Source organism: Arachis ipaensis, chromosome B2 (genome assembly GCF_059453495.1).
Source record: "Arachis ipaensis isolate K30076 ecotype BB chromosome B2, ASM5945349v1, whole genome shotgun sequence".
Lineage (NCBI taxonomy): Eukaryota > Viridiplantae > Streptophyta > Magnoliopsida > Fabales > Fabaceae > Arachis > Arachis ipaensis.
In genome coordinates this window covers 12155853-12300031 of record NC_142437.1, presented here as the reverse complement: position 1 = coordinate 12300031, position 144179 = coordinate 12155853, and the positions used below count along the sequence as shown (strand labels likewise).

The following is a 144179-nucleotide window of genomic DNA, read 5'->3' as shown; positions in this document are numbered from 1 at the left end:
CAGAAGAAAGATGTCGACGGAAAGGGCGGAGGAAGTGGCCAAGCAAACGGCCAGCCTCCTAGAAGCAGGTTTCATACGAGAAGTTGAGTACTCGACGTGGCTCTCAAATGTGGTCCTAGTGAAAAAGCACAACGGCAAATGGAGAATGTGTGTGGACTACTCTGACCTTAACAAGGCATGTCCAAAGGATTGTTTCCCCTTCCCCAACATAGACGCGCTGGTCGACGCTGCGGCGGGCTACCGTTACCTGAGCTTCATGGACGCATACTCCGGGTATAACCAGATACCGATGCACCGACCAGACGAGGATAAAACGGCGTTTATAACGCCAGGGGGAACCTTCTGCTACAAGGTGATGCCGTTCGGCCTAAAAAACGCAGGAGCGACATACCAAAGGCTGATGAGCAAGATATTCCGGGATCTTATAGGCAGAACGGTGGAAGTCTACGTCGACGATGTCCTCGCGAAAACAACGCGATCAGACGACCTCCTGGAGGATCTGGAGAACGTATTCGCATCTCTCCGGCAAAACGGCATGAGATTGAACCCCCTCAAATGTGCCTTCGCCATGGAAGCTGGCAAGTTCTTAGGATTTATGATAACTCAGAGAGGGGTAGAGGCCAACCCGGAGAAATGCCAGGCGGTACTCCAGATGAAGAGCCCAGGTTGCATTAAGGACGTCCAAAGATTGGCGGGACGGCTGACCTCGTTATCCCGGTTTCTCGGAGCGTCGGCAGCAAAAGCCTTGCCATTCTTTAACCTCATGAAAAAGGGGATGGCGTTCGAGTGGACACCTGCATGTGAGGAAGCTTTTCAACACTTCAAGGAAATCCTGGCGGCACCACCTGTGTTGGGGAAGCCAAAGGACGGAGAGCCGCTATACCTGTACCTCGCCATAACAGGAGAAGCCCTGGCCGCAGTTCTGGTGCGGGAAGAAGGGAGGGCCCAACAGCCGGTCTATTTCATAAGCAGAGCCCTGCAAGGGGCAGAATTAAGGTACATCAAGCTAGAAAAGCTAGCTTTGGCGCTCTTGACCTCCTCACGAAGGTTGAAGCAATACTTCCAAAGTCACCAGGTTGTCGTGAGAACGGACCAAGGGATCCGACAAGTGCTTCAAAAACCCGACTTAGCGGGGAGAATGATGACTTGGTCCATTGAACTCTCCCAATACGACATACGGTACGAACCCCGGCAAGCCATCAAGGCGCAGGCGATGGCAGATTTTCTGGTGGAGGTAACTGGGGACCCAACCGAAGAAGCGAGCACACGGTGGAAGCTCCATGTGGACGGTGCCTCCAACCAGACGTTTGGAGGCGCCGGGATCATCCTGGAAAGCCCGGTTGGAGTCGTATACGAACAGTCGATCAGGTTCGAATTCCCCGTTTCGAACAACCAGGCAGAATACAAAGCTCTTGTAGGGGGTTTAACTCTAGCAGCAGAAGTCGGGGCAACAAGGCTAGAAATATGCAGCGATTCTCAGGTCATCACCTCCCAGGTAAACGGGAGCTACCAAGCCAAAGACCCGCTATTACAAAAATACTTGGAGAAGGTCAAAAGCTTAAGCCAAAAGTTTGAGGAGGTCACGATCCACCACGTGCCTAGAGAAAGGAACACACGGGCAGACCTCCTATCAAAGTTGGCCAGCACCAAACCGGGAGAAGGTAACCGATCTCTTATCCAGGGTATGGCGAGAGAGCCGGCAGTCACCCTGCACGTGACAAGACAGAGCCCTTCGTGGCTAGACCCCATCACTAGTTTCCTGGAAAACGGCAAACTCCCTGACGACGAGAAGGACGCGGCGAAACTGAGAAGGGAAGCAGCCAAATACGCCGTCATCCAGGGACAGCTGTTTAGGAAAGGGCTCAACCAACCCCTATTAAAGTGCTTACACCCCGACCAAACGGACTACGTCCTCAGGGAAGTCCATGAAGGCTGCTGCGGACACCACATAGGAGGCAAGGCCCTGGCAAGAAAATTAGTTCGAGCCGGATATTATTGGCCGTCAATGATGGCAGACTCCAAAGAGTTCGTCAAAAAATGCGTCAAGTGCCAAGAAAATGCCAATTTTCACAGGGCACCGGCCTCCGAGTTAAGCTTGTTAACGTCCTCCCGGCCATTCTCTCAATGGGGAATCGACCTCTTGGGACCCTTCCCTGTTGGTCCCGGGCAGGTCAAGTACCTCATAGTTGCCATTGATTACTACACCAAATGGATAGAAGCTGAACCGCTAGCTAGCATATCCTCATCCAATTGCAGGAAGTTCTTGTGGAGGCAGGTAATAACGCGATTCGGGGTCCCGGAAGCCGTCATCTCGGACAATGGCACGCAATTTACCAACAAAAAGTTCACGGAATTTCTCGCCGGCCTGGGTATAAGACAGAGATTCTCCTCCGTGGAACACCCCCAGACAAATGGGCAGGTGGAGTCCGCGAACAAGATCATCCTTTTAGGGCTGAAAAAGCGTTTGGAAAACAAAAAGGGGGCGTGGGCCGACGAGCTAGCCTCGGTACTTTGGTCTTACCGAACAACCGAACAATCTTCCACTAAAGAGACCCCCTTCCGGCTAACATACGGGTTGGATGCGGTAATACCCGTAGAGATCGGGGAGCCGAGCCCCCGGCTACTTTTGAAGGGAGTAGAGGAAGCCGTGGAAAAGGACTTGATAGATGAAGTCAGAGAAATGGCCCATTTGACAGAAACCGCACTGAAACAAAGAATGGCCCTACGCTACAACACCAAAGTGCTCAAAAGGGAGTTCGGACCAAACGACCTCGTCCTGAGGCGAAACGACATCGGCCCACCGACCCCTGGAGAGGGCAAGCTGGCGGCAAACTGGGAAGGCCCCTATAGAATCAAAAAAGAGGTGGGTAGGGGCGCGTTCAAGTTGGAAAGGCTCGATGGTAGGGAAATCCCAAGGACATGGAACGCGAACAACTTGAGAAGGTTCTACTCCTAACATATGCAGCGACGCGCCGACCAACTAAGCTAAGTGGTTAGATTGTGGATCTGAAATTTCCAATATAACCTATGAATCCTTTATGCGATTACCAAATAAGATATACTTGTGCAAATTTTCTCTCGTGTATTGTTCCCTTTCCTTTTTCCCAGGCAAATCACCCCATCACAACCCGACAACGATGCGCGACCCCGGGACTGATCACCCCGGGAGCCCGTCTACTATCGCGGTAAAAAACGGCCACGCAAAGGCCACGACCTGCTAATATAAGCGACGGCTATAAACCAATAACGGTTAATAGAGACGATAACACGACCAGTCGAATAAGAAAAAGTTAATTAAATTAAAGCGGACAAACGACTAAGAAGTCAAATTGTTCACAAGCCAAAACAAAACGGCCACACTACAAAGTTTTAATCATAAAGTTCATTTCTTGGGGACGTCAACAATCTTGCCGTCCTTAATGACCTTGAAAACACTAATTGCCGACGTGTCGAACTCGGGGGCAACAATTTTAACTTGAGCTTTGAGGGCCTCCTCGGTCGCCAAAATCGCACCCTTCCCTTGTTTGACGACGTCTTTATACTTTGCCTTCCATGTTGCCAGTTTGGCCTCCACGGCCAGCTTCTCTTTCTCGACTTCGGCCACGCGCTTCTGCGCCGCGCCGACCTGACTCTCCAAGGCCATTTCACGCTCGACCAGACGTGTAACCGTTGCGTCCGACTCCTCCAATTTTTTCTCGGCAGTAGTGGCCTTCTGTTCGGCAGTAGTAGCCTTCTGTTCGGCAGTAGTAGCCTTCTGTTCAGCGGCAGTAGCCTTCTTCTCGGCAGCATCAAGCTTTTCCTGAGATTGGGTCAATTGTTCACGAAGGGTCTCAACTTCACTTTTTAGCCCATTATTGGCCTTCCCGGCAGACTCCAACCTCCTGCGGAGGGACTCCATCCCAGACAGCTCGAACTCGGCCTTTCGGGCTATCACAGCGCCACGCAGGAGGGTACGATACATCCACCTCGCCTGCCCGGCAAGAGATGACTCATGAAAGTACTCTTCAGTACCGGGAATTAGCTGGGAGTCTATAAAGTTCCCGGCGTCAAAGTTCCTCTCCATGACGGTAAGGACCCCCTCGGGACTAGACGAAGCCTTCCTCTTCCTCTTCAAGTTGGGAACCTCTTCCACCTCTTCATCAGCATCCGGGTTAGGTGTGGAACCCCCAGTGCCGATAACCTCGCGAAATGGAGAAGCATGAACCGCCTGGTCACCTTCGGTCGCGGCGCCTTGAGCCGAGGTGCCGGCCTCGGGGACCGATGCCGTCTGCTCGGGAGAAGCTTTGTCCTCCGGAGGAGCAGCAGGCTCCCCAGCGGCGGACTTCTCGTTACCTTCCTCTTCGTGACTACCACCTAGGAAGGTTTGGAACAAGTCAGGGAGACCCGTTACCTCGGCAGACATTCCCACTGCAAAAAAGAGAGGGAGAGAGAAGGTGAAGTCGGTTAGTCACAACAAATATTAATAAAAGCAGGAAAATATAAGACGAAATGAGCAGAGGCTTCTCACAAATATAATTACGACCGGCCTCCCGATCACCCATGAGAAGGTGAGGGTTCACATGATTCCTCCCGAAGACCGCCAACAACACGTCGGCAATCTTTCTATCCACCGCCGACATGCCGTTACGGGTTACCTTGATGAAGGTATTGGACCCCGCCCCGAAACTCCAATAGGTCGGGATGAGCCGTACCCCCTCCAACGATAACCAAAAGGGATGACGACCTTTGACAGGGCGGACCTTGAAATATTTGTCCTTAAACCCATGGTAGGAGTCCTCGAACAAACCAAAAATCCTCCGACCCTGGGCAGACCGGAAGGACATGAACCCCTTTTTGTGTTTTCCCTCTTTTGAAGGGTTTGTAAGGTTGAAAAAGAAAAGAAAAACGTCTACGGACACCGGCAGCTCGAGATATTCACAAACCATCTCGAAACAGCGGATCGAGGCCCAACTATTCGGATGCAACTGCGATGGCGCCACGGAAATTCGACTTAAAAGAGCCATTTGGAAGGCCGAAAATGGAATACGAACTCCGACTTGGGTGAACATGGACTTGTAGAACCAGATCCAGTCGGCAACTCGCGGGTGTTGGAGGTTGATCTCATACAATCGTTCGTGAGGAGCCGGGACAAAAACGTCGTAATTGGCTTCCTCATCAGTCCCTCCACACAAGTACTCGGCTTGTCGGAACTCGGTGAGCTCCTCCTCGCCCATTTGGTTAGGCGAATCCTTCACGTCGGAAACGACCCAAGCATAGGGATCGTACGCCGCGGGATTAGGGGAAGCCCGGGAAACCGTGCGAGCCATACCTACATGGGGGGACCATCCAGTCAGTCTAAGAGATCGGTTGCTCAGGCCGAATACAAACACTACCCCCACGACTTCCCGACTAAGGCCCAAACAGGATTAAAACACGAAAAGACCAAGAAAAACCTACCCTGGAATGGTACTTTCCCCCTGACATATCTAACCGCCATTAAAAGGCTACACAACAACAACGAAAAACAAACAGCAAACATGCAAGAACAATGCATAAAAGGGAGAATAGTTCGAAAATTACCTGAATTAGCGGAAGAGGGACGGAGCAGTTGGTAATGGAAGATGCAAAGGGAGAGACGCGCAGGGGCACTACAAAGAGATGTTGAGGTTTGGGAGCAAGAAAAAGGAAGAGATGAAAGAAAGGAAAGAGTGCCAAAACTGGCCTGTTTAAAAACTACCTCCCCAGGAAGCGCGAAACGTCTGGGGGCAGAATGGTCTTTTCAGCAAGGGTTTTCCACCCCATTATGAGCATTTAATGCTCGCCGTTGGAAACGATGCGACGAAACGGTTGCTTGTACAACCAAAGGACACGCGCGTTGGGGGCATATCCTTGTCACGAACAGCCGACCAGACGAGCCCAAATGAGAGGCGAGACAACACGCCATTGATAGCTCCCACGACTACCATTGGCGCGTGGGGGCACTGTTGCGGCCTGGCCCAAGGAACCAACGGGTCGACCCGGCCCGAGCACCACCCGACCCGGTTCCGCGCCCTTCAAACGACCCGGACACGTGTTCTGTGCGGCTCACGCACGTCTACAGGGCAGCGTCCTTGAGAATATGGGCCTGTCCTCATGAGGGGCCCACGACTGACATGTATATAAAGGGAAGATTGGCTCTTCCCCCGAGGTACGTCACCTTTCCATATCATATTCTCCCGCCTGCACACTAGCTGACTAGAGCGTCGGAGTGTCTTTGCAGGTGGCACCCCCCTCCTTTTCCTCCAGAACGGGAGCTCGGCTACGCGGCAAATCCGGGCTTGGCACAACCGTGAGCAAGGCACCCCCCCCATCTCATAACTACCCGACCTGTCCGGAAACCGACACCGAACAGTCACCTTTCCATATCATATTCTCCCGCCTGCACACTAGCTGACTAGAGCGTCGGAGTGTCTTTGCAGGTGGCACCCCCCTCCTTTTCCTCCAGAACGGGAGCTCGGCTACGCGACAAATCCGGGCTTGGCACAACCGTGAGCAAGGCACCCCCCATCTCATAACTATCCGACCTGTCCGGAAACCGACACCGAACAGGTTCATCAATTGAAGGTAACTTAATTAATTCAAAGAACAAAAATTATTTTATTTAGCTTTATAGAATTTCAATTCAATAAAATTAAAATTTAGTTTAGTATAATATGAACTGAATTTCGGTATTTTATCACAAATTAAAGAAATTTTGAAAGCTATTATATTCTATATGGGAGGTTTGCATGCAATAATATTATATTGACATCTCATCTTGATTATATTTCAGCAGAAGTATCGCTTTCGACCACTGATTGGTTATCAATTATTTTTCCTTCTCTTTCCTCACCATTTATTTGAGATTCAATTAATTAATTAATGATTTAGCATAGTTAGAGCCGCATGTACCTTATTTTTAATTCAAAAATATTATTTACACATTAAAATCAATTATATATATATAATTTAATATCTTTTAAATTATATATTATATTTTAATATATATTTTATACTAATAATTAATTTTTATGATTAATTTTAATGTATACTTGTTTTTAATCATATAGGTTAATTAACATACTATTTTTTACAGTAAAAAAAAATATTTTTTTGCTATTAAAAAATTTGAAACAATAAATATAGAAAATTAATTTTTAATTAATTAATATTAACTAATTTTTTATTGTAAAAAAAATTTAAAATATTATTTGATATTGGTTAAAAATATTAACTCATCAGTTAAACTCCATTAAAAAATAGTCACCAAAAAACTCCATTAAAAAATAGATGGGGTTGGAATTTTCATCGCACAAGAGTCAATAATTGTGAGATATTTGATATTTAAGTGTCTTTTTTGATAATACAAAGGTCATTCAAATTGATGCCCCTAATTAATTACAATCATGTTACAAAAAATAAGCTTTTAACCAATCACTTTATAAAAATACATATTTAGTATTAAAAAATTTGAGTATCTATGTTACCGAGTCATATTTGATTATTTCGGTAGTTAATTGCTCTGATTATGTCATAGAATATTTTTGAATTAATTATGTAGTTTAGGTAAAAAGGTGACCAATCAAATGTCCTAATTTATAGAAAAACTTATAAGATGGCATGCATAAGAAAGAAAGCGAAACATGTGCTAAAAGCCTAAAAATAAATTGAGATTGGTGAGAGGTCATCCCTATATTTAGTATTTTATGTAAAAAGAAACAAAGTAATGCAACATCTCTATTTACACATGGCCACGATTTCAAGTCCTTTCAGACTCAAACTTTTACATGTGCAAACATAGAAACATCTACCCACTTTGCAAAAAATTTAACCTAACATATGACTATGAAAAGTTTCATAATGAGGAACAACTGGCCTAAAAGTTTGATCATAATACATATGAAACTAGGAGGATGAAACTTGATCTTCTATTTTCCAAGTTTCAAATTAAGATCAATATTTTCTTTAGCTCCATTAACATTGGGAGTTCTAGCTGTTGAAAGTCCGGTTTGCAACTCATGGGCCGCCGGAGGGAAGAAATAATAAAAAGGTTGCTCCTGTTGATTGAACCGGTTGAACGCTTGCGGTTGGGGAACTTGATCTTCTATAGTACCCTTTAGCAAATGCAAAATCGAAATTAAGAATGAAATTAGTATTACAACTTCAGAAGCAACTAAATATTGTCACATTAGATGGAAAAATGAAATTAGCAAAAAATAGAAAACAAAGGCAAAGATTGAATTATAAAAATTTGACTAAATACCCTTTTTGGTCTCTGATCATTTGTCCGAAACAGTAATCCACAATTCAAAAAGTACTAACCAGTCCCCAACTATTTAAGTAAATGGTCTAAGCAGCCCCTAACATGTCAGCATGTCACCATTTACTGGAATAATTAAGAATCATTCGGGATTTTTGAATTGTAAAGAGCCGCTTTGTAAGGACAAATGGTTAGGAACCAAAAAGGACATTTATTCAAAAAATTTTAAACCAAACAAACAAATGATTTTTCCTACCTGAAAAGATGGAGATTCAGATTCAGGATTGTCCTGATTGGGAATCTCTAGGAAAGCCGAAAAAGGCTTCGTCTGTGAAGGCGGGGATGAAGTAGGAGTAGGAGGAGCCAATGTTAGAAAATCTCCATTGAAATTCTCATTTTCTTTGCTTCTTTTCCTTGAGTTTAGCTCTGAGTTGGAAGCAGAACATGATGGCAGTTCCCTGCAGATGATTAATATAGTGCATGGTGAGACAAAACAACATTTGCAAGTTGCAACTACAATAATGTGATAGAAGAAACAATTAAAAAATCAACAACCTTAGACTTGAATTGCCAGCATCATAATTGAATCCACTATTACACAAAGTTGCAGCATTCATTTGCATCTCGGCAAACGGATGCAACTTATAATTGTAAGCAGGCACAGGAGGAGCATCCAGGCAGAAGGGGTAAGGCCTCTTCACGCCAATAATCTGTATCAAGTTTCAAACCTCTACATTATCGACAAACAAATTCCCAGGGTAGTGAAGTTTACCTTAATGTCTTGCTACATGATTTTACTTAATTCACTAAAAAAGCATGATCCAAAACCAAGGAATTCGGTATTTGTTGGAATTACAAAAATTGGAATTACTATGGCAAATTGCAATTACCTTCTCGGCTTGCCTTGCTAACAGGTCGTTAACATTACAATTTTGGTTTGAAGGGGGCTCTTTTGAGTAATGAAGCATTGGTGGTGTTGACATTCCGGACGGCGAGACATTAACCTACATATCCCAGAAAACAAATCTTAACAAAGATCACAAGTGAAAACACTTCATACAAGAAGTTATCTCAATCTTACCATGGAAGTCAATTGATGATGAAATTGTGGTGCTCTCGGCCCCAAATTAGGCAAAGGCCAAAAAGGATTGGATTCAAAAGAAAAGCTTGGTAGAAACTGTATAGCTGCAGGATCAACCACAAACATCTCCTTCTCAAATCCTGAACTGTTTGTCAATGGAACAGTGCCGGTGCCCGGAACCTTAGCATCCAACATCTGTTGTTGGAGTGACATAGGCCTAAATTCAGCTTGTGATCTAGGAGCAGGTTGAATTGAGTGATGAAAGTTTTGGATCGGTGGATGCATATATGTAGGTTTTGTTGATGCAATTGGATCTTCTTGTTGATGCAATTGAAGGGTAGCAGAATTCTTCTTCTGCAGTTCTTCTATCCTTATCTTCTCAAGCTTTGCCACACCAAGTCCTCTCTGTGGCACCTTTCTCTGCTTCGGCTTCTTCGAAGATCTACCGCCGCCGCTACCGCCACTACCATTCCCATTACCATCGCTACTATAGTTTTGTATTTGAAGCTCTTGAGCTACTTTTGTATTATGATCATCTTCCATTTAATTGGAAAAGAAAAAAGAATAAAAGAATGCTTGCCAGCTACTCTCTCTCTCGAATAATGTGTGTGCTTTCGGAAAATCTAGAACAGAATCTTTTAAACATAAATGAAAAATCTTCAAGAGAATCAGAACAAGGATAGGGTCAAACTCTTTTTTTGATATCTCAAAACAGCAACACACACAGAATCCGGAACCATAATCTGAGAGGGAAAAAAAAAGATCTAATCAAATCTAAGTTTCACAAAAAGAGGGATTTTTCATTATTGAAGATTTACCCGAGAATCTCGCTGGTGAAGGAATCTTCACTAACAACAAACCCACAAAGACAGCCAACTATTGAGCAAAGATTTGAAAAATTTAAGATTCTAAATATCTTTCTTAAAATTCAGTTGTAGTCTACATGATGATGCAGAACCAATGTCGGAACGAACACAGGAAATGATAAAAGATAATTTTTTTTTAAGAAAAAGCCTAAATCTTTTCAAAATTCAAACTCATGTGAATCTAATCTACACGAGGTTTACGAGTGATCATTAAAATTTCACTATTTTGTAGCCAAAATCCTCGCTCAAATCTCCCTGAACACATTAAAAACTAAATTAACCCAATCACATTTTTTTATAAACAACAGATTAAAAACAAAAAAAAAAAAAGTAAGCAAGAAAAATTAACTAACCTTCGTTGGTCTTGGAACGAGAAGAGTATGAACGAGAGGGAGCAAGAATGTGACGGCAGCGACAAGAACACCACGGACGATGAAACTTGGACCAGGCAAAGAAGCTGGCGACGCGAGGAACTGGACCTGGCGGCGGACGACGAGGCCGCTGGACCAGGCGAAGAAGCTGGCGACGCGCCAAGAAAAGAAGCTGGCGAAGAACGGCGGGACGACGGCGGTGAGAAGAACGTCGGCGACAATGGAGGCTAGGGTTTGTCACTTTTTTTTCTTTCTTTGAGAGAGGGAAGCTTGGTTCTGATTTCTGAAGGTGTCAAGGTGACTGAGCGGAATGGCCGGCGTCGCCGGTGGGGGAGACTTCTGTGAAAAGTTGTGTTCTGGGGGTGGGGGTACTGTAGCGATTAGCGAAGAGGAATGGGGGTGAGGACTGAGGCGTTCTTTTTCTTAATAACGCGCAAAACGACGTCGCTTCACAAGAACCGACCGGGCCCCTTTCGGTCCCACTGGCCGGTTCCAGCTGGTTCAGCGGCTTTCAGCCGGTTCATCCAACGTGCATTTCTTTGATTTTTTTCATTATATCTGTGCTTCCGTTTTTTATTGTTCAATTACCACAAAAAGCACAAATTTTCCATGCATCGTCAGGAAGGCACTTGGCCATTTTGATTGCTCTTATTGTAAGAGGATTGACATGGGATTTCCCTTCAGAAGTTTTGGTGATTCTTGTTGTTTGCATTGTGATGGGTGTACTTGGCAGCTTCCATACATGCTTCCTTCTATGGACAGCCATAAATACCAAAAGAGAAGAAAACCATATCAACACAAGTGATAAAAGTACACTTCTCAACAAACGTGCGAAATCTAACTAATTTGACTTGTAATCATTTTTAGTCTCTTAATTAGTAATTTCACATTGGAGTATTAAAATTAAAAAATATTAATTTAAATGCCTTTATTCTTTTCATAAAAATTCAGTTAGATCGAGTTAGATTAGGCGAATTTTCACTAATACAATTTGGATTTGGATTAGAAAAATCAATAAACACAAAATAAAAAACATGCACCCCAAAATATTTAATTATTCTTCCAATTTTATAATTTTATTAAATTTATAATTAAGTATTTATAAAATTTTTAATTAAATTTTTTGTTTTTAATTTTATAATTAAATATTTTTTGTATAAAAAATAATAAAATTAATGAAAAATTTTTCTCAAAAAATATATAGACAAATATCTAATTAGATCCTTAATTGTTAATATATTTGATTTACAAAAAATATTTCGTTAATCTAATACTTTTTATACAAATAAAGACTTAATTATAAAATTAAATATGATATAAAAATTTAGTTAAAATTTTTAAAATATAAATATTTAATTACAAATTTAAAAAATTTATAGAGCTAATAGAGTAATTACACATTTACTCAAAAAATAAAATGTAGCGGTTATATCATTATTTATTATCGAAGAATAAACAAGAAGAAAAAGACATTAGAACTGTCTAAAGTGGCAAAATATGATCACATCAATATTTTTTTGAAATAAAAAGCTCAACACAATAAGGTAAAGCATCAACGTCTCAAGAGAAAAGTATTAAACAGATAAAATAAAATAATTCCTAATCATCTTTGACAAAAGCCATCAATAGCCCAAATGATCAAATATCACTCCACTCTTTATAACTCTTAATCGACCTATTAACTACTCCTGCAAGATTCCTGAAAATTCTATCATTCATTTTCAACCAAGTTCTCCAAATGATAACAATGAAACTAAACTCACAATATTTTTAGAGCTGACTCAACACCGAAAATGACATAGGAACTATTATAAAAAAATTTGGATCTTGAAAACCATTTCAGATAAATGTGTGAAATCCAGAAATCATTATAAGAATTTACTCGTTCAATTGACATCATATGAATTAATGTTAAATAGCTTTTAAATGGTGTATTGGAGTTATTGACCAATATGTATATCATAATCTTAATCTTAATATTATACCTCATCTTTGCAACAATATGTATATTCAGGACGGATTTAGAAATATTATCATAGGAGCCAACAACATATATAATATTAAAAAAGTATGCAAAAAATTATATAATGTAAAATGTATTATAAAAATATATCGATAGAGAATATATTTTAAAGCACAAAAAATATGTATGTACTTTTTATCAACAAAATGGTCAATTCTTCGTATCATAAAATTCATCGATAATAGAATCTGTGTCAAATTTTTTAGCAATTTTATTTTCAATATAATTAAAATACAATTAGCAAGAAATTCATCTTTCATTTTGTTTTTGAGTTATTCTTCACAATATTTATAGTTGAAAAAGATCTCTCAATTGTAGTAGTTGAAAGAGAAAGAATTAATACCAAATGAATCAAGAAAAATGAATCAAGAAAGATACTAACAAGAAAAAAAAAAATCCACTTTATGAGATTTAAAAATTTTTATTTAATTAAAAAATATTAGTAATAATATTTTTTTAAATTTTTTTAATATTGTTACTTACTTTTTAGATATTAAAAATCATTAATATTTAGATTATACTGGACTTTTATTTATATTAAATTAAATATTAAATAAATTTTAAAAAAAATTAAATTATATTTAATAATTTATTACTATTAATTTTTTCTTTTTAAATGTTGGGCCGAGGCCTCCCCTTCCCTCTATTCTTTTTTTTTTTTTAAAAAAATCTTTTTTAATATGCATACTATGGTTCTTTGATTTTGTTTCAGACTTCATGATAATTAACAGACTTCATGATTTGGTCGACAAAATTATGTGATGATTAATATCACATTTTTACCACAATATAACATAGTTTAGGTGTGATAGTTCTTTGAAAGAATCTAAATTTCATGGTTGATTAGGTTTATATTGATTCTTGATTGTTTCTGATAAGAAAAGGTATTACATAATTATTGTACTTCTTTATTCTTTGGACATCATTACTCTGTTCATGACTTATGGAATGGGCTGCTTTTGTTGTGTATTGTGTGTTGCAAACTTAAATGCTTTTTGTTGTTGTGGTAGATACACAAACTAAGCTTTGTGGCTAGAGAGAGTAGGAATAATTATATGAAATTTGTTGTTATTTTACATGAGTAATTTTATATCTCATTGTTTTCTAGTACTATACTAGAATTGAAATGTATGGATTTGTTAGACACTTGTAAATGTGGTTGTTGCATGTGTTTCCTGGTTGGTTGATATGGATTCCACAGCACAGACATACCAATTACCAACATCGCCCACTTTCAATCAAGTTATGGCCCCCTAGCCAGGGTACTAGGCTAATGCTTGCTGAACGAATGACCAAGAACCTTACAACTCCATCCATTTTCTCAAGAAAGTATGGGCTGCTTAGCAAAGAAGAGGCTGAGGAGGATGCTAAGCAAATTGAAGAAATTGCTTTTACAACTACAACCCAGCACTTTGAGAAGGAGCCTGATGGTGATGGGAGTTCTGCAGTGCAAATTTATGCCAAGGAATCGAGTAAGCTCGTGGTGGAGGTTTTGAAAAGGGATCTAGATCCTCTAAAGTGAAGAAGTTGGTAAAGTGAAGTTGGTAGTGGGGCACATATTTCATAGAAGTTACAAAATCAATTGCGATTAACCCTTTACTTTACCACTTTATCAATTTCTTCACTTTAGAGGATTCAAATTCTTTGAAAAGAGGCCTGAGAGTGAAACTGTTTTTGACATATCTGGTGGTCGCAGAGCCTTCGTTGACACAGGAAGCTGCAGAACTGTTGGAGCCATTGAGGGCACCAAGCTCTTATACTAAGATATGTTTCAGTAACAGAAGTTTTGGCTTGGAAGCTGCTCAAGTTGCTGAATCCATCCTACTGTCAATTAAGGATCAATTGAAGGAAGTAGACTGGTCGGATTTTGTTGGTGGCAGGCCGGAAGCAGAAGCTCTTGAAGTGATGACTATATTCTCTTGTGCACTGGAAGGTTGTGTTTTAAGGTATCTTAACCTGTCAAATAATGCCACAGGTGAAAAGGGAGTTAGAGCATTTCAGTCCCTCCTAAAACCACAAAATAACTTGGAGTAGCTTTATTTAATGAATGATGGTATATCAGAGGAAACTGCAAAACTAGTATCTGAATTGATTCCTTCAACCGAGAAGCTCAGGGTTCTTCATTTTCATAATAACATGACTGGAGATGAAGGGGCAATTGCTATTTCTGAAATTGTGAAACAGTCTGCAGCTGTTCATCTACCAGGGTAGGTTCTGATGGTGGAGTTGTCCTGGCTGAAGCACTTGGAACTTGTAAACACTTGAAGAAGCTTGACTTGCATGACAACATGTTTGGTGTGGATGATGGTGCAGAATCCCTGCAAATGCTCTCAAGGAATCTGCACCATCACTGGAAGTTCTGGATATGGCTGGAAATGACATTACTGCAAATGTTGCTTCATCTTTAGTGGCATGTATATCATCAAAACAGTTCCTTGCCAAGTTGAATATGTCTGAGAATGAACTGAAGGATGAAGGTGCAATTTTGTTGGTGGTTTTGTTGAATAATCTACTAGAATCTGGAATACCTAATATCTACTCTTTTATTATCTATTTTTATTTTATCTTTGCCTTAGTTTTACATAATGATGGATTTAAACTTTTATGGCCATGTAGTAGAATAGAAATGATTTCTCAAAGTATGATAGATCTTTATTGGTAACAAATATGTTTGAGATTTGAGATATTTTTTGGTGTTATCTATTTTCATAGTAAAGAACTTGATCTCTGTTGGAGGTGTAGATCATATTCATAGATTCTTTTTCTGAACAGGTAGAGAAGTAACTTTCTTCTGTAATACACTTTGTCAAATTAATGTTTATACATAATTTTTTTAATCAAAAAGAAAGAAATTATATATGGATCACACAGGTACTGGAACTTTCAAAGCCTCTAATATCTTATCATCTAACTCAAATTTGATTGGCTTCTTGTCTCTCCCAATCTTTACATACTCCTCAAACCTCTCCTTGAGGTCTTCAGGGAGGTTTGTAGTAGGACTCCATCCCAATTTTGTTTGGGCTGCTCTTGGTTCAGCATAGAAGTGCTGCATAATAAATACATAAGTTCAATGAGGAAAAAAGACATTAAGTTCATAAAAAAATTATCTGACTTGTATAATTGAGTGTCTAAGAAAAATACATTATTAAAAGTGTTCATATATTGCAAGGATTTTGACAAAATAAACTCCAAAAGATGTAAATAATAAAGTGATCCCCCCAAAAATATGTTCTATTTGAGAAAATGAACCAAACATATATTACTAAACTTATTAACAAGATGCTAGCACAGCAATCTCTTCTTATAAACTTATAACCACTTCAATGATCTGTGTGATTAGTAAAGTTAGATCACAAAAGTGCAAGTTAAAAGCAATTTTTTACCATGTTGCGGAAAGGGAAAGCTTTCTTTGCATCAACACCAACAGCTTTTGGATCATAATGGACAATGTTCACTGGGCGCCCTGCAGCTTGAGCACACAGTTTTGCCATTCCATCTAGAGTCACAGCACGGTTACTCACACAGTTGAAGATGCTGTTCTTTGCAGCTTCTGGTTTCTCAACAGCTAGAGTAAGCATTGAAGACAAGTCCCTAACATGAGATATGTTGGTCAGTTGCAGTCCTGACCCCGGAATCAGTACTGGCCTGTCCCGGACAATCCCTGCGAATGGCGCGACACTTACTCTTTCTCAGAATAGATACCATTAACTATATCAATAAAAAAGTTATTCAAAACTGATAGAAACTAAAGACAAGGAAAAATGTGAGGAATGTTTCTGATGTTTATTGAGTGTGCCTATGATACAATACAAACTACCTATTTATAACAGAGGGAATAAACTAAAAAGAATTAACATAGTATCACCCTAATTATGATACATATGTTCACATATTCAAACAAATACTATAACTAGTTCTTAAGGTTATATCAGTTTATCTTCGATACAAATCTCCGTAGTAGTTCCTCAGATTCAAGGTTTTCACTAATTTGGTCCCTCATATCCCAATGGTATCCGAGATTGAGCATAGTGCGATTGGGATATGAGGGACCAAATTGGTGAAAGCTGTGAATTTGAGAGACTACGGGAGTTTAGTTTATATATTGTCCCATAAGTGAAAGTGTTTGACTTAATTACTATCTTAGAGGTTATTTAAATGTAAAGTAGGTAGCTATTAACACCAAAAACAAAGCTTGTTTGAGGGTATTTTCCACTTACTATCAAAGAACCACTCTTCACAATCTTTGTTGTTGCCAGAACCAATCATGTACTGAGGCCTAAATGATGCCCAACTGCTGAAAGTTTCTTCAAGGTATTTCTCCACTGCAACATGGCCAGCATCAGCTTTAACAGTATCCTACAACACCATCAGAAAGGATTATCACTTTTTAGCACATTTTCATAGTGGTTAATAAGCTATAAGGGATCACAATGATTTCTTTTTTTTAACATTACCCCTTCAACATGTGGAAGCTCATCTGTAGGTTTGTAGATTCCAGCACTACTTATGAACAGGAATTGCTTGGCACTAGAGCTCTTTGCCCAATCTATCACCGGCCTGCAAGTGAAGATTCTCATTTGCACATGTATCTTACATATTCCATGAACTTAAGAACCATTATACAGGTATCATTAACTAAAATGACATTGTTTAGGTACTTATTTGCAAGTATATCAATCTTTCAAAGATTAAATTGGTAGTTTGCAGTAATGTCGCTTGATCCATGTAGCCGATCTCATTTACTAGTACAAGATTTGGATGTTAATGTATTTTAATATTGTGGTATGCTATCTTAAAGTAAGAGAAATTGTAAACAAAATCAAAGCTTGAACACAAGAAGAACAAAATTTACAAACCTCACAGTCTCTAGATCCTTGCCATTGTTGTCCAAAACCACATCAAACACTTCCCCTCCGACAATACTCCCTACATCTGCCGGATTTCCCCACACTGTCTGGCCTCCAGCACTCACAATTTCCTAAACATTTTGTCAAACTCCAGAATATTCATTCAATGCAAGAATCTAAATCCAGTGAGAACAACAACTTGATCCTCAAAAGAATGAAACACTGACAAACTAAACTAGTCCCAATCGATTATGGACCGATAATTTCATACTTAAAAGACGAACGCTAGACGAATTAGTCCTTAACAAATCACCTTATTAAACAAAGATATTTTCATATTCATGCATTTTTTGTGCTTTGATAACATGTTATTGAGAATCATAGTAGTAAGATAGAAATAGAGGACTAACTGAGAATCTGTTAAAAGGTGGTTTCTTCATCTTATCTGAGGATTCTTCACCAACAGTGAGTATGGTAACAGAATGGCCAGAACCAAGAAGCTCCTTTGCAAAGTAGAATCCAATCACAGCATGTCCTCCACTGTTGGTGTTCACAATAAGAACCTTCTTCTTCACTGCAGCACTTGCATTGATGCTGAAAGCAGCACCACCATCATTGTTGCTTGTTGCAAAAAGCCTGGATGATGATGAAGGGTATGCTAGAAAGGTTGGAGAAGAAGCTGAAAAAATAGAAGAAGAAGGAAGGGAAGAAGAGAAAGAAAGGCGTGAAGTTGAAGAATGTGAGAGTGGAAAGAGGTTGGAAGAGAAAGCAGAGAAGAGCAAAGAAGCTGAAGAAGAAGAAGAAAGTGTGGCCATTGAGTTTGTTGAATTCTTTTGCTTTCTTGGTTCCTCAAAGACAATGAAGAATGAGAACCAACAGTTTCAGATAAAGTAACCAACAATTAGAGTTATGGTTTGGAAATATTGTAAGAATTTGATTGAGAGGTGAATTACTCTTACAAAAAATTTCCTCAGATATCAATAAGTAGTGAATGTATTTGTTATGAATCAATAGTTATGGTGTTATACTTGCATGTCACATCAGTTTTTTTTGTGTGTAGTGATGTTAACCACATGATTTTGTAGGTTGATCTTATTGTATACTAAGCATTACTTCCCATTCTATAGGTTAAGTGCACACAAGTTTTCTTTTAGTTTGAGTTATAGATAATTTGGTTTAACTTCTATAGAGATTATTTGTGAAAGAATTAAATAAAAAAATTAGAATAATTTATTTTTAGATGCATGTTATGGTGTCTATATATAATTGTCTAATTTACTAAAAAACAAAAAAATAAAAATTAGACAAATTCTTTGATGCCTATAAATTTGGTATCGAAATTACCGAACTTGTCTTTTAGGATAAGTTTTAAATATTTAAAAATTATTTATTTTTTTTATTTTTTAAATTAAATATTAACTTTTATCTTATTTTAGTAATTTAGGTAAAGATATATAGACACCATAATATGCATCTAAAAGACACCAAAAAAATAATATGCATCTAAAAATTAATATTTAATTTAAAAATATAAAAATAAATAATTTTTAAATATTCAAAACTTCCCACAGAAGATAAGTTCCACACCAAACTTATAGACACAAAAAATTTTGTCTTATTTTTATTTCAATAAATAATTTCAATTTTATTTTTAAGTGTAATCTTTCACTAACTTTTTAAAAAATACTATATAAACACAACAAATCAAATACTATATATTTCTCTGTATTTATACATATTAATTTACATACTTTTTATAATTAAATAATTAATCACAAAAAACCAAACTTGCAATAATAAAATAATAAAAAATTTTATGAACACTAAATATATTTTTATACAATAATTAATTAGTAAATAATTTTTAATATACACTTAATATATTTGTTTTTTTAATCCCATATTGATTAAAAAAAATTAGTAAGAATTCTATCACGTAAAAACTAAACATAGTTAAACAATAATATACGTAAATTTTTTTCACACGTGTTAATATTAATTAAATTAGTAAGTATTGTATATCTTCAATTGTGTGATAAACTCCGGGGAGTTTATTTATCCAAGAGAGAGAAAGTATAGGGAGCCAACGACCTAAATGAAAGTTTAGAAAGTATTAGAGATATAATTATAATTATTAGTGTTACATTATCCTGTCAGGTTACGTTTTTGGGATGAGTGGTTTTAAGATATGGTATTAAAGTTCTAGATTTAGAAGGTTAAGAGTTCAAATCTTTGTGAACCCAAAATTAGCTTTTTATAACATGAGATGTTTAGGATGGTTATTCTGGATAGTATAGGTAATGTTCATTTTATTCATAAACCAAAGATTTAGCCCATTGTACACAGTATGTTTAGGCCATTGGCTCCCTAGCACTACTCTTTATCCAATTATCAAATAATGGTTAATCCATTTCTTTTCCATCTTACAAGAAGCTTAAGATCAAAAATAGAATTATATCATGTTTAACATGCCCATAAATTTGCTTTAAGTAAATTGTTATCAACTGAAGTGGACCGCCATGTGCCCATGTTTGAATGGTCCACTAATGGAAACCAATCAGGAAATGGATAAAATCAATATAATTCAGTGACTCCCATAAACTCTTCCCCGATAACCCAATCTCTCTCTCTCTCTCTCTCTTCTACTTTCTAGTATCTACACAGATTCACACATTCAACTGAACCTCCTCCAACAAAAAGATTCCTCCGCCATATCCATGGTGCCCGTCATTTTCACCCAGCGCACCTCCATCACCACCAGGCCTTACTCCTTCTCCTCTTATTCTTCTTCACACTTCACCCCTCGCTTCCTCACTCTTCCCCGCACTCACCACACGTCTTCATGCTCAATTTCCAATAATGCCCCTGACCAGTCCACCAATCCGCAAAAGCAACTTCTCCGCTCGCAGCAACAACCACGGACGCTGTTCCCCGGTGGCTACAAGAGGCCAGAACTCAAGGTCCCCACGCTGGTTCTCCAGCTTCGAACCGACGAAGTGTTCGATTCAAATGCCTTGGATCTGGTGGACAAGGCCGTTTCCAAGTTCGTTGGGGTTGTTGTGCTCTCTGCTGCCGGCGACGATAGCGGTGGCAGGCTTTATGAGGCTGCTTGCGTCTTGAAGAATCTTCTTAGAGAACGCGCCTACTTGCTCGTCTCTGAGCGTGTCGATATCGCTGCCGCTGCTGGTGCTACCGGAGTTCTCCTCTCCGATAAAGGTTTTATTTTATTTTATAATTCTATTTATTTATTTATCTATCAATGTTTTTTTTTAAATAACTAGTAAGGGAAAAAAAAAAAAAACTAACTTTCCAGAGGTTTTCACTTCCAATTTCCAACATCATTAGCAATATCAAGTGCATTTAGAAAATCTCCCTATTTTAAGTGTCTTTTAACTTAATTGGGACTTAATTTTTGAATGTTAAATCCATATTTTGTATTACTTTGATATATCAAATAGAGTATATGATAGTTTTGGATGTACTGGTTTTGATAGAGCCACCTTTTGCTGTTGAATCCATGCGTGTTAGTTACATTAACTGAATGAATGTAGTTGTAGAAATCGGCTGAAATAGGCTATGTAACATAGGCGGAGTTAAATAGTGAATGTGACAATGAGAGGAAATTCCTGTGAGCTTTAGGGTATGTTTTGAGTGGAGGCTTTGGAGAGCAATGCAAAGGGGGATTAAACCTCATCCACAAATTTTATTTCTTCCGACGGCAACGGTTTTGAAGGTCTTTGTTAACACTCCAAAACCCACCGAATGCCCCATTTTCAAGTTCCCCCAAATTGGGAGGTTTTATGAGATTCAAATTTATATTACCTTTTTATTCCTAATAAATATTTGTATTACCATTTATTGCCATTTACTTTTTATGAATAATAATTTAATAAAGGACAAAATTGTAGACATATATAGCAAGCCCTTCAAACCTTCCTTCTATTTATTTTAAACTCTTGCATGCAATGATTCTCACCTAAGCATCTGATGAGTTTGACGCCTCTTGGTTGACATGATAAATGAGGTTTTGCAGAAAATTGTTATAATGTAAAATATTTTTGCATGGGTACTTTATTGAAGCTAAATGCAAGTAAATATATATATTATTTAAAGTGGTGAAGCCGTAAAAAATGAACCCCCCCTCCCCCAACAACAACAAACAACAACAAAAAATTCTGTTGTTTTTAATGTCTTACATTCTATGTGCTTTCTTTATTCTTTTCTCTCTTGCAGGTCTTCCCACTGTTGTTGCTAGAAATACTATGTTGGATTCGAAATCTGAATCGGTGGTACTTCCCTTGGTAGCTAGGATTGTCCAAACAATAGATGCTGCAGTGAATGCAACTAAATCCGAAGGTGCTGATTTTCTTATATATGGTAGTGTTGATCCGAAAGATCTTAGCAAGGAAGTCAATTCTGTGCGTGAAAATGTGAAGATACCTATTTTTGTCTCGTGGAATTTGCATGGAGACAGGATGTCTTATGCTGAGGCTTCAAGTTTACTTGCTTCTGGTGGTAGTGGTTTTGTGACTACTTTGGAAGGTTTTAGTTTGTTAGAAGATGATTTCCTGCGCAAACTATTTGACATGCAGTATGCAAATGATAAGATAACACTGGATGGTGTTTCTGGCATTTTGAATAAGCATACATTATCGAACGTGGATACTGATCTTCACAGTGAAGCGGAGGTTGTGGCTGGGTTCATTAAATTGGAGGATAAGGAGAAACAGTTAATAGAAACAGAGAAATTGGTGTTGAATGAAGCTATAGAAGTTATAAAAAAGGCTGCACCACTGGTGATCTTTTAATTAAAAAATTTGGTATTTGAAGAAAATACTTTTTTCATTATTTTTTATTTTGACCACTGTATTGTTTACTCTCTGTTGAACTGGGATTGGTTTCACATGGCAGATGGAAGAGGTTTCACTTCTTAATGATGCAGTTTCTCAAATTGACGAGCCATTCTTACTGGTTATAGTGGTAATTGTGTGCTGAATCTCACCAAATTCTGGTTCCTGGGATATACATTGGTATAAGCTCTAAATTTCAAAAAAGATAAGATTATTTTAATACATCTATTTTGAAACTAATCAACCAATTAGTGCTAAACTATTTCAACTTCTGATCTTGTTATTCTTACTTTAGTTCATTTGCCTCCATTTGGAAGCATCTTAGTGAAGAGTTTATGTAAGGTGCAGATATAGGGAATGGTTGATTCTTCTTTTACCATGTTTAGTAGTTATTCTCTACATTAGTTTCTTTAATAGTCTTTTTAATCTACGTATAAAAATGCAAAATGCTTTTGGTTAGCTAAGTTATGTGTTCTGCTAGCTATTGTATGGATTTTCCAGAAGACAGAGAAATCAAATGCTATAGAATGCTAATAGTTATTTGACATGGTATCACACCTTTCATCTCATTAAAATCGTGGTTCATCAGGGTGAATTCAACTCCGGTAAATCTACTGTGATTAATGCACTTCTTGGGGAAAGATACCTGAAAGAGGGAGTTGTTCCCACTACTAATGAGATCACATTTTTACGATACACTGACATGGATATTGAACAACAACGATGTGAAAGACATCCAGATGGTCAATTCATATGCTATCTTGCTGCTCCAATTCTTAAAGAAGTCAGTCAGTTAATTTCTTGATTCTGTTCTGTTTCTTCCTTCGAATATCACAGTTTTTTTATATTATAACCTTGCATAGTATCCTCTATGCAATTGGATGTGCTCTCAGTAATTCTTTTACATTATTTTTGAAAGCAGATGACAATTGTTGATACACCTGGAACTAATGTGATTCTTCAGAGGCAACAACGTCTCACAGAGGAATTCGTACCACGTGCTGACTTGCTTCTGTTTGTTATTTCTGCTGATCGTCCTTTAACTGGAAGTGAGGTATGGTGGTCAGTCATCTGTGGATGGGTGCACTGCTGACTTCTTTGTGATATTGAGATAATTTCCTGGCAGGGGTTATATATATACATATATAATTTTTTTATGTTACTTTTCAGATTACTTTTCTTCGTTATTCTCAGCAGTGGAAAAAGAAAGTGGTCTTTGTTTTGAACAAAGCTGACATATATCAGAATGCCCATGAGGTTTATTTATTTCTTGCGAATTTGCATTGGTTATTTTCATCTTGACTGATGTTACTCCCAAGTAGTTCTTCTGTAGTTAAAAAACAAATAGAGATTTACAAAATATATTTAAAACTCAATGCAGCTTGAGGAGGCGATGTCCTTTGTTAAGGACAATGTACAGAGATTGCTTAATACTAAAGATGTGATATTGTATCCAGTATCTGCTCGGTCTGCTCTTGAAGCAAAACTTACAGCTAAGTCTAATGTTGGGAAGCTTAATGATTTGTCTAGTTCCGGTTCTCACAATGGTGCCAGCAGCTTTGATGAGCTTGAAAAGTTCTTGTTTAGCTTTTTGGATGGGTCAACAATCCCTGGGATGAATAGAATGAGGCTCAAGCTTGAAACACCTGTTGGAATTGCAGAGAGACTAATTTCATCGTGTCAAACACTTGTGACACAAGATTGCCGATATGCCAAGCAGGACTTAGCTGCAGTGAATGATATTGTTAATAGTGTAAATGATTTTGCAATGAATATGGAAACCGAGAGCGTTTCTTGGAGGAGACAAACTTCATCTTTGGTATGTTTTAAGAATTTCATAATTTTGTTTAATCAAGACAATTTGTTTCCCTTTTAATTGGTTAGGTATTGGTATGCTGTGGTATATTACCAGGTTGAGACTACAAAATCACGTGTTGTGGAGCTCATTGAAGCTACTTTACTATTGTCAAATCTTGATATTGTTGCTTCATATACTTTCAAAGGAGAAAAATCTACAATGCCTGCTACATCAAGAATCCAGAATGACATACTTGGTCCTGCTGTTTCAGCTACTCAGGTATAGCTCTAACTAGTTTTCTTTTCTTCTTTTGTGTTTGTGTGTGTGTTGTGTAGTAAAAATAAAACCTTTTATTTTCTCAGTCGAGCCCAGATGTAGATAGAGGAATCCAAACTATAGAGTATAGAGCATCATAATTTGATGCAATTATAAAACATTATTTTGCTTTGTGTTTTCCTAAATTGTTTGTTGATTGGACACAGAATTTACTTGGAGAATATGAAAACTGGTTACGTACCAAAAGTACCCAACAAGGGAGATTATACAAGGAATCTTTTGAAAAACGATGGCCAACTTTGAACCACGAAAATAGTGAAATTGAGAAGAATGAGTCATTAAAGAAAGTGGATCAAGCTGGGAGTCAGGTGATTGACGGCTTCAGCAGTAGTGCAGCTTCAAAGTCATTTGAGCAAGAGGTTCGTGAGATGGTAAGTTTAGAACCCCTTTAAGAAATGATGTAAATTTTTTTCCTTTTGTTTTTTCATAAATTTATTGGGCTGACGTGGATTTGTGTTGTATCAAACAAAGTCCGGTCACATCATTCAAAGAAGGCCAGTGTTACCACCCCCTAAAACACACAATTCAACTAGGTACCAAATGTGCAGTTTACACCCAACCCACCAATTTTAGAAGAATTTGAAGCTAGGCTTCCCTTGATTTTGCTGTTTTATGTAATACTAGTGTTTTTACCCGTAATAATATATTACGGAAATATATATTTTTTGAAACTACGGTAGCTTTGTTTTGACATTATAAATTACGGCATAAAAAATTTAGAGTCAATGGATTATTTTTACAAAAAGGTCGTAAGGGACAAAAGTTCCTGTTGGCTAAGAAGGCCAATATCTCTATAGATAAAATCAAGTAAGTTTTTTAGTTATTATCTTCATGTGAAAGTTTACTTTTTACTAATAATTAATTTTAACATTCATTATCTAAAACTTAAAAGAGTTTAATGTAAATTTTTACATTTGATTAGGTGTTAACCATTAAGTTTGTTGCACAAATAAAAATAATTAATTTTTTCATATTTGTTATTTAAAAATAATATTATCTCTCTATATATAAAAATATAATTAGATATTAGAATAAAAAAAATTTAAATTGATTGTTATAAAATTAACTCAAAATTAATTTTTTTTGAACAATTGAATCTTGATTTTGATCATTGATCATAGCATTAGCATTCTCTTCAAATTATATGTAGTAAATATTTGAAGGAAGAAAAGTGAAAATATAGATTGAAAAGATAAGCGGTGAAAATTTAAAACTAAATAAAAACTCGAAAAAATATGTATACAATAATAATTACTTATTTTTTATGTGAATAATATTATAAGATTTTTTTTAGTTATATTTTATTATAAATTTAATGTCTTATATTTTCATGAATTTGTTTGAATTATATTATATTATTTTTTTTATTTGTTGTAGAATGAAGAGGTAGAGAGAGATAGAGAATGAGAGAGAAAGGAGGGAGAAAGGTAAAAAAGGAGGGAGGGAGCTTGTTAATTTTGGAGAGAAAGATTCTATTTTAATTATAATAAAAGAATGTCTTGTGATACATTTTGGTTTGTCAATTTTGTAATATAAAATACAAATTATAAGTTATATATAGAGTGGATGGAAAGGATAGAGAAAAAGAGAAGTGGAGAGAGGTAGATAAAAGGATGGAGGAACATAGTTTTATTAGTTTTGGAGGAAAATATTTCATCCCAATTTTAATGAGAGTGTCACATGACACATTTTGGTTGCTAAATTAGTAATATAATATAGTTATATTTTAATTTCAATTTTAATTGCAATTAGAGAATATCATGTTACATATTTTAGTTGTCAAATTTATAATTAGTCATTGGTAATGATATATAAGAGAAAGAAAGAGAGTAGGTGAAGCAAGGAGAGAGAGATACAGAAAGAAAAGAGAAAGAGAGGAAGAGAGAACTCCTTAAGTTTGGAGGAAAATATTTGATTTCAATTGCAATGAGAGAATGATATATGATATATTTTGGTTGTAAAATTAATAATAAAAAATAATAGATTATATTTTGCAAAAGAAGAATATGCTTGTAACAATAAGTTTGAAGTGTGCCTAGGCTATGGCCTTGTTAGGGTTAACATTCAAAGTGGTATGGTTAGCTGTGGTCCTAGTATTGTATTCAAGTAAGGTTAAGGCCTCCAAAGTGCATGGATAAGTAAGTGATATCTATATGTTGAGAAATTATTATTGCTGCTAGACTCATTTGGGTTGCTGCTTCATTTTTTACTTACCTTTTTCCATTAGTGTTGTTATGCAAAGAGAAACCCGAAGCAACAGTTTAGTTGTTTGGGTGTGGGTGACTTCAAGGTCACAGGTTTAAGTCACGAAATTAGCCTCTTACACTTGCGTTAGTTTAGGTTGCCTATGTTAAACCCGTTGAATGTGGTCCTTGTGCGGATCCCAGATAATGCAGGATACTTGAGTATTAGGCTGTCCTTTATCGTTGTTATGCACACTCAAAAAGGCTTTCTTGTGGTAGTGGCTATTAGAATACTTTTGCGACATCAAATTGTGTTGTTAAAAGAAAATTTAATGCCCTTCTGTTTTGGTAGCTTTTGCAATACTGCACTATGTTGTCTGTGTTGACCCTTGCAACCTCTGCACTAATGAGAATCTCATCCCATGTGGATCATCTTCAGTAGTAAATGATCTCTTTATCGTTTTCCTTTTGTATATTGAGGTTTGACATAATTATTTATTTATTTTTATGTTATTAAAATTATATTTATTATACTGTCAATATATCTGAAATTTTTTAAATTTTAGTTTTTATCGACTTTTGGTGGAGTGGGCGTGGCTGGTCTATCTGCTTCGCTACTGACATCTGTGTTACCAACAACACTGGAAGATCTTCTTGCTCTTGGCATTTGTTCTGCTGGCGGGTATTATGATTTTCTAATTTTTACTTATAATTTGGCTTCCTTTCTTGTTGCTCAAGATTGTATTTCAAAATCTTAAATCTTCTAAAGAAACATATTGCACTGTTACGGCAAGAGTTGTTATCATGTAACCTAAAGAATACGTCCCTTTAGATTCATATTTTATAAATAAGAAATGTAGATTGGTATGTGCCTAAGGATTTAATTGGTTTAATTTATGATCATGCTGATGACTTGTTACTGAAATTTGGTTGACATATATTTCTGTCAGGTATCTTGCTATATCAAATTTCCCAAGGCGCAGACAGAGTGTGATAGATAAAGTGAAAGCAAAAGCAGAGAAGTTGGCATCTGAGCTTGAAGAGGCCATGAAGAAAGATTTCAATGAAGCCATGGAAAGTTTGAACAATTATGTGAAAATCCTTGGTAAGCCTTACCAAGATCAAGCACAGAATAGACTTAACATGCTTCTAGAGATTCAAGAGGAACTATCGAATGTTGAAAAAAAACTTAGAACATTACAAGTTGAAATTCAAAATCTTCATGTCTCATGACTTTGAATTTGCCGCTTTGCAACCATCTTCATTTTTGCTGATGTTGATGATGCTTAGGAATTCTCCACTATATTTTGGCATAATATTATTTTTCGAATAAGAAAATCTATTATAAGGTGAATTTAGTAGTAAAGTCAAAGGGTATTTGTGTACGAACTCCTGATTCATTTAATTAATTATAATTATGATTTTTTGGGCAAAAAATTTTCGAGAAATTTTAAAATTATTTTTGACGCTTTAATTTTTTCTGCCGCGCCTGTGCACTATCCCTACAAACTTGCGTCTCCTCTGGGTCCTTCTATGTTGGTGAGCAATTCGAACTCCATATTTACAACCTGTATGTTAGATTATTACAATGCTTTTGGTTCACTTGTGGAAATATTATGATGAGAGAAAACCAAAGATGGGAGGTGAATGACAGTGAGAAGAGGTTACGACCAAAAACGCAATATTATCTTAACTTTTGACATGATAGAGAATATGATTGAGGTTCTGCAATCATCATTTTTACTAAATTATTTTGGAGAGATAAGGAGATGGATTGCAGGAGAAACATACAGGATAAGAAAAGTTTAGATTGAAATTTTTGGCATGCCTCTACATGCATAGAATGAAGAACACTTTCTTATCATAGCGGTGGTATGGGGAACCGTTTTAAGAGTGGATAAAAGCTTGATTCAAAGAAGAAATTTCGACTCAGTCAAAATGACGATGGACACTACTTGGGTGCCAATAATCAATGACAGGATTCAGATGGATCTAAATGGAGAAAAGTTTGATATTTATGTGAGGAAAACATGGTTGGATAAAAAGGTCATAGCTGATTTGAGATTGGTCAATGAAGAAGTTAGAAATGGTTTTGAAAGGTTAAGAAATACAAAAGAACACGCACAAAACCACGAGTAAAAAAGTATGACGTAGAGGATGAAGAGAAGATTCCCAAAAAACCAATGAAATGTGGAGACAATAAATGATATCTAGCTAAATACTACTCCACAGAGAAGTGGAGACTCAGGAAGATGGAGAGAAGTTCTTAGATGTACAATACATGGAGAACTTAAACCTCTCTGAAAATTCAAATTGACCTATATATATTTTTAAGATAATATAGTTAGGAACACTAAAGAAGTGATTCAAGAAACCCAATTGGACTTACAAGGAGGCACATGTTATGAAACAGATGGTGTGCGTGATAGAACAAGAAAATTGGCACAAGAAGAGAGAAGGATAACAAGTTGATCTCAACACCTCTATATCCACCTGGCTTCGTAGACACTATTAAAAAGACAGTGGCTCAATCTTAGCTTGAACAGGCAAGACAAAAGGGAAGAAAGATCCACATAAAAAGAATTAGCAACAAAGGAGAGAGAAAAGGGGACAAATTAGAAAAATATATGTAAGATAAAAATAAAATAAACAAAAAAACAGAACAAATTTAGCTATGATTTTTGCTGTGAATTTTGTTACTTGTGGAGTTGGCTGTAAAGATTAGCTACGAATTTTGTCGCAAATTGATTATTTGCAAAATTTTTTACAAAGGTGAGTGGTGATTTTTGTTGCAAATTTTGTTACCTGTAGAGTTTATTGCAAAAATTAATTATGAATTTTGCTGTGGATGTATTATTTGTGAAAGTTGTTGCCACATGAACCTATGAATTTTGTTACGAATTTGGTACACATGAAAGATTTGAAGTTAAATTTAAAATGAAATTCGATAAATTGTCTAATTTATCATGAAATTATCTGCGAATTTTATAGGTTTTTCGCGACAAAATTCGCAGATAAGTTACCTGCAAATTTAAAAATTCGCAGCAATAGTTATCCATGAGCTCATATGCTGCAAATTGAATTTTGTAGTAAAAATCGCAGCAAACAAAATTATTTGCTAATTTCGATAAAAATTTGCAGAAAAATCCGTAGCTAATAACCTATTTTTAGTAGTGACGTAAGAATAAAAAAAAGATAGTCACAAAAGCAAAAAAACTAACTAGGAAAGAGTTAGAGAAAATTTGAAAAGTCTAAAGAACGAAGTAGATTATGGGCATGAGAATAAAAATAACAGTTATATAGAAGACATAGCAAGAAAAACAATCAACACTTAGAGGATTGGATCCCAACTTATGATGATGTATTGTAGTGATGGGAATGCAATTTTAGAACAATTTCGGAGGACAATTATAAGTGAAAGAAAAGCTCTAGAGAAAGTCAGCATAAAAACAAGCTAAGGTTCAGAGGAAGAAAAAGAACTAGTTTTAGTCAGGTTGATGATACTAACTTATTGCAATGATCTTGTTTTCTGTGGTTGAATTTTGGAGAGTATAGAAGAGTGGGTTGTATAATGTTGTGTGTAAAAATTCTTAATCCATAGTAGCAAAGAAAAGTGTCCAAACTTAGCGGACAGTATATTCGAGTGATGATAATAGAAGATTATGGTGTGTTTCTTGGATGTTGTTAATATGTTTGAGAGAGTTGGGTGTTTGATATTTGGTTGTCTTCTTAGCTAAGCTATTTAGATAGTGTTGTTTTGAAAAACTATTATCCAAGTTTTAGCTTTAGTATTAGGAGTTACTATATTTTGCCTGTGATTCAAGTTGGAAATAGATTTTTATGGTAGTTTGTACGTACTCGTTGCTTATTTTTCTCTAAGTAAGATTGAGAGTCTTGAATCAATTATAAAAAAAATTAAGAGAAAAAGTAAAACAAAATAAATATTATATTTTTTAAACTAAAAAAAATATAGGCGGAAAAACTATATTTCACATTTTTTTATTAATTTAAAATCATGATATCATGCATGCTCTAATAATTATATTGAAATAGATTACCAAGATACTTATTATCTCTATACTTGTAACTAATACATCAGATCTTATCTAACAATCACATTTTTTAAAAATAAAAAATATACATCGTTATTACAGAAGCACATTTTGTGCAAGAAAGGGATACACGTGTTAAATTTTTATTGAAAGATAGGGTCAACTTAATGCATGAAAACGATCTTATGTAAAAATATATCTACGTATCATTCTCAGCTTTATTTTCAGAGCATTCTCTTTTTACGACTTTAATATAAACCACAGTTCTTCAATCGTATCAAATTATTACAAGAGTAATCTAAAATAAGCACAATAATTTTGTGCTTATTGGATGCGTCACATTTATATAAATCATTAGATTTTATTAGATAAAAATTAAAGGCTAATATGAAAGAAGAGTATTGATGGACTTTAATAAATATCAAATATTCTAGTACATAAATAAATGTTTTAAATGACAATACTTTAATACACAATACTGACAACAGAATCTTTTATTCTTTAATAATTAAATAAAAAACTTACAAATACAAAAATATGAGTATTCTTTATTCAATATAATTATTTATTATATAAGAAATTTTTAGAATATTAAAAATTATATTAAAATAAAATTTTAAATGGTAACATAAAAATATAAGATAAATAAAATTTTATTTTATATTAATTAAAAAATAATTAAATTATTATATTTAAAATTTATTAACTAACTCATTTTGTTAAATATATTATTATATAATATGTCAATGAGTTATAACTCAAATGGCATAATCTCTCCATACTTATCTAAGATGTCGCGGATTCGAGTCTCCCTATTTTGGTAAAAAAAAAATTATTATATAATATAATTTTTCATCAAAATATTTTAAAAATATAATTTATTTAAAATATTATATATAATACATGAAAATATTAACCTTTTTATTTTTTAATTTAAAGAAAATGGAATAAATAATATAATTTTAAATACATACCTATCACATTATATATTTACTTATATTAGTAAAACCTAAACTAATCAAGTAATTAAAAATATAAAATATAAAAAATTATTATGTAAAATTAATTATTATGCAAATTATTTTATAATATTAAAAAATTATATTAAAATAATATTTTAAAATACAACATAAAAATATAAAATAATTATATTTTATTTTATATTACTTGATAAATAATTAGATTATTATATTCAATATTTATTAACTAACTATTTTTATTTAAAATATTATATATAATACATGAAAATATTTTTTCTATTTTTTTAAGAAAAACTGAATAAATAATATATATCAACTACGTATATGTATTATATGTGTGTATATAATAGTGACTAATATAAGATTGATATATATTCTTTTATTCTTTAGACTCTCTAATATATATGCCACCTCATGACTTTCTTCTCTAGTCTTTCTTATTCATATTTATTTTGTATAGTAATATTAAGTAGATAATAATTTAAAATTATTTTTTAAATTTAACAATTATAGTTTCATATATATAATATTTAAAAGTATATATTTATAATAAGATATTTTTTATTTTTATTATTTCCAAGTATTTTTATTATTTTAGTTAAATTTTTATTTTTATTCTCTAAATTTTTAATATATATATATATATATAAAAACCTGGTCAAATTGGAGAATAAAAAATTTAACTAAAACAATAAAAAAATACTTGAAAATAATAAAAATAAAAAATAATATTATTATAAATATATAATTTTAAATATTTTATATATGAAATTATAAATGTTAAATTTAAAAAATAATTTTAAATTATTATCTACATAATATTTTTACAAAATAAATATGAATAAGAATGACTAGAAGAGAGAATAATAAGGTAGCATATATATTAGAAAGGCTAAAGAATAAAAGAATATATACCAATTCTATATCAGTCACTATTATATACACACATATGATACATATACGCAGTTGATATATATTATTTATTCAGTTTTTTTTAAAAAATTAAAAAATAATATTCTTATGTATTATATATAATATTTTAAATAAACTATATTTTTACAAATATTTGATAAAAAAAATTATATTATATAATAATATTTTTAACAAAAATAATTAGTTAATAAGTATTGAATATAATAATCTAATTATTTATCAACTAATATAAAATAAAATTTAATTATTTTATATTTTTAAGTTGTAGTTTAAAATATTATTTTAATATAATTTTTAAATATTGTAAAAAAATTTTTGCATAATAATTAATTTTAATAAATAAAAAATATTTACTTTTTATATTTATATGTTTTATATTTTTAATTACGTAAATTTGATTAGTTTAGGTCTTACTAATATAAGGAGTAAAAAACCTATATGTGCCAAGGAGGTTTAAAATTATTAGGTTTTCAGTGACAGAAATGAAACTGAAAGAGAAAATGCTTTTTGGAATTGTATTAGAAGACTGTGTACAAGAGGTTTTCTCTGCTATATATACAAACAGGGGTCACACACACACACTTATCATATCAAGTGCTACCCTTTCTCAGTTACACTACTAACACCCCCCCCCTCAAACTTTGGGGGAGTGAACTACTGACCCTAAGTTTGCCTTTGAAAAATTCAAACAACCTAGAAGATAATGGTTTTGTTAACACATCTGCAATTTGATCAAGTGCAGGAATGTTAACTACAAACAGTTCTTTCTTATTCACCATTTCTCTTAATGAATGCAAGTCTAATTCCAAATGCTTGCAACGGCTATGGAGAACTGGGTTGGCTGCAAGCATACACGCACTCTGGTTGTCACAGTAAATTGTTGGAGCAATCTTCTGAGATACCCCCAGTTCACTAAGAAGATGCTGTAGTGACACAAGTTCAGACTGCACGGAAGCCAACGCACGATACTCAGCCTCTGTGCTACTATGGCTGACTTTAGATTGTTTCTAGCACTTCCAAGAAATTAGATTTGTTCCTAGATATACACAGTAGCCTGTGACAGACCGCCGGTCATAGAGATCACTTGCCCAATCTGCATCAGCAAAACCCAAGAGTCTAAAATCAGTACACTTTGAAAAGATAATCCCATCACTTACCGTCCCTTTCAAATACCGCAAGATCCTCTTCACTGCTTTCCAGTGATTAAGAGTGGAGTTGTGCATAAATTGTGAAACTCTATTCACAGAAAATGCAAGATCAGGCCTTGTCATAGTCAAATATTGGAGAGCCCCTACTATAGAACGATAAAGCTTCGGATTAGAGTAAGGTTCAGAATCATTTGTATAGAGTTTCAAATTCCCAACCATGGGAGTAGGCAAGGCATTTGCCGTTTCCATGTTGGCCTTTTTCAAAATTTCCATTGCATATTTCCTTTGAGAGAGGTGTACACGTCCTCCCTGCAAATAAGAAAATTCTATGCCAAGAAAAAAATTTAAATTACCAAGATCTTTAAGAGGAAAAATTGTATTGAGTTGCTTAATTAATAGATCAATTTCATTAGCATCATTTCCAGTGATAACAATATCATCGACATATACTAACATGTATACAACTGAATTGGTATTTTTCCTTACAAACAGGGAAATATCGGATCGAGTACTTTCAAACCCAAACTTTGTCAATGTTTCTTTCAAAGTTAAGTACCATGCCCGTGGCGCCTGTTTCAGGCCATACAGGGCCCTATTCAGCTTGCATACCAGGTTAGTATTGCTATCCTCATAGCCTTGTGGTTGAGTCATAAAAACCTGTTCCATTAAAATTCCATTTAAGAAAGCATTATTAAAGTCAAACTGACGTAGCACCCATCCTTGTGTGATGGCTAGAGTAAGTACAACACGAACAGAAGAAGGTCTTATCACAGGGCTATATATCTGCTCATAGTCTATGCCTTCGGTTTGATGAAAACCTTTGGCAACAAGACGAGCTTTATAACGAACAACCTTACCATTAGTGTTTCGTTTAATGGCAAAAACCCACTTGCTCCCTACTATAGTTGCATTCGGTGGGGGAGTCACAAGACACCAAGTATTGCATTGCCTTAGTGCTTTAAGCTCAGCGTCCATAGCCTCCTTCCAGTGAGGGGTTTGGATAGCTTGAGCAACAGTTGTAGGTACTTGTTGTTTAAGATCAATATCAATATGTGTAATATATGACTTTAGCTTGTGTATATCCGCCTTTGATCTTGTTACCATATTATGTATATTGGTGGTTGGATGAGGAACCTTACTTAGAGGGGGATCAAGTCCCTGACCAGTGGCCTCACTATGCATAGAGACATTAGTCTCTAAAACTGGGTTAGGAGTAATACTAGTGTCCTGCACGCTAGTAGGTGTAGGTGATTGCAAGTGTGTAGTTGTTCCACCAGTTTGAGTGTGATCTGAGAACGAGTTACTTGTGACGGTAGTATTTGGTGGCTTTAATGTGGAGGGTAAGCTGTAATAAGCATCAGTAATATAGCTAAGAACAGATTCAGTGTTAGTAATGTGAGCAGAAGAATTTTGAAACAAATCATGATAAGGAAAACTCAACTCATCAAAGATCACATGGCGAGACATATAAACTTTTCCAGACTTACTCATACATTTATATCCATGAAATTTAGTGTCATAGCCTAAAAATAAACATTTCTCAGAGCGATATTCAAGTTTATGCTTATTGTATGGTCGAAGAAATGGAAAACAAGTACACCCAAACACCTTTAATGCACTATAATCTGGTTTTCGATTATGCAATTTTTCAAATGGTGACATAAAATCAAGAACAACAGTAGGTAGTCTATTCATTATATGAACAGCAGTAGCAAAAGCATCTTTCCAAAATTGCATGGGAAGATATGCTGTTGCCAATAATGAAAGACCAATCTCAACTATACTTCTATGTCTTCTCTCTACACTACCCTGCTGTTAATGTGTATATGGACATGAGAGTCTATGTCTAATACCATTATCAGTTAAAAAGGTAGTGAAGGCAGCAGATACAAATTCTCTTCTATTATCTGTCTGCAAAGATTTTAATTTATGTCCAGTCATCATCTCCATTTGATTTTTAAAATTCTGAAGGGCATTAAGAGCTTGGGACTTATTAGTCAACAAGTAAATATATGTATATTTAGTACATGCATCTACAAAACTAATGTAATATTTCATACCATTTCTAGATGCAATAGGGGATGGTCCCCATATGTCAACAAAGATTAACTCTAGAGGAAAATTATATGTAGTATTAGAATCACTAAAAGGTAAAGCATGAATCTTAGAAATAGAGCAGATTTCACAAATTTTAGAATGAGCTGGTTTTGTAGGTAAAGGAATATCACATTATTTAAGAACACAAAAGAGATTATTCATTGAAGTGTGGCCCAATCGTTTGTGCCAAATTTCTACATCATGAACACTTGTACAAGTTGCTGTTAAAACAGCATTTTGATTGCTAAAACTATGCTTAGAGTTGTTTGAATTACAATGAAAATTTAAAGAAGAAGGAAAATTTGTAGCAGCAGTATGAAAGCTATTATGTAATTGGGTTTCAGACAGAGAAACTGATTTTGGCACATAAAGATCATCAAATGTATAGATGCCATTCTTAGTGATTCCCTGAAGAAGAGGGGCCCGAGTTACCTGATCACAAATGGTACAATGATAAGGCCAAAATTCAAAGAAAACACCATTTTCTTGAGCAAATTTCGAAACACTGAGTAAGTTTTGTGTGATTGTTGGAACATATAATAAATTTGTCAATTTAAAGCCAAGATTGTTGTTTTTATTAACGAGAAAAGAGGAACCAGATTTATGAATAGAAATACCTGCACCATTACCTACAAAAAGTTGCTCATGATCAAGATTGCTTGGAGAATGAGAGAGCAAATTGTTGGGGTCGGCAGTGACATGATGCGATGCTCCTGAGTCAGCATACCAGGATGAGTCTCCAATGGAGGATGTTGTTGACATATATGCTTGTGGCTGATGGAATGATGCGGAAGGTGATGGAGGACATGTATTGGAAAAGGGGAATTGTGGTGGAGGAGTGGGACGTGGTGGGTTTGGTTGGAACTGCTGATCAAAGCGATGGTAGCAGCTCCATGCTGCATGACCTACCCTGCCACAAATTTGGCAGATTGTTCTTGGAGGTTGCCATGAGCTTCGACCACCCCTTTAGAATCTACCGCCACCACGACCTCGTCTTGCACCCATTCCTCTAGTTGATGACGGCAAGAAAGCTTGTGTGAAGTTTGCCACGGGAATTGATGAGGATGGAGTCTTGAATTTATCAAGCATATCATCATACGCTTGAAGAAAGGATTCTGCCTCACTAACAGAGAAAGTGCCCAATCTGGACATGATAGAAGTTATGTAACCACTATAATCCTCAGGCAATCCATCAGTAATAGCTTGGATATGATCATCATCCTCCAATTGGTACCCAATAGCAGAAAGGGAGTCAACTAGCTTTTGAATTTTGGAGAGATAATCATGAACAATACCTGTTTTCTTGACACATTTTAATTGGGATTTCAAGCTTTGAATTCTTGTCTTGGATGTTGAGGAGAAGTAGGTGATGATGGTGGTCCACGCATCACAGAAGCGGGCACAATGAACAATCTTGTTCTTGTATGATGTAGTCATTGAAGCCATGAGCCATGTGGTAAGAGAGAGATCATCTTGCTTCCAGATCTTGAATGCTTCAGTTTCTTGTAGCAGATCTGTTGAAGTCTCTATTGTAGAATCGGATTTGGTTGTTGTATCAACTTTTGATGCTGCTGTAGGCGGAGACTTCGTCACCGGTTCAAATCTCTTAGGAGCATTAGCCCAATCAAGATGAGTCTCCATTGAAAGACTCTGAATTGTGAGCCATGCTTGATGGCACCATGTGTTGAAATTGTTGTCATCAAGCTTTTCAGCGATGGGAATGAGAGGTTGTTTTGTTGAGGATGAAGCAGAAATGAGGAAGGCCATGATCAAGAACTTGATCTTGAGGCTCTTGATACCATATTAGGTTTTCAGTGACAGAAATAAAACTGAAAGAGAAAATGCTTTTTGGAATTGTATTAGAAGACTGTGTACAAGAGGTTTTCTCTGCTATATATACAAACAGGGGTCACACACACACTTATCATATCAAGTGCTACCCTTTCTCAGTTACACTACTAACAAAAATTACCCAACAAATCAGCCAAATGAAATTCTGATACATCAATCCACCAAAGAGCAAATATATGTAATTCGAATCAATACAATTCGAATTAGTTTTCAACCTAATTCGAATTGATATAACTCGAATTACTCGAAAAAATTGGCAACACGTAATTTGAATCAATATGTAACGAATTATTCCCAACCATTGCGTACAAGTAATTCGAATCAACTTAGAACGAATTATAAAAGCATAACTCGAATTGTCTCAATTCGAATTAGTAGGAACATGTGAGTAGGAGGAAGTTCGAATCAAATTGATTCGAATTACTCACATTTCGAATCAAATGGCTAATTACACATTGTACAATAAGATACTAGAAAAAATACTATATAATATAAAAAATATATACTAAAAGAAGTATAAAACAAGATTATAGTAAATTAATTTTAGTAAAAAATTATTAAATATAAATTAATTTTAACTCCTATTAGTACATTGAATTAAAAATAACATATAAAAATGTACTTGTATTTATTAAATTTTAATAACATATAAAAATTTAATGACTTTTTAAATATTTTTTTATAATAGGAGTACATTTTTATATACTTTAAATACTTTGTATAAAAACGTACTTGTATTTATCATACAAAAATAAAGTATTGTGCCAATATAATAATATTATAATATTTTAAATCAATTTTTTTCTAGGATTTTAGATTAAAAGCAGCACATGAAAAAGCATTATTGGTATTTTAAAGCTAACTTAATTAAAAAGGATAGAACTGTATTTTTTAGAATTTTATGTACATAATTAGGCTAATTTTTTTTAATATTGATTAAAGATGTGTGTTACACTATGTTATTTAGTTTCAGGTAAGTTTTACTCTACTATATTTTTTTTTTTACTTTTCAAAAGACACAAATCTAAAAAATTTATAAATTAAGTTAAAAGAAAATATCATTGACGTTTTATAAAATTTTTTAGATTTGTGTCTTTTGAATTATAAAATTTTATAAAACGTCAATGATATTTTCTTTTAAATTAATTTATAAAATTTTTTAGATTTGTGTCTTTTGAAAAGTAAAAAAAAAATATAGTAGAGTAAAACTTACCTAAAATCAAATAACATAGTGTAACACACATCTTTGATCAATATTAAAAAAAATTAGCCTAATTATGTACATAAAATCCTAAAAAATACAATTCTATCTTTTTTTAATTAAATTAGCTTTAAAATACCAATAATACTTTTTCATGTGCTGCTTTTAATCTAAAATCCTAGAAAAAAATTGATTTAAAATATTATAATATTATTATATTGGCACAACACTTTATTTTTGTATGATAAATACAAGTACATTTTTATACAAAGTATTTAAAGTATATAAAAATGTACTCCTATTATAAAAAAAATATTTAAAAAGTCATTAAATTTTTATGTTATTAAAATTTAATAAATACAAGTACATTTTTATATGTTATTTTTAATTCAATGTACTAATAGGAGTTAAAATTAATTTATATTTAATAATTTTATACTAAAATTAATTTACTATAATCTTGTTTTATACTTCTTTTAGTATATATTTTTTACATTATATAGTATTTTTTCTAGTATCTTATTGTACAATGTGTAATTAGCCATTTGATTCAAAATGTGAGTAATTCGAATCAATTTGATTCGAACTTCCTCCTACTCACGTGTTCCTACTAATTCGAATTGAGACGATTCGAATTATGCTTTTATAATTCGTTCTAAGTTGATTCGAATTACTTGTACGCAATGGTTGGGAATAATTCGTTACATATTGATTCGAATTACGTGTTGCCAATTTTTTCGAGTAATTCGAGTTATATCAATTCGAATTACGTTGAAAACTAATTCGAATTGTATTGATTCGAATTACATATATTTGCTCTTTGGTGGATTGATGTATCAGAATTTCATTTGGCTTATTTGGGTAATTTTAAACCCCTTGGCACATATAAGTTTTTTACCCTTTTAAATACATACCTATCACATTATATATTTACTTATATTAGGGCAAAAAACTAAAATAAGCCAAGATGAGTATTTATTTACACAAATTCGCCAAAACCAAATCTAGTTCATGTATCAACCAAAACACGTTTATATATAGTTCGAATCAAGTAAGTTCGAACTGCATTTAAATATAATTCGAATCATGTTAATTCGAATTATACACAGTTGCACACTCACACTAATTCGAATCAATCTGATTCGAATTACACCCATGCACGCGTTCTCAAGTATTTCGAATTGGACTTATTCGAATTATTCATGGTATAATTTGAATTATGCTGTTAAAAAATTAATAATTTATTTAAAAAAATTATTAAAAAAAATTAATAATTTATTAAAAAAATTACTAAAAAATTAAAAAATATATATTTTATTTCATACATTAAAAAAAGCTAACAAAATATTTAATTAGAGACTTCTTTAAAATATTAATGAGCTATCAATTCGAATTCCATACAATACTCTTTTGTCCATTTTTAATAGCTCAGAAATATTTTTTAAAATTTTTTTTTAATAAATTTATTTAAATTATAGTACAAAAAATATTTTATTCTATGCAAAACAATTTTTAAAAAAATGGCTTAAAAAATATTAGGAGTACTATAAAAATTTGTAATGTTCTAATGACTTAGGTAAATACATGCATGTACTCAAATTTTAAATAAAATACTCTAGATAGTCAATAATAATTTAGAAATTAAAAAAATATTTTATTCCATACAAAATAATTAAAAAATATATTTTACTCTATACAGAATAATTTTAAATAAATGACTTAAAAGATGTTATGAGTATTATAAAAGTTTGTAATATTTTAGTGATTTAAGTAAATACACGATAAAAATATTTTTTTTTAATTTCTAAATTATTATTGACTATGTAGAGTATTTTTTTAATGTCCTAAGTCATTAGGACATTACAAATTTTTATAGCACTCCTAACATCTTTTAAGCCATGATTTAAATTATTTTGCATAGAATAAAATATTTTTTTGTGGTATAATTTAAATAAATTTATTAAAAAATATTCATGATGATTTTCTAATAAAATTATTTAAATTATATGGTGAGATATTACATGATTCGAATTACCATAGGGAAGTTCAAATCACTCTGATTCAAATTATATGGTGAGTAATTCGAATTCTATACAATATTCTCTTCTGCCTATTGTTGATAGTTCATGAATATTTTTTAATAAATTTATTTAAAAAGTGGCTTAAAAGATGTTAGGAGTACTATAAAAATTTGTAATGTCCTAATGACGTAGGACATTAAAAAAATACTCTACATAGTCAATAATAATTTAGAAATTAAAGAAAATATATTTTTATCATGTATTTACTTAAATTACTAGAATATTACAAACTTTTATAATACTCATAACATCTTTTAAGCCATTTTTTTGAAATTATTCTGTATAGAATAAAATATATTTTTTAATTATTTCGTATGGAATAAAATATTTTTTTTAATTTCTAAATTATTATTGGCTATCTAGAGTATTTTATTTAAAATTTGAGTACATGCATGTATTTACTTAAGTCATTAGAACATTACAAATTTTTATAGTACTCCTAACATTTTTTAAGCCATTTTTTTAAAAATTATTTTGCATAGAATAAAATATTTTTTTTAGTATAATTTAAATAAATTTATTTAAAAATTTTTTTAAAAAATATTCCTGAGCTATTAATGAACAAAAGAGTATTGTATGAAATTCGAATTGATAGCTCATTAATATTTTAAAGAAGATTCGTAATTAAATATTTTGATAGCTTTTTTTTAATGTATGAAATAAAATATATATTTTTTAATTTTTTAGTAATTTTTTTAATAAATTTTTTTAATAAATTATTAATTTTTTAACAGCATAATTCAAATTATACCATAAATAATTCGAATCAATCCAATTCGAATTACTTGGGAACGCGTGCATGGATGTAATTCGAATCAGGTTGATTCGAATTAGTATGAGTGTGCAATTGTGTTATATGTAAATGCAGTTTGAACTTACCTGATTCGAACTACATATAAACGTGTTTTGGTTGATACATGAATCAGATTTGGCTTTGGTGGATTTGTATAAATAAATACTCACCTTGGCTTATTTTAGTTTTTTGTCCTATATTATATATAATATTTTAAATAAATTATATTTTTGAAATATTTTGATAAAAAATTATATTATATAATAAAATATTTATTATATTATATAATAAATTTTGAATATAATAATATAATTATTTGTCAATTAATATAAAATAAAATTTTAATTATTTTATATTTTTATGTTTCAATTTAAAATTTTATTTTAATATAATTTTCACTATTATAAAAGTTTTTTGCATAATAAATAATCTTATTAAATAAAGAATACTCATATTTTTGTATTTATATGTTTTTTATTTAATTATTTAAGAATAAAAGATTTTGTTGTCATTTAAAATATTGTGTATTAAAGTATTGCCATTTAAAGTATTTATTTATGTATTAGGATATTTTGTATTTATTAGAGTCCATCAATGCTCTTCTTTCATATTAGCCTTTGATTTTTATTTAATAAAATCTAATGGTCTATATAAGTATGGCATATCCAATAAGCACATAATTATTGTGCTCATTTAGATATACCCACAATGAAAATGGATCATCTCCAGTAAAAAAAAATACTTGAGAGAATAAAATGTGATCTCTTACCTTTAATTCTATAAGTGGGATTAAAATTAAATAAAAGAGAGAAAACAATGAAAGATTAGATTCAACACTTCACAGCATCCAGTTTTTTTCTGAAGAGGATCCACTCCCACCCACAATTCACTATCATACATAAAAATAAACTAGTGTTCTCAATAAATTACAAAGCATACACACATTATATCTTGTATAAAATACAAGATATAATTTTATTGATAAAACACACTTAGTTTATAACTGTGCCACTTAAAAGGCAACCACACACTTCTTCCTGCATAGTGATACAGGGAACTTATTCATATCATGCACACCACACCACACTACTCAAACAGAAATAAATATTTGTTGCCATGATGGGATCCACTTATATCCTCTTAATTGCTGCAATTGGTGTTCCATAGAACCTTAAAAATAAAAGTTCATAAAACAATTGTGTTAGATATTGGTTGAAGTTAAAAAAATTATAGGTTGAAAAAAACAAACTCTTCAAAATTTGAGTTGAATGATTGTTACAATGTTACCCAAACTTATTAGAGTAAAACTTTCCTGTAGCAAAAAGAAATATGTAACTGCATCATTTTATTTATTTTCTCACAATAAAATAAAAAACTTACCAACCATCCTTATTTATTTGTCCATTGCTCCTTGATTAGACTACTAGTTTTGCAAGGCTAACTGGTAAGTGGTAACAAATGCATTGAAAATAAGCTTCCCTTAGCAAGCAACAAATTTCCTGCAAGAATTTATATACAAGAGCTAGTTAACTCAAGTTACATTAACTATACCATTCTTTAATTTATTAAATTCTCACAAAGGACAAGAATTGGATAATAAAATGAGCAATATCAAAAATTAATATAACCGAATATGGAGGGAGCAAATCAAATGACATTCCAAACAAAAACTTTTTCCATTGTTTTGGTGCATTGCGTAACATGAAAAGTAAAAGATGATGCAAATTTAGCAGATAGAGGAACTAACTTACATGTTAAATTATAATTGTACTAATTAACTCATCAATGCTGCGTGGATCGTTTTTCAAATTGTTGACTCACTGCAGCATTTAGATTATCTATCCAGCAACTCACTCCATCTATCTTCACCATCTTTAATTTAGGTGCTTCCACGTCACCATGTGAGAAAGTTTTCATGATCTTGCATTGACTGATCTCAATGTACAAGTATGCTTGGAATTTCAGAGTTGACTTTCCCGTGAAAAAGCTTCCAAGTTTTGGCGATTCGCTTAGAGACAGATATGTGAAGTCTGAGAATGTGAGATCTTGTGATTTGTCCCCTTTTTGTGTTGCCAAAACTACTGTTTCCAATGACTCACATTTGGAGATCTTCATCTCATTCAAACTTTTCAAGCTTTTGGCAGTTGAGAATGTGAACATGTACTCCAATCTGTTGCATTCAGTAACCTCCACTTCCTCCAAAGATGGGAAATTCAAAGTTGATTGTCCAGTGTAAAAGTTCTCAAGTTTTGGTATTTGGCTAAGAGACAGTTTCTCAAGCTTTTTGAATATGATGACATCATGATCATCATTATGTGGTTGATAATCCACGATTAAACTTTCGAGTGCTTCACAGTTGGATATGTGCAACTGTTCAAGTTGAACAAGACATTTGGCGGCTGAAGAAGTGAACAAATACTTCAAAGATGCACAACCCTCAACTTTCAGCGATGTGAGATTAGAGGAGGCCACCCAGGTGTGCTGTAATCCAATGGATTCAAGCTTGTGCAGATTCCTCAACTCCAATTCTCGAACAAGAAGCTCTGAATGAATAATCTCATCAGGCTTTTGTAAGGGGAATATCTCTTTGAAAGCACTGTCGGCCACCACAAGGATTTGAATATTGGGAAGTGGCACCTTATTTGGGAAGAAATTAAAGGCAGATGCGGCATCTGAGTCATGAATATCATTAAAGCCCTGCAATCTCACATATTTTATGTTTTCGGGGTCCAAATGAAGCAGTCCTCTGTCAAGCATCATCACACCTTCCATGTCTATTGACAGTCGCTCTAAGTGAGGGGTAAAAACCTGCTCCATCGGATTCAAAGTTAATAAGAAGGACAACACATGGCCATCATGACATGTGAACATAATTTACTCCCTCTATGTTTGAAATATTGCAAAATGCGTAAAGTATTCTAAATAAAATGAAATAAATGAAGCATGCAGAAGCTTATAAGATAAACATGTCTTAAAAAACTACTCTTCTTGATGATGAAGAAAACATCAATTGTTTGGGAAAAAAAATGTGATTTTACTCGATCAATATAGCTTTTGATATAAATAAAAAAAGATTTCACATGACAATTGAATTTAAAAATATTTTAAATAAAAAAATCATTTTGTTCAACAGTAAATAGCAAATTTAATAAAGAATTTGGCATTTTTTTTTTTAGTTATAAAAAGGTATTATTGTGACAAAGTCTATTATAAAATAGTTGAATATTTTTTAAATAAAATATTAACTCACTATTTTCAGTCTCTTTATTTAAAATTTTTAGATACTCTTAATTCAATCCTAAACTTAAAATAAGAATCAATTCTTTTGAGTTCATTGTCAAACTAGATTTATTGTAGATAATTTTAAAAATATTATTTGACATTATACTTAAAACATACGAGAACAATAAATTAATGGAATTAAATTTTCTCAATAAGCTTATTTTTAAAAGAAAGACAGAAGTATTAATTTCTTTAAGTAATATCATAAAAGAATTAAAATAAATTTAGTATTGTATATTTTTTTTAAGACTAAAATATTTTTTTGACAAAAAAATAAACTATGTTAACGAATTTTTGAAACGAATATCTAACATTATTACGTATAACAGGTTATTAATATAAATCGATATATGCATATGCAATTTTATATGTTCAGCATGCAATTTTTAAATTGACTCTTAGATGTGCATATAAGCTATTACCACATATACAAGCAAGAGACTAGAAATGGCAAAAGCTGCTTGTATTTTCTAATATTAGATATATGCATTTGGCTCAGTATGAATGATTTTTTTTTTTTGGTGACTCATTATAAATTATTTAAAAGACTTGGATTGGTGCACGAGAGATATATTAAGTTATTAACAAACAAAATAAAAATGAGCTGTTTATTGTGATAAATAAAATGCACTTTCCTCAAAAGTATATATTCTACGGAGAAATAAACATATCATATATAATTAAATCTAACAAAATTAGAAAGTTACGAATAATTTTAAGGTAGGAGCTTTCGTACCTTTGCAGTGGAATCTATTGCAAATTTACAATGAGAAATATCCAACTCTCTTAACTCGGACAAATTTAGAATTTCCATTCCAGCATAAATATATGTAAGATTTGGCAAATTGTGCAGAGTCAATAAAGTTAGCTTAGGAAACATAGTAAGCTCCTTATTTGTTTTTTTATTGTCTGCTTCATCTTTTATAACAATTTCAACCAATTTCTCACAGTTTTTCACATCTATCTTTTTTATGTTAGACATGGTCAATGATTCTGACAACAAGCTTGTGAGGCTTTTACATCCATTCACAACCACTTCCTCCAGACATAGAAAGCTGAGACTACTTCCTTTAAGATCCTTGTTCCAAATATGGCTTAAAGTTGGCAGATGCTCCAAAGTCAATTTCTTCAAAGGAATTTCTATTAGTGTATCTTTGACTTCGAATATGACCTCAACAGAAATTATGTTTGTATCTTCCACATCATTTGTTGGAGCATCTTTCACATCAAATATTGTCTCAAAGGAACCACAATTTCCAACCACCAACTCTTCCAATTTATGAAGGGAAGGTAGCATATGCCAAGGTAGTAATGCATTTGATAATGAAAATTCAGAGTCTTTCATTCCATGATAAATGTAGCTCAGATTTGGCAAATTCCACAGCTTTAGACAAGATAGCTTGGAGAAGATATTAACCTGTTTATTTGCTTCTTCTTCTTTGGCTAGTTCATTTCTTGTGATAATTTTAACTAACTTCTCACAATTCTTCACTTCTAACCTCTGTATGTTAACTGATTCTGGGAACAAGGATTTTAAGCTTGCACATTCATCAACAATAACCTCCTCCAGTTTGGGAAGACTGAGCTTTCCTTCAGAATCCTTGTTCCAAACATGCCTCAGATTTGGAAGTTTCTTCAAAGTCAATTTCTTCAAAGGAATAACAATATCTGGTTGTGTATCTTTGACTTTAAATATGGTCTCAACAGAATTGCATCCCCGCACCACCAACTCTTGTAATCGACTGAAGAAGGGAAGTAAATGAGAAGGTAGTATTGTGGTTGTAAAGAATTCATCACACCCTTCCACCACCAGACTTTTCAATTTAAAACCAAAGGAGTAGCTCTTTCCTAAGATATGCACTTTATCAAGCCATAAATCTTTTAGCGCTGAGTGATTGCCAAGATCAAGACGTCTCTGAGTTTTGTTATGTCAGGAAAATAGATATAATAAAAAAAATAATTAGAGACATTTATAGCCACTTACGTTAATTTATATTATAAAAAAGCAGTACGAACATATATATATATATATAATAGTTGTAATAGCATAAATCAAATGCAATGTTAAAAACATATAAAAATTTATCTTCGTCGATTTTAAAAAATTATACTCGATACATCCTTTTTATATATTACTCTAAATAAATGCATTTATTGATTAATAAAAATACAATTGATGACAATTTAATGGCATTTAGAAAAATGAGAGTGATATCATGAAAAAAGTTTTAAAATGGTGAAAAAAAAAAGAAATAAATAGATTAGAAGAAGATACGTCATATATTTATTTTAATATACTTGTACAAAAAATAAAAAAAATAAAAAACATATATCAGCCTAGAAAGTTAAAAGTAAGAGATATTATGGAACAAAAATTTAATAAAAATAATTATCTAAATAAAAAAAACCATAAAAATGAATATAATCTAATAATGCTTAAAATAATAGGTAAATAAAAATAATTTTAAATAATTGAACATACTTAAATAATAATTATTTAGTTATCTCAATTAAATTTTTATGATATATCTTTTTATTTATTATTTCTTATTTTTTATCTCATTTTCTAATGAAAAATTTTATTAAATTAAAATATTTTTCTATTAATATAAATCCAAATTATTGAAAATTTGTTAAAGGTATTTTCATCATACATCACCTGTTGCACTTCTTTATGTTTGGCTTTTCATATTGTATTATTGTCTAAAAATAATTATAGTATTTTAGTTGCATTATTCTATTTCTTTATTCTGGTATCCAATATCTCGAATTAAAAGTATTTATATATTTCTTTTATATTAAAAAATAATAATTCTTTTAGTTGAATATTTGAGATATGCTATCAAAAAATATTGTAGAGTAACATAATATAGAAGAGTGATGTTAGCTTGCTTTGTTAAACTTTTTAAAAAGTCATAGTAGTTTATTTTGTATTTGATAAATCAAAATAATTGTATATTTATACTTTTAGTTTTAAAAAATTGGAAATACTTTTTGAAGTGTTTTTTAAATTTATTTTGTATTTATTGAAATTAAAAAGTCTTTAATATAATTTTATATATTAATAAATATTTATATTTATTCTTGATTAAATTATTGCTATATGCCAAATTTTATTTACAATCAAAATTTTCTTTATTTTTATATATATTATGATCATTTTAAATTTTTAAAACTGTTTTATTAAATATAATTATTATTTGTATTTATTGAAGTCATTTTTAATTTAGTTTATCAAATATAAATGCTATAATTTTTACAAATATATCTTTCAAAAGTCAATTTGGTAAAGTTATTTGTGAAAAGTAAATGATTTCTCAAATTAAGTCTCTATCGTCTTCCAAAATGATAATATCACTCTTTTTTGTGTGTTAATTTTTATATTATCCTTTATTTTTATTATTTTATTTTTTATAATTTTTTATTAAGAATAATTTAGAAATAACATATGATAATAAAAGTGTAGCATTATCAATTAGAAATAAGACTTTGTTGATATTGTGTTATTATTATTAATTAGAGAATGACAAGTGATTCTTGACAACGAACAACACATAATGTTTTTCAATGTAATACACAAACTTAAATTTAGTTATTATTGACGAATTCTCATGCACTCTAAAAAAAATAATAAAAAATACAATATTTTTCGAATTGTAAATCTTAAATTTTAAATTTTAAATTTAAATTATTAATATAAATAATAATAAATAAAAAAACTAAAATTTATTTAGTTAAAAGGGAGTATAATATTTTTATTTGAGTGTTTAAAAATAAGCCTTATTATTTGTTAAAAAGTGTATCTTGTTACTAAAATTCTGATTAATTCATTTTACGGTTTCTGTTATTTAATTCCTTTTTTTTTTCCATACTGTCCCTCAATGTTAAAATTACTGCAAAATAAAACTATTCACCAATTAGTTAAATATAATCAAGTGTTTAACTTTTTACAAAAAATATTTCAAACTCGCACATAATAAAAATTTTTAGATCTGAATTACATGTATAACACGTGATTAATATTATGTATATGCTAATCTCCTTACGAAATGCCTATATACAAATTAAACATTTATATGCTTGCATTAATAGTTTTGTCAAAAAGTTTTCTTTTCTAGAATTTATATCAATATAAACGGTATAAAAATAAGTGGTCCGTTTTTTGGTTGTGATAAAGCTTGTATCTTTCTTGTAAGTATGTCATATTTAATATATATTTTAAAGACATTTATAATATAAAAAATAGTACAAAACCTAAAAATAAATAGTTGTAATAACATGAATTAAATATGCTTTTAAGATTGAACATATAAAAATTTATCAAAACACCGTCATACATTTAACCTTAGAGAGTTAGAGTAAATATCATTTTGATATTTGCATTTTGTTAACAATTAATATATGTTTTCTTTTTATTTTGTTTTGTCAATTAAAAAAACCTACATACATACAAAATTAATCAGTAACAATTGTATTTTTATTTAGATGTCACTGAGTTATATATTATGTATTAAGAAAAAATCTAGGGGACAGCAACTTTATTAAATTCTGGCCAGCATATAACCAGTAAAAAAAATGAGCTATTAGATGAAATCTCACACCAATCTCATACCATTAAAACTATCATTGATGGTTATTTGATGGCTACAAATCACAAAAGTTGCTGCCCCCTAACATTCCTCATGTATTGATAGTATTTTTGTTTTCAAAAATATGCTTCACTTATTCTTTTTTATCTCTTACTTTGGCTAGATGATATGTCAGGTTATTAGGAAACCTAAAATCAATCTAAAAAAATTTACTAAATAACATTTAATTAGTAAAAAAAGAAAGATAGTAGTTGAGTAATTCTAAATGAACTTATTAATGAAGAATTTAGTTATATATTAGGATAGAAAAATGAGAATGAAAAATAGTATGAAACAAAATAAAAGAACGAAAAAGTTAAAGTAATTAATATTAAAGTAACAATGGAGTATGTATATACTAATATACACTTACATACTATAATGTAATCTCTTTGTTTTATGATAATTTCAAAACAAAAGGAATGCATATTAATATAAAAATAAATCTTACTAACGTTTAAAATTATATTATTAAATAAAAGTACCCTTAAATAATTGAATATACAAAATATTATATATTATTCTTTATTTCTAAATCTTTCTCACAATATATTTTTATAAATATTAAATTTTATTGGAAAATTTTATTTAATGGCATATCACAAAAATATCAAATATTTTTTATTTTAATATAAATTTATCTTTTTATTTTTTTTATTTCATTCACTAAACAAAAAATTTTATATAGTAAATCTTAAATTTGGTTGAAAATTTTCTTTTTATGCCACTTAGCTCCTTTTTTTATTTTGGTAAATTCACACCTTAACCTTTCCCTTACTATCCTCATTTATTTCCTCATGTTTCTCTTTTTATTTATATTTAAAATTTTTATTTTATTAATAAATTTCTTTTGAGGTCACCTATTCTGCGCTTCAGTTGTAGTGCCTCACCCATTTCACTAGTCTTGTATGCGCCTTTTTATATTTTACATTAGATAAATTTATAAATAATAAATATATAATAGATTAAATAGGATTAGGTTAAATTAGTTGAGCGTGGTAAATAATCCTAACTAAATTTATTTTGTATATAACCAAAGTGAAATATTAAAATTAGTTTGAAAGTCATTATTCAAAGAAAACATGCATAATTTATTTTTGACCTATCATTTATTTGTATGTGCTAAATTTTTTAATTAATTTATATTTAACATGCATTGAGAAATAGTCATACGTACTTATATTTTTTATTGGCGCCAAGTAATAATTTTCTCCATATATATATATAATACGGTCGGGTCATCTTAAATACATAATGAAAATGGAAAATTAGTGCAAGACATTATAATAGGTTTAATTATTATTCTATTGGTCCCTATAGTTTTGCAAAATTTTTAATTAGATCTTTATACTTTTTTTTCTTTTAATTGAGTCTTTACACCAATTTTTTTTTTAATTGGGTCCCTACACTTTTTTTTCCTTTTATTTAGGTCTATATACCAATTTTTTTTTAGTTAGGTCCCTATAAAATTAAGCCAATTACTACTAAAAAAGACTTAATTGAAAAAAAAAATAGTACAGGGACTCAATTAAAAAAAAAAGTATAAAGACCTAATTGAAAATTTCACGAAATTATAAGAACCAACAGAGTAATTAAACCCATTATAATATTATATTGTTTAACATCACTATATAGTATAAGATTGTCTTACATAATTTGTTTGCACGCCATTTTTAGAAAAGATATTTTTTTAAATGATCTTTTTTTAAAAATTTTTTTTATAAAAATAAAAATAATTTTATGTTTATTCATTTATTATGTAAAAAATATTTCTTTTTTTTAAGAAAAAAATCTAAAAAAAAATGTAAATTGTAGTTTTTTAAAAAAATTATTTTTTAATTTTTTAATACTTTTAATTTTACTATTAAAAATTTATCAAATACTAAAAAATTAAAAAAAATCTTTTTTAATTAAATTTTTTTTTATCCAAATAAATACTACAACAAAAAAAATCACATGCATGAGTTTTTTTAAAAAGTTATATATACGTCATGAACTCAAGGATCTAGCTAGTCTTTTTGACCATGTAAGAAACATAAAATGTTCTGCGCTGTAGTAATATTCAAAGTTATTTAAAGTCAAACTACTACTACTACTATTATAGAAGCAATGGCCCCATTATTGTAAGAGATCAATGGTTATTGGCTAGATTTGGAAAGAAAACAAATCTTGAATTTAAAAAAAAAAAAAAAAAAAGAAACTTTGATGGAAATAGATTCAAAAGTTTTTACCTCTTGTAGAAACTGGCATGCAACAGCTACGTTTAGATCATCGAAGAACAATCTATCAACTTCATCATTGGAGTAAATAACTTGAAATGGTGGTTTCACATGTATTTCTGTTTGAGAGAAAATTTTCATCTTGGGGCAGCCTAGTATGTCCAGCCGAATCAAAGAGGGAAACTGCAGTGTGGCATTCCCTGAATAAAAGCATTCCAGGGTATATATAAATTCAAGAGTTATCCTGTGTAGGCGCTTAAATTCAATAATGTCTTCCGTCCCACTTTCTTCTTCTTTTCCCACTATTTCTTTCAATGAGTCACACCATTCAACTCTCAACTCCTCAAGGTGTATTAGCATTTTTGCTGCTGAGGATGTCAATAAACACTTCAATCCATTACAGCTTTTTATATGCAATTCTTTTAGATTGGAGTATGAATGTAATACTAATCCTGTTGTCAAGTTATGACAACGAGAAACCTCCAATAGCCGCAGCTTTAACAAGTACTCTAGCCCACTAATGGAGTTCAGCTCATCTAGTGACGACAACTTCAATTCTTTCAAGTCAAGCATCCTCTCACCCGCTTCTTTGGGAATATTCATGGTTTTGCAATGTTTGTTCCCATATATATGAATAATCTCTAATTTGGGAAGCATCTTGTCAGCAAGTATCTCAAATGGTGAAATAGAGTTCTCTCCATCATCATTGTAACCAAAGTACCAAAGGTAAAGTTCATTTAAATAGTGATTAATGCCGCCTTGATTCATAAACTGCTTCGCCCAAGTGCGATTTGGATTGAGCCACAACTTCTCCACCTTGAAAATACCGCCCTATTAATGAATTAAGGCAACGCAAATGATAAGAAACAAAACATATAAGAGAACAAAGAATGTATATATACCACATGCACTTGCCAAATGCTAATTACCTGGGGATATTTTTGTTGTTGGTTCGGAAACAGCTGCAGATGCTTTAACTCGAGGCACTCCAGAGTCAATCTTCCAGACGTAAAGTCACTTAGTTGTGGCAACTCTGATAGTTTCAATGTGGTTAAACGAGGAAACTTAAACGTTTCTGATCCTTCCACTGCTTCCTCTTGATCTTTTCCAACAATTTCTTGCAACTCATCACAATAGCTTATATGGAGTTCCTCGAGCCTTTTAAGATCTTTGGCCAAAACAGAAGGAAACACACTTGTCAGTTTACTACAAACATTGATAGTGACCTGCTGCAAATTTTGAAAGCCTAGAAGGATTTCTCCTTTGTCATGTTGCCACACACTCTTCAGACTTCGTAGATGATGTAAATATAGCTTCTTCAGTTGGAATGATGATTCCCAGCTCTTAGTGTCATCCATCTCAAAAATGCTTTCTATTCTCTCGCATCCCCACACTTCAAGTTCTTGTAAGCTCTTCAAAGAACAGAGGACATTTGACGGAATTGCATGCGTTTTAGATGCATCCCAGCAATATAGCTCCAGAGTTTTTAAACCGGAAAACCAATCTTTTAGGAGATCTTCTTTACTTAGCCAGATTGATTTTAGAAGATCTTTACCAGAATCGGAAACCCATAGCTGATTCATGCCTTCAAAAAATTTCTGTGAATAATGCAAAATTAGTTATCACAATTATAATTTATTTCATGCAATCCAAATGCATGACTATTCATGGAAAAGTTTTTCCTATTAGCTTAAGTCAAATAGTTAGAGATATAAGTGCAACCAACCACTAACATAAAATGCAACTCGAAAGTTTACTAGAACAAAAAAAAAAAAAAATTGAAGTATACTTGTTACATTATTCGAATATTTCATTTAATAATGAACTGCCTAAATAAAAATGTTAATAATAAGGTCTTGTCCAAATAATTCAAACAAAGTCATGTTCGAATAAAATAAAATAAGTTACAGAATAAAATAAAATGAAATAATATATATGTCTTAACTATTAATTAAATGAGGAAATGAAAAGGGAACCACTAATAACAAAAAATGAAATTTCATAAAAGACTTACCTTATTGTCAAATATGTATCTTATTGTAGATCCTATATTGTCTTCGTGCCAGTACCATCTCTTTTTCTCTTTGTCATGCACATAATATAATTTTTGCAAATTTGGCCCACACTCGACATTCTTTTTAGAGAAATTTTTCATGTTGGGGCATGCACTCACAATAAAATTCTCCAGTGATGGGAATTTAAAGGCACAATTCTTGGAGCTGCAGAAACTATTAAGGCTCACCAATGACACAAGCTCAAGAGTTGTCAATTGTTTGAAAATGATGGGAACCTCCGTGCCTACATTTTCTTTTTCTTCCTGTCCTTGTGTTTTCTCTGAAACAATTTCCTCTAGATTTTCACAATTGATTACCTTCATGGTTTTGAGTTGATTCAAGCTTTTGGCAGTTGATAGTAACATCACATATTTTAATTTCTGACAGCCAACCACTTCTAGAATTGTCAAGTGAGTGAGAGACGCAGACGAAGATGCTACGGTGCGCAACCATGAACAATTCTTTATAACCAACGACTCTATCCTTTGAAGAACTACATCTTGTTCAAAACAGATCTTGTCAAGATTAAGATTGTTTGTTAATGTCAAGCTTTTCAACTTTGGCACAACTCCAATAGCAAGCCTTCTTGTTCCACGAGGCTTCAATTTTTCAAAGCTACAATCATTCAAGCATAAGCTCTTGAGGTTAGGGTTGCAATGAAGGAAACAATATATAATATCAGTATTCTTTAGTCCAGACAATTGAAGCTCTTCTAAGTTGTCCCTTCTGCAGTCATAGCCAGTTGATGACCTTACTATATGTCGTGATTCAATTTGCATGAACTTTAACTTGTTATTGATTACCTGTATGAAATAAATAATGAAAAATCAATAAATTATCTAAATATTTGAAAATGTATGTATACACATCATTGTCATTGGCTGCTCAGTTTTAATTTGTTTAATTCTTCTTATGCCATAAACTTTGCTCCATTTTAATCTAGCTAGAATATAACTTATTAAAAGTTGAAAGAGTTGTTATTATTACCTCTTTTGCTTTTACTTCTCCAGCTTTTACCTTTTCAGAATTTTCTGGAAAAAGGATATTCTTTACTTTTGCATGTGATGAGATTTCTTCAAATGGTTCCAACAAGTCACAACTTTCAATAGATAGGTCATTCAGTGTTGGACAACTTAATTCAAAAGCTCCCAATAAATACAAACTCTGGAATTTTGATAGTTTAAAAAACTTGACAGTAGTCAATTTAGGAAACTCAAATTGAATAGGACTACTTGAGTTGATGACAGCATCTTCTCCCTTGCCGACTATTTCTCTTAATTGGGAGCAATCTGATACCACAAGACTTTCAAGGCTTTCAATCTTTATTTTAACATTCTTGACTACGGAAATTGAAAATATATTTTCCAACCTTCCACAATGATGCACCCATATCTTTTGCAATTTGAGATCACTCCATTTTACTTCTTTCTTCCATTTGAATACATGCTCCAGTTTCGGGAGTGCTTCTAAATGAATATCTTGCAATACAGCATCTTGTATTTTATCATCATCAGCTTCCTCAAATATAACCTTGATTGATGAACAGTTCGTAACTCTCAAGCAACTTAAACTAGACAATCTTTCAGCCATATAATGAGGAATTACATTGACCAATTCATCACACTTATCAATTATCAGAGTGTTCAGTTTGCCAAAAGAATTTCCAGGAGCTTCATCAGAATTCCATATCTTACACAAACTCTTGATGCTACTCAGCTTCACAGTCTTCAAGTTTGGAAAAATGCCATCCTGCTTTTGGTTCACAATAGCAAGCTAATCAAATTAGCAACTATACTGAATACTGTATTGCTTTCACGTCCAAACAATTCAATTGCATTACCTTTTGGTTCACAATAGCAAGCTAATCAAATCACATCAAAGTTATCGCTAAATGGGTGATGGAATGAAGCGGTATAGAAATTCATGTGATGGTGTATGGATGTATGAAGGTAAAATAAGGAATATGAATGTTTGTAAGTAGGATTATGAGTTTGAATCGATGAAGGTAAAGCATTTTTGTTCACATGACAGAAAAGATATTATTCATCTTACAACTACAAGGGTCTAGAGTACAAGACAATTTTGGACTTTCAGGAACAAGAAATCCAGCAGATAACAAGAAGATATTATTCATCTTAAATTTTTTTTATCAAGAACTAATTAATTAAACAAAAAGAGAAGGGGGGAGGGGGGGGGGGGGTTAACATACCTTCTTCGGTTTAGCCTCTCCACCACCTTGATGTTGGGGAAAGATGTGGGTCATGTTACAATCAGTAACAGAAAGGCTTTGAAGATTCACCAAATGTCTAGCAATAGAGAAAGACCATAGACTTTCTAAATTCCAACACCCATTCACATCCAGGTGTATCAAGTTTTGAAAGGGAGAATAAGTTTGTTTGATAGTGTGGTACTTCTTGCCCAACTCTTTCAACTTTTGTAAAGGATAATTGCTTTGATTGACAGTATGGCAAGTAGCCCATATTTGGTCACTCCATATGTGGTTGATTTCGAGCATAGACAACTCCATTCTCTCCAGCTTCGGAACTTCTATCTGCAAAGCAATATGAATTTGATTTTCTCAAATTAATTTCCTTCCTTGGAGAAAAAAGAAAGTCAATTCTTCCAAGCTACTATGAAACAAAATTCAAAATGCACAAGAGAATCGAATTTGAACATACCTTACGATGAAATAGTGATTTGGTATCTCCTTCAGATGAAATAGGATAGAATCCAATAAGCTTCGATAAAGATTGTAGTGTCAAAGAACGTAGTTTAGGAAGATTGAGAATAGGCTCTGTTTCATTACTATTATTTGTTTCCATGACAACAATCTCTTTCAAAGAGTTACATTCAGAAACTTCAATTGTCTCAAGAGCAGTTAGAAATCCAACCACAGAACTTAGGAAAACATTTTTCAACATACCACAGAGCTCGATCTTTATGGTTTTCAATTTACTGAAGGAAGGTTCTGTGAATGATTGATGAGAGCAAATTTGCTCCATCTTCCTGAGCTTGTAGAGATGCAATGACTCCAATTTCGGAAAAGCATTCTCCAAATAATGCTCCCTTCTTTTTGGACCGATGATACACTGAATACTGCAATTTCTTGCAATGGTTAAATGTTTAAGATATGAAAACCCTTGCAAATTCAGTTCATAGAAAATATCTTTGACACTGTTAAGTTTTTCCAGCAACAAAATTTCTACTCTTTCAAACAATATTTTGATTGCCTCATGGGAGTGAATGTCAAAGCCATCCTTTTGGTATATTGCCAAACATCTTGACAAGTCATACTTATTTGGACTCTGGAAATCAGGCTTTGAATATCTGATTGAAGAACCAATGGTAATCTTGTAGCTGTATAACTTGTCAAAGAACAAATTCTTGGGCAAATAAGAGACACTTGGGATTTGTAGGTCTAGATTTGTTAATTGATCCAAATCTCCTAACACAGACAGACTAGCATTTTTAATCTGGTGTTTCTGTTTGCCATCATCAACCTCCCATTGGAATGGAATGTTTCTCATATACAACTCTTCTAGTCTAGTCAAACTTGACATTATACAATATGGAACTATTCTAAGCTTGTAACAATTACTTATGTCAAAGATTTGTAGCTTAGACAAAAGACTTAGTTTATCCGGCAAGATTCTAATGTCGGATCCTGAAAAACTAAGTATTCTTAAATTCTTTAACTCTCCTATGAGTTCTAATTTCTCACCTAGAATGCATTGCTCCAAACAAAGCATCCTAAGATTTGTGAGGCATTTAATTGATGAAGGCAATGATGAAAGATTGACACCAATCAAAATCAACACCCTAAGCTCTTTCATTTCTTGAAAGAAACTATCTGGTATTTCTAAAGATGGATCATTATTTTCAATATGAAAGACACTAAGTGAAGGGCATTTTAGGCTATTGGAAAATCCTCTAATGAAGTCACAATGTTTTAAGGAAATAACAGTGCATCTTTCCAGTTCATCCTTACTAGGCCATTCATCAAATTTTCCTTCGGTCATCGTGAACACATGTCTCTCCTCAGATGATATTGACAGAGCCGCATCGCGAACAAGATTTTGCATTGTGAAACGATTGCTGGAATAACTGTTAGACAACAGACCTGCATCTTTTAATTTTGCAAGTAACATTTGTACTTTGTCTCTAACTTCCCATACTGAGTAGACGCCTTGAAGAAAGCCCAAACCAATACAATATTTCACCAAATCAGCAACCAAAGCATTGTGATCCATACGAGCACAAAGCAAGAATGTAAGCTTGAGCTCTTCATTTTCTAGAAGCCCATAACTCAACCTTGTAGAATACTCAGGTGCTGCGTTTGGATTTTCAGCTGCAAGTTTTGCAAGTTTTCCAAGGGTATCCTTCCAAACCAAGTGGTTCTTCTGGTTCTTCAATGCCCTCGCAGTTGTCACTATTAACATAGGCAAACCATTACACTTCTCGGCAATTTGATCAGGGGCATACTTTTTTAGTTCGTCAACATTTTTGTCAGCTATTGCAGCTGTCATCTTGAACAATGTCTCTGCCTCATTGGAATTTAAGAAGTTTATAGAAAAAATAGAGGCTGCTTTCACATCCATTTCAGTTAATACCTGTCTCATCTCAGAAATCAATAAAACCTTGTACCCCCTGTTGTGCTCTTTTAACTTGCTAGAGCCATAGACGAAGGAGGTTTTTGCTTTCATCTTATTCTTATCATCATCAGTCCTCCCAGAGTTTTGCTCCAATTCAGGATTTTGGTTGTGAACCACAATGGCAGAAGATTCTTCTTTTGTTTGTAGCGGGATTCCCAAAGCATTCAGATCCAATTTGGCATACAGATCATCCAGGATTATAAGGATGTTATCCTTCTCATTCTTCAGCCTCTCTTGTATGCTAGTTGCTCTTGCTTCCTCACTTTCCTCTTCCAATTTCATTCCTAGCATCTCAGCAATTTGGCCTTGAATCTTCTTTGTATCAGGACGTTTTGTCACGTTCACCATGATCACCATATCGAACAACTTGTCAATTTCCTGAGCTTGTTTGGCAGCCTTTATCACCAAAGTGGTCTTCCCAATACCAGCTGGCCCATAAACACCAACCAATCTTGAATTCGAGTCTTCTAGCGATGCCATAATCTTTTTCATTGTAGTCCTTCTCGACTTAAATTCCATCTACATATGATGCACAAGTACAAATTCAATACGAGTATTAATTAAGATACATACAACGCTATATGAATATCATAGAAATGAAACTGCTACTCACATAATCAGAATCAGAAAATGTAACACCCATGAATCCAGAGGATGGCCATTGTTGTTGTTGTTGCTGCTGCTGCTGCCAGTAAGATATATTATCCTGCTTTTCTTTTTGTAGCTCCATGACTAACTCTTTGATCTCTTCTGCCCTCTTGCTACAGAGATACCTTTTCTTCAGATTTATGACAACGTGGTTACTGTGTTCATCTTTCAACTTGCCATATTCAGAGATTATTCCATCTACTTGACGCAGCCATGCTTTAACATGATATACTTCTCTCCCATAAAGCCCTTCGTCCTCCTCGGCTTTATCATGGACCTTGTTTCTATCCTTCTTGAGCTCATCCACAACATTTCCTAGCTTCTTAACTTTCTTATGGCAGTTCAATGCGTAGTCCACCCGATTCCTTACATGCTTCTTCCACACATTTGTGAGTTTGTCAGCTGCGAAGTCGAAGGCACGTTGTTGCAAGAAATCAGGTAAAGGAATTGGATTAGCCATGCTTTTGTTCTTAGCTTGTTGCCCTACATGGCTACATCTTCTTTCTCCTCTACATGCATGCCTGTGTAACAAGAAACGTGTATGAATTGTGAAATGAAAAGCAATTGACATCTTCTAAAAAAAGTTTTCTTGGGAGCTATTATAATAAGCAATTTGATTGAAAAATCTCTACTCGAATTACAACATAGTTTGCATTAAAATAAGAGTTATGCTACGTGTACACCAAAATCAGCCACCAGTATAAAATATATGCTGAAATATAAATAAAATGAATTAAATTACACATGTATTTATATACAAATACATTGGTGGCTGATTTTAGTGACTGATTTTAGTGTACAAATAACATTTTTGTTAAAATAATAATTATTATTAGGACTTTTGGATCATGTACTACATGTCTAAGACCATATATACTGTGTGGTTTAATTTTTTTTTTTTATTTTGTCCACAATATTTGTGATTTTATTTAACAGTATTTTTAATATTTAATTTTATTCAATTTTATCCCTAACATTTTTAATTTTGTGTTGAAATTACTTATGAATATTAACTCTATCTAAAATATTACAAAATTGAAAACATCCAAAGACAGTCTTGACACAAATTGAAAATATTAGAGAGAATATTGAATGAATAAAAAATTTTAGGGATAAAATTGAATAAAATTAAATATAAGAATATGTTTGAAAAAAAAATCACAAATGTTAACAATAAAAAGTATATTTTGTCCTCTAATATTTATAAGGTTTAATTATTTTGTTAGTCCTATACTTTTATTAAAATTTTTAATTAGGCCCTTATATTTTTTCTTTTCAATTGAATTTCTATATTACTTTTAATTTCGTAATTAGGTCTTTTCATGTAAAAAATATTAGAATCAACAAAATATTTCTCTAAAAAAATATGTGGTCGAAGATATAATTAAATTCTTAATTATAAATTTTTTCAATTTATAAAAAAATATTTAGTTAACTCTAACATTTTTTACACTAGAAATGATCTAATTATATAATTAAAAATAATGTAGAGATTCAATTGAAAGAAAAAATATAAGAACCTAATTGCAAATAAGAATTAATAGAGTAATTAAACCTATTTATTAGAGAGGTAGAAGTGTATTTGAAGTTAAAAGGAAAATTGTGGTGGTATTTGGATTATGGAAAAAGCTTTGTCTTCTTGATGTTCTATAATGAACATCTCTCACCAAGTTAAGCTTGATTGGGGTAATAGGGAGTAATACGATATATAAGAGTACTATTCCAGCTATTGGCAGAGCTTTGGCACTATCTGTACACTATAAAAAAAAATATTGAGTACTGTCAAATTTAGTGTCGAATGTTATCGGTGAGTTTGCTGTCAAATTTGCTGTCAAATTTGGCTATAAATTTGTAACTGTCAAATATTATCGTCGGAATTGATGTTCCAACGGTAAGGTCAACGGTAACATTTGACGGAAAAAAATTTATAGCGCGCCCCATTACCGTTGGATTTACCGACGGGTGAATCCATGATAACCTTGTTTAGTGAAACGTCGCGTTTTGGGCACATGGAAAAATGTTACTGTCGAATTTTTCCGACAATAATGTGCCCTAAATGATAACGTGAACCTTTGTCTCCCTCATTTCGAATTTCCTCCTCTCTCTCTCTCTCTATCTACATCTCCACCCTCTCTTTCTCTCTCATCACTGCCTCCACCGTCGCCGCCGGTTCTCTGCCCCCTCCCGTCGCTGCTGCCGCCACTCCACCGTTCTCGGTGAGTCAGAATCTCTGCTCAACGCTCTCTCCACCGCGACATTAAGCCTCCAGCACCGTGACATCCGCCACTCTCTCCACCGAGGCGCACTTCGGCGAGCCATCCTACTGCCGTAACTTCCATCTCCATCGTTGCTCTACTCTTCTTGCTCTGAGGTTGGTTTTGGAATTTTGTCAATTTTCAATTTAATCTTCTCTGTCTTAATTTCATTGTGGTTTAATTAGATTTTAATTTTTCGTTCATAATTTGGTTTAGTTAAACTACTTTTTGCTGATAGGTTGATTTAGAGCAAAATTATAATTTTTATTTTTTATTAGGATTTTTCTTGGTTCATAGGTAATTAAGCATGCTATTGTGATTCTTGGGTTTGTAGTTTGAATTTGTTTAGAGTTTGTAATTTAGTTTGATTAATTTAGATTAGATTCAATACATTAGGTTTTGAATTATTCAAGTGTTTGAAATTTACTAAAATTTTGTTATTTCCTACATTAATGACTATTTTGCTAAGATATTGTTATTGAGATTATTTACTAATTGTTTAATTTCAATTTAATTTACTTTAGGTTTAGTTAGAATTTCAATTTCAATTTTGAATCCGTTTCAAAGTTAATTCAGGGTTAGATTTCTAATCTTAGTTGATTGAAGTTGATTAAGTTATGTTAGATTCAATACATTAGATTTTGAATTGTTCAAGTGTTTGGAATTTACTAATTTTGTTATTTCATGCGTTTATGACTGTCTTGTTGAGAAATTGTTGCTGAGATTGTTTGCTAATTGTTTAATTTCAGTTTAATTTAGGTTAGATTTAGTTAGAATTTTAATTTCAATTTTGAATCAGTTTCAAAGTTAGTTTAGGATTAAGTTTCTAATCTTAGTTGATTTAGGTTAATTAAGTTAGGTTAGATTCAATACATTAGGTCTTGAATTATTGAAGTGTTTAGAATTGTCTAATTGTGTTAATTGTTGCATTGATGATTGTTATTTGTAGACATGTTGACAGGCAGTAGTGTTGCGGATTAGGCTTTTGGTCATTGTCGTAGCCGTGGTCGGGGTAGAGGGAGGATTTCTTCCGGTACCACCGGGACTTCTGGATCGTCTCCCGATACTCCGACCATGCCGATGACGTCACAGGTTGCGTGTTTAGTGGACTAGCCTTTCATCATGGTCCCTAACCCCAACTACATGCCTCCATCTATGGCAGCAACGCCACCTCCGACCGCTCAGCAACCTGCATTCACGGCAACGCCGACTCGAGTGACGGATGCTGGGGTCCCAAAGTCCAGTCACGGAAGTGAGGCAGCAGCTGATGCCCCTCCACCATCTCCTACCACACAGTTGCGTATTTGGCCCGATGGCGGCACGGGGTAAGTAACACGTTCAATGCTCATGTATTTCCTATTTATGGTTATCGCTGAAAGTGCTTAAGTTGTTTTTAGTTTAGTTGATTTAAACGTTAATTGCTGATTATTGTCTTTAGTTTTTATGATTACGATTCCTGATGTTGCTGAAAGTTCCTGAAACCTGATTCCTTTTTAGTGGATTTAGGTTGATTTGAATTGCTGGCCTTTTTTCTAGTTTTAATGATCATGATTCCCGTTATTGATGAAAGTTTCTGAAACCTGATTCCTGTTTAGTGGATTCATATTGATTTAGATTGCTGGTTTTTATTTTCTAGTTTTCATGATTACGATTCCTGATATTGCTGAAAGTTCCTGAAACCTGATTCATGTTCAATGAATTTAGGTTAATTTGGATTGTTGGTTATTATTTTCTAGTTTTCATGATTACGATTCCTAATATTGCTAAAAGTTCCTGAAACTTGATTCCTATTTAGTGGATTTAGGTTGATTTGGATTGCTGTTTTTTGTTTTCTAGTTTTCATGATTATGATTCTTGATTCTTGTTTTTAGATTTAATGATTAGGGTTGATTCTTGTTCATGGGTTGTTGTTAGGTATTTGTCGAACCTAAACATGTGTACTTAAGAGATGACGAATGTCATCAAGTTAATGTGTGATCAGTCCTGATTCAGTTACACAAAGATTTCCGCTGAGATCAGGCAGCGCTGATTTGAAAAATGAGTGATAATTACTTTCATTGTTTCTATTTTAAATCTTTTTAGCTATTTTATATCTTTTATCTTGTTTACCTATGTTTACAGCTTCTTGTTTAACGCATGATATTTTTGAATGAGTTTAGGTTATTGATATTTTTAATGATTTTTGAGGCCAAGCTAGTAATAATGTGGCCCTTGTGGGTGGATTTGTATTCAGAAGTAAAGGATGGTAATTATGGCCAAGGTTGATATTTTATGGTGAACCACCACTTTCCAACACTATATGTGTGTGTGTTTGTTTTAAGCTTCTTGAGTGTCTAACAAGAAACAACGTAGCACAAAAACTAAAAAAATTCTCAAACGTAGTGTGTTCCAAAAAAAAAAAAAAAAACAATTAATGAGTCTAACTAGAGAGGAAAATAGATGTCTTTTAGTTGAATTTTTGTTTTGTTTTTTTTTGTAATGAGTGTAATTTTTATACATATTGAAAGAATATTATAATTTTTTTTATAATTTAAAATTTATAATTTTTTTATTTAGTCATAATTTTTATATTATTATCTAAAATAAATCTGTTCAATTTTATTTTTTTCATTCTCAAATTCTAGTTATATTATTCCATTAGGTTCACTCTAATACCTAACATTTAGTTCCCTATTTATGGTATTTCCCTATTTATGGTATTGATTAGAAAATGTACTTTTTGTTATCATTATAATTTGATTAATTATTTTTATTATTATTTCAATAATTGGTGCCCTTAATAACTTTTATGTGATTTTTATATAGCAGTACAGGTACTAGGACAAGACATATTCCACTAAAAACATTTACGAACTCTCATAAGATGAAGAATATAATATTATGTAAATATTTACACGTTCATATATAGTAATATTAAGCATGGACTTCATTAAAAATAAAAAGTAATATGATCATACATACCTTCGGCACCCAACACAAATTTTTCAATAACTCTGGTCCATTTCTCTATCTACATTCTTCTTTGGCACTGTAAAATTATTCAATCATATCATAGTTGAAATATAATGAATTAACCAAGTTATTAGAAACCCTTTAATTTGAAAACGTTTTAAAAAGAAATGTGTAAAATTTGCACGGTAGTTGAAAAATACAAAAGATATTGTATATATCTTTCATTCAAATACATAAAACAATATACATTCCTAAAAAAATATCTATTTTACATGAGTGTGTGGAACCTATTAAAAATATTAGTCATTGATACGAATTCATTAGCATTAGCTGCTACTACAGGCCTAATGAAATAAGCTGAGAATAATGAAGAAATAATTGGGAAAGGTAACCCAATACCAAAACAGAGAAGCAAACGTGTGAGGAAGCCACCAGTATGAGGGAAGGATTATGACATGTGAAATGAGGGAATGCTAAAGAGAAATAAAATAGAGGTAGTGTCAAATTTTTTATGTAACAACCTAAAGAGAGGAAGAGATTAAAAAGGAAGAGAGTGAATAGAGAGAGGAGTAAGAATTTTGTATTGTTTCCTTTGAGGAGTATTTTTTCCTTATTCGAAAAGGGAAAGTTCTTATACATTCTAATTCCAGATTTACCTACACAATTTCTATTTTACTATTTAATTTATATTCATATTTTGCCTGGGTTACGTATTTTGTTCCTCATGTTCTTGCTGTGTATTGTTGTTTGAGCTGAATTGTTATAGCAGGATTATCATTGATGCTTTCATTGAGGGTCTGCAATGGCCGAAGAAATTCGCTTGTCTAGGTTGGAAGAATTAACACTCTCTAACAAGCATGAGGTGGAAACGCTGAGCCGCGGCATAGTGGGAGCGATCTAGAGAATCACAGAGACACAGTAGCAAAACTGACAACGAACGACTCGTCACTGCGTGTGATTGAGAAGCTCCTTTGCGACGGGTTAAAGGCGAAGAGTGTTATTAACGACTTGGGTTTCACCGATAACGACATTATGGCGAATTCTAGTTCGGGATCTTTCAATTTGAATGTAGAGTCACAATGGTCATGCAAGCTGAAGGTAGCTAACATTCCAATGTTTGAAGGAGAGGGAGTGAAGGATTAGGTCTTCCGGGTAAAACAGTACTTGGAAATCTTTAACATTCTGATCAAGCAGCAGATTCGAGTACTATCGTTTCACTTAATGGGTGCTACATATGCTTGGTACCGTTGGGGGGTCAATGACAATATTACTTATACCTGGGAATCCTTCCTGGATGCCTTGAGCATTCGTTTCGGTAAGAATCTTTTTCTATGATCCTTGAGCAGCTCTCAAAGAATTGAAGTAGGGTGGTTCTGTGGAAGAATATCAGTGTCACTTTGAAGAATTGAGCAACCGAATAACGGGATTGAGTGAAGAGTGGATAGTGGCCTTGTGAAGAGTGGATAGTGGCCCTATTCACTACTGGACTCCAAGAACACCTGAAGTTTGAGCTGCTGCTGGCCTGGCCCACTTCTTATATTCAAGTTGTTTCTCTTGCCAAGTTACATGACCAAAAACATGATGCAACTTTGGGCCTCACCAAAAACAATGGAGGCAGGCCCAACTCCTTATTTGGGACATCGACCCGTTTTGCACCCCCACCGGACCCTAAACCCAATTTTCTCAACTCAGAAAACTACCACCCAAACCTTCACCCTCCCATTACTCCTTCAACCATTAACTCATAGATAGCATCCTCCACCCCCAAACCACCACCAACAATTAAGAAACTTACTAGTGCTGACATCCGCGCAAGGAGGCAAAAAAGGCTTTGATATTACTGCGATGACAAATACGCCCCAGGCCACTGTTGCAAGTCATCACTGCAGCTCTTAGTGGGAGAAGACAAGTTGTGAGAATTTATGCACGGCTCCAAAATGGGTGAGGCTGAGGATTTTGATTTCGATGACGATGAGGAAAGTGAGGAACAACCACCAATCGGCCCCTTGATGATTCTCATTGATGGGGGGGGGGGGTACCCATAATTTCGTAAAAGGGTCGATCGCTAGGAGACTGAATTTATCACTCAGTCCAACTCCGGTTCTCCAAGTAATGGTGGGTAATGGAGACTCTATCCACTGTAGAGCGATGTGTAAGAATCTAGCATTGGCAGTACAATGATATAATTTTGCCGCAGATACTTATGTGTTAGATCTGAAGGGGCTGATGTGGTTTTGGGCGTGCATTAGATGATGCAATTAGGCACCATCAGAATTAATTACATGGAATTATTCATGAAGTTTAAAGTCCTAGGTAAGTGGGTTGTGTTTCAAGGTGAACGGTTGTTGAAGGAGACCAGTCTTAACTTCAGAGAATTTAATAAGCTAAACGATAGCAAACCCATTGATCCATGTTCATTTGGAGAATGCTAAGGCTAAAAATAACCCACTGGCGAGTACAGAAGATGACATCATATAGGAGATTCTCGGTACTTTTTCGAATGTATTTGAGGAACCTACGTACCCAGTTACTGTCGTAGTGTGAGGTGGACCATCCTATCCATCTAATTCCGGGGTCAACACCTGTGAGCGTTCGACCATTCCAATATCTGCACTTCCAAAACGAAGAAATGGAGAAATTGGTAAAAGAGATGCTTAGCACGAGAGTCATTTGCAATAGCCAAAGGGCTTTCTCTAGCCCAATATTATTAGTAAAAAAAAAAAGGATGGAGGCTAGCATTTTTGTGTTGATTATCGAGCACTCAACTCCATTGCATTAAAAGATAAATTTTCGATCTCTACTATTGATGAACTTTTAGATGAATTGCATGGTGCTATCTATTTCTCTAAGATTGGCGATCCATAAAAGAGGAAGATATTAAAAAACAGCTTTCAAAACACACATGGGTCACTATGAGTTTATAGTTATGCTATTTGGGCTTACGAATGCACCCTCAATATTTTAGGCTACCATGAATCGGATTTTTCAACTATTCTTGAGGCATTTTGTGGTTATATTTTTTTATGATATGATATTCTCGTATATAATCGGAGTAAAGAGGAACATAAAGAGCACTTAGACCTTGTAAGTGCCAAAAGAACCAACTCTTTGCTAAGCATTTTAAATGCTCATTTGAAGGATTATGACATGTAAAATGAGGAATGCCACTTAGGAATAAAATAGAGGTAGTGCCAAGTTTGTTATATAACAACCTAGAGAGAGGAAGAGATCAAAAAAGAAGAGAGTGAACCAAAGAAAGAGGAATAAAAATTTTGTATTATTTTTTTTAAAGAGTATTTTTCTTTTACTCGAACAAAAAAGTTCTTATACATTTTAATTCCAAATTTGCATACACAATTTTTATTTCACTATTTGATGCATATATATTCATAATCTGTATGGATTATGTATTTTATTTCTCTTGCTCTTGCTGTGAATGGTTATTTGAGCTAAATTATTGTAGCAGAATTATCAGTCGTAGTGATAGTTATATAAAAGTATATTTAAATATAGAAGAAATAACATTTTTTTTAGCATTTACATCCCTCTTTCCAATAAGTTTCATCCTTGCCCAAGCAATGAACCAAACTTAATAAGCTACGACTAGATTCAGAGACAAACTACCATAATGTGCTTCAAACATACCTTTGTATAGTTTGATTAAGATGATCCTAAGTAATGATTTCTTTTTTCACCACCATCACAGTTCCGGCCAGGATAAGAAGCAGCTAAGCAATAGGCTGAAAAAAATATTAATTTGTAAGATAATAATATAAATAATGGTGGATGAAAAATGAATGCAAGAGGAAGAAATAAATAGATTAGAAGGAACATATGATTTTTATTTTGGAATGAGACACAGCCTCCTAATAATCATTCAACTATATTTAAATCTGCACGTTGTGTGGAATTAAAATTAATTAATTTTATACATAAAAAATTATTTAAAAAAACTTAAAAATTAATATTAAATTTAAATAAAATTCTAAAGATATAATACATTCTAGTGTTTGAAAAAATTCATCATCTAATATATATATTTATTAAACTTAAATATTATATAGTACAAGATTAAAACTATTAGATATAATGTAAATATGAATATAATATTTTAATAATTAAAAATAACATTCATGAATTATGACATCATACCTTTTAACATTATTATTATAATTAAATAATATTAAAAAATATAAATTATTAAAAAAAATAATATATAAATGACAAAGATAATATATAATTGATAAATAAAATTAGATAATAAATAACAAAATAAAACTTAAAAAATTATAAAAATTCACTACATTATAGTGTTTTAGGAGTTCATCACTTAATATATAATAAAAAAATTATTTAGCAAACTAAAATAACAAACCGTGATCATTAACTAAATTTTTCAAATAATCACGTAAAACATTAGCAATGATAGAAGAAAAAGATTGAAAGACATAAGATGATGTGAGAAAAATAAAATATGTATAAAATAAATGTTGATTTATATAGTAAATATGAATATAAGTGAGAATAAAAAGAGAAAATAAAATAAGTTTTATTAACTAATTTATATCTATTAAAAAAAATAATATTACTATTAAAGATATAAAATAATATAACCTAAATAAAAATAGAGTAAAAAGATAAGACTAAACATTACCTAATAATAAGAAGATTAAAAAATAGTAATATGATGATAGAAAAACTATAAAATGACAATTTCGTTAAAATGTTTATGTGATAATATTAAAAGTTATCTAATATGTCAAGTATCTATTGTGTCATTATATATTTAATTTTTTTATACATTTTAAATAAATTAATAAATAGACAAATAGATTTTTATAAAATGAAATTTATTCTTTAAATAGGATATGCGATATTAGAATTTAGACTATTGCTATGAGTTAAATTTTTTTTGTTGCTTTTTTGTTGAATTAAATAATTTAATTAATATGTGAAATTATGAGATTAATGCTAAATTGATTCTATAAATGCTATTCTTTATAGTAGTATAAATGTAGGCCTAAAATAGATAATTTTTTCTATATTATTGCTATAGATGACATATATAGTAATTTTATATGAAATATAAAAGTTTATATGTCATTCATTCACTATAATATTATTTTGAGCTCTCTTTTAATATGTTATAATAAATAGATAGATTAGTTGAGTCTATTTTTCATAATTACAATCTAAGTATAAAATAAATAATGAATTATTATAAATGTTTTTGAAAAACATATTAATTAAATGTGTAAACCATGATAAATTAGTAAATAATTAGTCAATAAATTAATTTTTAATAAGAAAGATTAGAAATACGAATATAATATTAAATTAGGATAGAACTCATCGAAACGAGAATTTTAACACTAATTTCGAAAAAAACGGTTTAAGATTGAACCGAACGAACCGAATCGATTGAACTAAACCCAAACCGAATTGTCGATCCAACCGGACCAACTTATTAAATGAACCCAAACTCCCTTCTCTTCCTCATTCAGCTGGAGCAACGTGAAATGCATCCAGGGAAGAGAGGAAACACTGAAACCCTTACGGTGAACTCCAATCCCCCGTAACTTCTCTGTCCGAGCTCCGATCGCCGCATCATTTGCGGCCACGCGTCCACCGCGTTGAGCTCTACATTTCTACCGGAACAATTTCATTGGTAACTTGTTTAATCACTCCCAGCCTCCTCTTCCCCCAAATTTTTTAGAATTGAGTAGAAATATTGAATTTCTTTGATTTATGATATTTTAGGATCCAATTAGCTTGAGGAAAACGTTCACTCTTACTTATATGAAGCTTGGGTAAGGTGAGGATACAATAATTCTATTTTAATTTTATTGAATTTGAGTTTTGAGTATTAAATTGGATATATATATATATATATATATATATATATATATATATATATATATGTTATGAATATGTATTAGGTTGTGAATGAATAGTTGGAGCTTGAAATTGTGGATATTGGAACTTGGAGGAAGCTGAGCCTAGTGTTTATTGAATTTTGAGTGGCTGTGTTTGTGTTGGATAAATTGCTTTGGTCGCTACGCAGAAATCGGCCAAGGTATAGTTTATGTTTCTTGCATTTAATATATAATGTTCTGTGAAAACTTAGGTTAGATGACCATAGGATAAGTTGGAATGCAGGTGTATATATAATATTTAGTAATTTGATTGGTGAATATATTTGGTTTGATTTGGTGATTGGGGTATATGCTGGAAATGGTTACTATATGATTGGTAGGAGGATATATTGTTGAATTATTGAATATATGGTTACAAGTATAATAAAGGAAAGCTTGGTGGTTTTGATGAAAAAGAAATTGTGTAATGTTATGGAATGGAGGTTGACGAAATGATGTAGAATTTATTGAGTAATGATGTCGGCATTTGAGTTGGTATTGATAGGATTGGAAAAGAATGGAATGGAATTTATTGAATGAAAATAAGGTTTGAAATTGTTTGCAAAATTTGGTTTTGGGCTGAATTTCGGCCGGCTATAACTTGCCTTCTGGAATCCCAAATTGATTATAACTTGTTTTAAATGAAAATTGGGTTCGTGAAGTTTATGCCATTCGAAGAACGGATGAAAAATGATTTAAAACGATTGAGTTATGGCCGTTGAAAAATTTGGTAAAGAATATGTGGATATGCAGGTGGTTCCCTGATTGTGCAGCTTTCTGTTAATTTCTTTTTTTTTTTGAAGAACGCATGTCCATGCGTACGCGTGGCCCACGCGTACGCGTGGCCCACGCGTACGCCTGGTATGAAATTTTGGTGATGCGTACGCGACTGGTCTCATGCGTATGCGTAAGGCAAACAAGCATGTCCACGCGTACGCGTGACCCACGTACACGCGTGACACGAAGTTTTCACCTACGCGCACGCGTGAGCCACGGGTACGTGTGGCCCTTGTTTCAGCAAACATGATTTTTTAGTTTTTAAATCATATTTCAAACTTCTAGACCTCTATTTTCATTCCTTTAGTCATGAATAGTAGTATTACACCTGATAATCAGATGAAGTTAGGAAATGGGGATAACTTGGAGGTGAAATAAAGATGAAAAGTGATGAATTGATTATGAAATATTATAGATGATCATGTATGATACTTGACTTGATAATCAAATGAATGATTATGCATGAAACTTGGCTTGAATGATTAAATGATATGAGATACGAGATTCCCTGGATAAAGTGTGTCGTGGCTTGCCACCACGTGTACTAGGTTGAAAACTCGATACTCTGTTGACCCTACGACGTAAGGGTAACTGGGGCACTATAAATTCCCGGAAATGTTAACCCCCTTGAGCAATATTGATTATTTGATAAAAAACTATGCATAGACTCTTGGGGATGCACGTCGAAGGACAGTCTAAGGTTTTCGAACTTGTCGGATTGGCTGGATAACCGACAGATGAGCCTCATCAGTCATAGGACAGGCATGCATCATCTGCATATTACTTGAATTACTTGCTTGTGCATTAACTGGATGTGCCTAAGTGTATTTGCCATGCTAAATGTATAACTGTTACCTGCTGTATTTGTAACCTTCTCTTGCTTGCTTTTTATCTATTTAACTGTCTGTAAAATATTGATGGAGATGGAGGTATGAAGGAATGGCAGTATGAGATTTAGATTTAAGGTTAAGTTAAGTCAGATTTAGATACTCTTAGAAAACCACCTTTTATGGCTTCTATTTAATACTTTAAGCTCTGTAATCTGAGTGTCGGCGTTCTAGGATTGCCTCTGGCACCTTTACCATACTGAGACAAGATTTTGTTTATGTACATTTGGGTTTTGGATATGTACGTATATATGTGTAAATATTCTCCGGCCAGTCTTGACTTCGCAAGTTGAGTTAGGAGCTTGTTATTTTGTATCTTTGGCACTCTATTCCTACTTTTATAATTTTATGTTTGATGGTTATATCTTCCTTAACACGCAAGTTAACTCGTTTCTTGAGCGTTGCGCTTTTATTTCACGATTTTAATTCCTCTATTCTTCAAGACTCCTAGCATATTATAATTCTTCTGCTATTATATGTACACATTTTATTTTAGAGGTCGTAATACCACACTACCTCTGTTTTACGACTTAAGTGTAAAGTTCAATGTGGTAGGGTGTTACAAAATGTGTTCAAGGAATATTTAATAATTTTTTTTGTTATTTTCTTAATTTTTAAACAGATAAAAAATTTAAATAAATTTAATATTTTAAAAACCTTAAAGACAATTAAAAATTAAAGATATATTTAAGAACATGACTTAGAAAGATATATTGTTTTTCTTTTCACCGGCTATTATCAAATCATTCTTTTCACGGGCTATTTTCTTATTTTTATTGACGAATTTTATATTAATTACTGACAAATTTATCAATTGGATTTCATCCAAAACTCTTATCAATAAATTTTTGTTCATTGATTCTTTTCGTCAAAAAATTACCAGCAAAACTTTTTCTAAAATTAAAATTAAGAGGTTGACAAAACTGTTAAATTATCGTCGAGTTTTCTACCTATAATTTTTTAGTCAAATTTTCAATGAATTTTCTATCAAACCTTAAAAAAGAGAGGAAATTTTTTATTTACCGATGAAAAATCCATTTGCAATTTGGATAGATTTTCGACGAATTTTCGTTAATAATGTAGACTTTAAAACAAGTTATTGTCAATATCGATCGTTATTATATAAAACTTCATATACTTGGAAACACATATAATTTTTAAATTTAGGGTAAAGTATATTTTTTGTTCCTAAAGTTTGACAAAAATTTTAAAAATATCCCTAAGTTTTATTTTATTTCAATTTTCTTCTAGAAGTTTTTGATTTGCATCAAATATATCCCTGATGGCTAATTTTTCAAAAAATTTAAAATCGATTCAACAACAATTTTATAAGAACAACCCATCAACAGTACACAAGCAAATTAAGCATAATTTTCATACATTATTGTTAGATTGGTCTTAAATTTTTTGAAAATTTAGCTGTCGAGTGTATATTTGATGCAAATCGAAAATTTTTGGGACAAAATTGAAATAAAATAAAACTTAGGAATATTTTTAAAACTTTTAACAAACTTCAGAGACAAAAAATATAATTTACCCTTAAATCTATTATATCTATAATAATATTAATAAAAGTTTTACCTGTGTATTAAGATTTAATTTAGAGATCAAATAAGTACGTAAGTATCAGTAATAAAAGAAAAAAAAAAAGTTAATTACTATTGACACAACAAAGTATTCATTTCTTTTGTATAAGTTTTATGAATTAAATTATTTTTATTTTTGTACTTTATATTTTATAAGAGGGAGTGAAATGGCAATTGAACATATGTGATTTCCAACACATCATCAATTCAACTACTTGCTGTGCAAAACTGCAAACAAAAGAGCATGAACTATATATGCATAGTACTTGTATTAAATCATCATCATCAGACATATAGAGGGGCAAAAAATTAAATAGTACAAGTTGTCTATTAGCCATTTAGTATTTTAGAAGCAAACATAATAAGGATAACAAGAAGTGAGTACGGGGAAGAAGACAAGTTAATTAAATTATTATACGGACCTGGAAAATCAAAGGTACAATAATATCTTTGGTTCAGCTTTCTTATGCTTCCTCAATCTCTCTTTCTCTCCGATCCCTCTGCTTAGATCTTTTCCTTCCTTCCTAGATTTTTGGTATCCTTTGGGTCTTATGTATACCAACATCTCATAAATTCTTTGCTTTGCTTCAGGCACATAATAATTTACGCTTGGAAAAGTATAGGTAACCAACAAGATTTTTGAACAATGTGTAAATAATGTGAATTAATAGGGTTAAAATAGTAAATTTAATTAGTAACATTAAATTAAAGTGTAGTGTATTTTCATTTGATTGGTGAGTGTTCATGTTGTTCAAAATTTTCATTGTTACCCTAGCACTCCCCTTTATCCTTTAGGCTTTTTTCTTTATTCCTTCCCTTATTGGTTCGCTTCTTTTTTGTTTGAGTAAACATGCCTCAATGCATTTTAGCCACATTCTTTGCTTCAGAGACCAACTCTACTTTGGATGCTATAAATCTATTATTGCCACTCTTTCATTACGTTTCCCAAACAAAACAATTTCATGTCTTTGCCTTTTGCTTTTCCTTTCCTTCTTTTCCCTTTTTTTTCAAAAAAAAAAAAAAAAAAAAGAGAAAATTCTTACACTAATTATTCTGTATCACCTCATCAACGTTTTTTGCTTGTTTGTTTTTATTTATTGTTATTACTATTTGAACTATTAACTCTCTATTTGAAGATACTAAGAAATCAATTATATATCCAGAGAGTATTTGAGCTCAAGCTAAATAAGAACTGGGATGTACGATTTACTTTAATTCAGCCATTATTCCAAATCCAAGCATGATTCATAGAATTTCCAAACTAGATAAAAAATTTATTCAAAATCGCATAAACACTACAATCTGGGATTATTACAATATCTTTTAATAATTTATAAAATTAATTGTGATCTCTGTTCTTTTTTCTAAAAGTTACTAATAAAACTCTTAATTTCTAAAAAGAAGAAAATATATATAAAGACTTCTTCGTACTTAAAACACAATCAAGACAGTATTTGAAACATTTGCGCTCAACCTAGTTTTCCTGCTTAATTATAGATTCTCTGCTTGTGATGAAGGCATTAAGGTTGGCGTGGTTGTTTATTTGTTTCGGGAGCAACATATATAGGTTGCTCAAGATGATGCACATGGTATGATATTATTATGCTCGTTTAATTCATCCTTTTTAAATGCGTGATTTTTTTTTATTTATTTCTTTTTTAGACTAGAGACTTTTTAAATTATATTGTATTAGTTTTTGTCTTATCTATCCTAATATCTATTTGATTTTTAGTGAATAAAATGACAATATAATTCATATAAAAATTATTATATATACACTAAACATCAATCATCTTGTATTTATCTATAAATATATATATTGTTTAAATTATTTTTAATATTATTTTATATTTTAATATATATTTTATACGAGTGATTGATTTAATTACTAAATTTTGATATATATTTATACAGTTGAATTCATATATAATATATAAAAAACTATAGATACAATAAAAATTACAGTTCAAAATGAGTCAAATAGTCCCTAATAATTTAATGTATTTGAATATAAATTAATAAAAAAATTACAAATATTTTTAATAAATTTATAAATTTTAGAATGGAAAGTTATTTATCTTTTAACAAAAAGATAAAATAAATAAATGAATTTTACTGTTTTTATTTTTTTTATTTTTTTACAAAATCTGAAAACAAACGCACCCATTCACAATTTGCTATCTCTGAAAAAAAAAAAAAAAAAAAAAAAAAAAAAACCTCACTAGAGATACTTTGTTATAAAGATGTTAGACATGTTCTAGAAGATGATCGAAAGAGAATCAATTGTGAAATCAGTTTATATCTAGCTTATATATCAAGTCACGTTTGTATTACTCAATGTTGAATGAATGTTTTTCACAATTACTCTCTTCAAAGTATCAAAATAATTCAGGTGGAATAAGGGATGAGCACGGGTAATGGTATACCTGTTCGAATTAAATTGGTTCTCTAATTAATGGGTAATCGGGTTTAATCCAAACCAAATCAATGATTTTTGTTAGGTAGCGTTTGTTTTGAGGTACTGAGACAGAGACTAAGAGATTGAGACTCAGTATCGTGTTTGTTAGTTCAGAGACTGGTACTAAAATTTCTGTCTCTGTCTCTAAAATTTCAGTATTTCAGTACTTCCAAAAAGTAGGGACACAAGGAACTGAAATTTTTAGAGATGGAGACTGAAACTTTAATAACATTTTATACCTAAAATACTTTCATTTCAATTAATTAATTTTAATTTTACCCTTTGTGCAAATTAAATTAGAGTTTCATTCTTGTTTCAATTCCTGTCTCTCATTTTGCACCAAACAGAATACTGAGATTTATTTCAATCCCTGTCTCTTAGTCTCTGTCTCTCAGTCTCAGTCTTTCCGTCTCTGTCTCTCCACCAAACGTTAGTGATTGGTTCGGATACCGGTTCTGGCCTTCTGGGGTGCAAAACCCGAACCAACTCGCGAACCCGATCATATATTAATTAAATAAAAATATATATATATATGACTTTTTCATTAGACAAAAATTATTCACTAGTAATATGTTTGGATTTTAATGAGTTTAGTTTTTAATGTATTTGGTATTTAACATGTTTGAATTATTTCTATTGATGTTACATGTTTATTGTACTTGTTGAATTTTTAAGATAAACTTTTTTTTTTTATGAATTTTGAAGTCATCGGTGTCCAATTATCCGAATCAAACCAATCCGTACTTAATCGGTTGCGTACCAAAAGTGCCCAGCAAGGGAGATTATACAAGGAGTCTTTTGAAAAACGATGGCCATCTTTGAATCACGAAAATAGTGAGATCGAGAAGAATGAGTCATTATTAAAAAAAAAGTCTGGTCACATCATTCAAAAAAAGAAAGGCTAGTAAAACTCAGAATTCAACTAGGTATCAATTGTGCAATTAACACCCAACCCACCAATTTTAGAAGGATTTGGAGCTAGGCTTCCCTTGATTTTGCTGTTTTATGTGATATTATGTTGTGCAAGAGAAGAATATGCTTGTCTAATAAGTTTGAAGTGTTTCTGGGATTTGGCCTTGTTAGGGTTACCATTCAAAGTGATAAGGTTAACTGTGGTCATAGTATTGTATTCAAGTAAGGTTAATGCCTTCAAAGTAGATGGATAAGTAAGTGATGTCTATATATTGAGAAATTATTATTGCTGCTAGACTCATCTGGGTTGCTGCTTCATTTTTTTAGTTACTTTTTTCCATTAGTGTTGTTATGCAAAGAGAAACCCTGAGCAACGGTTTAGTTGTTTGGGTGACTTCAAGGTAGGATACTTGAGTATTAGGCTACCCTTTGTTGTTGACCCTTGCAACCTCTGTACTAATGTGGATCCCATCACTTGTGGAACTTCTTCAGTAGTAAATATAATGTTCTCATTATCGTTTTCCTTTGGTATATTGAGGTTTGACATCATTATTTATTTATTTTTATGTTACTTAAAATTATAGGTATTATACTGTCAATATATCTGAAATTTTTTAAATTTTAGTTTTTATCGACTTTTGGTGGAGTGGGTGTGGCTGGTCTATCTGCTTCGCTACTGACATCTGTGTATCTTCTTGCTCTTGCCATTTGTTCTGCTGGCGGGTATTATGATTTTCTAATTTTTACTTATAATTTGGCTTCCTTTCTTGTTGCTCAAGATTGTATTTCAAAATCTTAAATCTTCTAAAGAAACATATTGCACTGTTACGGCAAGAGTTGTTATCATGTAACCTAAAGAATACGTCCCTTTAGATTCATATTTTATAAATAAGAAATGTAGATTGGTATGTGCCTAAGGATTTAATTGGTTTAATTTATGATCATGCTGATGACTTGTTGCTGAAATTTGGTTGACATATATTTTTGTCAGGTATGTTGCTATATCAAATTTCCCAAGGCGCAGACAGAGTGTGATAGATAAAGTGAAAGCAAAAGCAGAGAAGTTAGCATCTGAGCTTGAAGAGGCCATGAAGAAAGATTTCAATGAAGCCATGGAAAATTTGAACAATTATGTGAAAATCCTTGGTAAGCCTTACCAAGATCAAGCACAGAATAGACTTAACATGCTTCTAGAGATTCAAGAGGAATTATCGAGTATTGAAAAAAAAAAAATTTAGAACATTGCAACCATCTTCATTTTTGTTGATGTTGATGATGCTTAGGAATTCTCCACTATATTTTGGCATAATATTAGTTTTGGAATACGAAAATCTATTATGAGGTGAATTTAGTAATAAAGTCAGAGTATTTCTGTACAAACTCTTGATTCATTTAGTTAATTGTAATTATGATTTTCTGGGTGAAATATATTTTTTGCATAAAAAATTTTCAAGAAATTTTAAAATTATTTTTGACGTTTTGATTTGTTTTAATTTTAAAATCATTTTAAACTCAAGATAAAATTATTTGTCGCAAAAACCCCAAAGCAAATACGTATCATAAGTTTGCTTTTATGAGATTTGCATTCAGAGATCATGCAAAAAGAGCAATTAGATTTCTTAAGAGATGGAAGATATATGGTACCCTTTTATTCGTTACAAAGAGCAACGCAGCAGCCAAATAGAGGACATGTGTTGCATGAAGAAGGAAGGAAGTGGGGACACCATAACTGAACCTAATAGAAAAAACCTTCAAAGCGGTGCTAACTGATCAGAAAAAAAAATGAAGGCCAACATCAAAAAAGATTATAGCAACAAGGAAACAGTTATGCTGAGAGAGGTCAAAGGAAAAGTTAATCAGAATATGTTGGAGAAATTAAATAGAAGCATTATTGGAGAATCAGTCATTCATTATTAGGGAATCGGTTAGCCCGTTGAATGCTTACGAGATCATTTCAGTCTATACTCTTTCGGAGGTTAAATGTCTGGGATCATTTAAGATGATCTGAACTTTTGACTCGATAGAGAATATGAATGAAACTCTGCAATCATCATTTTTACTGAATTATTTTGGAGAGATAAGGAGATGGATTGCAGGAGAAACATATATGATAAGAAAAGTTTAGATTGAAATTTGTGGCATGCCTCTACATGAATGGAATGAAGAAACCTTTTTTATCATAGCGGTGGTATGGGGAACCGTTTTAAGTGTGGATAAAATATAAAAACTTGATTCAAAGAAGAAATTTCGACTCAGTCAAAATGACGATGGACACTACTTGGGTGCCAATAATCAATGACAGGATCTAGATGGATCTAAATGGAGAAAAGTTTGATATTTATGTGAAGAAAACATGGTTGGATAAAGAGGTCATAGCTGATTTGAGAATGGTCAATAAAAATTATTAAAATAAAACTTTAAAATAAGATAAAAGATAAATTTTTAGTAGATTATATGATTGTATATATTAAAAAAGAGAATGTTTTAAATTTATTTCAGATGATAAATTGTGTTCATACCCTGACCCAACGTTAAGGCCCAGGAACTAAGTAAAAAGGCCCAACCCAAAGGGTTGACCCCACCTTTCACCAAATCAGCCCCTGCGAAGTCGTTACTCGTCACGACTTGCTCTAAAGAAGTCGGGAACGAGGGTTAGTTGGCAGATAAGCACTCATTTGAATGAGTAACTGCCCCAAGAATCTCTCTAACCACTTCCACGAGCCATATCTTAACCTCCCTAAGATAAAGGGACGGTTAACGCCCTAGAAAAGTGGCACTACTCCAACGGTGGTTATTAGTTCGCCATTATAAATACACTGACACCCCTCAGGTATCTTTAAGTTCCAATACTCTCTAAACCTGCTCACGCCCTTGCTAACTTAGGCATCGGAGTGTCTTTGCAGGTACCACCCCCCATTCTTCCATACACACAAGTCGGACGGAGGGCACCGAGTTACAGATCCACTCGAAAGCTTCCTCCTTCATACGTTTGGGCCAACCAACGCCATCCAACCCATTAATCTCCGGTTACCCATTGTAACATTGGCGCCGTTGCCGGGGACCCGAGAGATCAACCAGAGATGGCGGATAGATCCCCTGAGGAGGGTCATGTAGAGACAGATTCTGAACAAGAGAATCTGAACACCGGAAACAATGAGGCAGACCTGACCCTTCACCAGGAAGCCAATGACCAACACAGGAAAGGCACCTCCGGAATAAAAAACCCGAAAGTAAATTCTTCGGAAGGGCGCGATTCAGAGAAAGAGGGACCATCCCATGCAACTGAGCTCATGGGATTAGTCCACAGTCGCCTCGAGCAGCTAGAACAGGAACGGGAGCGACAAAAGGAAACTGAAAAGAACCTAAAAGAGGAGATGGAGCGACGAAAAGAGTTAGAAAGAAAACTCTTAAAGTTAGAATCCTCCCTCAAAGGTCAGAACTCCCGCGACGGTAGAGAAGATTCGCCCCTAGGGGGGAAGATCCTTTTAGTGAGGACATAATGAGGGCAAAAGTTTCGAGAAACTTTAGAAGCCCCGATATGGACCTCTACGACGGAACCACTGATCCGAAGCATCATCTGAGCAATTTTAAAAGTCGGATATATCTGGCTGATGCATCTGATGCTACGCGATGCAAAGCTTTCCCGACAACCTTGTCGAAAGCGGCGATGAAGTGGTTCGACAGCCTCCCCCCGAGGTCGGTTACCAGTTTTGAGGACCTCTCAAGGAAGTTCTTGATGAGGTTCTCTATCCAGAAAGACAAAGTAAAACATGCACCAAGCCTCCTGGGAATAAAGCAGGAGGTCGGAGAATCCTTACGAGCCTACATGGAAAGGTTCAACAAAGCATGTTTAGAGATTCAAGACCTGCCCACAGAGGCAGTCATAATGGGGTTAGTCAATGGGCTTAGAGAAGGTCCCTTCTCACAGTCCATATCCAAAAGACACCCCATCTCTCTAAGTGATGTACAGGAAAGAGCTGAAAAGTACATCAACATGGAGAAAAATGCTAAGTTGAGAGACTTGAGCTGGTGACCTGGGCACCCTCCCTCAACAAAAGAGAGGGAGAGGGAAACCAAAAAGAAGGAAGAACTCGGTCTCGATAGACCAAGAAAATATCACTCTTATACTCCTCTAAAAGTCTCCATAGTGGACGTGTACAGAGAGATTTGTAATACGGAAAGGCTGCCACCCCCCAGACCCATTAAAAATAAAAAAGGGGGGAGCCGCAACGACTACTGTGAGTACCATAAGATATATGGTCACTCCACAAACGACTGCTATGACCTTAAAAATGTGATAGAAAAGCTGGCTAGGGAAGGCCGGCTCGACAGATATCTCATAGAAAGGTCGGATAGTCATGGGAAGAGAAAGCGAGAGGATACGGATAGAAGAGACCCACCACCACAAACCCCGGAGAGACATATCCACACGATCTCAGGAGGGTTCGCGGGAGGGGGACTCACCAAATCCTCTAGCAAAAGGCATCTCAAGAGAGTCTACCAGGTCGGAGGAGAGTCATCCGACCTCCCCACCATTTCAATCACAAAAGAAGATGAGCAAGGAATAATCCCTGGACACGATGATCCAGTGGTAATAACTATGATCCTAGCAAATGCTCACCTCCACAGAACCCTAGTAGACCAAGGAAGCTCAGCAGACATCCTTTTTAAGCCCGCTTTCGACAAACTAGGGTTGGATGAGAAAGAATTAAGAGCCTACCCCGACACCTTATACGGACTAGGCGACACGCCAATAAAGCCACTAGGATTTTTGCCCCTCCACACCACTTTTGGAAAAGGGAAAAAATCAAAAACTCTGAGCATAGACTTCATAGTCATCGATGTAGGGTCAGCATATAATGCTTTAATTGGCAGAGCTACCCTTAATCGACTCGGAGCGGTGGTATCCACTCCTCACCTTTGTATGAAATTCCCGACTTCAGCGGGGATAGCAACGGTAAGGGGAGATCAGAAATTGGCAAGGAAATGCTATAATGAAAGCCTAAACCTGAGAGGAAAAAGCCGAGAAGTTCACACAGTAGAGCTCGGAGGCGCAAGGGCTAGAGAGGAGCTGCGTCCCCAACCGGGAGGAAAAACCGAGGAGATACAGGTCGGCGAAGAGGAGGGAAAAAATACTCACATAGGGGCCAACCTAGGGGAAACCCTAAAACAAGGGTTGACTAAACTCCTAAGAGATAATTCCGATCTCTTCGCTTGGAAGGCCTCCGACATGCCTGGGATAAACCCCGAGCTTATGTCCCAAAAGCTCTCGGTTTACCGGGGTCCCGACCTGTACAGCAAAGAAGACGCAAGCTCGGCCCAGAGCGAGCCCTAATAGTAGAAGAGCAGGTACAAGCGCTCCTAGAAGCCAGCTTCATTAGAGAAGTAAAGTACCCAACATGGCTAGCCAATATAGTGCTAGTCAAAAAACAAAATGGTAAATGGAGAATGTGTGTCGACTATACCGACTTAAATAAGGCCTGTCCCAAGGACCCTTATCCACTACCAAGTATTGACACCCTGGTAGATTCCAGCTCGGGGTATCAATACTTGTCATTCATGGACGCCTACTCAGGGTATAACCAAATCCCGATGCACGAACCCGACCAGGAGAAAACATCATTCATCACGCCCAGAGCTAATTTTTGCTACGTGGTCATGCCATTCGGATTGAAGAATGCAGGGGCCACATATCAGAGGTTGATGAATAAGGTGTTCGCCTCTCACCTAGGGAGCCTAATGGAAGTATACATCGATGATATGCTGGTAAAGACCAAGAAAGAAGTCGACCTCTTGTTTGACCTTTCACAAGTCTTCGACACCATAAGGTTGCACGGGATGAGACTAAATCCTGCAAAGTGCGCCTTCGCGGTAGAGGCGGGAAAATTCCTAGGGTTTATGCTAACACAAAGAGGGATTGAAACTAATCCCGACAAGTGTAGAGCTATCCTGGAGATGAAAAGCCCGACTTGTTTAAGAGAGGTCCAGCAGCTGAATGGTCGACTTGCAGCCCTTTCCAGATTCTTGGCAGGATCGGCACTAAAATCCCTCCCACTGTTCTCCTTATTGAGAAAGGGATGTCAGTTTGAATGGACTCCTGAATGCGAGGAGGCGTTTCAGGAGTTCAAAAGATTCTTAAGCCAACCTCCTATTTTGGCCCGACCTATAGTTGGGGAAGATCTCGTCCTATACTTATTCGTGGCAGACAAGGCCGTCTTATCGGCCCTGATCAGAGAAGACGAGGTCGGACAACACCCAGTATATTTCATCAGTAAAGTTCTACAAGGCCCTGAGCTAAGGTACCACAAACTAGAGAAGTTCGCCTACTCCTTAGTGGTAGCCTCACGAAGGCTACGACCTTACTTTCAAGCTCACACCATAAGAGTCCGCACGAACCAACCCATGAAGCAAATCCTCCAAAAGACGGATGTTGCAGGGAGAATGGTTCAATGGGCAATAGAGCTCTCCGAGTTCGACTTGAAGTATGAAACTCGGACGGCGATTAAAGCCCAGTGCCTCACCGACTTCATCGCAGAATACGCAGGAGACCAAGAGGAAAAACCAACTACATGGGAACTCTATGTAGATGGATCCTCAAACAAAACAGGAAGCGGTGCAGGCATAATATTGGTGGATGAAAGAGGAACCCAGATAGAAGTTTCCCTCAAATTCGAATTCCCAGCTTCAAATAATCAGGCAGAGTATGAAGCCTTGATTGCTGGATTGAAGCTGGCGGAAGAAGTCGGTGCTACAAAAGTGATGATATACAGCGACTCGCAAGTGGTGACCTCCCAGATAAGTGGAGAGTATCAGGCAAAGGACCCAAATATGAAACGGTACTTGGAAAAAACTCTGGAACATCTTGGGCACTTTGCAGAAACCGAGGTCCAACACATCACTCGGGATCTAAATAGCAGAGCAGACGCCCTATCCAAGTTGGCAAGTACCAAGCCAGAAGGGAATAACAGAAGCCTGATCCAGGAAACTCTCCAGAAACCTTCCGTAGTAAAAGAAAAAGACAAACAAGAGGTCCTTGAGGTAGTCGGATTAAACCTCGGTTGGATGAACCCCTTGGTCGAATACATGAAATTCGACATCCTCCCCAAGGAGGAGAAAGAGGCTAAGAAGATCCGAAGGGAAGCACAACATTACACTTTGGTGAAAAATATCCTCTACAGAAGGGGGATATCAACACCATTATTAAAATGTGTACCGACCTCAAGAACCACCGAAGTGTTGGAAGAAGTCCACAGCGGGATCTGCGGAAATCATCTCGGAGCAAGGTCACTAGCCAGAAAAGTGATCCGAGCCGGATTCTACTGGCCGACCTTGCAGAAAGATGCCACGAAATTTGTGAAAAAGTGCCAACCATGCCAGATGCATGCAAATTTCCACGTGGCTCCCCCCGAGGAGCTCATCAGTATCACTTCTCCATGGCCTTTTGCGAAATGGGGAATGGATTTGTTAGGGCCTTTCCCCCAGGCGCCAGGACAAGTCAGATACCTGATCGTGGGAATAGATTATTTCACAAAGTGGATAGAAGCAGAACCATTGGCCACCATCACCGCACAAAGAAGTCAGAGGTTCCTCTACAAAAATATCATCACAAGGTATGGGATACCTCATTCCATCACTACAGATAATGGAACCCAATTCACCGACTCTACCTTTAGAAGCATAGTAGCCAGTATGAAAATCAAACACCAGTTCACCTCGGTGGAACATCCGCAAGCCAATGGGCAAGCCGAGGCAGCCAACAAAGTCATACTAGCAGGGCTGAAGAAAAGATTACAAGATGCAAAAGGAGCCTGGGCCGAAGAGCTCCCACAAGGCTATGGGCTTACAGGACAACCCCCCCAATCTGCCACTGGAGAAACACCCTTCCGACTAGTTTATGGCGTAGAAGCCATGATCCCAATAGAAGTCAACGAACAAAGCCCAAGAGTGATTCTCCATGACGAGATCGGAAATATACAGGGGCATAAAGAGGAGCTCGACTTGCTTTCCGAGGTCCGAGAAGAAGCCCAGATAAGAGAAGCAGCGTTGAAACAAAGGATGACTACAAGATACAACAAAAAAGTCATTCGAAGAGCATTCACCCCAAGTGACCTGGTCTTGATCAGAAACGACGTAGGAGTCAACAAATCAGGGGAAGGAAAACTCGCTGCAAATTGGAAGGGACCATACAAGGTCAATGAAGTCTTAGGGAAAGGCTATTATAAAGTGACCGACCTGAACGACACCGAGTTACCGAGGTCGTGGCATGCCTGTAATATGAAAAGGTACTACAGTTAAAAGCGAACTCTACTCCCTGATGTACTCTTTTCCCAACTTCATGATTTTTTTCCCAAAATCAAAGGGTTTTTTCTGGAGAAGGGTTTTTAACGAGGCATCATAGTAGAGACTAAGGGAAATATATTGTCAAAAACCCTTAGTAGCAATAAGGTACCTCCCCAATTAATAAAAGATCTTTTTCATATATATCTCTTGCAAATTCCTTTTTTGTTTCTTTTCTTTCGACGAAACGCGCCGACTTAAGCTCGACAAAACGTGAAAATCCTATGAACCGACCTAGATGGTCGTCAAGATAAAACGACGAGGTACAAGTCGGTGTAAAGAGGTTATAGAAGTTGATCATGATAAACTCAGAAACATTCCGACTCCTAAGTCGGAATGGGAAACCGAGTAAAACAAAAATGAATCACAAAAGTAGCCTAAGTCATAAAAACTCAATGAAACGAAATTGAGTACTAGGAATAACAAAAGAGAGATAGAAAAAAACCCCAAGAAAAGGTTAAAAGGTTGTCCTAAAGATCCTTAAAATAAAAAGGTTCAGAAAGACAGACAAAGCCAAAGAAAAGGTTTTTTCAGAAAAGATCAAAGGAAAATTCGAAATCAGAAAAGCATGCACACACAAGGTAACTTAAACCCTTATCCAAAAAAGGGTACTTATTTTTTAACTTAAACCCTTATTAAAAAGGGTATTATTAAACGTTTTGTTTACGGCCTTAAAAGGCCAAAAAATTGTTCAAATACTACCAAAAAAATAAAGAGTTTAAAAAGAGGGGACCCACAGGCCGGGCCCCAAATAGCCAGCAAATTACTTTTTTACAAGACGAGTAGATAGATCACCACCACCAGAGGTAGGAAGAGCGCCACCAGGACCGGGAAGAGAGGCATCCATAGGAGATGAAGAGGAAGTCGGAGGAACTGTGGAAGAACTCGGAGCGTCCTTAGAGCGAGGAGGAGACTCTATAATCCTTTGCCCCCGAGTCTTCAAGTCTGACTCGGAAATAATCTCGGGGACAGGGGGATCCACAATGGCACCATCAATAACAACTTTATCAGGATCTAAAAGGGAAAGGTCCAGGCCAGGAGCAATGACTCCGACCTGCTCCCTAAAGATCCTCCAAGCCTCCTCAGCCCCATCAGCAATAGAGTCCTCCAACTCGGTGTAGGCCCTCTGAGAATTCAGCAGCTCATTTTTCACAGACACAAGATCGTTAAATAAACTTTGGTAGCTGTGTTGCGCTGTCTTCCTCAAACCCACCTCCATGTTGCATTGGGCTTGCAATTTCCTCTCCTTCTCCTTGAGGCTATCCATCTCCTCCTTCAACTTGGCGACTTCCTCCTTCAACTCCCTCTCCTGCTCCTAATATAAAAGAAGCCTTCCCTCCAGCTCCGCAACCCTCGAGGTCATCCCTAAAGAGCTGAGAGGAGCCTTCTCAAAAATATCTAAGAGTTTATCACAAACCCCCGCCGCCTTGAGGCTCTCCTCAACCAGAGTGGTAAGGTGGCGCCGAACAGAAACATCATCCATGCTTATACGAGCATGGGGATAGATGTTCTTTCGGACGAATGCAAGAGCATCCGCCTTAACCTCACCAGAAGAGCCAGACTCTAAAGTCTTGCGCTTCTTCTTCTCTGGCTCAGGAGAAGATCGGGCGGAGGGGGGCGGCTGAGAGAAAGCTGAAGAAGAAATTACAATGGGCTGTGAAAGAGTCCTAGTGTTCCGAGGAGGAGGAGGAGGAGAGATAACCGCCCTGGCGCCACCCGTCCTGGCGCGAGACCTTGCTTTAGCCTCCTGGACTCTCTGGTAAGATTCCTGCGCGTTTGCCTTCGCCATCTCTGAAAAAACAATAGATAATAGGCTAAGACAAGTCGGAAAGGTCAATCAGACAAGTCGGTAATCTAACAAACAAATAAAAGCTACCTAGCTGTGCCTGGACAAAGGTCGGAGACCCCTGGAGAAACTTTTTAGTGTCTAAGTATGGGGCCCTCCCCCATACTTCTCGGAGGAACCCCACAATGGCCGCTTCTACCTCATCCAGGTCATCTAGACCATATTTCTCGCAGGAGGAGGCCTCCAGCCAGTATAAAGGGAAGCGGGGAGAAGAATTATCATCCAGAAAAAAGGGGTGGTGACCCTCTACAGCTTGAACTTTGAAAAAATAATTTTTAAAGTCATGGAAGGATTCGTCAAAAAGGGTAAAAACTCTCCGACCCTGTATGGCTCGGAAAGACACCCACTGTTGCTTATTGTTTAGCCCACTGAAGTGTTTGGTCATATGGAAGAGATAGAAAAAAATCTTCAAAGAAGTCGGGAACTCCAAAGCCTGGCTAATAAATTGATAAATTTTCAAAAAACCTCAAGAGTTGGGGTGAAGCTGGGTAGGAGCAACTCGGCAGTGATGCAAAACAGATATCTCAAAGTTTGAAAAAGGAAGAAAAACACCCAAACGGGTGATCATACACTCATACATAAAGAAAAAATGAGGGGCCGCCTCATTGACCCTCCCAAAGCAAACCCGGTCTTCAGGACCCGGGACTACCAACTCATACTTCGGCTCGTCCTTCTCAGAAGTACAAATTCTGTGGTGAGTACGAAGGTTGGTGATAAACTCAGTATCGAACGAGGGTTCCTCCCCTAGGACCGTGACATCAACCCACTGAGAAAGAACGTCTACGGAAGCCATTTCTTTTTCTTAAAAAGGTAACAAAAACCTACAAGGGAAAAAAAAAGAAAAGGAAAATCAAGAACACGGTCTCTAAAGGGAGGGAATACGGAACTAAAGTCTACAAACCAACCTATCTACAAAATAAAAGCATGCAAATAGAAAAGTATGTTACAAAAAGAACTAACCTTTATCTGAAATAAGGGTTGGAGAAAACGAAAGCCTTCGAAGATACAAGAACGCAGCACGAACGAATGAAGGAGAAATTTGAAAAATTGCAGAAACGAAACAATGAAAGAGAGGGAAAGTATTTATAAGTACGTTAGGGGCACAATGGTAAAAACGGGGCAGTCATTAATGAAAATGCACCGTTACCAAGACCATCAATCCCTACGCACATCCCTAACGGACACGACGCTTGATTAGACGTAACTGTCAGAACCAAAAGGTCACGAAAAGACACGTCGGTTTCAGAACATCACGTCGGTCCTCCAACAAGTCGGTTACAAGCCCGAGTAGTATACTCGAACCCGAATCTTAAAGAGAAATTGGGCTCGAGTAGGGGCACTGTTCATACCCTGGCCCAACGTTAAGGCCCAGGAACCAAGTAAAAAGGCCCAACCCAAAGGGTTGACCCCACCTTTCACCAAATCAGCCCCTGCGAAGTCGGTACTCGTCACGACTTGCTCTAAAGAAGTCGGGAACGAGGGTTAGCTGGCAGATAAGCACTCATTTGAATGAGTAACTGCCCCAAGAATCTCTCTAACCACTTCCACGAGCCATATCTTAACCTCCCTAAGATAAAGGGACGGTTAACGCCCTAGAAAAGTGGCATTACTCCAACGGTGGTTATTGGTTCGCCACTATAAATACACTGATACCCCTCAGGTATCTTTAAGTTCCAATACTCTCTAAACCTGCTCACGCCCTTGCTAACTTAGGCATCGGAGTGTCTTTGCAGGTACTACCCCCCATTCTTCCATACACACAAGTCGGACGAAGGGCACCGAGTTACAGATCCACTCGAAAGCTTCCTCCTTAATACGTTTGGGCCAACCAACGCCATCCAGCCCATTAATCTTCGGTTACCCATCGTAACAAATTGATATTTTAGTTATATGAAATATCACAGAACAAATTTAAAAATATCAAAATCCTAAAGTATGTAGTTGAATATTAATTTTGATATAATATAATTATTAATTTTGACCTATATACTATAAATTATATTTTGTTAATTTTTTATTATATTATTTTAATTTATTTTATATTTAATTTGACCCCTCTTATAAAAAATTTCTGGCTCCGCCACTGCGTAGATGATGAAGAGAAGATTCCCAAAGAACCAATGAAATGTAGAGACAATAAATGATATCTAGCTAAATACTACTCCACAGATCAAAGAAGTGGAGACTCAGGAAGATGGAGAGAATTTCTTAGATGTACAATACATGGAGAACTTAAACCTCTTTGAAGATTCAAATTGACCTATATATATTTTCAAGACAATATAGGAACACTAAAGAAGTGATTCAAGAAACCCAATTGGACTTGCAAGGAGGCACATGGTCTGAAACAGATGGTGTGCATGATAGAATAAGAAAATTGGTACATGAAGAGAGAAGGATAACAAGTTAATCTCAACCCCTCTATATCCACCTGGCTTTGTAAACACTATTAAAAAGAGAGTGGCTCAATCTTAGCTTGAACGAGAAAGACAAAAGGAAAGAATGATCCACATAAAAAGAATTAGCAACAAAGGAGAGAGAAAAGGGGAGAAATTAGAAAAATATATGCAAGATAAAAATAAAATAAGAAAAAGAGCAAAACAAATTTAACTATGGATTTTGCTGTGAATTTTGTTATTTGCAGAATTTGCTGTAAAGATTAGCTATGAATTTTGTCGTAAATTGATTATTTGTGAAATTTTTTGCAAAGGTGAATGGTAATTTTTGTTGCAAATTTTGTTACGTGTGGAGGTTATTGCAAAAATTAATTATAAATTTTGCTGCGGATGTATTATTTGTAAAAGTTGTTGCCACATGAACCTATGAATTTTGTTGCAAATTTGGTACACGTGAAAGATTCGAAGTTAAATTTAAAATAAAATTTGACAAATTATATAATTTATCATAAAATTATGTGCAAATTTTATAGATTTTTCGCGACAAAATTTGTAGATAAGTTACTTGCAAATTTAAAAATTTGCAGCAATAGTTATCCATAAGCTCATATGTTGTAGATTGAATTTTGTAGCAAATTTTGCAACAAACAAAATTATTTGCTAATTCAATAAAAAATTATAGAAAAATCAGTAGCAAATCAACTATTTTTTAGTAGTGATGTAAGAATAAAAAAAGATAGTCACAAAAAGAAAAAAGCTAATTAGAAAAGAGCTAAAGAAATTATGAACATGAAAATAAAAATGACAGTTATATAGAAGACATAGCGGGAGAAGCAATCAAGACTTAGAGGATTGGATCCTAACTTATGATGTATTGTAGTGATGAAAATGCAATTTTGGAATAATTTTGGAGGACAGTCAAAAATGAAAGAAAAGCTCTAGAGAAAGTCAGTATAAAAATAAGGTTCAGAGGAAGGAAAAGAACTAGTTTTAGACTTTTAGTCAGGTTGGTGATACTAATTGCAATAATCTTGTTTTCTTTGTGGTTGAATTTTGGGAGTATAGGAGAGTGGATTTTATAATGGTGTGCGTAAAAATTCTTAATCCATAGTAGCAAAGAAAAGTGTCCAAATTTAGGGGCCAGTATATTTGAGTGATAGTAATAGAAGAGTATGGTGTGTTTCTTGGATGTTGTTAATATGTTTTTGAGAGTTGGGTGTTGATATTTGGTAGTCTTCTTAGCTAAGCCATTTAGATGGTTCAAAAAGTATTATCCAAGTTTTAGCTTTGGTATTGGGAGTTATTATGTTTTGCCTGTGATTCAGGTTGAAAATAGGTTTTTATGGTATTTTATATGTACTTGTTGCTTATTTTTTTCTAAGTAAGATTGAGAGTCTTGAATGAATTATAAAAAAAAATTAGAGAAAAAATTAAAACAAATTAAATATAATTTTTTAAAACTTAAAAAAATGTACGCACAAAAATTATATTTCACAATTTTTTATTAATTTAAAATTATGATGTAATCTATGCTCTAATAATTATATCAGAATAGATTATTAAGATACTCATCATCTCTATACTCTCTAGTTAATACATCAAATCTTATCTAACAATCGCATTTTTTTAAAATAAAAAATATACATTGTTATTACAGAAGCACATTTTATGCAAGAAAGGGAGACACATGTTGAATTTTTATTGAAATATAAGGTTAACTTTATGCATGAAAACGATCTTATGTAAAAAGGGTTATGCTATGTGTACATCAAAATCAGTGACTAAAATCAGCCACCAGTATAAAATACATATTAAAATATAAATACACATTAAAAATAAATTAAACAACACATATATTTATACACAAATACATTGGTGACTAATTTTTAGTGACTAATTTTAGTGTACAAATAACATTTCTCATGTAGAAATATATCTACATACCATTCTCAACTTTATTTTCAGAGCATTCTCTTCTTACGACTTCATCACAAATCACAATCCTTGAATGGTATAAAATTATTACCATTCACTGTCATACATAAAAACACACTAGTATTCTCAATAAATTACAAAGCGCACACACCTTACATCTTGTATAAAATACAAGATATAATTTAATTGATAAAAACACACTTAGTTTATAGCTATGCCACTTAAAAGGCAATCACACACTTCTTCCTGCATAGTGATACAGGGAACTTATTCATATCATGCACACCACACCACACTACTCAAACAGAAATGAATATTTGTTGCCATGATGGGATCCACTTATATCCTATTAATTGCTGCAATTGGTGTCGCATAGAACCTTAAAAAAAAAGTTCATATACAATTGTGTTAGATATTAGTTACGTTGAAGTTAAAAAAATTATAGGTTGTAAAAAAGAAACTCTTCATGATTTGAGTTGAATGATTGTTATAATGTTACCCAAACTTATTAGAGTAAAAACTTTCCTGTAGCAAAAAGAAATATGTAACTGCATCATTTTATTTATTTTCTCAAAAAAAAAAAATTTTTACCAACCATTCTTATTTATTTGTCCGTTGCTCCTTGATTAGACTACTAGTTTTGCTGGTAACAAATGCATTGAAAATAAGCTTCTCTTAGCAAGCAACAAATTTCCTGCAAGAATTATATAAAAGAGCTAGTTAACTCAAGATACATCAACTATACCGTTCTTTAATTTATTAAATTCTCACAAAGGACAAACATTGGATAATAAAATGAGCAATGTCAAAAATTTATATAACCGAATATGGAGGAAGCAAATTAAATGACATTCCAAAACAGAAACTTGTTTTGGTGCAGTGTATAACACGAAAAGTAAAAGAAGATATAAATTGTGCAGATAGAAAATAACTTACATATTAAATTATGATTGTACTAATTAACTCATCAATGATGTTTCGTTCGTTTCTCAAATTCTTGACTGACTGCAACATTTAGATTATCTGTCGAGCAACTCAATCCATCTATCTCCACCTCCCGTAATCGAGGTGCTTCCACGCCACCGTGTGAGAAAGTTTTCATGATCTTGCATTGACTGATCTCAACAATCAAGTCGTTTTGGAATTTCAAAGTTGACTTTCCCGTGAAAAAGCTTCCAAGTTTTGGCAATTCGCTTAGAAACAGGTACCCGAGGTTTGGGAATGTGAGCTCATGTGGCTCGTCTGCCTCTTGTGTTGCTAATACTACTGTTTCCAATGACTCACATTTGGAAATCTTCATCTGAATCAAACTTTTGAAGCTTTTGGCAGTTGAGAATGTGAACATATACTCCAATCTGTTGCATTCAGTAACCTCGACTATCCATAGAGATGGAAAATTCAAAGTTGAGTTTCCTTTGTAGAAGCTCTCAAGTTTTGGTAACTGGCTAAGAGACAGTTCAAAAAGACTTTTAAATATGATGACATCATGATCATTATCATGTGGTTGATAATCCACCATTAAATTTTCGAGTGCTTCACAGTTGGATATGTGCAACTGTTCAAGTTGATCAAGACATTTGGAGGTTGAAGAAGTGAACAAACACTTCAAAGATGCACAACCCTCAAGTTTTAGCGATGTGAGATTAGAAAAGGTTACCCAGGTAAGCTCTAACCCAATAGATTCAAGCTTGTGCAGATTCCTCAGTTCCAATTTGCTAATAAGCAGCAGTTGTGACTGTGAATGAATAATCTCAGGCTTTTGTGAGGGGAATATATCTTTGAAAGCACTGTCAGCCACTCCAAGCATCTGAATATTGGGAAGTGGAACCTTTGGAAAGAAATCAAAGACAGATGCGGCATCTGAGTCATGAATATCATTAAAGCCTTGCAATGTCAGATATTTTATGTTTTGGGGGTCCAAATGAAGCAGTTCTTTGTCAAGCATCATCACACCTGCCTTGTCTATTGACAGTTGCTGTAAGTGAGGGGTAACAACCTGCTCCATTGGATTCAAATTTAGTAAGAAGGACAACACACCATCATCATGACATGACAATATAATTTACCTTCTCCGTTTTTTAAATGTTGCAAAATGTGTAAAGTATTCCAAATAAAATAAAATAAATGAAGCATGCAGAAGCTTATAAGTTAAACATGTGTTATAGAAATTACTCTTCTTGATGATGAAGATAACATGTGATAAAAGATTATTTTACTCGATCAATATAGCTTTTGTTATAAATAAAAAAAGATTTCACATGACAATTAAATTCAAATTAAAAAATATTTTAAATAAAAAGATCAATTTGTTTAACATTAAATAACAAATTTAATAAAGAATTTGGCATTTTTTTTTTGAGTTATGGAAAAGTATTATATATTAAGACAAAGTGTATGACAAAATAGTTGAGTGTTTTTTTTAAATAAAATATTAACTGATTATTTTTTAGTCTTTCTATTTAAAATTTATAAATACCCTTAATTTAATCTTAAACTCAAAATAAGAGTCACTTATTTTGAACTCATTCCCAAATTATAATTCATTTAGATAATTTCAAAAATATTAATTGACACTATACTTAAAAGTTAGAATTAAGATTCAATTATTTTTAAAAAAATAATTTGAGTTAATTTTATAATTATCAATATAAATTTTTATGTTAATATCTAATTAAAAATAATATAACACCCTAACTTTTAGCACCTCATCATGATCGTACTAAAAGTCCGAGTGCTACTTACCTCTAAACCTTTTTATTATATACTATCTTTATTTAATATTGAGCCTTCGCGAATTCGAACCGAAACTTTAATTAAGAAAACGAAAAGAGACTTTATTTTACGCCACTAAATCACAAAAGTATATATATTCACATAGTATTAAATACATAAACTTATCTCAAGATTCCTAGAAACAAATCCTACCCCTCTAAAAACTCTAACTAACAAGGCGAGGGGAAAATAAATCCTAACAACTCAACTTATAAACATATTCCTCTATACTCTTGTAGCTTGGCAATGAGCCTTTGCACCTGTAGCTGAAAGGGGTGGAGATAGGAGGTAAGAACTGGAAAGTTCTTAGTAGGGTCGGGGTTAGAAGTTAAGTTCATTTTGCCATTATTAACCGACCGCAACTAACAACAAAACACTTATAAGCATGAATAATAAAAGAACTCAGAAGTCAATCAGTCATGCAGCACACACACAAAATTACAGAGTTACATAGCACAGAGATATGCGCAAACAAGCATGATACATGTCTATTCCTATCGCAGGTAATGAGCTCATTTGTCGGTTTCGACCCGCACCCGACGCAATCCGACTCGCAAGTCAGATAAGGCATTCCAGCGGCATAACCTCTGCAAGTTTCCACTTCTTGCAGGCGCTGATTCTCCAGCTGAAGTATGCCGAACATGACCTCTGCAAGTACTTGCAGGCGCTGATTCTCCAACTGAAGCATGTGCCACTTTCTCCTGGAAGCCATTTCATACACACGGGCGTCCCCGCACAATCATTCAAAAACAAAGCCCACGGCTTAACACTTTCACATCGGCACCATAACTATTTACTTTCCGTCACCCTCTCGTGACCTTTCAATCATTCTCATAAGTACACGTGCCGATTTGTCTTCTCTTTTTCTTTTAAAACTAAAACCACATCTTTATGCCATTCTCCAAAATCTTTAAAACAATTAATAATCCAACCGACTCCAGCAGCAAAAACATTTCTTTAATAATTCAAAATCAGTTAATATATTTCTTAAAGCTTTTGAAAATTCCATTTCTTACTCCCAAAATAATCAAAGCATCCCAGCTAGTTGTTCATACATAACTGAATCAAAATCTCAAGCAAACAACAATAATTCAATAATAGTTTAACATAAACTCATTCAAATTCAAGCAATAATCAACCAAATCAACATTCATTTATCAAACTCACATTTAATTACTATAAAGTTACCAAACCCTACCTCCGTGCAGAAATTACAACAACGAAAACTCCAGGAAAACTTTTTGACCACGCTGCTGAAGAGAAAAATGTCAGGAATCATATGTGCCTCCTAGAACTCCAGTTGGCCGAACTCAAGGGAAAGAGGAGCTACGTCACCGTCAACTTCTACTGGATCAAAGTAACACCAACGTGTAGAGGAAGAAGATACGAACACTTTTACCAGATTAGATTTTTTTTATTGGAATTACGGATCGCAAGAATTTGAAGCCGGAAATTGAGGAGTTTTCACGGTTTCTCTCTTCTCTCTCGGTCATTCCTTTCGGTGGTTAAAGAAGAAATGAATGAAATATAACTATTGATTAATGAAAGTAAAGAAACATGAGTCATTTGTGTTTTATATATACAAAGGCAACGTGGCTTGATTCTAAATCTGTGTATACATGCATATAAGTTCTATTTTCTTTTCCTTGATTCCCTAAAGGCTTCAGCCAATTTATATGGAACTAAGGAACTTTACTTAATAATAACAATAAAAATAATAATAGCATATGATATGTATATATTCATATGGCTTTCCGCCAAATGAATGTAATGATACATATAATAATAATAACAATAGTAATAACTAAGGAAGTTTGTATAATAGTAATAACAGTAATAATTGCGTATTAATAATAATAATAATAATAATAATAATAATAATAATAATAATAATAATAAGAACTAAATTAAATTTTATTTTATTAAATTAATTTTCGAAAACTTGGAGTCTTACAATTTATATATATATATATAAATATTAATTTTAAATAACAAACATAAAAATTAATTATTTTTATTTGTGTAACATACTTAACACCTAATCAAACTCTTTTATATGAAAATAATAACTAAAAAATTTATTATTTAATTTTTTTATTTACAGAGACTCTGATTTTCTTAGCCGACGGGGACTTTTGTCCCTTACGACCTTTTTGTAAAAGTAGTTTAATGCTATAAATTTTTTATGCCATAATCTATAATGTCAGAACCGATGTAGTTTTAAAAGATTTATATTCCCGTAACGTTATTACTGGTAAAAATACTAGTATCTAAAATTATTACGTATAACAGGTTATTAATAGAAATTATAATTTATACATATGTTAGTATATACATATGCACTGTTTTATATGTTGAGCATGCAATTTTTAAATTTAATAGCAATGCATATATATAGCTATCTTAGATGTGCTTCATTCATGTAACAATTAACCCCACTATTGGCCAAAGTTGCTCATACTTTCTAAAGTTGGCAAGCTTCTCACACTAGATACTGCATGCATTAGGCTCATTATGAATGTACAAGAATTCCAATATCTAGTGTTTGGATTGATACACTATAGCTATATGAAGAAATAAAATATGAATGAGCTGCTTATTATGATAAATAAAATGAAGTCTCCTGCATATTCTATGGAGAAAAAAGTATACCATATATAAAATTAACAAGACTAGAAAGTTATGAATACTTTTAAGATAAGAGCTTTCATACCTTTGCAGCAGAATCTGTGAATTTCTTTATCAGGTTACAATGAGAAACATCAAATTTTATTAACTCTGGCCAATTTAAAATTTGCATTCCAGCATAAATGTGTGTAAGATTTGACAAATTGTGCAGAGTCAATGAGATTAGCTCAGAGAACATAATAAGCTCCTTATTTGTAGTTTTTTCATTGTCTGTTTCATCTTTTGTAACAATTTCAACCAATTCCTCACAGTTTCTCACATCTAACTCTTCTATGTTAGACATGGCCACTGATGCTGGCAACAAGCTTGTGAGGCGTTTACATCCATTCACAATCACTTTCTCCAGACATAGAAAGCTGAGACTACTTCCTTTAGGATCTTTGTTCCAAATATGGCTTAGAGTTGGCAACTGTTCTAAAGTCAATTTCTTCAAAGGAATACCAGTAATCATATTTGTATCTTCTTCATTTGTTGGAGCATCTTTTACATCAAATATTGTCTCAAAGGAACCACAATTTCCAACCACCAACTCTTTCAATTTATGAAGGGAAGGTAGCATATGCCAAGGTAGTAATGCATTTGATAATGAAAATTCAGAGTATTCCATTCCATGATAAATGTAGCTCAGATTTGGCAAATTCCACAGCTTCAGACAAGATAGCTTGGAGAAGATATTAACCTGTTTATGTGCTTCTTCTTCTTTGGCTAGTTCATCTATGGAGACAATTTTAACCAACTTCTCACAATTCTTCACTTCTAACCTCTGTATGTTAACTGATTCTAGGAACAAGGATTTTAAGCTTGCACATTCATCAACAATAACCTCCTCCAATTTTGGAAGACTGAGCTTTCCTTTCCAAACATGGTTCAAAGTTGGAAGTTTCTCCAAAGTCAATTTCTTCAAAGGAATAACAGTAATCACGTTTGCATCTTCTTCATTTGTTGGCGCATCTTTCACATCAAATATAATCTTAAAGGAACCACATTTTTGAACCACTAACTCTTCTAATTTATAAAGAGAAGGTAGCAACTGCGATAGTAATGGACATTCCAAATTTGGCAAATTCACCAATTTCAGACAACATAGCGTGGAGAAGATGCTAACCTGTTTGGCTACATCATCTCCAGTGATAATTTCAACTAACTCTGCACAATTCTTCACTTCTAACCTTTGTATGTTACCCTTGCCAACTGATTCTGGGAACACCGATTTTATGCTTGCACATTCATCAACAATAACCTCCTCCAGTTTGGGAAGTCTGAGCTTTCCTTCAAAATCTTTGTTCCAAACATGCCTCAGAGTTGGAAGTTTCTCCAAAGTCAATTTCTTCAAAGGAATAACAACATTTGTTGTTGTATCTTTAATTTCAAATATGGCCTCAACAGAATTGCATCCCTGCACCTCCAACCTTTCTAATTGACTGAGGAAGGGACGTAAATGAGAAGGAAATATTGCGGTTGTAAAGAATTCATTACACCCTTTTACCACCAGACGTTCCAATCTGACACCAAAGGAGTAGGCCTCAGCTGGGATATGCATTTTATCAAGCCATAAATCTTTTAGCTCTGGGTGATCCCCAAGATCAAGATACATCTGAGTTTTGTTATGTCAGAAAAATAGATATAATAAAAATGATTAATTAGAACTTTGAACATTTCAAATTTTCTATCAGAAATAACAATAGTGGTAAATATAATTAATTACAGAAAAAATAATAAATAGATTTTGAGTTTTTTAATTGGAAAGACGACTAAACATCTTATTAAATTTAATGGACAACACATAAATTCCTTTGCCGATAGTTTGAAATTGGTATAAAAAATCTATGTATCACTTGTTTATAAAGGTTTAGATAAATCATTTATTTGTCACTTACCACTATATTCAAATTAAACATTTTATAAATAGATATTTGGAATTTTATATTTACCCACATTGATCATTTTGTCAAAATTATTTTAATTAATTATACCTCTTTTGGCATGACCATAAAACAATGCTAACAAAAAAAATATATATTGCCAATTTTCATTTCATTTCTAAAATTTATATCAATATATAATAAAAGGATATATAATCAATTTCTTATATTTTAGTAACAATTGTATTTTTATTTAGATGTCACTGAGTTCTTATGTATTAATAGTATTTTTGTTTTCAAAAATATGCTTTACTTATTCTTTTTTATCCCTTACTTTGGCTAGATGTCAGGTTATTAGGAAACCTAAAATCAATCTAAAAAAATTACTAAATAACATTTAATTAGTAAAAAAAAGAAAGATAGTTGTTGAGTAATTCTAAATGAACTTATTAATGAAAAATTTGGTTATATATTAGGATAGAAAAATGAGAATGAAAAATAGTATGAAACAAAATAAAAGAAAGAAAAAGTTACACTAATTAATAATAAAGTAACAATGGAGTATGTGTATATACTTATATACCATAATGCAATCTCTTTTTTTTATGATAATTTCAAACAAAAGGAATGCATATTAATATAAAAATAAATCTTACTAACGTTTAAAATTTATTATTAAATAAAAGTACTCTTAAATAATTGAATATACAAAATATTATATATATTATTCTTTATTTCTAAATCTTTCTCACAATATTTTTTTTGTAAATGTTAAATTTTATAGGAAAATTTTATTTAATGGCATATCAGAAAAATATCAAATATTTTTTTTTATATAAATTTATCTTGTTATTATTTTTATTTCAATCACTAAACAAAAAATTTTAGTAAATCTTAAGTTTGGTTGAAAAGTTTCTTTTTATGCCACTTACCACCTTTTTTTATTTTTGGTAATTTCACACCTCAACCTTTCCCTTACTATCCTCATTTCCTCATATTTCTCTTTTTATTTATATTTAAAATTTTTATTTTATTAATAAATTTCTTTTGACGTCACCTACCTCACCCATTTCACTACTCTTGTATATGCCTTTTTTATATTTTACATTAGATAAATTTATAACTAATAGATATATAATAGATTAAAGAGGATTAAGTTAAATTAGTTGAGCGTGGTAAATAATTCTAACTAAATTTATATTGTATATAACCAAAGTGACTTTTATTAAGACAAATATTAAAATTAGTTTGAAAGTCATTATTCAAAGAAAACATATTTTACTTTTAACCTATCATTTATTTATAGGTGCTATAATTTTTTAATTATTTTACATTTAACATACATTGAGAAATAGGAATAGTCATACGTACTTATATAGTGGCGCCAAGTCATACTTATATGTATACAAAACATTTAGCTAGAAAAGATAACATCATGAAAAGTAATAATTTTTTACATAAAATGAAAAATTAGTGCAAAACATATATTGTTTAACATCACTATATAGTATAAGATTGTCTTATGGATTGAAAAAGAAAACCATATGCATAAGTTTTTTAAAAAAGTTATATATCTTTGTCGTCCTATATGTTAATTACGTCATGAACTCAAGGATCTAGCTAGTCTTTTTGACCATGTGAGAAACATAAAATTTTTTGCGTTGTAGACTTTGTAGTAGTATTCAAAGTTAAAGTCAAACTATTATTATTATTATTATTATTATTATTATTATTATTGGCTAGACTTGGAAAGAAAACAAAACTTGGTTTAAAAAAAAAAAAAACTTTGATGGAAATAAATTCAAAAGCTTTTACCTTCCGTCGTAGAAATTGGCATGCAACAGCTACGTTTAGATCATGGAGGAACAATCTTTCAGCTTCACCATCGGAGTAAAATACTTGAAATAATGGTGGTTTCACGTGTATTTCCGTTTGAGAAAAAAAGTTCATCTTGTAGCAGTCTAGTATGTCCAGCCGAATCAAGTAGGGGAACTGCAGTGTGGCATTCCCTGAATAAAAGCATTCCAGGCTTCCCAAATCAGCAAGAGTTATCCTGTGTAGGCGCTTAAATTCAATAATGTCTTCCGTCCCACTTTCTTGTTGCACTATTTCTTTCAATGAGTTACACCATTCAACTTTCAACTCCTCAAGGTGTATTAGCATTTTTACTGCTGAGGATGTCAATAAACATTCCAATTCATTACAGTGCTTTATATGCAATTCTTTCAGATTGGAGCATGAATGTAGGATTAATACTGTTGTCAATTTTTCACAAGAAGAAACCTTCAATAGCCGCAGCTTTAACAAGTACTCTAGCCCACTAATGGAGTTCAGCTCAGATAGCGACCTCAACTTCAATTCTTTCAAGTGAAGCATCCTCTCACCCGCTTCTTTGGGAATATTGATGGTTTTGCAATTGTTCCCATATATACGAATAATCTCTAATTTGGGAAACATCTTGTCATTAGGAAGCATCTTGTCATCGGCAAATATCTCAAATGGTGAAGTAGAGTTCTCTCCATCATCATTGTAATCAAAGAAATACGCAAGGTGAAGTTCATTTAAATAGTGATGAAAGCCGCCTTGATTCATAAACTGCGCCAAAGTGTGATTTGGATTCATGAGCGACAACTTCTCCACCTTGGAAAAACCGCCCTATTAATGAATTAAGGCAACGCAAATGATAAGAAACAAAATATATAGGAGAACAAGAAATGTATATATACTCCATGCACTTGCTTATTACCTCCGGATATTTTTGTTGTTGCTTCGGATACAGCTCCAGCTGCTTTAACTCGGGGCACTCCAGACTCAATCTTCCAGCCTCAAAGTCATTTAGTTGTGGCAACTTTGATAGTATCAGTGTGGTTAAACGAGGAAACTTAAACGTTTCTGATCCTCCCACGTCTTTACCAACAAGTTCTTGCAACTCAGCGCAATCGCTTACATCGAGCTTCTCGAGCTTTTTAAGATCTCTGGCCAAGACAGTAGGAAACACACTTGTCAGTTTATGACAATCATAGATAGTGACCTGCTGCAGATTTTGAAAGCCTAGAAGGATTTCTCCTTTGTCATGTTGCCACACACTCTTCAGACTTCGTAGATGATGTAAATATAGCTTCTTCAGTTGGAATGATGATTCCCAGCTCTTAGTGTCATCCATCTCAAAAATGCTTTCTATGTTGTGGCAGTCCTCCACTTGGAGTTCTTGTAAGCTCTTCAAACAACAGAGGACATTTGACGGAATTGCATGCGTATTATATGCATCCCAGAAATATACCTTCAGAGTTTTTAAACCGGAAAACCAATCTTTTCGGGAACCTTCTTTACTTGGCCAGATTGGTTTTAGAAGATCTTGATCAGAATCCAAATCCAACTCTTTCATATCCAACTCATTCATGCCTTCAAAAAATTTCTGTGAATAATGCAAAATTAGTTATCACAATTATAATTTATTTCATGCAAACCAAATGCATGACTATTATCAAAATGTTTTTCCTATTAGCTTACGTCAAATAGCTAGAGATATAACTGCAACCAACCACTAACAAAAATGCAACTCGAAAGTTTACTAGAACAAAAAAAAAAATAATTGAAGTATACTCGTTATATTATTCGAATATTTTATTTAATAATAAACTGCGTAAATAAAAATGTTAATTATAAGGTCTTGTCCAAATAATTCAAACAAAGTCATATTCGAATAAAATAAAATAAGTTACAGAATAAAATAAAATAAAATAATATATATGTCTTAATTATTAATTAAATGAGGAAATGAAAAGGGAACCACTAACAAAAAAAAAATGAAATTTCATAAAAGACTTACCTTATTGTCAAATATGTATCTTATTGTAGATCCTATATTGTCTTCGTGCCAGCACCATCTCTTTTTCTCTTTGTCATGCACATAATATATCTTTTGCAAATTTGGCCCACAGTCCACTTCATTTGCAGAGAAAACTTCCATTTTGGGGCATGCACTCACAATAAAATTCTCCAGTGATGGGAATTTAAAGGCACAATTCTTGGAGCTGCAGAAACTATTAAGGCTCTTCAATGACACAAGCTCAAGAGTTGTCAATTGTTTGAAAATGATGGGAATCTCCGTGCCTACATTTTCTTTTTCTTCCTGTCCTTCTTGTGTTTCCTCTTCCTCTAGAGATTCAGAGTCCTCTTCTTGTGTTTCCTCTTCCTCTAGAGATTCAGAGTCCTCTTCTTCTTGTGTTTTCTCTGAAACAATTTCCTCTAGATTTTTACAATTGATTACCTTCATGGTTTTGAGTTGACCCAAGCTTTTGGCAGTTGATGGTGACATCACATATTTTAATTCCTCACAGTCAACCACTTCTAGAATTGTCAAGTGAGCGAGAGACACAGACGAAGGTGCTATAGTGTGCAAATATGAACAATTGTTTATAACCAATGACTCTATCCTTTGAAGAACTACATCTTGTTCAAAACAGATCTTCTTAAGATAATACATGTTTGTTAATGTCAAGCTTTTCAACTTTGGCACAACTCCAATAGCAGGCCTTCTTGTTCCACCAGGCTTCAATTCTTCAAAGTTACAATGATTCAAGCATAAGCTCTTGAGGTTAGGGTTGCAATGAAGGAAACAATATATAATATCAGAATTCTTCAGTCGAGACAACTGAAGCTCTTCTAAGCTATCCCTTCTGTAGTCATAGTCCATTGATGACCCGACATGTCGAGATTCAATGTGCATGGACTTTAACTTGTTATTGATTACCTATATCAAATAAATAATGAAAATCAATAAATTATATATATTAGAAACTAAATATGTTAAAATATATTTACATACAACATTGCCATTGACTGTTCTATTTTAATTAATTTGTTTAATTTTTCTTATGCCATAAACTTTCTTCCATTTTACTACTAGCAAGCTAGAATCTATGCAGAGTTAAAAGACTTGCTAGTATTACCTCCTTTACTTCTATTTCTCCAGTTTTAGAATTTTCTGGAAAAAGAGCATTCTTTATTTCTGAATGTGATGAGGTTTCTTCAAATAGTTCCAACAAGTCACAACGTTCAATAGATAGGTCTTTTAATGTTGGACAACTTAATTCATAAGCTCCTGATGAATAGAAACTCTTGAATTTCGATAATCCAAAAAGCTTGACAGTAGTCAATTTAGGAAACTCAAATTGAATAGGACTACTTGAGTTGATGACAGCATCTTTTCCCTTGCCAACTATTTCTCTTAATTGGGAGCAATCTGATACCACAAAGCTTTCAAGGCTTTCAATCTTTATTTCAATATTCTTGACTACAGAAACTGAAAATATGTTTTTCAACCTTCCACAATGATGCACCCATATCTTTTGCAATTTGAGATCACTCCATTTTACTTCTTTCTTCCATTTGAATACATGCTCCAGTTTCGGGAGTGCTTCTAAATGAATATCTTGCAACTTAATGTTATGCATAGCATCTTGTCTTTTATCATCATCATCAGCTTCTTCAAATATAACTTTGATTGACGCGCAGTTCGTAACCCTCAAGCAACTTAAACTAGACAATCTTCGAGCCATATTATGAGGAATTACATTGACCAATTCATCACACTTATCAATGATCAGAGTGTTCAGCTTGCCAAAGGAAGTTTCAGGAGCTTCATCAGAATTCCATATCTTACACAATCTCTTCATGCTACTCAGCTTGACGGTCTTCAAGTTTGGAAAAATGGCATCCTGCTTTTGTTTACATACAATAGCAAGCTAGTCAAAATTAGCAACTATGCTAAATACATGTATTGCATTCAAAATGGGTGATTGAATGAAGCGGTATAGAAATTCATGTGAAGGTGCATGGGTGTATATAAAAAGGTAAATAAGGAATATGAATGTGAATGGATGAAGAGATAACTATATATGCAGAAAAGGAAGGAGAACTAAAAGCCCTGTTCGTTCTTTTACAGTTTTACTCAAAAGACATTGTAACAAAGGAAGCACGAGATTCAGAGCGGCTTATGAAATTATTTTTTTTGAATGTCAAATGTTCACCAACTATCGAAAATGAGATCACTTATTCTATATTTTTTAATGTTTAAGAGTGTAACAGAAATTTGTTTATAGCTAAATAAAAAGCCAGAAAAGTTGAATTTGTTACGAAATATTTAAATGTTAATTTTATTAAAAAAAGGTTAAAGTATCAACAAAATTTATTGTTGTTGACCAGTAATTAATCAGTAATTTTAAAAAATGTAAACTAAAAATATATTATTAAATTATTGTTAGACTAAAAAAATTAGATTAATAATTAAAAGTACTAATAAAAAATAATAAATTTTTCTAATTCTTATAATTTTTTTTTGTTATTAGCTAGAATTTGATTAAATTAGATAGAATTAACTATAAATCGATTTTAAATTTGTTATTTGATTTGATTCATATTTGACTATAAAGAACTCTTTGGTATTCTTTATATATGACACATATCATTAAGCCTTTCAATAATAAAATAATTTTTCATTCCCTTCTTCTTCCTTTTTTTTCCTATTATTATTATTATTATTGTTATTATTGTTATTTTATTCTACAATAACAATGTTATATATTTTAGGAGTGTCATCGTCAATCATTTACCGACAATATGTATGAGAATGAATATTATTTCTCTGCATATATAAAAAAAGAGTGCTGTAGGTTCTCATACTAAAATTTATCTATTTAAAACATATCAAATTTCATATCAAATTTTTTATAATAAATTTAAATTATTTTTTCTTGTTAATAATATTATACATCAGCAATTTAACAACTTAACAAAAGATAAAATTCATCAAATTATTTTGTAGTAAAAGATTTTTAAACAATAAAAAAAATCTTACTTATTATTATTATTCAGTTAAAACATAAAGTACTAACTAAATACAATAAATATATATTAAAAGTGTCATAATAATAATAATAATTATAAAAATTTTAATTACAAATATTGATATTCTATAATTTATACATGTTAAGAATTTTACAATTTTATTACTATACTATTTAGTCTACTTATATATATTACATAAGACTCATATTATCTTTTATTTTTTCTCTCATACTAATTGGTAAAAATTTTTCAAGTAAATTCAAATTTAGCACATCTTCTTACTAGATGCATTTAAATATATTATGATTATAAAGTTAATTCATAACTTTATATTATATTTTTAATATTTTTTATTCTTATTCATTTTTTTCTAACTCAAGTAAGTTTAAATTTAGTACATCTTTTTACTAGTTATTATGTATATTTAAATATATCATGATTATAAAGTTAATTCATAATTTTATATTATATTTTTTGTATTTTTTATTCTTATTTATTTTTAAATTTTTTTTATTATTTACAAACCAAAAAACACCATATGAAAAGTTAAAGTATAATAACTAAAACAAATGTAAAAATAGAAGTAACAAGTGAAGACGTAACTTTGTATAACTCTAATATAAAAGGTTTATGCTTTATTTAAAAAATAAATAAATTCAAATTCTTAAAATAACAAACTATATTTTAATTTATATTACATTTTAGTTAAACAATTATATGAAATTATATATAAATTATCAAATAAATATTCTATAAAATATTTTTAATATAAAACACTTTAAATTTAACATTAGTTTAAATATATTATCTAATCAATTACTAAATAATATAACACCTATTAAAATACAGTATATAGTATAATTAATTTATCTTTTTGTATATCGCATGAATTTCACTCTAGTTATCTTTATGTGTGTATGTATAGTTTAATCCTTAAATATTCCTTGTTAAGTAAAGTGTATTATACTTTTTTTTCAATTAAATAAATTTTAATTGTTTATTTATTATATTTTATATTAGTAACTAAAATTTGGAGTTTATAAATTTTAGGTTTAGAATTTAAAATTTAAAATTAAAGTTTAGAATTTATGATTTAAAATTTAGAATTTATAATTTAATATTCAGAATTTAGAATTTAGTATTAATAATTTAAGATTTAAAATTTAAAGGGTGCTGCAGTCCTAATAACTTTTTCGTCAGCGCATTAACATTTGCTGTAAGTATATAGAATTAGAATAAATAATGATGGGTGAAAATTTAAACAATTCTTATATATAATTGAATAACTCTTCATTATGCATGGTAGTTTTTTCCTTTTTAAAAGTCTAAGTATTGAATAAAAATTTATATATCCTATAAATTATGTCTACAAAATTGTAAGTGGACTGAAAACTACTTGATAACGTATATATTTAAAAATTAATGTAATATATGTTCAAAATGCATATAAATCAAAATTGCTTGCATATTGATCTGCATGTTTATTAGTCTCCAATTTTAGTAAAATTTATTATAATTAATCTTTATTATCAAAGCCATTCAAATTAAATAGTTTGGATATATATGTCAATATGTGTGTGTGTGTGTGTGAGAGATGGTGGAGACAAGCTAAAAAAGGTTCATCTCTAAGTAAGGTTAGACTAAGCTTCATTGTTAACAGGCCTAATTTGCCATGTAAGTTTGTTAGATAGGCTAAAGGCTATTTAATAAATACTAAGTTTAGTATAAGATGAAATATGTTAGAAGGTATGATGATTAAATAGTAAAAATAAATTAATTAATTAAATAAATAAAATCAAAGGCATTAAAATATGAAAAAATTTATATATAATAGTATGTCTTTACATAAAATTGATAGTTAAAAATTATTAAATAATAATTTAATTAAATATAATAAATCAAATAATCTAATAGTTTTAATTATCAACTTTATAAAAAAACAACTATATTTCTCTAACTTAAAATTTAAATAAATATATATATATATATATATATATATATATATATATATATATATATATAAAATTAAAAGCATAAGTAGTCTAATAGATAAAAGTGCTTAAATATCATAAAGAACTCAAGTTCAAATTCTCACCACAATGAATAAATCATACAACAAGGACAGCGGTAGATTTGATAAAAGATAGACCTATATAGTAGTTAAAGACAAAAGAAAACCTAAAAAGATTCTACATGAGAAGGTTAAACAAAATCTCTATGAAAAGTCTCACAAGAGCCATCACATGATGAGACATAATGATATTATTTGATCTGTCTAACTAACTCCAGCCACATAGTGAGATAAAGATTTTTATTGTTGTTGTTTATATTAATATATGGATATATGGATCTAATAAATAAGAGAAATAGTACGTCTCCACCAAAATCAGCTACTAAAGTCATAAAATACATATTAGAATATAAAAATTCATTGAAAATAAATTAAATTACACATATATTTATACATAAATATATTAGTGGTTGATCTTAGTATACAAATAGCATTTTTGAATAAATAATATATCATGTAATAAATATATTAAAACCAATAATCTGTAATTTTCTTTAGAAGCACTTGAAACTTTTTTATCAAGAACTAATTAATTAAAAAAATCTTACTTACCTTCTTCGTTTTAGCCTCTCCACCACCTTGATGTTGGGGAAAGATGTGGGTCAAGTTACAATCAGTAACAAAAAGGCTTTGAAGATTCACCAAATGTCTAGCAATAGAGAAAGACCACAGGCATTTTAAATTCCAACACCCATTGACATCCAGGTGTATCAAGTTTTGAAAGGGAGAATAAGTTTGTTTGATAGTGTGGTACTTCTTGCCCAACTCTTTCAACTTTTGTAAAGGAGATTTGCTTTGATCCACAGTAGTCCATATTTGGTCACTCCATATGTGGTTGATTTGGAGCATAGACAACTCAATTCTCTCTAGCTTCCGAACTTCAATCTGCCAAGCAATATAAACAACTAATGCTGATTCCAAAAGTAGTTGAATATAATTTTCTCAAATTATTTTCTTTTGTCACTTTTTTTAGTACATTTACAAGCTTTCTTCCTATTATGAAACAAAGTTCAAAATGTACAAGAGAATCAAATCTGAAAAGTAGTTATGAGCATACCTTGCCATCAAACAGTGATCTGCTATCTTCTTCAGATGATCTGGTATTTTCTTCAGATGAAATTGGATAGAACCCAATAAACTTGGATAAAGATTGCAGCGTTAAAGAACGAAGTTCAAGAAACTTAAGAGGCTCTGTTTTATTATGATTATTTGTTTCTCCAACAATAGTCTCCAAAGAGTGACATTCTGAAACTTCAATTGTCTCAAGCTTATTTAGAAGTCCAACCATAGACATTAAGAAAACATTCTTCAAGCAACCACACAGTTTGATCTTGATCTTTTCCAACTTACCAAAGGAACCTTTTGAGAGTGACTTACAAGAGAAAATTTGCTCCATTTTCCTAAGCTTATAGAGATACAATGACTCCAATTTGGGAAAAACCTTCTGATCAGAATGCTGTCTCTGCTGACTAATGAGAGAGCGAACACTCTTGTTGCTTGCAATGGATAAACGTTTAAGATGAGGAAATCCATTTAGATTCAACTCATAAGAAACATCTTGGACACCGTTCAAGTTTTGCAGCAACAAGATTTCAACCCTTTCAAACAACATTTTGATTGCCTCCTGGGAATGAATGTCAAAGCCATCCTTTTGGCATAATGCCAAACATCTTGACAGGTCATACTTATCTGGAATCTTGAAATCAGCCTCTAAATATCTATTTAAAGAGCCAATGATAATCTTGTAACTGTACAACTTGTCAAAGAACAAATTCTTGGGTAGATGCTCAACACTTGGGATTTGCAAGTCTAGATTTGTTAATTGATTCAGATCACCCAACACAGATAGAAAACTGTCATTTGCCTTCCATTGAATACGAGTGTTTCTCACATACAACTCCTCAAGCCTAGTCAAACTTTTCATTACATCATGTGGAAACTCTCTAAGCTTGTAACAGTTACTGATGTCAAAGATTTGAAGCTTAGATAAATGCTTTAGCCCATCAGGTAAAACTTTGACATCAGATCCTGAAAAGCTTAGTATTCTTAAATTCTTTAATTCTCCCAAGACACCTAATTTCTCACCTTCACCTAAAATGCATTTCTCGAAACAAAGCATTCTTAGTTTTTTTAGGTATCTAATTGAGGAAGGCAATGATAAAAGGTTGAACCCCACCAAAATCAGCACCCTAAGCTCTCTCATTTTTCGAAAAAGATTATCTGGTATTTGTAAAGATGGATCATTATTTTCAATATGAAAGACTCTAAGCCTAGGACAACACATGTTCACAGGAAATCTCTCAATGAAATTACAACGTTGTAAGGAAATAACAGTGTACTCTTTAAGTAGATCCTCATCAGGCCATTCATCTAGTTTTTCTTCTGTCATCATGAACACATGCCTCTCCTCAGATGATATTGACAAAGCTGCATTACGAACAAGATTTTGCATGGTGAAACGATCACTTGAATAACTGTTAGACAACAAACCTGACTCTTTTAACTTGACGAGTAGCATTTGTACTCTGTCTCTGGCTTCCCAAACTGAGCAGACGCGTTGAAGAAAACCCAAACCAATGCAATATCTCACCAAATCCGCAACCAATGCATCATGATCCATACGGGCACAAAGCAAGAAGGTAAGCTTGAGCTCCTCATTTTCTAGAAGCCTATAACTCAACTTTGTAGAATACTCAGGTGTTGCTAATTGGTTTTCCTCTTCAAGCTTTTCAAGAGCTCGATGAGTATCCTTCCAAACTAAGTTGCTCTGATTTTTCAATGCCCTTGCAGTTGTAATTATTGACATCGGCAAACCTTGACACTTGTTGGCGATTTCTGCTGCTAATGTTTCAATTTCAGAATTGTTGGCTCCTATTCCAGCCATCTCCTTGAACAGTGTCTCTCCGTCCTTACGATTTAAGAGTTTCACATGGATAATAAGCTCTAGCTTCACATCCATTTCAGTCAATACTTGTCTCAGATCAGAAATCAACAAAATCTTATACCCCCTGCTACCCTCTTCTGTTTTCAACTTGCGATAGCCATTGGAGATAGTTTTTGTCTGAGCTTTTTGCTTGTTAGTTTCTGTGTGAGCTCTTTCCCTGTTATCTTGTGTGGAAGTTTGTTTCTCCTTATCTGCTCCATCAGTTTGTTTGTCAGCAGAAGATTCACCTTTTGTCAAGAGAAGAGGACCAAGATCATTGGTTGGTGATGGAATCCCCAATGAATTTAGATCTATTTTTGCACATAGATCATCTAGGATTATAAGGATGTTATCCTTCTCATTCTTAAGCTTCTCTTGTATGGCGATTGCTCTTGCATGCTCACTTTCCCCTTCAAACTTCACTCCCAGCATGTCAGCGATTTGGCCTTGTATCCTTTTTATATCAGGACATTTTGTCACTTTAACCGTTATCACCACATCGAACTCGTTCGGCTTTTCCAACAGAGCAGTAGCACTTTTTACCAAAGTGGTCTTTCCCACACCAGTTGGCCCAAAAACACCGATCAATCTTGCATTAGGATCTTCCAGTGATTCCTTGATCTTTTTCTTGGTTTTTTTTCTTGATCTTAAAGGTATCTGGAATACAAATCTTTTATTAGAAAAATAATCATAAATATAAAACCTTTAAAAACAAAGCATTGTAGAAACTCACATCACCAAATTCAGAAGTCGCAACACCGATGGATGATAGATCTTGCCAAGAAGATATAATAATATCACACTTTTCATTTTGTAGCTCTCCAACCGTTCCTTTAATCTCTTCTGCTTTTTGGCTCCAGACATACCTTTGAATTGGATTTAGGAAGGACGCCACAAAGTGTTCTTGCCTACCTCGTTTCAACTTGTTATGTTCATCGACTATGTCTTTTACCTGACGCAACCATGCCTTAACATGATATACTTCTCTCCCGAATCGCACTTCATCCTCCTCGGCTTTTCCATATACCCTGTTTCTATCCTCCTGGAGATCATTTATAGCTTTCTCTAGCTCCTTAAGTTTCTTCTTGTTGTTCACCACATAGTTCACCGGATTGCTTGCATACTTCTTCCATGCAACTACAAGTTTCTCAGTTACCAAGTCGAAAATACGTTCTTGTATAAAATCAGGAATCGGATTACACATGCTTTTATCCTTCTTCTTGTTGACTTACATCTTCTTTCTGCATGCATATATATATATATATATATATATATATATATATATAAACAAATAATAATGAGAACATATTGGAAATGTAAAATGGAATGCTATGTTGGAAAAATTAGGAAAACATGACACCATTCTCCAGTCGAAATTCAATCTAAACGATTTAAGCATTAATTTGTTGAAAAATCATATTTGTGAATAATATCGTATACATTAAGTCTAGGTGGATACTACAATGAAAATTTGATAATTGTCTTTATATGAAAATATTTTCTTTTGACTCTTGGATGATGGATTTTGAATGGTTAGATTTTGATATTTATAAAAGTGTTGTTTTGTTTAAAGTGTGGCTAAATAAATAAATCGCACTTTTAAACAAAGCATCTTCATAGAAAGATGTTTTTGTCATCTTCATTTGAGTAGTTGTCTTAAGACTATTATATACATATATAAGTATAATACTATAGATATGTCAACAATCCATATATATATAGAGTAAAGTATTGTTTTTGTCCTCAACGTTTTGGGGTAAGTCCTATTTGTGTCCCTAACGTTTTAATCATCCTATTTGTATCCCTAACGTTCATAAAAGTGATTCAATGTTATCCTACTATCAATTATACTAACAAATCATATTATATTTTTCAATTATTCTCAATTCGATGTATTTATTCTCAATTATACTAACGGTTAATATTATACTCACTATTTGTGTTTAGATTCAATTATGTCCCTAGTCCCTAGAAAAGTGAATTATGTAAATGTTGTAGGAATTAATTTCAACTTTTGATGAGCTATTTTTAGGACTAGATCATCGATTTAAAACTAAAACTAAAGCGTTCATGATGTGTAATTGACGGCAGGATAACATTAAATCACTTTTACAAACGTTAGGGATACAAATAGAATTTATCCCAAACGTTGGGTTCTAAAAACGATACTTTACTCTATATATATATATATATATATATATATATATGTACGGATAAAAAAAATTACAAAAGAACTATTACATGAATAATAACTTATCCCATTATTTAACATGAAAATTTTAAAATTGGATATAAATCACAAACTAGCTTTAATTTTTTTTTTTTTACATTCAGAATAATTACATAGTATTATTTCTATACTCCTATGTTATAGATACTATTTTGTCCTGATTACATATTTCTATACCAAGGAATATAATGGAGTGTTATTTTCAAAATGATTCTACTAAGAACTAACTAGGAGTATAGTCAACTAGAATCAACTAGTTAAAAAATAGGAAGTCTGTTATAAAAAAAAAAATAATTTCTCATTATCTTAATTTTTTAAATTTCAAAATTAAAAATACAAAGAATTGATTTGAGTTAGTTTATGTGCTAATTGGCTCCCTAAACTTTTTTATTCCAAAAATATTTTACCAAACTTTATAATTTTTAAACACAACAAACACCTTTTATCACAAAAAAAACATCTGTTAATATATAACTCAACCTTCACATATTTTCTCGCTAGATTTTTCCCCTCTCTTGGTTCAAATTGAAATGAAGCAAACCTTGCTATTTATAGAAGCGATGCACCATTAATGCAGCCTCATATGCTTCAATTATAGATTTTTAGTATTAAGCGAAAGGTTATACTTATACTATAGAGTTAGATTAACTTTACTCCACTACTCCACTAGTAGCAATAGGCGGCATGGGGGAAGAAGCACTACGATTAGGAATTGACAACACAAAAACTTTGTAAAAAAATTCTTCCTTTCTTTTCGGGATCGGAACTAACAAGAAACATGTGAAGTGTATGGCTAACCCAATAACGAAAGTTTTGTAAGGGAACTGGAGCAGGCTACCATGAGACAAAAGATCTTTTTTCTAAAGAGATTCGATTCATACACCCAAAGAATTATCACGTATTTTGTCAAATTTCTTTCAAAATATTTGACATATAAATATGGAGGCCACTCAGATAAAGATGCCTAAAACGTCTTTTTTTAAAAATATTTTCATGTTGTGTTTTAATTGGTTTCTGCATAATTTATTCGGTGTTCCTTATCACATATTATTAAATTTCTCAAAAGATTTTCTTTCCAAAAATAATAAAAAATATTTAATTTGGACTAAAACAAGAAAGGTAATAGATTAACTATTAGATTTTTTTTAAAAGATTATTTACATAAAAAAATATATCACATTCATCAATATATATATATAACAAGCTCAAGCCTCTTAAAATTTTTATAAATAAGAAAATAATTAATTTATATTCGTACAATATATAAAATAATTACTATATTATTATTATATTATAAATTAAGATTCACTAATTTAAATTTTCTTTTTATTTTTAATATAAGCATTAGAAATAAATAAAATTTTTATAACTAAACGTAGTGTAACAAAATATATATAATATTAATTAGTTCTTAAAAAATTCTAAAAAATAGTTTCTTTCATTTTAGTAAAATAACTATTTATTAAAGCAGACAAATTAATTATTTTCTTCTCATATACAGTTTTTTTAAGACATAAAAGTAATTAATTAGGACATTGGTTAAGATAATTAAAGTCACTATTTTATTAAATTTTTAATTTAAAAAAATCCTAGTTAATTTTGGTATAGAAATTTCGAATTTGAAAACATTGATAAAAATTATGTTGAATTTTGATTTATTTGATTCTCATTTAAATTAATCACTACATAAGTTAAAGTTCTGTTTTGAAGTTATATTCGAGCTTTAATCTAATTTTTAAAGTTTCAATTTACTTAGTTTGATTTTTTAACTTAGGTATCCGTGACTCATATTAGGGTTTTAAGTGTTTAGTTGAAAAAAAAAATAAGATAAAAAAAATTTCAATTGTCACATCAAAAAGTCGCTAGAATGTATAATGCAGCAGTCGTTAGTCCATCTCAGCATGTCGTTAACGATTTTGTGAGACAGTGACAAAAATAAGATTAGGAACCAATGTGAGTCATAACTATTAAGTTGGGAGACTAAATTGAGTAAATCAAAATTTTTGAAATTAGATTGAAATATAGTTGTTAGAACCGAACCAGTGATCGAACCGGTCAAGCTACTGGTTCACTGGTTTATTAGTTCAACCGATAAATCACTGGTTAAACTGATGAAACCGGTCTCACGTAAATATAAAATATAAAATAGTTAAAAAATTAAAATTAAAATATAAAATACATATCTTCACTAACATTTTATGAAGAATCAAGTCTCAACTTCTAAAAATAACTAATATAAAAAAACCATAAAATTTTAATACTACAATAGTATCTTATTTTGACACAATAAAAAAATAATTAATTCACAAAGCCTATCATCTAACTATAATATCAGTAGATTTTAAAACTAACATCAAACAAATAACCTTAATCACAATACTAGCAATAAAATAGATCAAGTAAATTAATAAATTTTTAGTGAAATTTATATTTATATTAATAATGGTATATAATTAAAATATAATTAATTTTAAAAATAGAAAAAATAAAAATTAAATTAAATTAGATATTTATGTATACTATATAATTAGTATTTGTCAAATATAGTATTTAGAAGTGTAATGGCTAAGTGGCAAGTAGAGGTTGTTTTTGCTCCAAGGTTCTTGTTTCGAGACCTTGTGGAGACATTTTAAAAATTTTTTAAAGCAGACCAGTTCGGTTAGACTGGTTCGTACCGGTTCACACCGGTTTTATTCTTTAAATGGTCCAAGAAATAAACCAAATCGGACTCTAGTCCGGTTCACTAGTTTTTCGGTCGAACCAGCCGATCCAGTTCAGTTTTTACAACTATGGATTGAAATACGAACATAATTTCAGAGACCAATAAGTATTATCTCTTTGTTGACAATTAAGTTGTTTTAATGGTAATTAAGATCTAATAATGGTTTATAATAAAAGAAGCATTCTTTTACAACAATGAACCTATAGTAGTAGTTAAGGGTGTTCATAGATTAAATCATATCCATATAAATCACAATATTTATCCGATCTGTAATTTGAGGATATGATATGATCTATAAGATGATCAGATTAGATCGAATTGGATCCACACTCTAATCAGATAGAAGTAAATATGTTTAAAAAAGTAAACAAAAAAAGTTATTGACTTTTTTTATAAAAATAAAATTTTTTAATATTTTTTATTTTATGGATATATTTGATGTATGATCCAAACATAAAAAGTGCGAATATCGAATTTGATCTAATGAGTTTAGTGCGGATTGGATCGAAATTTCAGCCATATTATCCCATCTGTAAACATCCTAGCAATAATAACTAAAAAATTATAATGATTATATTTTTAACTAAGAGGAAGTGTAAAAAAAAAGTACTAAATACAAGAACATTTAATCAAATATTAAAAGAAAATTTTATTTTAAAACAGTTGGACTTTTTTTGCTCATATATATATATATATATATATATATATATATATATATATATATATATATATATATATATATAATGTAATAATAATAATAATATGATAATTGTTTTATATATCACACAAATATAAACATTTTTTTCTATGATCTTAAGAAAGATTTTGTAAGTCCCTAACTTTGTTATTGATTTTTGTAGTGTTAGCCCTGATATTATCAATTTGATTCATATATAATTCGGATGATAAATTATTTGGTGATGTGCTTCCTTTTTTACTGTGATATACTTGTTTATTATTATTATTATTATTATTATTATTATTATTATTATTATTATTATTATTATTATTATTATTATTATTATTATTATTATTATTATTATGTACATTAAAAAATAACAGGCCAAATTATTGCCATAACATAATAGAAGTATGGAAGTTTATCATTCTTCTCTAATGGAGGAAACAAAATTCTTTTCAATAGTTTATTTAACGTTTAGTAGAATAAAAATAAATTTTATTAGAATAAATTTTAGTACGAGTTTAATATTTTTATTCATCATAAAATATTTATAGAATTACTCGTAGATAAATTTTGAAAAAAAGAAAAAAACCATGATTTTTAATTTTATTTTTAAATAAACTTTATTTTTAATTTTAAAATAAATTTTATTTTTTAATAATATTAATTTTTTATCATATATAATTATTCAATTATTTTTTAATCATATATAAATAAATTATTCTTAATAAGACTTTTTTGTGTTATTCAATTATCTTTTTTAAAAAATAATTAATTATTAAAATAATTAAACTTTTCAAAACAAAAATAATAAAAAAAATTATGAACGAAAAAAATTAACCATCCTGATAATTTTTTGTATTTTTATTCATATTTTAATTATAAACATAAATATAATTTAATTATATTATTTATAAAATGTGACTATAGATATAGATAAAATTTAGTTATATTACTTATATATAGTTTCATTGTATTGTATTGCTTATAAAGTTAGATTATAATTATGACAATAGAATTGTTCTTGTATTTTTATATGTGTGACTAATTGGTGGTGTTAAAACATTACTCTTAATTATAAATAATAAGGTTTATAATTTAAAAAATTAAAGACGCAATTAAAAAGATACGAAAAGAATGATGTTAAAATATTCTAACTCTTTAAAATAAAAATATTTAAAATTCAATTAAAAATTATTTAAAATTTAAACTCAATAAAAATTTATATTCAATGTGTTTTGTATTAAATATATTTAATAACCTATTATATCATATTGGTTGAAATTAATTTTTATAATGTTAATTTTTTAATAACACTTTATTAGAAAAAACCATCTTTTCAGAATTTTTTAAAAATTAATTAATATTATATATATTTTGTTACATTACATCTTGTTATAAAAAATTTATTTATTTCTAATGCTTATATTAAAAATAAAAACATAATTTAAATTAGTAAATTCTAATCTATAATATAATAATAATATAGTAATTGTTTTATATATTATACGAATAAAAATTAATTATTTTTTTTATTTATAAAAATTTTAAGAGCTTGTTTTATATATATATATTGATGAATGTGATATATTTTTTTATGTAAATAATCTTTTAAAAAAAATTTAATAGTTAATCTATTACTTTTTTTTGTTTTAGTCCAAATTAAATATTTTTTATTATTTTTGGAAAGAAAATCTTTTGAGGAATTTAATAATATGTGATGAGGAACACCGAATAAATTATACAGAAACCAATTAAAACACAACATGAAAACATTTTTAAAAAAAGACGTTTTAGACGTCTTTATCTGAGTGGCCTCCTATAAATATTGCAGAGTAAACGCCAAAAATTTAACATTTTTTTCAAATTTTTAACATACTATGTCATAATTCCACTCATCCAAAAGTTTCAGCTGATGGGAAAATGTAACACTAATGGTTATATCTCTAATATTGAATTGGACATCCCTAAACATTCATTGTACACATTGTACAAATATTTTATTGGCTCCCTATAGTTCCTCTTTTATTTAAGAATCTATTTTGATTTTTTTAACGATATAAAATGCTCAATTTTTTAAATATATGCTCTTGGAAAATGCAACATTATCTTTTTTTAAATGATACTTCAAATTAGTTTTTCACAATTTTTTCTATCAACAACATAGTTCTTAACTAAAAGAAGTTTAGAAAATTAGTCTTCATCAACTTTTGGAATACGACGTGAACAAGTGTTATTTCAGCCAAATTCCAAACAAGTCTCACACCCAAACCGTTATTTTAATTCCCATGTTAGGTATCTTTTTCATTATTCCCATGTTATTTGCATGACCCTATTGCCTAAAATCCGAATATGCTAAACTTCCAAAAGAAAATTTTTTATTCCAAAAAGTTTTTGAGGCTTACTAATTGGCATTTCTTTCAAAATGACATTATTGATAGACCCATTGTTACTCCAAAATTGGTTTTCCTCGAAACTTTAGTTGAGAAAGGTTTGGATTTTATTCACTTTTAGCTGCCATGGATGGTTGCCTTTGTTTGCTATTCGCGACAAGTGCATCCTGATTTGGTTAGGCAATTTTATTCTAATATGAGATATCAAGATGTCGAGTTTGTTTCATATGTGAAAAGCAAAATCATTGTTCTTGACAAGGATCAAATTGGTGAAGCATTGAGATGTAAGGACATACGTGGGAGGCGTACGTGAGAGGCACGATTATCTCACTGGCTATTTGGCTCCGCCTAGACATTAAGAAGGTACTGTATTGAAAGATTGATGAGGGGTTCAGGCGTCGACGTCTCACAAATAGAGCTAACAGGGCATCGGCCAGGTTGTCGAAGTATATTGGCGGCTCAGTGACTTTCATGAAGACAAAGGTCAGGCTGGTATGTAACTTGTTTCATTTTGTTGTTAAGTTCGTTTTGTCTTTGACGTTTAATGTCATTATTATTTGATTTAACATATTGTTTTAACATGTGCAGTCTAAGTCGTTGGATCGTGATGCAACAACAGCGGAGTCTTTCAAGTATACTCACACTTTGAACGGGAATAATGAGAGATTTGATGATCAACGGTTTGCGGATCATTATGTAAGTAAAGTTTTTAATTAACTTGCGTCCTAATCATAACATGTATGCAGGAGTCCTACACATAGAGTGATAGAGGCTAGAGGCCGCAACCCAGCAATCCTAACCTACTGGAGAAGACGATAACAACTCCGTTGATGCAGTCGTCAATCCTAACACGATTTGGGACGAGACCGCATCTGAGCCATACAAGAATCATGTCTATAGGTTAGGATCGTTTTTCGCTAACAACCTCCGCACCTCCACATTGAGGGCTTCAACTGCCTTTGCCATCAGCCGTGATGTCGATCCCGAGGACAGTGTTGTCAATTTGAGGGAGTAGGTACTGAATCTCACCTAGAGCCTTTACCAACAGGCTCAGCAGCGAGAGGTATAACGAAATCTTCGCGCGCATGTCAAACACAAATTCTCTCAGGTTAGAGCTTAGACAGGAAGCGGATGGAGCAACTGATTGTGGTGTACCAGGAACAGATGTGCACTAGTAGTAGTAGCGCTGCTGAACTGGTATTATAATGTTGATTTATCTGTTGAAATTACCGAAATGCGTAACTGATTTTTAATTTAAAAGGGAGCGGTATAGTAAAGCATAACAGACTCTCCAACTAATCCAAAAAAGCATACCAAAAGTTCCAAAATTAAGATTCTTTCAGGCATCGTGAAAGATATGCTCCACGAGGTCTTTTTCTTTTCTAATTTGAAGATCATGCGTACCAAAATACAAAAGAAGAATGAAACTAATCTTGCATTGGATGTAGGAAATCCAAGTAGAAAATTGGGAATTGTTAAGCAATACTTTAAGGGGCAAGCTCAATGACGTATCCTACTTATCTAAAGAAGAAGAGAAAGAAGGATTAACTGAGGAATCTGATTCTGATGTCTCAGGATATCTCTATGCTATTGATACTGTTGATTTTAAGAGACATTTTTTTTATTTTATCTCCTATTTTTTTTTTAAACTAATTTATGGATGACTGTAATAATTCCTAACTTCTATTTTTTATAAACTGTTAGAACTTATATCTTGCTGTAGGTACTCTTTTTGGTTTTTTCTTTTTGATGATAAAAAGAGGATAAGTTAAAGATTAAACTAGTTTTACTATTAGACTAGTTTTATATTTTATGCTTTATGGACTTATGCATAAACTTAGTTTTGGTTTTTGCTTTTGGTATCTTTTTACATTACTTTTGCTATTTTGACCTGATAGGTTTTTGTGCTTATTCGATTTTTTTTTCTGCTCTAATCCTAATTTCATATGCACCATATTTATCTAGCAATTCCTTATTATATATATGCTGTTTTGGTTTATGCTCTGGTACCACATTTTGTACTTTTGTTTTTGATTGGTTGGATGCTCATAAGCAGGAGAATTTGCTGAAAATTCAGTGAAGTTATCATTTTCTTTCTCTTCTTAAATTCTGTTTAGTCATGTTTGTCACTAAAAAAAGATTGCTGAGTCAATATTTGAATATTAACTCTTGTGTTGATAAACATAATTGATAATTTTTTATTATAACTAATTTATTATAATAAACATTATAAGAAGTAATTAAAGATGACCAAAACAAGCAAGCTTGAATTGTGTAAAACAGCAATAATGAGAATAATATATATCATTGAAGATGAAATCAAGCTTTATTAGAAAAGCTGCTGCACATTGCTATCAAGCTAAACAAAGAAAGGATTTTCAAACAAGCCAATGGTTATAGCATTGAGTGCAACAACCACTTCAACAAATAAGAAAATAATTCATACATTGAAGAAGAGGTCAACAAGCTCTACATATAATGATTTATTCAACCAATTCAGATCATACATATACATTTTTTATTCTTATTTATATTTTTGAGTGTGTTCTAATTTTTTTTATTATCTAGAATTAAATTTATATATTGAGAGATAGACATAAAAGGTAAAGAGAATTTCTTCATACAAAAATCATTTATACTTTTGTTTGAAGGTTTTAGAAAGTATATTGAATTAGAGTGTACTTAATATCCTTTATCTAAGTTGGGTTAACACTTAAAGATTATTAAATTTGGTAAATTTAGGTGAATTACAAAATTGTGAGTATATTAGAATTAGTGTTTGTAATCATTTTTTATTATAGTAAAAATTTTATTATTATTTATGGTGAAGAGTGCATGTAGATTATATTATACTTCGTGGTCAAATCAAAATATATTGTGGTTCTCTCATCTCTGGATTATTAGTTTCTGTCTCTCACTTCAAAATGAGACCAAAAAAAAAAAATCTCCTATTTCACAGGTTTTGTATTATCAATTTATAAAATACAAAATGGGATTCAACCTCTTTTTAAATTTAGATTCAACCTCTTTCTGAACTCACTTCAGAACTTTGAATATAATTTTATCAATTTTTTTAATTACAAAAAGAAAAAGCAAAAAATAGAATAGAAAAGAAAAAGCAAAAGAAAATTACCATCTGTAATTAATAATAGAGCAGATCCACGATCACAAACCGCTACATACGTAAAATTGAGTTGAACTAAATAAACATTAAACAGCAGCAGGCTGACTTAAACTTCATGAGTCAACTGTGATATATAAAACAAAATGTCAATATAATTTGATACTATACAAGATAAACTAATAACAAGAAGGAAAATCTTTTGAAATAAAATAGATAAATTAATTGAGCATTGCATATATAACTAGGAGTAGTCACTGCTTGATTCAGTTGGTGAAATTAGTTAATTACTTATTAGGTGTATGTGATGCTATTTAATTATGACTTGCTTGTATCATAAGCACTCATGTGTATGTTAGCACCTAGTAGTATCAATCCATGTATGTATGTCCTAAACAAAACATAGCGAGTTACCAACTCATTATCACTATTACAACACATATTTATGATTATAAATGGCACAAAAACTCTTAGATCTTAGATAAAAAGAATCGATCACTTAGTATTATTGTTTAGTAACTTTAGATAGATGCGATATATATCATTCCTACTCTCGTGAATAACTAACTTACTTTTGAGTTTATTTGAAAAAAAAAGGAGCTCCAATTTGTGGAGAAATCTGAAATCTCACACGGCGGGAAGCATAAAGAGTGTACGGTAAAGTTTAGATGATTATTTTTAGTAGAGAACTCATTTAAGTCTTTATTTATAGTCTATTTGCCATATAAAATAATTTCACACCAATTTTTATGTCATAAATAATAAATAAAAATTTAAAATATTTTTCTTTTTTCTATTAAAAAAAACTAATTTTAATTTCTATTGTGGTCTTATTTAATTAATTAATTAAAATAATTAAAATTAATATAGTTATTATTTTTTATAATAATATTATTTAAATTTATAAATTAAAAAATAATTCACTATTAAAATATATTAATATTAAAAAATTCATATATAACAATAATATACAATATATAATTCGAGATTAAACTAATTTATAAAATTACTTAATATAAAAAAATAGTTAAAATTTTATAGTTAACGACAAGCATTATGAGATTATTATATGTATTCAATTAAATCTTCTTTTAACTGTCTATAATATTATCTATTTTAAAGTTGGATATTTCTTTAGAGAAATTAATGGTATTGTACAAAAAAATTTTTTCAACTGAAATTGTGATAATTATAATTTAATATAACAATATAATTATATAAACAATATTTAATATTAATTTAATATAATTATTAATAAATTAATTATAATTTAATTATTTATTCTTATATTAATTTATTACATGACAAGTTATTATTAAATATTATAAATTTTCTAAAAAAAATCTTTCTTTTCGATTCTCAAACTATGTGAAAGGAGTCAACTTCTCTCCACTTCTCCAATGGTTGGAAATCCATTATATCAGAAAAAATGATTTGGAAATTCATCCGATTGAAATTACTCTTAGGGTACAAAAAATAAAGTTGTCTGCCATTATTGAAATAAAGTTATGAAATGTGTGGTTAGCAAAGATTTGTACCGGTGGCGTGTTATTTTTTTACTATTTATTATTAGTAGTATATTTGAGAATTTTTTTCAGTAAATCACAAAAATTCTTAAATTATTAATAAAAATATTTTTTTAATTTATTTAAATACTGAAAAAATATTAAACCTTCAAATATATATTTTTAGAAAGATTTTAAAAATTAAATTTTAATATAATTTTACATGAATATAATTAAAAAATTAAATATTTTTATCTTAAAATTTAGAGTTTTTACTCTAAGCTAAGTAAATATTTTTTATGATTTTTTGTTAATAACAAAAAATATTTTTAAAGAATAAAAGAATTTAGAAATCCTTTTTTTTGTACATTTATTTTTATATAACTTTGATGTAGGACGTATAAATAAAAAAAATTATAAGTGATAGAAAAATAACATATAAAATTAATTTTTTTTAAATATTATATATATATATATATATATGTTATAATTTATTGATATATAATTATAGATTATATCCTATTATTTAAGTCAATTCGTGAATTTTTGGTGAGTTGAATTTGAACTTAAAAGATAAACTCGATTGTTAATGAGTCGAGTAGTGAGCCAAGTTTAATTTTTTTGAGGTGAACTTAAACTTAAGACACAACTCGACTTACTTCCAAGTGTAGACATGAGAATAGCAGGGCAAATTAAATGAGCAGTACTCAACCATTAGATATGAAATTATACTCATGAATAATCTTATGTCCATATAATAATAGTAATGTTATATATATAATCTTTTATACGCGTTTCGTTTTTAATATTGAAAATGATTGAAAAGAAGATAAAAAAAATTATCTTTTATATCATTAAAAAAATTGTATAAAAGAGGTATACCAAAATTAGAAAGGTAATACACTCAGTTCAAGATTATTCAAGCATTCTTCTCAATTCTGAAAAGGTGAAAGTGTGTGACAAAATTTTTAAAGTACCTTTTATTTTTTCATGAGAAATATAATGTTAAATGGTCTTTTATTTATTTATTTATTTATTCATTTAGCGTTCAAGTCAATTCTAATAGTTTTTATTTTTATATCATTAGATTTGCTTGGGTATGTATACAGCGTAAGAGACTACCTTTTTGAGTGACAAAAGAGCAGCACTCATCTCATCAATCCTTCTTATTATGTCCCTCTTTAGTAGTAATAATGTTTCCTTACTACAAACAAGGATGTCTCCCTCTTTTTTCTCTTTAATACATTTTTAGGGTTTGGAATTTCAATAACACAAGAAGGGTTTTAAAAAGAGCTATGTTATATCATTAATAAAATTTATTATTCTTTTATAAATACTTAATCAATATTCTATATCTTAAATATTAAACTGTAAATTCTAATACTAAATTTTAAGTATAAAATAAAATATTAACTAAAAATATTGACTAATATTTATTAAAAAATGGTATTGACTCGTAATATTTCTTTTCTAAAACTAAATCAGAGTGTAGTCTATTCTGGTTGTCATTTTGTCATTCAAATCTTTCTTAGCTTTTCTCGCCTTCTAAAATACCAACTCACTAAAATTACGGCGTAAATCTATATAATATCTACTTCAATACTTTCTTATGCATGCACCTCTCTTATGCAAAAGGATGACAGAACAAGATGGACGAACTACAATAAATAAATAAATATTATTTAAAAAATAATATAATAATCCATGCTCAGGTAACTTTTGGAGATCAGTTGAATAGACAAGATCACAAGATATATAGAGAAACAAACCTCCATAAGCAGCTGGAAGCTCTCTAATAATGATGAAGGCATAGAAGAGAGAAGCGCAAAGACAATGGCTACAGAGAATGCTCCCAAATTTCAATTAAGTTCCAACAATGACTTCAAGGCAGTGAGAATAAGAAGCTAAGGTTTATAGCAAAAGTAGTGCATAGAAAAAGTGAGAAATAATAAGATTAGTAATTATGTTGATGGTCTGTGCCTCTGTCACACTGTGGGGAGTGGGAACTCATTGAATATTGGTAGTTGTTAGAACAACTCCGATGGTAAATATCCTGAGTTCCTTCTCTGACATAAAGACACTTTTGCCCGTTGGGAGTATGAACTCAAATGAGTTCTTTTACATGGATCGATGAGGAGAGAAACTCTGAGTCTCCAACAAAAATTTGACACGTTGAATGTCAATAAAAAAAGTTAAAACATATATAAAATGATAATTGTATTGCATACATATATATTATAACGGTTGCATATTGCATATAAATGAATTAAAAAATATGTTACATACTTACGTATAAATAAATTAAAATATACATTACATACATATTATATGTATGTTAATTAATTTTGCAAATTAATTTAATTATATTTTTTATATTAAGTAATTTTATAAATTAGTTTAAATTAATTAATAATTATAATAATTAAGCCAATAAAGTATAGCTCAAATGGCATTAAGAGATCGTGGGTTTGAGTCTCCTATCTTTAAATTAAATAGGCAGCAGCATATACAGTTAAAAGAAAATTTGACAAATTAATGTATTATAAAGCTTAGCTATGTTTTTCTTTGTATTAAGTAATTTTAGAAATTAATGTAATTTCAAATTATATATTGTGTATTATTGTTATATATGATTTTTTTAATAATAATATCTTTTAATAGTAAATTATTTTTAAATTTATAAATTTAAATAATATTATTGAAAAAATAATAGTTACATTAGTTTTAATTATTTTAATTAATTAATTAAGTGAGACTAAAGTAGAGACTAAAGTTAATTCTTCTTAATGAAAAAGAGATAGATGTTTTGAATTTCTATTTATTGTTTATGACGTAAAAACTGATGTAAAATTATTTTTTATAACAGATAAACTATAAATAGAAATTGGAATGAGTTTTTTACAAGAAATGTTCTTATGTACACAATGACTTCATGGTGGTGATGAATGATGATGACGCAGAGCTAATTTGTCATCATGTAATTATACTCATTTATTGTAAAACATATTTTTGTACTTCGTATCAGCGTTACTAGTCAAGTCCTATTGTATTACTTTACTTATTTTAAAATTTCGAAGTCATGATAATATTTGACTTTCTCTTAATAAAATCAAATAATACGAATATAGAAAGAAAAAAAAAAGGAGTAAATTATAGAAAGTGTTTCCCAAAAAATTTAGTTGCTAACAAAAACATTGTTGAAAGATTTAACCAGTAAAAATTTTTTAATAAAAATAAAATGGTGACAATTTGGCTCATTTTTTTTATATGAGAAATATGTGTGGGTTATGCATTGTTGTAAAAAATATGGGTGCTAAACATAAATGTGGGATAGTTTTTTCTAAAATAAGGAATGAAATAATAGGACCATTCGATTTTTTTGAAAGAAAAATTAAGCCTACTAATTAAACAGTCTGATTAGTATGGAAGAAAAATTTTAAATTTTGATGAAAATAATCGGATCTTTCAATTTGCGTTTAAAAAATTAAAAAAAATTAGGGTACACAAATTGGATGGCTGACGATCCTGTAGTCGTTACTAGGTCAATGTCAACCTCCACTCGAACACTGGTTGAATAGAGAAGTTCGGTAAGATCCGATTTATGTATTCCAAATTTTTTTTAATTTTTTAAACACAAATCAAAAGGTACGATTCGTGTACCCAAAAATCAGATGGTCCAATTTTTATTTCTAACACCAGTAAAACACTTACACATTCTATAACTATGTCCTATGGCATTTCTCCTTCCGCATTTAAATTAAAAAATGTAATTTCGTTGATGGCCTGTGGGGAGTGAGGACTCGTTGGTTGTTGTTAGGTACACACTGACTTGATGGTGGTAATGATGATACTGAGCTAATCTCTTATCATGTAATTACATTCATTTAATGTAAAAGAAATTTTTGCATTGGTGACTTATACTGTACACACTACACAGCAAATTTTTTTATAGATTTGTAGATATGCTTTTTTGTTCGCAAGTTTATGTCAGTGGTGTAAATATGATGTAAGAAGGTGAAAATAGACTCTATAGTTATTGCAGCTTAGTTAGGAGCTGCTATTTTTATTACTGAAGAGGGAAAATAGAATAGTAAAAAATTGACTCTTGAAAATCTATTAGTGTCACCAGATATTATATTAAAATTATTTCTGGTGTTTATTAAATGAAATGGATCTCGCTAGGGAGACAGTGGACTATTTGTATAATGAGTATAATGGGCTATAGAATTACAAAATGAATATCTCCCATACCATGCATGATACCACTCATTCCAAAGCTTCAGCTGATGAAAAAAGGTAACACTAATAATTATATCTCTAATACTCTCTAAACTTCTATTGTACACATTGTATAAATATTCTATTGGCTCCTCATACTTTTTTAAATGAAATTTATTATTAAAGTATCGTTTATTGTATTTTTACAACAAAATAATTGTACATATGAATTAAGAATAATTTTTTAAAACAATACTTACGACATTGTTTAAATTTAATTTGTTCGAACAACTTAACAAGAATAATTGACAAAAATAATATTAATTTAATATTAACTAAATTTATTTTATTTTAACTAGAATACTCCAAATAATTCTTTAATAATTATGCCTCAAATAAATTAGTACTTAATAAATGAATATTAAAATATTAATTAGTTCATGACATTTTATTAAATAAATGAGTTTTAAATATTATAAAAAGACAAATCAATTTCTTCTCTTTGCAAATTTTAGATCCTTTATCATATTATTTTTAAAAAAGGAAATGAAAATTTTCATTTTTAAAACATATACTATAAACTGATTTATTATTTTTTACTGTGGTTGAAGAGTTACTATCATTTTTCACCGTCGTAAAAGGAGTTGCCATTTTGGACCTACTTCGTTCACGGTGTCGCTGTTGGTGATGTCCAGAGACGTGATCGCTAGTGCTGGCTGAGGTTGCCTTGTTGTCGTTCTGGTTATACTACGCATTCTGTTATATTATGCTCCATTGGTCTTTAATCTGCCATGTTCCACTGCTGGTTATGATTTTGTCTTGCTTACCATAAATTATTTCTGTCCAAAGTCACCTTAAAATCTATTCAACCACTTAGATTCTAATCTTAATGTCTAATTTGATGATATTTTGTTATTGGTTTTCAATTCTTTGAGACTAAATTGTGAGTAAACTCTGTATTCGTAGTTAAAATTTAATATCCTATAATTCTTATGATCATAAAAAGTTAATTCCAACATCAATTACTTGATATATTAATATTAGTTATTTTATAAACACATTTTTTAAACCATATGAAATGAAATGGTACTTGTCTATTTCATGTCCACCAAACTAGTAGAACATGTCTGTTTAGATTCACACCAAGAAAAAATCACCTAAGTGAAATTTTTGTCTATTGTTCTAAAAATTTTGTTGAATTAGATAATCTTTCGCTTATTTTTGCATAAAAAAATTTTAAAAGCTTGAATGTTTAATATCTAAAATTAATTATCTATATGTTAAAATATATTGCTATCACTATTATTATAGCGAATTTGATTATGTTTTTTTAAATATATTCACTATTATTTGTTTTTTTCTTTTTTTAATAAGAGCTTTGATCGTAACTTTATTCCATTAGTTTCACTCTAGTTTTTTCTTGAGTTAGTGGATTCTTATTATTCAAAGACACGATGTCTTGTGTAAATATCTTGATAAATCTTCAGATTTATTAAAGTGCTCCATATGTTACAAAAAGGTCTGACCACAATAATTTGAGACTTTGTTTTGTAAACCTTCACATATAGTCTTCCTAATTTGAAAGTCATATGAAATTATTAGATTATGTTTTGTTGTAAATCTAAAATTAGAATTTTCTGTATTCACGATGAATTTGAGTTATACTTATACTTGATATTTGAGTATGTGTTGATAGTATGGTAGAAAACTCTATTTGATTCTTTTTCTATGAAATTTATTTCTGAAATGACTTTTTTAAGTCGTATTGTGACAATTTTAAATCTTTTAAGTTTGTCATTTTCATTTATTTTAGAAATATTTTTGTTAATTACTAAATTTTTTAAAGATATTTTGTATAGTTTACTCGAAGAGGGAAAAAAATAAAACAATGAATATACCGCAAAAAATGCTCTTGAATTAACGATAAAAATATTTTTAAAATATTTTAAAATGGAATAAAAAGAACCAAATTACACATTTTTTTTATAAGTGACGGATGATTTTTGTATTTATCAAACTACTTGTATATTTTATTCAAAATTTTGTAAAAGTATTTGGTTAATTATTTAAAAAATAGATGAAAAAAAGGTACTAAAATTTGATCTCTAATTCTTTATTTTTAAATATTTTTGGCCATTTATTAAAAATAAAAAATACCCACTTAGAGTAAAACCATTAAATTTTAATGATAAAAATATATTATTTTTCTTCGACTTTTTCACTTAAATAAAATAAATACAACTCAAAATTACTTGATTCCCCTAAAACAATTTTTAAAACGTAAATGCCTTTTTTCTTAATATTATATAAATCGTCCTAAGGCTTTGAGAGTTATATTTATATAATAGGTTAACCATGACACCCTGAGACGATTTATGCATGAATACTTAAGGAGAATAACTCATAAATTGTGCCAGGTTCCCAACTATATAAATTGTCTATAAATCGTCCTAGGGTGGGCGGAGTTACGCGATTCGAGGCTAAACCACACCAGGCTTGCACGATTTATGTGCAAAGGCTAATTCTCAGCTCCCTGGCACGATTTATCCTCAACTAGCTACTCTTGAGGAGAGTTAGGGAACCCCATAGACGTATTCTTTTTTAACTTGTCAATTATTTATTTAAAAATAAATGTGGATGTATCAATTATTTTTAAAAGAATATTTATTTAATCCAATCTAAAAATAAATATCAATAAAGATTATATACATCCACATTCTACTTTAAAAACAAATTGATACAATACAAATTGATACTCATTTTCTTTATTTAATTTGGTATTTTTAATAAAATTAATAATTAAAATTACAAAAAAAAATTAAAAATTATACAAAACCAAATAAAAAAAATAACACAGAAAAATTCTAGAAAAAATATGCATCAATAAAAATGATTAAAAAAATTATATGAACAACAAATAATAAAAATTTCATAAAAACTTAAATTTATGTTACTCAAAACCACATAAATTTATATTATGCAAAATTATATTTTTTAACGACCTTTTGACTTATTTTTTTTAAAAAAATTTAAATTTATGTATTAAAATTTAGTAACCTTCTGATTATAATTTGTCAGTATTTTTTTTATTTAATTTCGTCTTTCCAATAGAATCAATAATTAAAATTATAAAAAAGATATAAATAAAAATAGATATAATTTAATTAAATTTAAAATTTAAATTATATCTATTTAAATTTTAATTTAAAAAATAAAAATATACCTTTTTTATAATTTTAATTATTGATTTTATTAGGAAGATCAAATTAAATAAAAAAAAGAGTACCGGTAAATTATAATAAAAAAATACTAAATTTTAATACATAAATTTAAATATTTTTAAAAAAAATGACTCAAAAGGATGTTAAAAAATATAATTTTGTATAATATAAATTCATGTTATTTTGAGTAACATAAATTTAAATTTTTATGAAATTTTTAACCTCGTAATTTTTTTAATTATTTTTATTGATGTATATTTGTTATAGAAATTTTCTTTGTCATTTTTTTATTTGGCTTTGTATAATTTTTAATTATTTTTTTATAATTTTAATTATTAATTCCATTAAAAAGATCAAATTAAATAAAGAAAAAGAGTATCGATTTATTTTTAAAAGTAAAATGTGGATGTATATAATCGTTATTGACAGTTATTTTTAGATTGGATTAAATAAATTTTCTTTTAAAAATAAATTATACATCTACATCTATTTGTACAAATAATTGACAAGTTAGGGAAGAACATGTGTATGGAGTTTCCTAACTCTCCTCAGGATTAGCTAGTTGAGGGTAAATAGTGACAGGGTGTTGAGAGTCCCCAAAGTTAAACATAAATCGTGCCAGCCTTGAGTGGTTTAGCCTTAAATCGCGTAATTCCACCCACCCTAAGACGATTTATAGACAATTTATAAAGTTAGGAACCTGTCACGATTTATGAATTATTCTCTTGAAGTATTTATGAATAAATCGTCCTAGGGTGTTATGATTTTTTGGTGACTTTTATTTTTTTTGGTGACTCCTAGGGTGTTATGATTAACATATTATATAACTCTCAAAGTTCTAGGACGATTTATATATTATTAATAAGAGGACATTTACGTTTTAAAAATTATTTTAGGGAATCATGTAATTTTGAGTTGTGTTTATTTTATTTAAGTAAAGAAGCCTTTTTTCTTATTATATTTAAAAAAATCGCATCAAAATTCTATATTTAAAGTACTTATAAATAATATATATTTCACGGTTAAGTATTCTTGTAATATTTTAAAATATTTTAAAAATTTATTTTTAAAAAGTTTGGATTGTACTTTTGTCAATAATTTTATAATTTAGAACATTTTCGTAGTTTATTCTAAAATAAAACAAGAATACATACACACATGCATGTTATATATTTTTCAATCTTATTACGTGTACACACGTTCTTGTTTGTAACAAAAACTACTAGCAACCTACCACAACGTAACTACCGCAACTACCGCAACGTAACTATCATAATGGACTCAAATCTAAAGCTAACATCAGTAAATAATAAATTTATTTAGATATCATTAAGTTGATAGAAAATATATACATAAAAAAATTGATAAAAAATATTTTTTTTATTTTTTTTTAAATAATTTTTTTGTGTTTAACAAATTTTTAGTAGTAAAAATAAAATTATTAAAAAATAAAAATATTATTTTTGAAAAATTATCATTTTTATCTTTTTTTAAAGATCTTTTTTTAAAAAGATATTTTTCACGTAATAAATAAACAAAAAAATAGTTTTATATTATTGTACTTAAATATAATTAATAGATACAAATATCTTTTTAAATGAAATATTGAAACATAAAAATATTTTTTTTTTAAAATATCTTTTTAAAATAAAATTTAAAAAATAAAATATTTTTTTAGAAGTTAATCCAAAAACTCAATAACAAACTTTATAGAATTCCCACCAAAACATCAAACTAATTACTTGTCAAACATGTTTGAGTCACCGTCTTTTTTCTTATGTGTACTCTGAAGGCAGTTGTGGTGCATTACACTTTTCTTTTATCAATTAATACTTTTGTTATTAATCATACTCAGAGGCTATGCTTAGGGTTGAGCTTTCAATTTTTCGTTAGCACATGGGTTGAGCTTTTAATTTTTCAGCTAGCATACATGGGTTATGTACTAAGTACTAACTCCTGGAGCTGAGTACTTTCTAACACCATCAACCAAATTCTCTAAATCAATATTAAACTTTTTATTTCTACAATAAAATTTTGGTAGATTCTAATATGACGATGTTATAGTAGCTACAATGATAATATAAATATTGTTAAAATTAAAGTTATATTTTTTTTTTACATTTTGATAATATCTTTTTTAAAAAATTTATTTAATAATAAAAAGATATTACTTATATTTTAACAACTCTTCTTAAAACACCATAATATTTCAATTCATTTAGAAAACTTCGATAAAGGAATCACCATTTTTATATTTTATTGTTCTTTATATAATGTGCTGGTGCCTTATTTTTAAACAGGTTGAGACTGGGTGGTGAGAGTATGTTTTGATCTCCCAGGGAGGCAGGTAGTCTTAGATTCGCTTTATGTTTGCGAATAATTTAGTTTGATCTCCCATATTAATAGGTGTGCGGATCTTGAACCTATTTTCTATAATTTTGGGATGAAAGCTATGTATTCCCGTAATATTTTCCACCAATCAAGACATATCTTTCCAAGTTTATCAACTATTATTAGATTTATTAATAACATGGGAAGTATCTTGGAATTTCGTTAGGCCATGACAGAATTACCTTAGTGACTTTTAATGATGTCATTGATAAAATTAAAGGTAGAGTATTTTGTTAGATAATTAAATCAAGAATATTTAAAAATAGTACAAATACAATATGTTAGACTATTGAAGAAATTTAAAATCAAATTGAACTGAAATTGAAACCAAATTGCAACTTAACTTAGAAGACTATAGAAACTACATGAATACAAGATAAAATTATGAAAATTACATGAATGCAAATTTCTAGTGCCAAGACACTAAATTTGACTAGTCAAATTTCTACAAGTTTTATAAAATATTACAACTAGTGCTTAATTATTATTTTATTATGAAAGTTTGCCTACATAAAAGCTTCATATGTATGTTGTTAATAATCTCTCCATGACTGAAAATATATAGTACTTATTTCAAAAAAAAATCTCTCGTATATTCTTATAAGTGCTAGTGAGTTTGAGGGATAAAAAATATTATAGTGTCATTTATGTAAATGAGTGATCATGGGGCCAATAAAGTGTGTATATTATACTTACATTTGATATCAGATTTGGTTAATCCAGTGCCCGATGCATAGTTGTCAGAATCAAACCGGTCAGGTTACTAGGTCACTGGGTCATTAGTTCAACCGGTGGATCATTGGTTGAACCGATTAACCCAGTCCTGTGTAAATAAAAAACAAAACATAATAAAAATTTTAAAATTAAAATTTAAAATACATATTTTCACTAACATTTTAAAAATATCTAGCTACTCTAAAATAATATAAAATAGGAACAATAAGTATTTTGTTAATTTTACTCTATCATAAATATTTTTATTTTGTTTTTATATTAAAATAACTATTATTTTCGAATTTCAATAATTTATTAATTAGTTTATATCTGTTATACTATTATATACTACAAGTATTTATTAAAAATAATATTAATAGATATTATATAATTATAAAAAATAAGTGAATTTATAATTATTATTAAATAAAAATATAATTAATTTAAAAATAAATGAGTTTATAACTAAAATTAAAATAATTAAATAGAAGTAAATTATTTGTTGAAAGATATATGGTGAATGCTACCCAACCCCCTTTAAAATAATATGTAAGTTACCGTTCATTATGTGTCACATTGTAATTGGTCCTTATCTTAACTATAGTTGGGGCGCCAACGTCATCGCGCTGCCCTCCCACACAATCTCTCTTCCTAGTATAGCCAGTGCCTCTTTTTGCCATGAATCACTTCTTACCCACATAATTAATGGTTAATTTGGTTATTAAATTTTTTTATTAAAAAAATATATCTTTATTTAATTACGTGATGGAACATATATTTATATGTAAAATATAATTAAATAATAAAATACGAATAAATTAAAAATTAAAAGAATAAAAATACTATAAAAAATATTTGTAAGAAAGTTAGATTTTATCATTTTAAACTTGTGTTATTAATTTTAACAATTTATTTTTTTAAAAATAATTTATGTACGATAAAAAATATGTTTTTTCTGATTTTAATTATACTTTTAAGTACTCTAAATAGAGTTATTATATTATATTTTACATATGAATATACGTTCTATCGTGTAATTAAATAAAGATTTGTTTTAATAAAAAATTTTAATAACCAAACTAAACATTACTTAGATATGTATTTTATATTTATCTTTTAAATATTTATACAATTTATTTTTTAAACTGTTATATTGGTCTCTTCTCTAATATAATACAAAAAATAAATTTTCATAAAAATAATTTGTTTAATTATTAATTAAATAATAAAGTACTAATAAATTAAAAATTAAAAAAATAAAAATACTATAAAAAATACGATAAAAAAGTTAAATTTTATCATTTTAAATTTCTGTTATTAATTTTAATAATATATTTATTTTTTAAATAATATATGTATGATAAAAAAAGATGTTTATTTGTTTGGAGTACAAATTTTATTAGTTCATGATTTTAATTATACTTTTAAATACTTTGAATAGATTTATTTTATTATATTATATTTTACATATAAATATATGTTCCATCACGTAATTAAATAAAGATATGTTTTTTTAATAAAAAAATTTAATAACCAAATTAACCATTAATTATGTGGGTAAGAAGTGATCCATTGCAAAAAGAGGCGCTGGCTATACTGGAAAGAGAGGTTGTGTGGGAGGGCAGTAGATGGCGATGACGTTGGCGTCCCAACTATGGTCAAGATAATGACCAATTACAATGTGACACATAATGAAGGGTAACTTACATGTTATTTTAGAAGGGGTTGGGTACCATTCACCAATATATATATATATATATATTAATTTGCATATAAATTAATAACAAACTTAATAGCTTGGTGGTTGTGAGTGTTAATTTTATCCTTGATAGGGGGGTTCAAACCCCAACTTTACATTTTGGAGAAATTTTGACACTCAAGCGGTTCGATCGAACCGGTCTTACTGGTTTTGATCGGTTCATTTTGGGTTTGATCGGTTTGCATCGGTCCGATCCGATTTTGATAACAATGGCCTGATGTTTAGAGTTTGTGAGGTGTGGGAGAGTTCTCACATAGTTATTTGTTTATAGAGTCAATATGGCAAATATTTTCAATATTTTGTGGTCCAGTTCCAAATTGGATGGAAAATTCGATTATAGTTACTGGGAGACTTTGATGTCTACCCATTTGAAGGCTCAGAACCTGCAAAATTTTATTGAACCGAATTTGCAAGAAGGAGTAGATGCCGCCCAACAGAGGAGAGATCAATTGGCGTTATCTCAAATTCATCAAGGTGTAGATAAAGAAGTGCAAAAGAAGCATGAAACACGTTGAAACTGTCATATAAAGGCATAGATAAAGCTCAAAAAGCAAAGCTACAGTCTTTGAGAAGAAAATATGAGAGGTACGAGATGCCTACCTTAGAAATTGTTGAGCAATATTTTACTCGTGCTGCAGATCTTATCAATAAGATGAGAGTCTATAGAGAAGATATACCTGATAGTAAAGTGGTGGAGAAAATTCTCTGTACCATGCGCGATGAATTATGATCATGTGGTGATTATGATACTAGAGTCTCACGATATGGATACCATGACGATTGTAAATTTGCAAGAAATCATGGAAAGTTACATCAGTAGAATACTGGAGAAGTCAGAAAAATCAACCGAAGAAGTCCTGAAAAGTCGGGTGAATTTAAACAATATTGCAGCATCAACCTGTACACAAGAAGGACGAAGTCGTGGTTTCAGTTTTCAAAGTAAAGGTAGAGGAAGTTTCAGAGGCAGAGATCGTGACAATTACAACCAAAGAAGCTATAATAATTTTACATCGCCTAATCAAGGAAGAGGTGGAACAAATTTCAGACATGATAACCGAGGAAGAAGTCGGAAGAGGTCGAGGCAATCTTTATTAAGAAATAACCAATTTCAACTGCTTTCATTGTGGAAAGTATGGACACAAAGCAACAGATTGCATATTCAAAATGATCAATAACAATCAAATACACGTTGCAAAAAATCAATATCAAAATACTGATGATAATTCAGGTACTCAAACGTTATTTTTTACAAGTAATTCATGTGATAAAGACAAAAATATATGTTACTTGGATAATGCTTTTAGTAATCATATGTTTGGTAAAAACGAGTTATTTTCTTCACTAGATGATTAAGTTAAACTCTTATTGAAGTTTGCTAATAGTACAAAGATCCCTATTGAAGAAAAAGAGCGACTACCAATTAAATTGAAAGATGGTTCTCTGAGTTATATTTCTGATATTTTCTATGCTCCTGAACTTGATTATAATTTATTGAGTATGAGACAGTTATCCGAGAAAGGATACAAGATGATAACATATTGTGGATATTGCATTATATTTGACAACAACAGAAGATTCAAGATAAAGTAAAGATGACTTCAAACAGAATGTTCCTATTAAAAATTCAACATGTTAATCCCTCTTGCATGAATTCTGTAATACTTCATGATAGCTGGTTATGGCATATATGGCTTGGGCATTTTCATTTTTCTAGTCTACCTGTCAAGAAAAGGACTTGTTTTTTGTCTACCACAAGTTCATATTCCTAATTGTGTTTATGAGATTTTTTAATTGAAAAAGAAGCACAGAGATCTATTTCTGACAGGAAAGTCATGAAGAGCCAAAAAAATTACTTGAAATTGTGCATTCAAATCTTTGTTCTATTGAAGGTCTAAGTAGCGGTGGGAATAGATACTTTATCACTTTTATTGGTGATTTTAGTAGATATATACGAGTATACTTTTAGAAGCAGAAATCAAAAGCATGTGATGTCTTTAAGACATTCAAGGCATTTGTTAAAAAATAAAGTGACTATAAAATTAAAATTCTCAAAACAGACAGAAGTACAGAATATCTTGTATGTTCAGATTACTTTAAGTAACATGGAGTTCAACACCAGCTAATAACCAGATATACTCCTCAATAAAATGAAGTTGTTGAAAGAAAGAATAAAACCATCATAGATATAGTCAGATGTATGCTCAAGTCAAAACATATGCCTAAAGAATTTTGGGTAGAAACAATTGCAACAGCAGTTCATATTTTAAACAGATGTCTAACAAAGAGTGTTCGTAATAAGATTTTAGTAGAAGCTTGGAGTTCTATTCATCATTTCAGAGTCTTTAAATATATTGTTTATGTCCATATTTTAACAATTAAAAAAGAAGTTAGATGACAAAGATGAGAAGTATATCTTTATCGACTACAGACTCAAAAATATATAAGTTATACAATCCAAATTAAAAAAGATAATCATAAGCAGAAACGTGATATTTGACAAAAAAAAAAAATGTGGTATTAGAATGCAATGACAGAAAAGCAGTCGACCATCATTTCAAATGTTCGTTTGTTCAGAGAGCGGCAAATTTGATAACATGTCTATTAGCTAAAGATAATATTAAAACTCATCATACTTATGTGGATTGGCTCGGCCCAATGAACCCCTGCTGCACCTTTTGCAGTGTTATTTTGTTCATTAGATTTATTGTTATTTGACTTTTCTCCTTTATTATTATGTTTGTAGGGGAGTCAACTTCACCAAGTTTGGCGTTCGGCTTCATAATTTTTTTTGTTTTATATTTTTTACAAAATTCTCTAACCTTTTGTTTCATGTTTTTTTCTCTTTTTATATTTTGTCTATGTAATTAATTTATGTTTAACTTTAAAAAATTTTGTGTCTAATTTTATAAATTTTTGTGCTTTTTAATTATTTACAGAATTCTATAACTCTTTGTTTCATAATTTTTTTTATTTCTCCTATTTGATAATAAACAAAAAAACCTTTAAAAAAACATATAACTTTAAAAATAATAATATAATTTTTTTTATTTCTCTTATTTTTTGTTGTTTCTTCCTCTAAGAAAACGAAAAGTGGAGAAATTAATAAAAATATCAAATAGAGAACAAGTTAAAGAAAAAAGAAGAAGAAGTAGAAAATAAATGTAGCAACAGCGGAAGAAGAAAAAACGTGTCATTCACTTATTTTTTGTGTTAATCATTTTTGATGAGTTAATCAATAACTAAATCAACTTGGTTGGACTTAATTATAAAAAATGTTTGTACGTAAAAGATTTTAATGAAGTCATGAAAAATTTGGATAAATATGTAAAAGTCCTCGACAAGCCTTACTAAGATCAAGTAAAGAATAGACTTAAGATGCTTTTTAGAGATTTAAAATGAATCATCAAATGTTGAAAAAAAACTTAAAACACAGCAGGTTAAAATCCAAAATCTTCATGTTTCATAACTGATTATGCAGGTTTGCATCCATCATCGTTATAACTTAGAATACACTGTTTTGGCATTATATTATTTTTGGAATAAGAAAATCTACTATTGAGGTGAATTCATGTTTAAAGTAATAAAATCAGAATATTTTTGTACTAACTATTGTTTTATTTTGTTAACTATAATTATAATTCTTTTATTAATTTAAGGTAATAATGTCATGTATTGAACAAAATATTAGATGTACTAAGTTTTAAATATATATATCTTTTTTTTTATAGTGAAGGGGCCAACGGACTAAATTTTAAATATATTACATTATACTATCAAATTATATCACTTACTCTAATAATTATATCGAATTAGATTACTAAAACACTGACTTCTATCCTGTGCTAGCAATCCTAGTTAAGGAAGCGGACTTTATCCTATCACAATTTTTGAGAAAGGAAAAAATATACATCATCATTATCATAACACAGCACATTTTATACACTAAAACGATGTTATATAAAAATATATCTGCGTGCCATTGTCAATCCTATTCTTAAAAACAATTTTTTTTATAACTTCAATAAAAATCACATTCTTTTAATATTGTAAAATGATTATAACTAAATTTAGACCCTCGCATTGCGCGACAATAAAATAGATATATATTATTAAAAGATGTATTCGTAAATTAGATTTTAAATAAAATTACAAAAATACTTAATTTAAATTTATTTATTTAATTTCATATTATTATTTTTATTCTTTTGAGTAGTCATTATAATTTTTTTAAAATTATATTTAAATACTATAGTAGAAATATAAAATTATTAGATAAAATACATGTTTAAATATTATATTTTAATAATTGAAATTAATATTTAATTTTTTAATATTATTTTTCATGATTCATGATAATATCAAGTATTTTTAACAATATTAAAATTAAATGATATTAAAATATATAAATTATTGAAAGAAAAAAAAGAAATAATATATCGATGATATAATTAATGAGCACAATTAAATTAAAAATAAAAAATAAAATAAAATTATAAAGGACATGATATATAGTTGAAATTAACATTTAATTTTTTAATTTATTTTTTACGATTCACGATAATATCATGTATTTTTAATAATATTATAACTAATGATATTAAAAAAATATAAATTATTAAAAAAATATATGAATAATATAACTAATAAATACAATTAGACCAAAAATAAAAAAATTAAAAAGAAATTTGTAAAAGTCTAGTATTTTAGAAATTTATTACCTAATACACATGATTAATAAACTAAAAAAAAGAATTGTGGTCTTCAACCCAATTCTTCAAATACTTATATAAAACATTAAAAGAATGGAGGAAAAAGAATAAGAATAAGGGCGGATGGAGCTTAGCTCCGACAATGTGGGCCATGGTCTCCTAAAGTTTTTATAAAAGAATTAGTAGTACTATTTAAAAAAAAAAACAAATGTAGCTCAATTGATTTAAACCTTAAATTTTTACCTTAGACTTGTGGGATCAACTTTCACTTTTTGTATTTATTCAATCATTTTTAATTTTAAACATTAACATCTTGGACTTGGATTTCAATGAATTTTTACAAATTAAAGATCTTATTGATTTATTCATACAAATTAAAATTTCATTCTCATCATCATTTATTATTCTCATTATCAACAAGATATTTTAATGTTGGAATTAGTTGTGGCAAAATTACTTTTTTTTTTATCTATATAGTTATTTATTTTACAATAACATCTTGGACTTGAACTTCAATGAATTTTTATAAATTAAAAATTTTATTGGCTTATTTATACAAATTAAAATCTCATTCTCATTATTATTTATTATTCTCATTATCAACTAGATTTTATAATTTTAATGATTAGTTGTAGTAAAATTAATTTCTTTTTATCTATATAGCTATTTATTTTACAATTTTAATTTTAAAATTCTTAAAGTATTTTATAATATCTATCTATATAATTTTTTATTTATTGTCATATTAGTAATAAACTTAAAAATATTATTTTATAAATTTTATTTTAATATAAATATTATTATATAATTTTTATGTTAAAAAATTTTTGTCTCCCAAAAAATCTGTTCAAGCTCTGTCACTGATAAGAGGCATGAGATTATGTAAAAAGAAAGACAAAGAAGAGCTGTAGAGTGAATGTTGATTTATATAATAAATATAAGAAAGAATGAGTATGAAAAAAGATGATGAATTATGTTTTATTACTCAATTTATATCTATTAAAAATAATTAATATTACCATTGAAATCATATAGTATCCTATATAAAAGTAAAAAATAAGAGAATATGAAGAGTATAGAATAACCTAAAAAAAATACTATAAAAGTGAGAAGAAAAATAAAAAAAAATCCTATTAAATTACAATAATGCCAAACATGAGAAATAGAAGCCAAAAGATTAAAAAATAATTTAATTAGAAATAAAAAGATTAAAAATAATTTCTATTAAGAGACTATTTTAAACTCTGTTTTAATATATTATAAAAATTCAATTTTTTTAGAAAAGCTGTACTATGAATGTAAATGGATATTTTAGAATTAGAGATTTATATTTAGGTATACATATATTTATATTGTTTTTATTATTTATGACTATTAAAGTGACAATTATAGTTACTGTTGTAACATATAAAAGATAATTATAAAATTTAATTACCTTTATTAATGCCAATAACACTAATCCATTACATAATAAAAGGATCAAAAGAATTGAGAAGTATTTTAATTAAAAATGAAAAGATTAAAAGATAATTTTATTACTTAAGCTGATATAACATCATAATAGAGAAACTTAAGCTGACATAGCATAAAAATCTAGGAGAATAAGAATGAATATAAATGCTCTTTTTAACTCTGTTTTAATATATAGATAATAGATAAATTAACTTTCATATATAAAAATAAGTTAGTGCTCTCAATAACTTAACCAGACACATCTTATATCTTGTATAAAAATACAAGGTATAATTTTATTCATAAAAACATACACTTAGCTTATAGCTATGCCACTTAAAAGACAATCACACACTTCTTCCTACATAGTAATACATGAACTTATTCATATCATGCACACCACACCACACTTAGAGAAATGAATATTTGTTGTCATGATGGGATCCACTTATATCCTCTTAGTGTATTTAGTCTCCCATAGAACCTTAAAATTAAAATTTCATAAACAATTGTATTAGATATTGGCTAAAGTTAAAAAGGTTTTGAGATTGAAAAATGCAAAACTCTCCATATGATTTGAGTTGAAGGATTGTTAACCAAAAGTAAAACTTTCCCATATCAAATATAAATATATAACTATTAAATTAACTAGTGTGTATTTTTAGCTAATTTGTTACATGGCCTAATTTCATAACTCTGGTTGTCATAATTATGAGATTATATCCATACAAAATCACAATGAAACCATAACCGTTTCCAATTTTATTTATTTTTTCAAAAATAAAAAATAAAAAACCTCACCAACAGTCCTTATTTATTTCTCCTTTGCTCCTTGATTAGACTATTCGTTTTGGTGAATTGCAAAACATGAAAGCGAAATTAAAAATGATACAAATTGAGCACAAAGGAACTAACTTACATGTTTAATTATGATTGTGCTAATAACTCATCATCAGTGCTGCTTCATCCGATTATCAGCATAATTTAATGCAATTATAAAACATTATTTGCTGTATGTGTATGCTAAATTGTTTGTTGATTGAACACAGAATTTACTTGGAGAATATGAAAACTGGTTGCCCAACAAGGGAGATTATAGAAGGAGTCTTTTGAAAAACGATGGCCATCTTTGAATCACGAAAATAGTGAGATTAATTGAGAAGAATGAGTCATTAAAGAAAGTGGATCAAGCTGAGAGTGCAGTAGTGCAGCTTCAAAGTCATTTGAGCAACAAGTTGGTGAGATATGATGGTAAGTGGATCAAAGCTGTTTTATGTAATATTATATTGTGGAAGAGAAGAATATGCTTGTCTAATAAGTTTGAAGTGTCTCTGGGCTTTGGCCTTGTTAGGGTTAACATTCAAAGTGATATGGATAACTGTGGTCACAGTATTGTATTCAAGTAAGGTTAAGGCCTCCAAAGTGATGTCTATATGTTGAGAAATTATTATTGCTGCTACACTCATGCATCTGGGTTGCTGCTTCATTTTTTTAGTTACTTTTTTCCATTAGTGTTGTTATGCAAAGAGAAACCCGGAGCAACGGTTTAGTTGTTTGGGTGACTTCAAGGTAATGTGGATCCCATCCCATGTGGAACTTCTTCAGTAGTAAATGTTCTCATGATCGTTTTCCTTTTGTATATTGAGGTTTGACATCATACAAATATCATATAAAAATTTTTATTCTCTTGATAAGTAAGTGATATACATCTTCTTATCACTTACTCTCTTTATTACCTATTATTTTTCTATGTGCTTGGAGTCATTAATATTTTTTCTAAAATTAATTTCAATTTCTCCCAAATTAAATTTCTAAAATTCTTCACTCACATTATAACCCATTAAAATGCAATTTTTCTACAGAAATTATGGAGGTTAAATTCAAAAATTTTAACAACTTCTACTGCACAACTCATATTTTACATATAAACTATTAGAAAATAAAAAATAAAAAATAAGATATAAAAAAATTAAAAAATAAATTTTTAAAAATAATTATTAACTCGTCATATTAAAATTAATAAATAAGCATACATATGAATATTAAATAAAAAATATTAAAATAATTAAAATTATGACCTATTAGTGCACATATGAGATAATTTAAAAAATACAATAAGACGCATAGTTTAAAATTTGGTAATATTAATTATAAAAATTTATTAATTATAGACATCATATGTATGAAATTATGAATATTATGAGTACAAAATTATGGATGTTATTAATATGAAATTCTCGATGTTATGCGTATGAATTTATGGATGTTATGAGTAAATTTATCAATTGAATAAATTAATTTAAGAATTTTTGACATTTTTTAAATTCAATTATGAAAAAATTTAAAAACATCTATGTTAATTTGATAGTTACTTATGCAATAACTAAAAAATAATATGTGTATGGATGTA

General features: G+C 31.2%; 8 protein-coding genes and 2 long non-coding RNA genes across 13 annotated transcripts; 5 read left to right on the top strand and 5 right to left on the bottom strand.

Moving 5' to 3' along the window:
* Positions 1-3382: 3382 nt before the first annotated feature.
* LOC148573051 (uncharacterized) lies at positions 3383-5306 on the bottom strand. Its single transcript, XM_088503797.1, has 3 exons — positions 4508-5306; positions 3752-4407; positions 3383-3709 (listed from the first exon to the last, which is right to left on the bottom strand). The coding sequence occupies exons 1-3, from the start codon at positions 5304-5306 to the stop codon at positions 3383-3385; spliced, it is 1782 nt and encodes a 593-aa protein (XP_088359923.1).
* Positions 5307-7672: 2366 nt separating this feature from the next.
* On the bottom strand, positions 7673-10976 carry LOC107624963 (uncharacterized). Of its 2 annotated transcripts, XM_016327464.3 has the most exons (6): positions 10558-10976; positions 9339-10459; positions 9148-9261; positions 8813-8967; positions 8514-8715; positions 7673-8111 (listed from the first exon to the last, which is right to left on the bottom strand). In XM_016327464.3, exons 2-6 carry the CDS (start codon positions 9879-9881, stop codon positions 7926-7928), a joined length of 1200 nt encoding a protein of 399 aa, XP_016182950.1. In that variant the 5' UTR covers positions 9882-10459; positions 10558-10976; the 3' UTR covers positions 7673-7925. The 2 variants fall into 2 exon arrangements, with proteins under 2 accessions (XP_016182950.1, XP_088361598.1); XM_088505472.1 differs by having other exon boundaries at positions 9339-10976.
* Positions 10977-13631: 2655 nt separating this feature from the next.
* Positions 13632-14777, top strand: LOC107626868 (RAN GTPase-activating protein 1-like). The gene is made up of 2 exons (XM_021115443.2): positions 13632-14070; positions 14295-14777. Exons 1-2 carry the CDS (start codon positions 13752-13754, stop codon positions 14630-14632), a joined length of 657 nt encoding a protein of 218 aa, XP_020971102.1. The 5' UTR covers positions 13632-13751; the 3' UTR covers positions 14633-14777.
* Positions 14778-15373: 596 nt separating this feature from the next.
* CSP41A (chloroplast stem-loop binding protein of 41 kDa) lies at positions 15374-18449 on the bottom strand. Its single transcript, XM_016327467.3, has 6 exons — positions 17856-18449; positions 17455-17576; positions 17053-17155; positions 16816-16954; positions 15982-16259; positions 15374-15644 (listed from the first exon to the last, which is right to left on the bottom strand). The coding sequence occupies exons 1-6, from the start codon at positions 18258-18260 to the stop codon at positions 15462-15464; spliced, it is 1230 nt and encodes a 409-aa protein (XP_016182953.1). The 5' UTR covers positions 18261-18449; the 3' UTR covers positions 15374-15461.
* Positions 18450-20016: 1567 nt separating this feature from the next.
* Positions 20017-27997, top strand: FZL (FZO-like protein). The gene is made up of 11 exons (XM_088504834.1): positions 20017-20661; positions 21679-22241; positions 22357-22425; positions 22885-23079; positions 23218-23349; positions 23466-23552; positions 23677-24114; positions 24208-24372; positions 24576-24800; positions 27179-27294; positions 27563-27997. Exons 1-11 carry the CDS (start codon positions 20163-20165, stop codon positions 27843-27845), a joined length of 2772 nt encoding a protein of 923 aa, XP_088360960.1. The 5' UTR covers positions 20017-20162; the 3' UTR covers positions 27846-27997.
* Positions 27998-42538: 14541 nt separating this feature from the next.
* LOC107624968 (uncharacterized) lies at positions 42539-74155 on the bottom strand. Of its 3 annotated transcripts, XM_021112872.2 has the most exons (15): positions 74026-74155; positions 68084-68178; positions 66962-67046; positions 64448-64514; positions 59197-59752; positions 56610-59102; positions 56141-56482; positions 54919-55683; positions 53892-54734; positions 52807-53475; positions 51890-52708; positions 45767-46945; positions 43500-44556; positions 43129-43247; positions 42539-42918 (listed from the first exon to the last, which is right to left on the bottom strand). In XM_021112872.2, exons 5-13 carry the CDS (start codon positions 59689-59691, stop codon positions 43531-43533), a joined length of 8631 nt encoding a protein of 2876 aa, XP_020968531.2. In that variant the 5' UTR covers positions 59692-59752; positions 64448-64514; positions 66962-67046; positions 68084-68178; positions 74026-74155; the 3' UTR covers positions 42539-42918; positions 43129-43247; positions 43500-43530. The 3 variants fall into 3 exon arrangements, with proteins under 3 accessions (XP_020968531.2, XP_088360958.1, XP_088360959.1); XM_088504832.1 differs by lacking the exon at positions 66962-67046; XM_088504833.1 differs by lacking the exon at positions 66962-67046 and having other exon boundaries at positions 54919-55680.
* On the top strand, positions 69953-72386 carry LOC148573050 (uncharacterized). The gene is made up of 3 exons (XR_015905287.1): positions 69953-70106; positions 70199-70253; positions 70378-72386. It is a non-coding gene; the product is annotated as an uncharacterized LOC148573050 (long non-coding RNA).
* Positions 74156-76795: 2640 nt separating the features above from the next.
* Positions 76796-78308, top strand: LOC148573049 (uncharacterized). Its single transcript, XR_015905308.1, has 3 exons — positions 76796-77511; positions 77599-77696; positions 77965-78308. It is a non-coding gene; the product is annotated as an uncharacterized LOC148573049 (long non-coding RNA).
* Positions 78309-83375: 5067 nt separating this feature from the next.
* LOC148573048 (uncharacterized) lies at positions 83376-86981 on the top strand. The gene is made up of 2 exons (XM_088505647.1): positions 83376-84272; positions 86907-86981. The coding sequence occupies exons 1-2, from the start codon at positions 83376-83378 to the stop codon at positions 86979-86981; spliced, it is 972 nt and encodes a 323-aa protein (XP_088361773.1).
* Positions 86982-91633: 4652 nt separating this feature from the next.
* LOC148573047 (uncharacterized) lies at positions 91634-111898 on the bottom strand. Its single transcript, XM_088503779.1, has 11 exons — positions 111386-111898; positions 108787-111309; positions 108282-108614; positions 103762-104529; positions 102639-103562; positions 101556-102224; positions 100625-101464; positions 96973-98541; positions 92424-93483; positions 92083-92181; positions 91634-91866 (listed from the first exon to the last, which is right to left on the bottom strand). Exons 1-9 carry the CDS (start codon positions 111854-111856, stop codon positions 92455-92457), a joined length of 9126 nt encoding a protein of 3041 aa, XP_088359905.1. The 5' UTR covers positions 111857-111898; the 3' UTR covers positions 91634-91866; positions 92083-92181; positions 92424-92454.
* Between the last annotated feature and the right edge of the window lie 32281 nt (positions 111899-144179).

Bases quoted from the DNA above. Each gene is read 5' to 3' on its own strand.
- LOC148573048 (XM_088505647.1), top strand. From the start codon at position 83,376: ATGAAGCAAATCCTCCAAAAGACGGATGTTGCAGGGAGAATGGTTCAA. The intron at 84,273-86,906 runs GTGATCCGAGCC...TCTCTGGCTCAG, and splicing joins CAAGGTCACTAGCCAGAAAA to GAGAAGATCGGGCGGAGGGG.
- LOC107624968 (XM_021112872.2), bottom strand. From the start codon at position 59,691: ATGGCTAATCCAATTCCTTTACCTGATTTCTTGCAACAACGTGCCTTC. The intron at 52,709-52,806 runs GTAATTAGCATT...ATTCATTAATAG, and splicing joins AACAACAAAAATATCCCCAG to GGCGGTATTTTCAAGGTGGA. The intron at 44,557-45,766 runs GTACGAAAGCTC...CCGATGGAGCAG, and splicing joins CAATAGATTCCACTGCAAAG to GTTTTTACCCCTCACTTAGA.
- LOC107624963 (XM_088505472.1), bottom strand. From the start codon at position 9,881: ATGGAAGATGATCATAATACAAAAGTAGCTCAAGAGCTTCAAATACAA. The intron at 8,716-8,812 runs GTTGTTGATTTT...AATCATCTGCAG, and splicing joins GCTGGCAATTCAAGTCTAAG to GGAACTGCCATCATGTTCTG. The intron at 8,112-8,513 runs GTAGGAAAAATC...CATTTGCTAAAG, and splicing joins CTGAATCTCCATCTTTTCAG to GGTACTATAGAAGATCAAGT.
- CSP41A (XM_016327467.3), bottom strand. From the start codon at position 18,260: ATGGCCACACTTTCTTCTTCTTCTTCAGCTTCTTTGCTCTTCTCTGCT. The intron at 16,955-17,052 runs GTAATGTTAAAA...ATGGTGTTGTAG, and splicing joins AGCTTCCACATGTTGAAGGG to GATACTGTTAAAGCTGATGC. The intron at 15,645-15,981 runs GTAAAAAATTGC...TTTATTATGCAG, and splicing joins CTTTCCCTTTCCGCAACATG to CACTTCTATGCTGAACCAAG.
- LOC148573047 (XM_088503779.1), bottom strand. From the start codon at position 111,856: ATGTGTAATCCGATTCCTGATTTTATACAAGAACGTATTTTCGACTTG. The intron at 98,542-100,624 runs GTAAAAGCTTTT...AACAAAACTCAG, and splicing joins GCCAATTTCTACGACGGAAG to ATGTATCTTGATCTTGGGGA. The intron at 93,484-96,972 runs GTATGAAAGCTC...CCAATGGAGCAG, and splicing joins TCACAGATTCTGCTGCAAAG to GTTGTTACCCCTCACTTACA.
- LOC148573051 (XM_088503797.1), bottom strand. From the start codon at position 5,306: ATGGCTCGCACGGTTTCCCGGGCTTCCCCTAATCCCGCGGCGTACGAT. The intron at 4,408-4,507 runs GTGAGAAGCCTC...TCTTTTTTGCAG, and splicing joins GGCCGGTCGTAATTATATTT to TGGGAATGTCTGCCGAGGTA. The intron at 3,710-3,751 runs GCTACTACTGCC...GCCGAACAGAAG, and splicing joins CTACTGCCGCTGAACAGAAG to GCCACTACTGCCGAGAAAAA.
- FZL (XM_088504834.1), top strand. From the start codon at position 20,163: ATGGTGCCCGTCATTTTCACCCAGCGCACCTCCATCACCACCAGGCCT. The intron at 22,242-22,356 runs GTGATCTTTTAA...TTCACATGGCAG, and splicing joins TAAAAAAGGCTGCACCACTG to ATGGAAGAGGTTTCACTTCT. The intron at 22,426-22,884 runs GTAATTGTGTGC...GTGGTTCATCAG, and splicing joins CATTCTTACTGGTTATAGTG to GGTGAATTCAACTCCGGTAA.
- LOC107626868 (XM_021115443.2), top strand. From the start codon at position 13,752: ATGTGGTTGTTGCATGTGTTTCCTGGTTGGTTGATATGGATTCCACAG. The intron at 14,071-14,294 runs GTAAGCTCGTGG...TGGTGGTCGCAG, and splicing joins AATTTATGCCAAGGAATCGA to AGCCTTCGTTGACACAGGAA.